This window comes from Neovison vison, chromosome 7 (genome assembly GCF_020171115.1).
Source record: "Neovison vison isolate M4711 chromosome 7, ASM_NN_V1, whole genome shotgun sequence".
NCBI classification, from domain to species: Eukaryota; Metazoa; Chordata; class Mammalia; order Carnivora; family Mustelidae; genus Neogale; species Neogale vison.
Genome location: NC_058097.1, coordinates 157,256,974 through 157,393,295, shown reverse-complemented (window position 1 = coordinate 157,393,295; position 136,322 = coordinate 157,256,974). Strand labels below are relative to the sequence as shown.

Sequence of the window (136,322 nt, the reverse complement as noted above, 5' to 3'; positions counted from 1 at the left end):
CTTGCATGACTCCCACCCAGGAATGGAACTCATAACTACCGCTCTGCAGCCCTCACACACCCCTGCCCCCACACCTACAAACAATCGCTATCCTAACTTCTAACACTATAGATCAATTTTATTGTTTCCGGTGGTTTTCAAACCGTATATAGATATAGATAGATAGATCTCTCTCTCTATATATAGGTATATACATACACATACACATCTATATATGTATGTAGGAGGGGAATTGCTGGTACACACTGCATGTGTCAAACTCCTTTCCAGAGTGGCTCTGTCAGTGTTCACGCCCACCAGCTGGGTACAAGTACCTTCCTTTCTCTGCATCCTACACTATACTTGTTATTGTCAGTCTTTTTATTTTTAGCCATTCTGGTAGGAGTGCAGTGGTATCTCATTGTGATTTTAATTTGCATTCCTATGATGACTGATGATATCTAGTACATTTTCATATGTGTATGGGCTACTTGGATATCCTTTCTGATGAAGTGCTCATTCAAGTTTCTTGCTCATTTTTTTTTAAAGACTTTATTTATTTGATACACAGAGAGAGAGAGAGAGCACAAGCAGGGGGAGCGATAGGCAGGCAGGCAGGCAGAGCAAGAGGGAGAAGTAGGTTCCCCACTGAGCAAGGATGCAGGACTCAGGCTCAGGACCCTGGGATCATGACCTGAGCCCTAGGCAGCCGCTTAACCAACAGAGCCACCCAGGCTCCCTTGCTCATTTCTTTAAAAAATTGATTTGTCTTTTTCTTACTGACTTAATTGTTCTTTATGTACTCTGGATATGACTATTAGTTGTTAATAGATATTGTAATATCTTCTTCCCTTTTGTGGTTTATCTTTACTCTGTTAAGGGTGAATTTTGAGAACTAGAAAAATAATGAGTTTTGTGTATGTGGTCAGAGCACCTGAATTCTACTCTTACAGCAAATTTCCAGTATAAAATACAGTGTTATTAACTACAGTCATCATGCTGTACATTAGACCTCTAGACTTATTCATCCTACTTAACTGTAACCTTCTACTCTTTAACCACCCCCCCATTTCTCCTACCTCCCTGCCTCTGGTAACCCACCATTTTACTCTCTGCTTCTCTGTGTTCAACATTTTAGATTCTGCATACAAATGAAATTGCAGTATTTTTAGTTCTGCGTCTGGCTTATTTCACTTAGCATGATGTGCTCCAGGTTTATGGGTGTTATCAAGAAAGGCAGGATCTCCTTATTTTTTAAGGCTGAATAATATTTTCACTTATATGTATATACAGAAGATGCAACAGAAGACAGAGAACAAGATGAAGAAATGGTTGTAGGAGTGGATGAAGAAGAATGAGAAAGAGAAAAGAAACCTATAGCTGAAACAGATGAATTGTAAATTATACCTTCACTACTTGGATCCTGTGTAGAGAGGGAAGGTGAAATTAAAGACAGTTCTTTTGGGAGAGACTTTTCCTTGTGCCAGTGACTATGGCCAAGAAGATAGAATGTGCTAGTTTATATAAACCAGTTAGGGCCCACTTCTGGAAATGGAATGGGGGTCTGTTTTCCAAAGCATATGGGTTGTGTAGGGGAGAGGTAGAGGGATACCTGAATGAATGAAAATCTTTGTGTTGTTAGGAGGAGATAATGGATAAGGGATGCTTGAGAGGCAACCAAAAATGCCTTACTACATTTTCAAGTGAGCACAATGAGCTTTGACCTTGACTATGTTTGGAACCCCTGCAGCAGAAACAGGTGTTGCCAGAAGTTGCCCCAGTTCAGTAGGAACTAAATAACTCTTTCTGTGCTAGATTTGTTTATTTGGTCATCAGCACTGACTTCCAAGTCCCTGTGGTATCCCTTTGAGCCCTGCTTAAAAAAAAACAAAACCAGCATAAACAGCTCTTCTAGACATCCCCTTGCAGCTAGGGTCCTGAATGTGACCTACATTCTGCTAGTGAGACATTATTGTGGGAGATTTGAAAAATAGGAGTGAGGCAGGGGCTGTTTTCCATTTGCTTTTGGCCTTGTTTTTGCTCATAAAGTTGGAGAAATAATTCCACAGGTGTTGAGAAGCAGATACTATGATGGTAACTTGCTTATCTTGATTCTTGAGAAGTTAAGTAACTTCCCCAAGGTTACATAGATAAGAAGTGACAGAGTTCAAGCTCAGGTGTCTGAACTCACAGCTATTTGGAGAGTTCTTAAGGCTTGCCCCCCCCCACCCCCCCCCACCCCCCCCCCACCCCCCCCGCCGTTGTGCAGAAGCGGCAGCTTCCCTGGCAAATCAGGGCTGGTGTCCTCCGGGAATTCCTGAAGACTCAGCCTAGAGCATACGTTTTCTCGCTCTTCCAAGCATTTTGTAATTTCTCACTTCTCTATATTATATACTTCTGGAGACATTTCAGTATCCTGCACTGAAACCTCATTTGCATAAAAAGGGAAACACCCTTCTGGGATCTAAACGGAGCTAGCTTATCTCCAGAAATTCCAGGTTTCCTAATTACAGTCATGCTATGGGTATGGATTAATAACCAGGTTTCTCCCAACAGGCAGGGGCAGGTACCTGTGCTTTGGCACAGCCATAGAACAGCTCAAATAGAGGAGGGACTTAGGAAATAGGCACCAGCCAGGCTTGGCTTCTGTGGGTCCTGCCTCTACCAGGTGCGGGAAGAGGATCTCTCTGTGTGCCCCTCCGTGCCAGAGCCTGTACTCGGCCCATCACAAACAGTCTCATCTGCAACTAACTTTAACCCTGCAAAGCAAGTATGCTTGCCCTCAGTTTAGAGATGGGAAAACTGAGACTCTGACCAAGATCCCACAGATAACACAGGACAGGATCAGAGTTAACATTCAGGGCTATCTCCACACTCGGCTATACACATTTACATTTTTAAAAATCTTCTCCCTTCTTAATTATAAAAGTAATACCTTTCCAGGGCTCCTGGGTGGCTCAGTTGGTTCCAACTTTTGCTTTCAGCTCAGCTTATAATCTCAGGGTTGTGAGATCAAGCCCTACATGGGGTGCCACACTCAGCAGGGGGGTCTGCTTGAGAGTCTCACTCCCTCTCTCTGGCCCTGCCCTTGACTCTTTCTCTCTCCAATAAATAACTAAATAAATAATCTTCAAAAAATGTAAGTAATACATGTTCATTGTAGAAACTTTGTCATCATCCTTCTGGTGTCATGGTAGCAAGAAGGAAGCAAGGGCTACTTTTTCTACAAATGTATTTACATAACTGTAAAGTCCCTGCTTCTTCTGTCGCATATGTTGCCCAGTTTTTGTGTTTTTTTTTTTTAAGATTTTATTTATTTATTTGAGAGAGAGCATGAGCAGAGGGCAAGGGAGAAGCAGACTCCCCGCAGATGCAGGACTCCATCCCAGGACCCTGAGATCATGACCTGAGCAGAAGGCAGACACTTAACTGACTAAGCCACCCAGGCGCCCCACTGCCCAGTTTTTGATGTAAGATATATGAACTCTTTTTTTTCCTTTTCTTTTTCTCTTTATTTTCCTTTTTTCTTGAACATTGATATGAACAATATTTCAGAGGTAAGAAGTAATTGACAAACTGGCTTGTGTTGACCGATAATTAATGAAAGGGCATTGTTAGTTATCTGCAAGAAAATTGCAGAATGGTTAAACAGATAATTGCAAGGAATCACAGGTCACACCTTAACTTGTTATCTTATTAATAGGCTCTATGAGCTAATTTAAAAGGATAATAGCATCTCTAATATGTAATCTTATATGATGATTTTAAAGACAGACCTGTGTGTGTGTGTGTGTGTGTGTGTGTGTTGATTGTCCCATTCTCTTCCCACAGACTTTAGGCAATAGTTAGTAATGTTGCCACAAGAATTAAAAACTTGTTATCTGTTGCCTCTTTTGCCTAAATTGGCCCAGGACAATAGTTCACCATAATCAGGTGTTAACAATTCTGTGGCACTAAGAGAAATTCACTTATACTTTATGCTGAAGTTGCACTATGAACAAACACTGAAAATTTCCATGATTTTCAAAAATGGTTGGGATCTAGACTTCGTTCAATTTTCAGTTACTTTGGTGGTCATGATAATAAAGATCACCTCCACTCTAGTTCTTCTTCTCTTCCTTCTTCTTCTATGGCAATATAGTCAACAATTAAAATGTATAAAGAGATAATCACTGAAAACCTCCCTCCCATCTTCTACCTCCATCTATCCAGTCACCACCTTAATTTCTTTTATATCTTTCTGGATTCTTTGTGTGTATATAAACAAATAAGAATACAGATTGTTTTTCTTCCTTCTTTACACAGAAGGTAACAGAATATCCACTGTTCTGTACTTTCTCATTTCAAAGTATATCTTGGAGGGGCACCTGGGTGGCTCAATCAGTTAAGCATCCAACTCTTGATTTCAGTTCAAGTCATGATCTCAGGGCTTTGAGAACAAGCCTTGTATTGGGCTCTATATTGAGTGTGGAGCCTGCTGAAGATTCTCTCTCCCTCTTCCTCTGCCCCCACCTAGCCCCTTCTGCCTGCTGCTTGCTCTCTTTTTTTCTCTCTCAAAAATTGTATCTTGGAGATCTTTCCATGTAAAACATGTAGAGCTCCCTCATTCCTTTTTGTAGATGCATAATGTTCTATTTTATGGATGTCACAAAATTTCTATTTCTAGCCACTTACTGATGAACATTTGAGTTGCTTCTAATCTTTTGCTGCTACAAACAGACTGCTGAATGGCTTTGTCCAGATGTCATTTTCCAGACATGAAAGTCAATCCATATTAAAAATTTTATATATTTAATTTAAATAGACATTTTAAGATTGCTTTTTGTAGAACCTATGTCCTTGTACACTCCTACCACTAATATTTGAATGCCTATATCCTTAGTCTTGCAAGGAGAGTGTTATCAACCTTTGAATTTTTGTTTCATATGTTTAAGTTAAAGGTTAATTTATGTTTCTTTTAATTCATATCCTTTGCCTATTTTCTTTTGGGTTACTGGTCACTACTTATTTATATCTAATGACTTTTTGCATATGAGGGAGATTATTCCTTTGTGATTTGATATGAAAACATTTCTCCAAGTTTATTAGTATTATTATGTTTGACTTATGTTTTTAAAACATCAGAGTATATTTTTGGATGGTTGAATTTAGCAATCCTTTATGGCCTCTGGATTTTGGGTGATAGATTTTTCCTTAGTACAAGATGAAAGGTATTTTCCCATTTTTCAAATTTTTAGAAAAGTTAAGTCTTTTATGCATTTGAAATTAACCCAGTGAGACATGAGGAATGGATTTAACTTCATTTTTGTCTAAGTGGCTACTCATTTGTCCTAGTACCATTTATTTAGTGATCCATATTTTCAGCTTTATTATATTGTGTCTGTGTATGATTTTGCAACTATTTTTGGAAATTATATCCTACTCCATTAGCTGTCTGTTTGTGTTTATACCAACACTACACTGTTCTGATCACTGAGGCTTCATAACATCTTTTAATATCTGGTAGTGCAGATCCACCTCCCCCATCATTGCTCTCCTTTTCCACACTGTTTGGTCATTATTCTTGCCCCTTTCTTTTTCTAGGTAAGCTTTAGAATAAATTTATCTAGTTTAAAAAAAAAAAAGCCTGTTGGGTCACTCACATTACAAATTGTAATTAAGTTCTGGAGAACTGACATTTTTGTGATGTTGAGTATTCCTATCCAAGAGCATGTTATATTTCTACTTGTTCAAGTTTTCTTTTGGAGAGTGTTTAGTAATGTTTACAATTTTTCTTCACATAGGACTTGAATATTTCTTGTTATGTTCATTCCAAGGTATTTAACTTTTTGTTGTTGCTACTAGAAACAGGGTATTTTTTCTATCGCATCATTTAAGAAATTTTCTAACACATCATTTGAGAAAACTTGATTTCTGTATGTTGATTTTGTTCCCTATGTGTTTACTGTGCTTTTTAAAAAACTCCTTTATAGTAGTTTTGCAGTTGATTTTCTTAGATTTTCTAGGTATACAATTATATCACCTGCAACATGCCTCTCTTCCAAATTTCACCCTTTGATTTATTTTGTCTAGTTGATTTGACTAGTATGTCTTGTGGAGTGTTAAATAATAGTCAAGTGATCATCTTTGTCTTGTTTCAGAATCTAATAGAAATCTTTCTAGGACTCTGGGATCATGACCTGAACCAAAGGCAGATGCTTTAATCCACTAAGTCACCCAGGTGCCCCTAAATGGTGTAATATTAAACCATATTTGCATTCTGAAATGTATACTACTTAGTTATGATGCTTAATTCTAATTGCTAACTTTTGTTTAGGACTTTTTATTGATGGTCATACAGATACTGATTTCTAGTTTGTTTTTTTTTATGTGGGTGTATAGTATTATCAAATTTTGATTCTTTTTTAAAAGGTTTTATTTTTAAGTAATCTCTGTACCCAGTGTGGGACTCAAACTTACAACCCTGAGATCAAGAGTCCCATGATCCACTGACTGTATCAGGTAGGTTCCCTTCAAGTTTTGATATTAATGGTATACTTGCTTCATAGAAAAAACTTGAACTTTTTCCCATGATTCTACAACAATTAAAAACCATTGGAAGCGGTGCCTGGGTGGCTCAGTGGGTTAAGCCTCTGCATTCGGCTTGGGTCATAATCTCAGGGTCCTGGGATGGAGCCCCTCATCAGGCTCTCTGCTCAGCGGGGAGCCTGCTTCCCTTCCCCACCCCTCTCTGCCTGCTGCTCTGCCTACTTGTGATCTCTGTCTGTCAAATAAATAAATAAAATCTTAAAAACAACAACAACTTCTTCTTCTTCTTTTATAATGGGCAGCAAAACATGTTTTGTTGAGTGATAGTAAAGTGATAGTACGAGGCTCCTGAGGAGGGAGGGGACCTGAGGGGGTTGCCCTGGAATAATCTACTTTTTTAAAAAGTTTGTTAGAATTTTGCTTGTGAAATTATCTGGGCCTGCCTCATTTTTAAGAGGTAGAGTAACTCTGACAGCATTCTTTATTTTTCATTACAAATTGATCTCTACCATTTCTGTCTCTTCTAAGGCCAGTTTCATATGCATGGCTCTTCTGCTATTTAGAAGTCTTGGATTTTTCTTCTTGAAGTTACCTTTATAATTACAGTTTTCTTTTTCTTTTTAAAAATATTTATTTATTTGAGACAGACAGAGAGTGCACAAGCAGGGGGAGGAGCAGAGGGAGAAGGACAAGCAGACTCTCCATTGAGCAGAGAGCTCTATGTGGGGCTCAATCAGGACACTGGGATCATGACTTGAGCCAATGGCAGAAGCTTAACTGACCGAGCCACCCCTGGACACCCCTAATTATAATTTTCTATGATGTCCTTCACCCTCCATTTCTTTAGATAGTATCTGTGACTTGCCTTTGTGAGAGTAATAAAACTTGCTCATATCCTGATACAAAGCTCAGACAAGCAGCTGAGATAGTGGCAGCAGCAAGAAGAAAGGAAGGTGTCTATATGGGGGGCAGCGTTGAGACCCACGGTGACTGACCCACCCCCAGAACCTGTTCCTGTGGTGTCAGCACAAATATTAACTCTGAAGCACCAGAACAAAAATTGCCCGCCCTCAGGCAGCAAACTTTGTCAGTAAATTATTACAAAATCAAAGCAAGTGTATACATCCTCCACTCAAGCATAGTAGGGAGTTATTAGAATTTTTTGAAGAGTTTAGAATCTCTGGTTTTTAAAACTGCTCAACACTGGGAAACAAGTATCCACAGGCTAAGAAATAGAAACCAAATACAAAAATTGTTCCATGAGGTGGAAAGGAATAATTCTTTCTTTCTTTCCTTTTCTTTCTTTCTATCTTTCTTTCTTTGAGAGAGAGCACAAGCAGAGGGGTGAGGGAGAGGGTGAAGCAGACTCCCCACTGATCAGGGAGGCTGACGAGGGGCTCAATCCCAGGACCCAGGACCAGGATCCTGACCTGAGCCAAAGGCAGATGCTTAACCAACTGAGCCACCCAGGGACCCCAAGAATACTATTTTCATATGAAGCTTCAGATTAACCAATTATTAACAAGGAAGATAGTTTTAAAATTAATTTTTCCTTATTAAAGATATGATGAATACATAAATAAGTGTTTTGAATTACATACAAATCATGAAGCCTCTTTCAGTTTCTTATATGACCTCCACAAATTACAGGAAATGTCAAAGGAAACATTGACATACCATTGTATAAATTTACATTTAAATTGAAGTCAGACTTACCCCAAAGTGATTTGTATGAAGAGTTAAATTTTTTTTTTAATTTTTTGGGTAAGATTTTATTTATTTATTTGACAGACAGAGATCACAAGCAGGCAGAGAGGCAGGCAGAGAGAGAGAGAAGCAGGCCCCCCGCTGAGCAGAGAGCCTGATGCGGGACTCGATCCCAGGACTCTGGGATCATGACCTGAGCTGAAGGCAGAGGATTTAACTCACTGAACCACCCAGGTGCCCCAGAGTTAAATCTTTTTAGAAAAATTGTTCCACAAAAATCGTAAGCTCTAAAATTTATATTTTAAAATAATTGATCAAAACTGTATCCCAGTATGTTATAGCCTGTACATATTCTCGGTAGACCCAATAACAGTTGGATCAAGCAGAAGGATCCTTCTCAAAATTACAGATTATCGAAATTCATTTGTGACCTTTCATTTGCCAAGAATGACTGATGTCCTCTTAATTATATTGACTGAAAATGAAGATCCTAAAAGTATAAATTTGATGACCTCATACATGAATTTCTAGAAAATGAGGCAGAAAAAAATATTATGATCAAGATAGCACATTAATAAAGTATTTTTTTGGGGGCGCCTGGGTGGTTCAGTGGGTTAAAGCCTCCGCCTTCAGCTCAGGTCATGATCCCAGGGTCCTGGGATCGAGCTCCGCATCATGCTCTCTGCTTAGCAGGGAGCCTGCTTCCTCCTCTCTCTCTCTCTGCCTACTTGTGATATCTGTCTGTCAAATAAATAAATGAAATCTTTAAAAAAAATAAAGTATTTTTATTTATTGCACTGTATAAAATTAGGTCCCTAAAAAGTTCTTTTTTGCAGTTTGTAAGCTCTTGTTATTTATGTATTGATATTACCCCTACTAGGTTTTACAAGTATAAAATATTTTTGAAAGGGAGCACCTCGGGGTTGTCAGTTTGAGTCCCACCTTGGGTGTAGAGATTACTTAAAAAAATGAAATCTTAAAAAAATGCATTTTCGAAAGAAAAATCTATTTTTAGCACCTTTAATGGAACTTTCCCCTTGTTTTTTGAATAAGGGGCCGTGCATTTTAATTTTGTGCTAAGCCCTGTAAATTATGGAACTGGTCCTGTTCATGAGGTTTCCTATGGAGGAAAAGCAGACAGGGAAGCACCAAAGGTTTATTTTTAAAAGATTGTATTTTTTGAGAGCGAGCAAGCATGAGCACACTCATGCATATGAGCACACGCACACCATGAGCGGGTGGGGGGGGTGCAGAGAGAGAGGGAGAGGGAGAAGCAGACTCCATGCTGAGCAGAGAGCCCAAAGTGGAGCTCAAGGGGACACTTAGATCATGATCTGAGCAAAAGGCAGGCGCTTAACTGACTGAGCCACCCAGTCGTCCCACCAAAAGTTTTTAAACAGGAATAGTCATATTTATATTTTGGAAGAGGTCTTAAGGATGGATGTTTAGGTTTTTGAGGGCAAGATTTGTCTCTAAATTCAGCTTATATCTTCCATAATGCCTAACACTGCCTGGCACATGTGGGCTGTACAGAGCAGTGGTTAAGAAGGCAGATCTGATGCCAGACATTTTGGCAATGTGTCCTGGTCGCCACTTTTAGCGTTACTTAAACTTCACTTCAGATTCTACATCTGTAAAATAAAGATAATGGTAATATCCACTTCATAGAGTGTCTATGAGAATTAAATGAGCTAATGCACATGAAACACTTACAACAGTGTCTGACATTTAGTATTCACTCAGATGTTAAGTATTATCATTTTTTTTTAAAGATTTTATTTATTTATTTATTTGACAGAGAGAGATCACAAGCAGGCAGAGAGGCAGGCAGAGAGAGAGGAGGAAGCAGGCTCCCTGCTGAGCAGAGAGCCCGATGCGGGCCTCGATCCCAGGACCCTGAGATCATGACCTGAGCCGAAGGCAGCGGCTTTAACCCACTGAGCCACCCAGGTGCCCAAGTATTATCATTTTAAAGTAAATATTTGTTGAAGGATTGTTAACCCTCCTAAAGCAGAAGAGAACATTGATACAGTTTTTAGAACCATTGAAAAAATAAATGGAGTCCTGGCATTTATACCAAGATAGTATCAGCTTTGTGAATAAAACAATTATTTATTTCTTAGGCTTCTGAGAGGATTCAGTTCTACCCGACTATCATTTTCCCATCTCACTGAGAGGATCACCTGCTACCCAGACAAAATTTCCTTATGGATGCTTATATGGAACTGACTAGAACTATTTTGGGGTTGTAAGTAAAAAACCCAGTCAAAAAACCTCAGCAAGCCACCACTTCACATCCCTGATGATGGCTATCATTTAAACAAAACAAAACAATGTAAATTTTGACAAGGATGTGGAGAAGTTGGAACTCTTGCACATTGATTGTAGGAATGAAAAATGGTGTAGTTGATATGGTAAACAGTATTAAAGTTATTCAAAAAATTAAAAATGGGGGGCACCTGGGTGGCTCAGTCATCAAGCATCTGCCTTCAGCTCAGGTCATGGTTCCAGAGTCCTGGGATTGAGTCCTGCATTGGACTCTGTGCTTAGCAGGAAGGCTGCTTCTCCCTCTCCCACTATCCCTGCTTGTGTTCCCTCTATCACTGTGTCTCTCTGTCAAATAATAAATAAAATCTTAAAAAAAAATTAAAAACGGAGTTACTGGATGACCCAGCAATTCCACTTATGGATGTATACTCAGAAGAATTGAAAGCAGAGATATAACAGTGGTTTGTACACCCATATTCACAATCATATTATTCACAATAGCTAAAAGGTGGAAGCAACCCAAGTGTCCACTGATGGGTGAATAAACAAAACGTGGTCTACACACACAGTGGAATATTCTTCAGACTTTAAAAAGAGAAGAAATTCTGACACATGCTACGGTATAGATGAGCTTTGAAGACTTTACACTGGGTGAAAACCAGGCAGCCACAATACTGCATGGTTCCATTCATATGAGGTGCTTGGAGTAGTCAGAATCCCAGAAACAGAAGTGGGATTGTAGTTGCCAGGAGCAGGGGTGGGTGGGGTAGGGGAATGGGCACTTTCTGTTTAATGGTATAAAGTTTCAGTTTTGCAGAATGAAAAAAGATCTGGATGTGGATGGTGGTGATGTACCAATGCACATCACCAGTACAAAATGATGTAAATGTACTCAAGGTCACTAAATTGTGCACTTAAAAATTGTTGAAGTGGTAAATTTTATGTTGTGTATATTTTGCCACAATTTAAAAACAAACAGTGGTGCCTGGGTGGCTTGGTTGGTTAAGCATCTGTCTTCCACTCAAGTTGTGATCTTGGGGTCTTGGGATTGAGCCACACTGGGCTCCCTGCTCAGTGGGGAGAGTGTGTCTCCCTCTGCCCCCCACCTCCCCCACTGCTTGTGCTCTCTCATGCTTTCTCTCTTTTCTCTCTCTCAAAATGGATAAATAAAATCTTAACAAAAATAAAAACAAACCCAGTGCAAACAATAAGAAAGTGCACTGGCACATATAACCAGAGATCCTGAGGAAGGGAGTGTCTCAGCACTGGTTTCAGTGTTTCTCTTAGTTTACCCTCCTCAGGTTGGTACCAAGATGGCTGCCACAGTTTCTCACTACAGCCACCTCACAGGAAGAAAAAAGAACACCAGCCTTTCAAGCAAAGGGACTGAGATTCACTCTGATTCAAACATATGGTTATCCCTGAACCCATGACTATTCTAAGGGGAATAAAATGAAAGATATGTATTTTTTAAGATTTTATTTATTTATTAGAGAGAGAGTGAGTAGGAGGGAGAGGGAGAGAGAATCTGAGGCAAACTCCACGCTGAGCACAGAGCTGGACACGGGGCTCAATCCCAAGACCACAAGATCATGACCTGAGCTAAAACCAAGAGTTGGACATTCAACCAACTAAGCCACTCAGGTGCCCTAGAATGAAAGATACTGTCTTAAGCCAACTCCAGAGCCTGAAGTTGAGGTTGGGGCAGCTTCCCTCCTAGGAACATGGTGTGCCTTAGGAAGGCATGAATATATGTTAGGAAGAGAAAAGGAGCAGATGAGGATGAGTAAGCAACTAGAAAAATTTACGGCCTCATATCCAGCTCAGACATATTGAAAAGGTTTTTCAGGAGATGTGAAAACTATCCACGAAGGAGAAATTAATGTGTGGACAAGAGCAGATCAGTTTTCCTTCCAGCATTAGTTCTTAGGACCTGCTAACCTGCTGACTCCAGAACTTTCATCCATACCTCATTGCTTTTGCGGGAACATCTCAGCAAACAACTTTTTCTTTGAGGTATAGTATATTTAGAATCAAGATATACCATTTCATTCATTTAAATATTTATGGAGACCCACTTCATGTCTTTTAGGCAAAGAGAAGAGTGTGGGTAAAGCGTGTATGAGGGAAAAATGATGAACTTCCGGTATAAGCAGTTTGATGTCTCTGGAGCGTAGCCTGTGAGGGAGTGATAGGAGAGAAGCTGGAAAAGTAGAATGGGGTCAGATCATAAAAGTCTTTCGTTGGGCAGTTCTTGTTTCAGCTTAGTTATTGAAGTGACACACAGACAATAAAGTACATTAAGCTTAAGCCAACATCTCAGTGAATTTTTACATATGTATACACATCCATATAATCACCACTCAGCTCAAGATATAAAACATGTGTAGCATTCCAGAAGCTTCCTTCACACCGTTCCTAGTCAGTCCTCACCCCCAGGGGATTACTGTTCTGGCCTCAATTGCTATTAATGAGTTCTGTCTGTTCTTAGCCTACACAGAAGTGGACTTAGACAATTTGTACCCTTTTGTATCTGGCTTCTTTTATACATTGTAATGATCATGAGATGTCTCTATGTTGTTGAACTTATGAGACTTTGTTCATTTTCTTGCCCCATAGTATTCCATTGAATAAAAACGCAGCAACTTTTTTAGGCGTTTTCTTGTTGGCAGCCATTTGGGTCATTTCCGGTTTTGTGCTAGTGTGACTAAAGCTATTGTGAACATTCTTGTACATGTCTTTTAGTGAACGTATGTACTCATTTCTCTTGGGTATATACCTAGAAGTGGGCAGGCACATTTTTGTTTTAGTAGGTACTTCTCAACAGTTCTCCTGAGTGGTTATATGAAGGAGTTTTGACTTTGGCCTGAGGAAGACTGGGAGCGGTATGTTGAAATTTACATTTTAGTCCGGCAGCCACTTGTGAAAGATGCACTGAAGGCAGGTGAGGTTCGAGACGAGATACCAGTAAAGAACCGCAGACTAGGAGAAATAGACCAGGTGAGGGATGATGAGGCCCTGAGCTCTGGAAGCTTGCATGGAGGGAGAGGATGGCTTTGAGAGATGATAAGAAGGTAGAGTTGACATGATTGTTTGGATGTAGTGGAGACATTGGAGTCCAGGATGACGGCCAGGTCTCTGACTTGGTGTTGGCAGAATGGTGGTGCCCTTTCCGGAGAGACGGAGCACTTGGGAAGGAGCAGGTTTGAAGGAGAAGATGAGCTCTGTTTTGAACATCTTGAATCTGAGGGACCTGTGCAAGATCAAGGTGGAGGTATCTAGTAGGCAGTTGGATACATAGAACTGAAGCTATGGAGAGAGATCCAAGCTGGAGATTTCTGTTATGGAAGCAAGGGAATGAGTGAAACATCAGGGATGGATGTAGAAGGAGGATCCCAAGAAGGTGATTGAGAAGACATTTCCTGAGAGGTAGGAGGAAAACCAGAAGCTTGCCTGCTGTGATGAAAATCCAGGGAAGGGAAAGTTTCCAAAAAGAGTTTCTAAAGGCTGCTGAGGAGTCAGAGGAGATGGCCCTTGAAAGGTGTCTAGTGAATGCAGAGTTTAGCCTAGCTGTCCATAGTGCAGAGGTACCCTGGTCTTCTGCCTTCATAGTTTCTCTGGTGCCAGAAGCCCACAACAGTGTGGTGGGGCTGATGGGCCTCTCTTCCCCCTCAGGTCTTGTTCACTGGCCTCTCAGCCTGAGGGAAAGGAGAGGCAGAAGGAGAAGCAGATTCAGCCTCAGTCCAGGGACAGGGGCTGTGGCCTCTCAGAGAAGTTTGTGGGGACCTCAGCTGGACAATAGAGGGCAGACGGCAGCTAGTGCAGGGCCCACCGCGTCCCTCCTGACATTGGAACATCAAAAACACTGACATTAGAACACAAACTTCTCCTGGAGCCTTTCCCCTCTGGAAATTTCCAGTTGTAAACCATACTGACTTTAATCTGAAGTGTCAGAAAGGTTGCCCAGGAGTCTGGGAGCCAACCAGCTGAAAGCACATTTGTATGGCAGTCGGGGCGAACAAAATAGAATTCAGAACATTTTTTGAGATTTATGCCAGTGGTGAACTTTTCCGGGAAACGTGACAAAAACTGACCCTCTTAGGCAAAAAAGCACTGGGTCTTATCATAATTAATTTGTATTCTTACTGAAACATAAACTTGGGGAAATAGTGAAGGGAAAGGACAGCACATGTCTTATTTCTTTACCAGGCACAACAAGGGCTGGAGGAGGCTCCCGTAGAGTTTAATGGGCAGCTTTATGTATTTATATGCTTTGACTGGAGCTAAAGAGGTCTGTGCCACACAATGGGCAGTTTCTAGTTGGATTTTAAAAGAAAATAACTTTGATCATTTCAAAAGCAATGAAGCCTGATGCAGCGCAGAGAAAAGAAAGCGGTAATTTATGGCTACCATTAAGGACACAAAGACAAAGGCGGAGGGAACGTTTCACTAAGTGAAGATTTACAAATGTGTAAAAACCATCCTTATGACCAGAAATAGCTGAGTGTCTCTCTCGGAACCAAACAAAAGGGGGTAGGAGGGAGGGGCAAAAGACAGAAAAAGGGATGCAACCTGCCTGCCTTCACTGAGGGATGAAAAGGTCAAAAGAAAAACAACCACAGAAAAGTTATTTTCTCAGATTCTCCATCAGGCAGCCGCACTAGCAATGAAGGCGCAAAGAGGCATTCTTCGCATAGGCCCATAGGCATGGGAAAGACAGGGGCAGCAGATGGGGGGTGGGGGTGGGAGAGGTGGGGGTGTGCTACAAAGCGGGGTGCCCTGGAAAGGGGATGAACCCTAGGAAGTGCATGAGCTAGGTGGGTGTTTTTTGTGACGTTTATTTTTTTCTGATTACCAAAGGAGTGTGTGTGTGTGTGTGTGTGTGTGTGTGTATCCACTATTCATATATATTCATTATTAAATTTTCTCCTGTAAATATATACACACGTACATACAAACATACATGTATATGCATGTATGTATGTATATGTATGCATAGGAGAAAATGTAATAAAGAGACGCTCTGATTAAAACCCCTCAGTATGGGGCACCTGGGTGGCTCAGTGGGTTAAAGCCCCTACCGGCAGCTCAGGTCATGATCTCAGGGTCGTGGGATTGAGTACCGCATCTCATCGGGCTCTCTGCTCAGCGGGGAGCCTGCTTCCTCCTGTCTCTCTCTCTCTCTCTGCCTGCTTCTCTGCTTACTTGTGATCTCTCTCTGTCAAATAAATAAATAAAATCTTTTAAAAAAATAAAATAAAACCCCTGAGTATGGTGTTCAACAACAGCATCTCAGAATCGTTGCTACATTTGTTCCTGGAATGATGCTGTGTGTAGTGGGCTCATGGCAAGAGGCCGTGTGGGACGTTCCTGTATGCATGTGTTCCCTTGTAAGGACTGTCTTGCTTGGAGGGCTGGCTGCCAGGAGCTGCCTGTATTTGCAGCTGGCCAGACCTGATGTTTATGAGTTCAGGTGGTCATAGACACCACGTGTGACCCAGGCAAAACTGGTGCTGTCTCCTGTCCCTGCTGGCTCACCTTTGACCGCTAGCCCTCTTTCTCTTCACCTTTTAGGCTGCCCTATAGATACATTTAACCAGTGTTAAGTGAGAAGAACAATTTCTACTGTGGCCCAGTGGTGTACCAGAGAGGAACAAGTCTAAGCACGCTGCGGGGCTGTGGGACCAGTGGGCCCCTGCTCGGGGCTGGGGATCACAAAAGGCCTGGCTTGGGCAGCATGGAGAAGGGTGCAGCGTGCATGAGAAGGTGAGCAGCAAGCTGAGGTGGTCCTCTCCTCAGGTTCCTCAGGGTCAGAAGTATATGGAACTGCTCACTCCAACCACATTACCCCTCTCAAGGGGAGAGTGGGAAAGCCCAACAGGTGGCTTTAGGGTTGGGGGACTGTAAGATTCTGAGCTACTCAGGACACTTTCTGGGAGCCTCCTGTGGGAATAGACAGAGTGCTATCTGTCCCACAAGAGGGACTGGGTCAAGTTGTAGGACACTGCAAACAGGCAGAGCACGAGGCTCTGAAGGCTGCTGGAGTGGGGCGGGGGTGCGGGAGCCGGCGGTTTGGTGGGCTTGGGGCCTGCGCTGGGGCCACCGGCCCTCCTGGCCAGGCTGACAGCCGCCCTCGGGCCACCGCGGCCGCGCCCCCTCCGCCCAGCGCCCGGAGGGGGAAGGGAGGGGGCCGGGAGGGGCGGCACTGCCCCCGCGCCGCCCGCCCCGGCCCGGGGAGGACCGTGTGAAAATGAGGCCCGGGGCTCGGGGGCCGGGCGGGGCCGGGCCGGGGGTGTCAGAGCACAGCGGGCAGGGCGCCCGCACACACCTCCCGGAGCCGCCGCCACGCTCGCCGCCTCTGCCCGCAGCCGCCGCGCCATTCATGGGGGGCTTGGGCCGCGGCTGTCCCGGGACCGCCCGGGCGCTGCTGCTGCCGCTGCTGCTGCCGCTGCTGCTGACCACCGCCATCCCGCCCGGCCGGGGCCTCTCCCCGGGGCCGCCAGAAGGTGAGTGCCAGCACCTCCGGGGCCTCGGCACGCACCTGGCAGGGGCGGGCGGGGCCGGCGCCGGGACGGGGTCCTGGGTCCCCCGGTGGGATCGCGCGGGGCGGGGCGGGCCGGGGTGGGCTGCGCTGCGGGAACTCCGCGTGGCCCCCGCTCCCTTGGGGCCTCACCCGGTGGCCCGGCCACGGCACCACGACTGCTTGGGCTAGAGGCCCAGGGCCTGAGTGTCGCCGCCCCGCCTCGGACCCGGGGCCCATGACAGTTCTCGCCCCAGTCCCGCTGCCGGGTGTTGCCGGAGAGTCGCCTGCTGGGCCGACTCCCGCCCACTGAGAAGGACGGAGGGCACCCAACTCTCGGGGTCCAGCTCCTCATTTGTGTAGATGGGGAAACTGAGGGTCCCGGCCGCGGTACCTCCGTGAGGTCCTGGCAGCTTTGCTCCTTCTTTCTTCTGGAGCCAGGAAGTTCTGTAGGCTTCAGAGTGGGCTCTGGTTTTTTCTCTGAGAAACGAGCACGGGTTGAGGATCCTGTTTTATCCTGAGCCTTAAGCCCGAACAAACCCGGATTTCCCCCCGCGGTGGGAGATAAGTCCTCTGGACGTGCTGCACTAACTGAACTTGCAGTATTTTCAAAACTTTTGTTTTTTAGTTAACATCCTGGAATGGTGTCAACCCAGGAAATACTTCAGCCAAGGCCGGTTTCCAGGTTGAGAGGGTGGGCAGCGGTTGATGGGGTGTGGAAATCATTCCCACTTTGCGCCATCTGAGAGCTCAGGACGGTGAGCTCAGAGCCCAGGGCGAGCTTTCCCCACGTACCTCCACCTCTGAGAAAGCTGACACTGCTTGTTCTCAGGTTTTGTTTTTTTTTGTTCCAGTTTGTTTTGTTTTTGCCAACCTGGTCTTTTCCTTCAACGGGCATTTATTAATGCCTAATCATGTGCCAGGCACTGTGCTTGGCATCAAGGATGCAGTCTGTAATCAGGACACCATCTAGAGGGGAGGACTGGCAGGAAAGCAGTGACAATCCTGTGTGATATGTGCTATGAAAGGAGATAAATATGACAGCAGTTTGTGGGGGACACCACCTACACTGGGCGATCATGATGGGCTTCCTGGAGAAGGTAGATTGGAGCTGAGTCTTGCAGATGAATAGAAAGGGTGTGTGGGGGAGTAGTCTGGTGAGAGGGAACAGGCTGTGCCTGGGAACAGGAGGCTGAAAGTGGAATGGTTCATCCCAGGGTCTCCTGAGGAGTTTAGCGGGTGAGGAGTGAAGTGGGTTGGGCTGGCAGGAGGTGAAGCTAGAGAACAGCCTAGACCAGATCAGGAAGGGCTTGGAGCACCGTACCAGGAGCTTGCTGTGCTCTTTTGCAGATGTGGACGAGTGTGCCCAAGGGCTGGATGACTGCCACACCAACGCCCTCTGTCAGAACACACTCACCTCCTACAAGTGCTCCTGTAAGCCTGGCTACCAGGGAGAGGGCAGGCAGTGTGAGGGTAAGCAACTTGGGGACCCGTGGTAAGTCTGCCAGCAGGTGAAGGCCCCCACCCCCTCAGTTCATTTGGTGGCCACTCATTGTGGTAAAAGTGCTCCTCCCCTGCCCCCCAGGTCATATCCCCATCTTCTGAAGTATGCTTCAGACCTTTAGAGCACTAGGAATATCGGGTCTTCCCTAGAGCTGATCATATAGTTCCCCTTACCCCCCAGGAAGGAAGTAATACATTTCTTTATGTTAACATATAATATATTATTTGCCCCAGGGGTACAGGTCTGTGAATCGTCAGGCTTACACATTTCACAGCATCACCATAGCACATACCCTCCCCAATAGATCATATAGTTTTATGTGGTTCCAAAATGCCCTTTCGTCTAGCTTGTGAAAGGGAAAAGAGGTGCTTTGGCGTTTTTGGTCCTATTCAGTTTGGGGTCAGAAAGTCAGCAGCCCTGTGTTTCAGGACAGCCACTTCTGCCCCATCCTGGGGCAGTTTACACCCTTGCCCTGAGTCTGAGGGCGGGAGTTCTGCCTTCCCCTGCTGGCTCTGGAGGCTCCATTTTGCTCATGGCTTTGAGCTGTGTGGTGTTGTGACCTCCCAAGCTTTAGAGTTATACCAGGGCCTGCCTCATTTGGAGCTGCATGCTCATACCTGAAAGGTGTGCAAAGGGGTATTTTAAACCCTTAGAGTTCTAGATCTTTGAGCCAAAAGTCTGGACTCTGCCATCTTGTGTTCTGGGCCAGTGTCAGGAACTCTGAAATTCAGAACTGTCCAGACACTGGGCACTCATTGGAAGAGGCTATTCTTGGGAATGGAATCATGGCATGTTGGAGCTGGCAGGGCTCTTCTGTTTCAGGGAGCTCTGAGCCATTCCCATCGCTCAGTTGTGAGACACTGAGGCCCCTGGGGAATTGGGAAAGGGACTTGTGGCCATAACCGCAGAGCTAACCCGCAGGTTGAAGAAAGTCAGATGCCTACCCTAGCTCTGTTCCTGGACCCATATCTCTCTCTTTTTCTTTTTTTTAAGATTTTATTTATTTATTTGACAGAGAGAGATCACAAGTAGGCAGAGAGGCAGGCAGAGAGAGTGAGAGGGAAGCAGGCTCCCTGCTGAGCAGAGAGCCCTATGCGGGACTTGATCCCAGGACCCTGAGATCATGACCTGAGCCGAAGACAGCGGCTTAACCCACTGAGCCACCCAGGCGCCCTGGACCCATATCTCTTATATTCACTCAGCGTCCTGATGTCCTTCATTGGTAGGTGAGAAATCCCAATATTTATATTTTTCTTTGTGCATGAGAAGCAAAACTTGCTTCTCTTATCAGAGGAGGCGTGCTCGCAGTCACATTTACAGCGAATGAGGTTGGAAGCCTATCCTTAGAGCCCTTGTGTTTCTCTAAGATCATGTCCCCCCAGAGACAGGCAGCCATCTCTCTCTTTCTCTGTCTTCCATCATGGGAAGCCAAAAGGCTACCTCTCTCTGAAACATCTCTCCGCCAGTTCCTCTCTACCACATCCTCACTGTATTAAATACTAAACTTACAGTACTGGAATTCGCACATGTTCTTACCCTGTTTGGGGGGGAAATGTTTACTTTTTCACTGGTGTTCTAGTCACTGTATAGTCTCTGGGAGTGGGGGTGGGTGCGGAAACTGCCATGGGTTCTTTGAGATAGAGTACATATTTAGCAAATGATGTGGAATGACAAGTAGAAAGAATTTCCTTATTCTTAGCTGTTGAGCTCAACATATAACACATGAAATTGAATCACTGATAATTTATCATTGAAAAGCCTACTATTTAGTTTAAAATAATGATTGACTAGAGTTGTTGCTTTTAAAGCCACTAAATTAGCTTTAAAATAATAATAATATATATTGTTATTATAAAAAGTCAAACAATACAGAAAATATATGAAATAGTAAATTAAAGACCCTCTTATTCCTTTATCCACAGGTAATCACTGTTAACAGGGGGTATATATTCTTTGTAATGTTATTTAAAACTAAAACACCAGAGGGATATGGTCTTTTACACACTTGTAATACTTTTGAATACCTACAAAGCTAGTGACTAAGGATGTCCCTGTTTGGTTCAGATTTCTTGGCACAAGCATTGGGAAGCAGAAACTTTCTTCCAAGAAAGAAAAAGGTGAGAAAATAAAGATTGCAAGAGTTCAAAGATGTAGGTTTTTAAAGATGTAACTCTTTTATGTGTGTTCCATGGCTCACTCGTTTAAACCTTTTGGGTCCAACCCTGGTATCATTTCTGTTGTGTTTATTGTCAGCTTCACTGCTGCTGTTTAAGTATAAGTATAGGAAGTGGGTTTGCCCAGAGTGACCAGAATTTTATCCTCCACAGTTTTTTCTGCCAAAATGCTGGAGGAATGAAAATATGGACCCTGAATAAGTATTTTAAAAATACTGTAATTCCAAAGTGGCTTTGAAGAAATGAAGTTTTATTCTAAATGATCTTTGTTGATATCCCAGACTTTGGAGATGGGATATTTCAGTGGTCAGTGTTCATTGTGTCATTCTTACTTCTCAGTCTAGGGAACTGAATCAAATTTAACAAGGATGAATCTAAACTTGGCCTTTGTATTGAGGAGCTGTTTAAAAAAATTTTTTTTTAAATTTTGGAATGGTTTTAAATTTCATGAAAGTTGCAAAAATAGTGCAGAATTCACACATGACTTAAGCTTATCTTACCCTGGTGTTAACAACTTATATAACCATAGTACAATATAAAAACCAGGAAATTAACATTGGCTCAATACTTCTAGCTAAGCTATAGACCTCAGTCAGATTTCACCAGTTATTTCTTAATGTTCCACCCCCAGACCATTCCAGTTCAGAGTCCCACATTACATTTAGTTGTTGTGTCTCCTTTGTCTCCTCCAACCCTGACATGACAGTTCTTGTCTTTTCCTAGTTTTTCCATGACTTTGACACTTGGGATGAGTGAGGCTCAGTTCTTTTGTTTACCTTGTTTTTTCATGATAAGAATTGATACAGTAGGAATTGACCCCATAAGAGAATGTCCCAGGTTTTCTCACAATAAAATAAGGATTATGCATTGTAATAACACAAAAAGTAAAGCTTTTGGCAAGACTGCTGCAGAAGTGGTATTGTGTGCTTTTTAGCGTATCCTATGGGGAGAGGGTATTTGGGGGAAGAGGCACATGATGTTACTATGTCCCATTACTGGTGATATTTAACCTTGATCCCCTGATTAAGATGGTTCATCCTGGGTTTCTCCACTGCAGTGTTACAATTTTTTTCACTTTGCAGTGAACACACATCTTAGGGCAGATACTTTTAGTCTGTGTTAATATCCTGTTTCAAATCTTTGCCCACTGATTTTAGCATCCAACTGTGGATCTTGCCTGCAACAGTTATTCCTGTGATGTAATAACTGGTAATTTTATATTTACCTCATCCCTTATACATCTGTTAATTGAGATTCTTCTGTAAGGAAGGTCTTTTGCTTCTTCCCTGTTTATACATTGATTTATGTATTTATGCCCAGATGGACTAATGGGTATTTAATTATATGTATAATAATTTATTTGGGGCCCAAATTATTCCAGCTTTACCCATTGGGCACGCCTTCACATTGTTTCCTATGTCCTTTTGACATGCTCTTATCCTTTTTTGAGAAATTCCTGGTTTTCTGGTACCATAAGATAGGATAGACTCATCTTGTATTTTCCCTTCCCCGACCCTGGAACTAAGCACTTCTCCAATGAGCCCCAGTTCCTTTGATTGGAAAATGGTGCACAGAAGCCAAGATTGGTATTCTCATTGTTACTGGGATGTCATTGCTCCTAGGCTCTCTCAGTACACAGATCTAAGAAATCTAAGTATGGGGCGCCTGGGTGGCTCAGTGGGTTAAGCCACTGCCTTCGGCTCAGGTCATGATCTCAGGGTCCTGGGATCGAGTCCTGCATCAGGCTCTCTGCTCGCCAGGGAGCCTGCTTTCCTCTCTCTCTCTGCCTGCCTCTCTGTCTACTTGTGATCTCTCTCTGTCAAATAAATAAATAAAATCTTTAAAAAAATACTTAAAAAAAAAGAAATCTAAGTATGTATCCTAACCCATATATATACATTTATCTCTAGTTATTCCTTGTATATATCTATTTGCATCTATATTAAAAACAATGGCTTACACTGATGCTTTGGATTGCAAAGCAATGCCACAAAATCTGAGCTCCCTCTTTGCTTTTTCATAACTTCTTTCTCCAACAGTGAAAAAGATGACTTTCATTATCTGCAATACAGTTAGTTACCTGTTTGTTCAGTCCAAGTATACACATAAATACTACAAAACTACTATTCCATAGCCTTGCAAGTCAAGTAAAACAGATTTATTAGTTAGAGTACAGTATCTGTATATAGCTCTTTTTATTTTTAGCCTTACAACATTCAGTCAAGATGTTTTTCAAAGTTACTTGGCTAGTACTTTTCTTCTACATATTCTTCAGTGTGATTGTTTCTCATTTGTTGTATAGCTAAGTTCATTTGTTTCTCTTTTACCCTGTTTTTATCTGTTCCCCTCCCCCCACCTCTGTATACTGGTTGATTGTATGTATGTACATAAGTACATAGGTATGTCCTTATGTATGTATGTATTCATGAGTATATCAGTATGGTTCTGAGATTCAGAACTATACAAAATGGCATACACAGAGAAGTATTACTCCCTCTCCCCATTCCTGTTGCCCTGTATCTCATTCTTCCTTTTCAACCTCTTCCTACACACCATGGATCACCAGTCTCTCTAGTTTCTAGAAGATAAACCAGGTTTATCTTCCCTGCTTCCTAGTTTTGCAAATAAATGTGTATTTTCTTTTCTTTTCTTTCTTTCTTTTTTTTTTAGAGAGAGAATGAGAGAGAGAGAGAGAGAATAAGTATGAGTGAGTGGGGGAGGGCACAGGGAGAGGGAGAGAGAATCTTAAGTAGGCTCCATAATCTGTGTGGAGCCTGACGTGGGACTTCATCTCACCACCCTGAGATCGTGAAATCAAGAGTCAGATGCTTCAATGAATCTTGGAACACTGAAAAAACTAAATTAAATTAAATTTAAAAAAGAGAGACAGATGCTTAACTGACTGAGCCACTCAGGTGCCCTGATAAATGTGTATTTTCTTTTGAACTACTTTAGTGAATTCTAATTTACATACCATAAAATCCACCAATTCAAAGTAAGTATACAAATAATTGATTTTGAGTAAATTAGCTGAGTTGTGCAACTATCACATAATTCAATTTTCAAACATTTTCCTCTTCTTAGTAAGATCCCTTATCCCCAGCCCTGTTCCGGACAACCTCTAGTCTACTTCCTCCCTCTATAGATTTGCCTTTCTGGATATTTCATATAAATAGAATCATACCATATGTGATCTTTTGCTTTTGACTTCCTTCACCTACCATGTTTTTGAGGCACATCCATGTTGTAGCCTGTACTGGCATTTTATTCCTTTTTAGTGTTGTCTAATAGTCTATTGAATGGGTATACCATATTTTGTTTATCCATTCACCAGTTGATGGATATGTAGGTTGTTTCCACTTTGGGGCTGTCATAAATAATGTTGCTATGAACATTTACCTGCAGGTCTTTGTGTGGACATAATTTTTCATTTCTCGTGAATATATACCTAGAAATAGAAATTTCTAGATTGCATGGGAAATTTATGTTTAGCCTTTTAAGAAACTGCTACACTGTTTCCAAAGCATCTGTGCCATCTTACTTTACCATCAGCAATGTATGAGGGTTCCCATTTCTCCACATCCTTTTCAACATTTGTTATTGTCTTTTTATCAAAACTGTTCTAGTGAGTGTGAAATGGTATCTCATTGTGGTTTTAATTTGAATTCCCATAATAATTAATGATGTTGACTGTCTTTTCATATGCTTATTACTCATTCCTATATCATCTTTGGTGAAATGTCTATTCAAATCCTTTGCCCATTGTGAAATTAGGTTGTTTGTTTTTTTATTGTTATGAAAGTTCTTTGTAAATCCTTTATGAGGTATGTGATTTGCAAATATTTTCCACCAATCTGTGGCTTTTCTTCATTTTATTTATTTATTTTTTTTGTGTGTGTGTTTTAAGATTTAATTTATTTGTCAGAGAAACAGAGAAAGAGAGCACGCACAAGTTGGGGGTGGGCAGCAGGCAGAGGGAGAAGCAGGCTCTCTGCTGAGCTTGGCAGGGAGCCCGATATGGGACTCAAACCCAGGACCCTGGGATCATGGCCTGAGCCAAAGGCAGATGCTTAACTGACTGAGCCACCCAGGCATTCCTTAAAAGTTTTAAATTTTTCTAAACTCTGATTCATTAATTTTAAAATTTATGAATTGTATGTTTGATGTTGTAGCTAAGAAATCTTTACCCAATCCAAGGTCTTGGATTTTCCTCATAAAATCTTTATGTTTTATCTTAAAGGTTTTATAGTTTTATCTCTTACATTCAGGAGCCTGATCCATTTTGAGTTGATTTTTGTGTAGGTGTGAGTTAATGGTCTAAATTCATCTTTTTGCATATGGACATTTAGTTGTCTCAGCACCGTTTGTTGAAATGACTGTCATTTCTTCCAAAAAATTGCCTTAGCTCTCTTGTCTACAATCAAGTGACCACAGATATATGATGGTTAATTTCTGGATTCTCTATCCTGTTCCATTGATCTGTATGTTTTTCTTTATGCCTGTACTACACTGTCTTGATAACTGTAGCTTTTTGGTAAATGAAAGTCCTCCAAATCAAAGGGAAGTTCTGCTTTTTCAATATTGTTTTGGTTCTTCTGAGCCTTTTGCATTTCAGTATACATTTTGGGATAAGTTTGTCAAGTTCTGCCAAAAAGTGCTCTGGAATGTGTGTGTTTTTCATATTCCCCGATTTTTTTTGACATGATAATAAACTACAGATACTCTTTTCCATTTTGATTTTTTAACTTAGTAGCATATCCTAGAAATCACCCCAAATCAGTTCAGAGATTTTTCTCATTCCTTTTTTTTTTAATAGCTGCACAGTACTTCATCGAATAAATGTACCATAGTTCTTCAACTACTTTTTTATGTGTGGGCAGTTAGGTTGTTTCTAGTATTTTGTGATTACAAAGAATACTATAGTGAGTAACCTTATGCATGTTATTTTTCCCGTTGTTGGAGACGTATCTTGAGGGTAGATTCCTGGAAGTGGGATGACTGGTTAGAGGGTAAATACTTCTATCTCCATCCTAAGCAATGGCCCCTTCTTTACTTCTTCTTACTTACTTCTGTTTGATTCCTCAGACATTGATGAATGTGAAAATGAACTCAACGGAGGCTGTGTCCATGACTGTTTGAATATTCCAGGCAATTATCGCTGCACTTGTTTTGATGGCTTCAAGTTGGCTCATGATGGTCATAATTGTCTTGGTAAGGAAAACAGTTGGAAATGTCGGTGCTCCTTCACTTATCGGCTGGTGCTCTGCCTTTTTGCTTCCTTTGATGAAAACATACTCATTAAAATAAAAAGGGGATCAGAGATTTGTGTTTCCTGGCCCCCTAGAAATCACACTCTCTGACAGAAAACCAGGTAAAGTGTTTCAGTTTTTATGGGATCATTCATGATATAAATTCTCCATTAGTTTAAAGAGACAGACATCATTGTTATTACTCATTTCTAGCATTGACTTGTCCCCTTTAAGACCTTGGTCTTGATTTGAAAGACTTTAACCATTTCTTTAACGCTGTAAGTATCTCTGTCCTAGAATTAGGTAAAACTGCTTATTCTGAAAACTCAAATGTGTGATTGGATCTCAATTAGGTAACCCTGCCACCACCACCTTTTGCTTGAGAGACTAAGAAGTTCAAATAGAAACTTTCCGTTAATAACCTCTTTTGACTCTACAAAACAGAACCATCTGTTGGAGTTTTAGTCCTGGAGTTAGGGACTGCAAAGAGCTTTGCTTGTGGTGGTTGCTTATGCTGGGAATAAAACAGAATTCAGAACTAGCCAGCAACTGGATGGGGCTGAGTGGGCTGGGTGTTGAATAGTCTTAAGGGATACAGCACACATGGCAGACAGGTGTTTGTGGTCCGTTTGCATTTTAAGGCTGGTGCTATCAGTTGTATAGAAGGACATCCTGGAAAACAGATGGCATCAGGGTCCTTTGACACTGATGACCCTTTGTGTGATTAACCTGCTGATGTCTGCTTGGCTGACCAAGGAGTAACTTGAGCTAGGCCCTGACATGGAGGGGACAGCTATTGAGATGCTCCATTATAGTATAGGGGGAATGGCTGGTTGATTAAACATAAAAGAGGTCAGCATAAAAGCCACTGGATAAGTACAGACAGAACTCGTTTTTCAAGTGGTGGAGAAGGAAAGACTTTTTTTTTTTTTTTTTTTAAGTTTTTATTTATTTATTTGAGAGAGAGAGGGAGAAGTAGGCTCCCTGCTGAGTGGAGAGCCTGATGTGGGGCTTGATCCCAGGTCCCTGAGATCATGACGCGAGCCAAAGGCAGAGGGTTAACCCACTGAGCCACCCAGGCACCCCAAGGAAAGAATTTCTATCTGGGAATCAACCCTTGTATGATGTTTATCCTACTTCAGTGTCCCCTGGAACCCCACGCTGATATAGATTCTGGCCCTTCCTGTTGGCACCCTGTGTGAGAGATCAGTCTTTGGGCCAGAACACTTGGCCTTGCAAGCCTGCAGCTGTCAGGAAGATTTGATTGAAGGCCAAGGCCTCACTAACTCCTTTGCAGACTGCCTAGGGCAGTCAGGACCTCAAAAAGACACTAGAGAGCCAATTCTGAGAAAAGCAGTCAATTGAGATTAATTAAAAATTAAAAAAAAAAAAAAAACGAAGAAGAAGTCACTTTCAGTGTGTAAGTTTTGGGGACACATGCTGTATTTTTTATTTTACCATTTTTCTGGGGGTGAATCTCACATTTCCTTTTGATTTGCCCAAAGTGCCATTTGCAGGAATTTATGCCTAAGGGCAGATCCAGTCATCTGGCTGGGGGAACGTGTGAGCTTCCTAGGAGCAAACCATCCCAGGGTGGGACCTGGGTCAGGTTGGGTCGGGTGGTTCTCAGTCAAGGCCAGCTCAGAAGTCCTGAGACCGGGAGTCTGTCCTTGCCCTGGCTGCTAACACAGGTATTTCAGCAGACTATCTCCATTTCCCCTCCTTGGGGTGTCTTTGTGGCCTTGGTAGCAAGGATCTGCCTAGCAGAAATATCATGAAGATCTGCTGAGTGTATCTGAAGGGGCTAAGGATTCCTTAAAGAAAGCACGAGAAAAGGAAGTGGTGTGATAAGAAGAGCAGGACCAGCAGACACAGAGAGGTCATGATCCCTGGATCCTGGGATTGAGCTCCCCGTTGTCGGGCTCTCTGCTCAGTGGGGAGCCTGCTTCCCTTCCTCTCTTTCCGCCTGCCTCTCTGTCTACTTGTGATCTCTGTCTGTCAAATAAATAGACTTGAAAGGACTGAAGTATTTTGTGATATGGAAGCTCAGGGCCAACACTTTTCAGGAGCAGCACTTTCTTGCATTCCCTGGGCTGACCGCGATCTTCTCCTCGGACCCTCACCACAGATTAGCCACAAATATATTCGCCAGAATATACACAGTACACATACCACTTAACTCTGGCACCAGACCCAGAATGCTCCAAGGTCCTGAATGTCTGGGAGCCTGAGAAACACAGCTCTTCCGTGTAGCTCTCCTTCCTGAATTCAATTTCCTTTTATTGAGCGTCTAGGAGTGCTTCCTAGCTATTCAGTGTTGTGACAATGGTTCTTAACTCTGGCTGCATGTTAGAACATTTTAGAAGTTTAAAACAACACCATTGCCTAGGTCTCATCCAAGACTAGTTACCTTAGTATCTCAGGAGGTGGGGTCCCGGCATCTGGGTCCTAATGCACAGCTAGGGTTGAGAAGCAGTGTTTTGCAGTCTGGTGAAACTGACCAAGAAAGTGATAACTATTTGTGCCTGGGAACATGCACACTTTTTGTATTAATTCAGAGTACATCCCCCAACTCGGTGGAACATTTCTAATGGCTTTAGAGAAAGGAATGGTAGGTTAAGTGTAGGGTGGTGAGTGGCAGCTCAGAGGGGAGCTCACCTTGACTCAAAACCAATCCAGTATTTGGCGTTTAGGGGAGCAGATCTCTCCTGCTCGCCACAAGTCCTCATCGTGGAACACCCCAACCAGGTGTGTTCCGGCGCGTCTCAACCTTTGGAATGTGCTCCCTTTACCCTTTGGCATAGAGAAGGGCAAGTTTGTTAGGCTTGAGGGGATGGCTTGAGTCCCATCTGTTTAGAAAGACATCTGCCTGGTAGTGTGGGAGGATGCATGACTGTAAGATCTGAAGCTTGAAACCAGATAACAGATATTTAAATGTGAATTTTCTTGTTATGGATATGCCCAGAAGCTAGTGTTAGGCACATGGGAAATCAGGCTGTACAAGTAAATTGCTTTTATTATTTATTTTTATTTTTAAATTTTTAGATTTTATTTCTTAATTTGAGAGAGAGGGAGAGCCCATGCACACAAGTGAGCAAGGGGAGGAGTAAGGGGAGAGGGGCAAGCAGAGTCCTTGCTGAGCTTAGAGCCCGATGCAGGACTTGATCCCACAACTCCGAGATCGTGACCTGAGCTGAAATCAAGGGTCAGATGCTTAACTGATTGAGCCACCCAAGTGCCCCAAAGTAAATATTTTTTAAAGATTTTATTTATTTATTTTACAGACAAAGATCACAAGTCGGCAGAGAAGCAGGCAGAGAGAGAGGGAGGGGAAGCAGGGAGCCCAATGTGGGACTCGGTCCCAGAGATCATGACCTGAGCTGAAGGCAGAGGCTTTAGCCCACTGAGCCACCCAGGTGCCCCAGTAAATTATTTTTCTATCAGTCTTCTCCTTGAGCTTTGTCATGTCTCAGACTTTTCTGGAAGTTTCCTCTGCTTTGGCTCTGGTGATGCTATGCTCTCCTGTTTTTTGTTCATGCACTGAGCAATGTACACCTGCAGTTCCAGGGCTGTTCTAAATAAAACAAAAATCTCTGTCCTCAAGAAGCCTGCAGTTTAGTGGAGATGGATAAGTGGAAGATTCTGAGGGGTCAAAAAATACAAATTAAAAAAAGATTTTGAGAATGCAATATGGTCTGTGTATTGATGGAACCAGGCATGGAGTAACACATGACACAGTGGAAGGAAAGTCCCTTATCCCACCCCCAGGGAGGTGGATGAAGACCAGCGGCGGAGGGCTCCCTCCCTCTCTTTCTGATGACTCTTTCTCTGGGTCTTCTGCTCTCTCCTCCACATCCTCCTGCCCCTGCTATTCTCCTGACTTCTGCCTCTGGCCCTGTGCTCTCTGCAGCCCTTCTCTCCTTTCCCACTCCTGCCTTCGGCTTTCTCATCTACATCCACCGTTTTATCAGGCCACCACAAGTCAACGGCTTTCAGAGGTCTTCACAACACCAGACTCAGGTTTCCCCCTGCCTACTGGACCAAGGCCTGCAGGTCAGCATCTCACACACATCACCTCCCTGCCATGGTGGGGGCCAACCCCATCTCCACCCCCATTTTCCCATCTGGCTCTGGTCTTCATGTTTCTCGGTCACCCCCACCCCAATGCCCACGTGGTTTTCTACCTGCAGGCACCCCGCCCACAGTCCTCTTCTACTTCTTCCTTCCTAGGCATCCCCATGGCCAGGCCCCGGGTCTGGTCCCCCATTAGTGCCAGCTGAGGCTATTTCAGGTACATGTGAAGCCCGACTCTCAGGCTTTCGATTCTTCTCCTGCCCCTACCTGCATCCTACCCCTTCCTTGGCTACTACCTTCTTCAGAACTCATGGGTCTTCCCAATTCAAGCCACCTTTGCTACGGTGGTTCCTGACTGCCTCCCAAATAAGGCTAAACTTCTTTGTCTGGTATTCAAAGTCCTCCATGGTATGACCGAATCTATTCCCAGCTTTATCTCCTGAAACTTCTCTGCATGGACCTGTGCTGCAGCCAAACTGAATAGCCACTGTTATCAGAACACACCCATGTTCCCCAGCATCTGTACTATGCTCATGCCCTTTCTTTGGCCTAGACTCCCTTCTCCTGATTTAGAATTGAAGACATTCTGTAGGGCCCCTCTTTCATCAGTTTTTCCATAAAACCCATTCTGATACCCTACAACCAAGTGGCCTCTTTTTCCTTTGCACCCACTTTTACCAGGTCTCTCAATTACTCGGGACGTTTGCATTTTATTATTTTATTTGTGTTTCCCTCTGCTGAAGGGTAGGATCCTAGAGCAGAATTTGATCCTAGACATCTGTGTTTTACTGTCTCCTCTAGCACCATACTTTGGAAACAGAAGATGTTCAATGAATACTTACTAAATTGATTATCGTGTGTTCATGAGGAAGGCTTGGTTAAGGGAGCCCCAGACCCTGCTGACTTCAGTTTTGAGAACTGCTGTGATGCAGGGAAGGAAGAGAGACCTCATCTCTGCTTAGCAGGTGTCCCTGAGCTGCAGGGAGGGGTGGCGTTTGAAACAGTCCCCAGAGCAAAGGCTAATTCTCCTCTCCCTCCAGATGTGGACGAGTGCCTGGAGAACAATGGCGGCTGCCAGCACACCTGTGTCAACGTCATGGGGAGCTATGAGTGCCGCTGCGAGGAGGGATTTTTCCTGAGTGACAATCAGCACACGTGCATTCACCGCTTGGAAGGTGCCTCGGCTCTGCTGTGGGTGGGGGTGGGTGGGTAGGTGGGTGGGGCTTGGGGGGCAGGGTCACCTCTGAGACCCTCCCCCACACTCAGTGATTTTCATGAACTATGTGAAAATCTGGAGGCGTGAGGATGAATCCCAGTCCCTGCCACTGGGTAACCCTGGGCAAGCTATTTTAGCTTCCACTTCCTCACCTGGCAAAATAAGTGGGTTGGGTGGGGTGAGCTCTGAGTCTCTTCAAACTCTCACATTCCTGATTCTAATCTTTAAATAGAGAACATTTCAAACATGACTAGATGTCTCAGGAGAAATGTAATGGACAATCTGCCAAGTTTTTCAAAAAGGTGCTGCAAACCACAGCCCCAAGTGCAAGCCTGCTCGGGGCCCTGGGTGGGTGGGGAGGAGCAGAGCCTTCTTAGAGATACTGCAAACCCGGATCCAGCCTTCCCCGGGTCTCCCACTTTTGAACTCTGAGCCTCTGGGGTTCTAGCTCAGAGGGACCTTCTCCCAGGAATGGGCTTTCGATGCTGTGGTTTCCCCGCGCCACTGCTTACCATTCCTCCAGAAATTTGTAGACGGCTCTTCTGATGGCCGCCATCTTGTTCTCTTTGCTTTGGGTCTATACCTTTATTATTCCTCTGTTAGTTCAATGGATTCTCTGGAGCTGGGGGGAAGGCATTAAGCACACGTGGCCGATCAGCCACTTTTAACGTGATGTGCTTTTAATTGTGTTTTTAATTGGTTGTGTTTTTAATTGTGATGTGTTTTTAATTCTCTGCTCTTTCTTAAGCCAAAGGGCTACGTTTTGGTGGCTATGTCGTCCCGGGGTTGCCTGTGTGTCTTTGTGAGGGAAGTGCTCTGAACACTAGACTATTAACTCCTTTTGGCATGTGCTGCTCGTTTATGCTCATCACTGAAGAATGAGGCGAGTTTAAGTTCTTCTGCTATTTAATCACACATTTGTAGGTTTATTGTTGAATCAGCATTCTTGTGACTTTTGTTTCTTTCTTTTTAGTTATTTTATTCTATTTATTTATTTGAGAAAGAGAGAAAGTGAAAGAGCACGAGACAGGGGAAGGGGTCAAGGCAAAGGGAGAAGCAGACTCACCCCGAGTAGGGACCCCCGATGCAGGGCAGTCCCAGGGCCCTGGGATCATGACCTGAGCTGAAGGCAGTTGCTTAATTGACTGAGCCACCCAGGTGCCCCTTCTGTGACTTTTCAAGAGTGTCTTTGTGAAAGATGATTTTTGCCTCATTTTCCAAGAATGATGGGTTCTTCCTTCTACCTGACTGGAAAAGGCTGTTTGGGTACAAAAAGGAATGGTCACTGGTCAGTGGATTTGATGAGTCTTATCACCCCGAGCCTGCTGGTTCTCAGTGTTTGGGCAGGAGAGACACACACTGATTCTAACTGACAGATCTCTTATCTCACGCAGGTGTGGCCCTTAATAGAGTAGCAGTTGGGTTTCATATTCCTGGTGGGTTCTCTGGACTTTTCTGTGAGCCTCACATCTGGGATGAGGCGGGATTAAGAAGCCTGCAGGACGATAACTCAGGGCACCTCCTCAAATCACTCGCTCTCCCTACAGGTTCCTCGGACAGGAGTGGGGACCTGTGGGTCAGGCCTTTGCTTGAACACAGGAAAGATCCCCACCCACTCCCAAAGCAGTTCACGGCAATTAAGATCATCTCTTACCCTTGTGCTTCCAAAGCAGTGGCTCAGCTCCTCTGTCCCCTTACACAGAACCTCCAGACTGATTACAGACACAGGCTCTTCCTAACAGAAGTAAATACAAAAGCAGTTCCTTTCTGCAATCTGTGTTTTCTAAATTTTCTACAATTCAGACATTCTTGGAGTCCCTGAAGAGTATTTAAAACGAACATACTTGTCTGGAGCTAAAACCAAAATCCAAGAATTTGAGCTGTGGTCTGGGAGTGCTGTCTGTGCCGTTGCAGCCTGATTTCTTGTTGAATTCACTGCAGCCTGGGCCAACAGATTATAGCATTGATAACTGAGACCCTGACCATCCTAAGGTTTCAACTCTTCAAATAGAACAGTGTGTAAACAGTGTTCCTTTAGGATTTCCTCCTTGATGTGCACATTAAGCCCTTAGGAACTGTATTAAAGTGGGCTTGAAAACCCCTGTTGATATTCCAAAATTGGTTATCCTGCAAGCTAGTGTTTTTTGGTGTTGTGGTTATTTTTAATAATTATTTACAAAATGTTCTTCAGGGGATCATAGTAGATGATTTTGAGGGAAAGCTTAAGCTATTGATTTTTCTTTTCTTCTATTTTTTATTCTTAGAGACACCAAAGCTCTGGTAAAGAGACTGTGTGTTTTCACCCATGTAATGGGGGTAGGCTGGAGAGAGCCATTCTGCCCCAGCCAGGCTTTGTCCCTATTCATGGGTGCTCAGGCTCTCAAAATGAGCATTCCTCTTTCGTTTTGTCTGCTCTGAGAATATTTTTCGATGTTTGCACCACTGCCTTTTCAGAGTAGGAGGAAGGTGTCAGGATCGTGAGGAAGGGGCTGTCTCTCAGCAGGGACTGGTTCCGTCTTTTATAGAATGTTTCCACTGGGTTTGCAAGGCCTGTCTTTCTCCAGTTTCCAGAAATATTCCTCAGTGGGACCACCGCAATAGTGTGTCTCTAGTGCTTTTGAGCTATTTCCCTCCTGGTGAACTAACAGCCCTAAACATGATTGCCAGCCCAGTTTCTTGGGCAGAGGGAGTGAGAACCATGGCGGGACCTCCCAGTTTGGACCAGACCCATCTGCCTCCCTAGCAGTGGACTTTTTTTTTTTTTTTTGCATCGGGGAACTATGAACAGCTTCAGGGGCCCCTTTTGAAAAGCCCCTGGCATTTCCAGAGCCGTTTTAACATCTATTATCTCCTGGTAACTTTGGTATAACTCAATAGGATAGGGCATCAGGGGATAGATTTTCATGTATCCCCACAGCATCTGGCACATAGTCAGGTTTTTGTTTGTTCATTTGTTTGTTTTTTTAAACACTCAATTCTTATGAAATATTTCTTGTGTGAATGAATTGCTGCTCTGGGGCAGGAAAGGTCACTTTGCAGATGTCTTCCCAGACTTGTAGACAGAGTGAGAAGAAGCGGCAGCAACTGACCTCTTCGAGGAGTGTGCATGGCAGGTGTTACTGCTGCCTTTCTGGGGTGCTGTTATGTTCAGCTCTGGGTGCTTTCTGGCACCTGTGACCCCAAAAGTCCTGCTGACCCAAGGATAAATGTAATTCTTGCTGGGCCTTCCTAGGAGGATAGACTGTTGCCTCTGGGGGCAGCTCTCACCTCCTGTGCCGTCTCAGTATTAGAAGCAAATAACGTTTCCACAAATCACCAGCCAGAGCTATGAGAGAACTTTGCTCGGGTTTGAGCCCCATTCTGTGTTAATGGGCAGCAGCCTTGGCACGGGTGAATGGATCTCAGCGACTTCCCGCAGACGGAGTGCGGGAGTCCAAACAGCTTGTAACTGTCAGATAAAAAACAAAATGGTTTTAAGAGAGTGTGGGATGTATTAACCGTTACACTGTCGTCTGGAAGAGGAATGACATCTGTTTGTATTAAAACGGCTATTCCAGTTAAGCACAGATCAACAGCTCTGTGGTGAGAATTGGAGAGAAGTGACTTTTGACTTAATTAGAACCACTTGGCTAAGGTTTCAAGGACACAATACAGAACAGTGTAGGATCCTGGAGAAGTTGAATGAAAACTTCTTGTACTCATGTTTATTTTATTTTTTTAAAAGATTGTATTTATTTATTTGACAGAGAGAGAGAGACAGAGAGACAGAGAGAGAGATTGCAAGTAGGCAGAGAGGCAGGCAGAGAGAGAAGGGGAAGCAGGCTCCCCGTTGAGTAGAGAGCCCAATGTGGGGCTCGATCCCAGGACCCTGAGATCATGATCTGAGCCAAAGGCAAAGGCTTAACCCATTGAGCCACCCATGCACCCCTTGTATTCATGTTTAAAACAGCATTACTACTTCCTACATTGGAGAGTGTCTTGTTAGCTGAGAACCAAAAAACCTACTCTGAAAGATGTTCTTTGCACAGATACAAAGAAGTATCAGATGGGCGTGTAGTCAATAACACAGTTCGAACGGAGCAGAGGTCTTGAAAATACTGTTGGGCGTGATAATAGTTCCTCCAGAGTGCTGGCAGGTGGCAGGGCCTCAAAGAACAGGTTTTGAGAAGAGGCAGGATTCTGGCAAACTACACAGATGTACACTATGTTATGAACTCCCTTCATTTAAATGCATGTTAAACCAGCTCGGGAAGTTACCCCCCTTCCCTGCACTGTTACCACAAGATTGGACTGCAAAGAAAATGAGAGTCTACCTGGAGAGAATTTTACAGTGGCTGCAGAAACCACCTGCTTGCGGGCTCTCTCTGCTCCCTTGCTGGTGTGCTTCAAGCCCGCCATGGGGGGTGGGGTGCAGAGATTAGATGAGAGTGCTCACAGAAGAGAGGCCCCTGGGCCAGTGTTCGTGTGCTGATGCCAAAATACAGTAGTCACAGTCACCTCCAAAATGTGCATTTGGTTAGGGGAGAGATGAGGGTTGATGTTTTCAGAAAATCATCTTCAAGAGTGTGTGAAAACTTTGGCCATCTTCATCTATCTGCAGATTTTCTTTTTTCTTTCTTTCTTTCTTTTCTTTTCTTTTTTTTTTTTTTTAAAGATTTTATATATTTGACAGAGAGATAGTGAGAGAGGAAACACAGCAGGGGGAGTGGGAGAGGGAGAAGCAGGTTTCCTGCTGGGCTTGATCCCAGGACCCTGGGATCATTACCTGAATGGAAGGCAGATGCTCAAGGACTGAGCCACCCAGGCGCCATTATCTGCAGATTTTCTTAAAGAGATCCTCCTTCTTTCTTTGTCTTCTTGGTCGGCATGGGTAACAACCTGGCAGAGAGTCTAAGCTGGTTCCTGGGGTCTGCAGGCATGGCTCTACAACCACCAGAGAGCCCCTGGTGGGCGCTTTCTTTTCTGTGTTTTAGGAGAGGGCTCTTTCTGCTTTAGGAGACTTGAGACATCGTATCTCTTGGGTGACAGAGGAAATTTGTCATGTCTCTGTTAATTGACCTGATTGGATTTTAATGACATGTTCTCTTAAAATGTGGGGCTGACGGAGACCCAGGCTGTCAGGTCCCACCGTCCAGCCCTTGGCAATGCCCCTGGGGCTGCAGACTGTATGCACAGTCTGGTCACTGGCTGCATGCTGCTCTTTTGCAGAGGGTCTGAGCTGCATGAATCAGAATCACGGCTGTAGTCACATCTGCAAGGAGGCCCCAAGGGGCAGCGTTGCCTGTGAGTGCCGGCCAGGCTTTGAGCTGGCTAAGAACCAGAGAGACTGTGTCTGTAAGTACAGCCTAGCACATGCCTGTGCTGGGATCCAGCCTGCCCCAGACGTTGTCTTGTGCAGCCCAGCATCAGAAATGCCACCTCATAACACAGTGGTCACGTCAGGGAAGGTGGGTGTCACGGGATACTCACCTCCACCGAGGACTAAGTTCGCTGCACCGGGGGTGGGCTCCCCCAGGGAAGGGAGGAAGGAAGATGATGCTTTTTAAGGAAACCAATCAGAAGGAAATAAAATCCAGAAGGACCATGAATGCTGGGCCCGGTCTCCCTGTTCCCACAGAATAAAATCAGATGTGGGCATCTGGCAACCCCAGCTCTTTGCTACCTGGTCCTGCTTCTTCTTTTTCTTTTAAGGTTTTATTTATTTATTTGACAGAGATCACAAGTAGGCAGAGAGGCAGGCAGAGAGAGAGGAGGAAGCAGGCTCCCTGCTGAGCAGAGAGCCTGATTCAGGGCTCGATCCCAGGATCCCGGGATCATGACCTAAGCCGAAGGCAGAGGCTTTAACCCACTGAGCTACCTAGGTGCCTCCTGGTCCTGCTTCTTGTATGAGCCACATCTACCTCCTTTTCCCAAAACCCAGCTTCTGCCTGTCCGAGAACAGCCTGTGTCCCTTTGTACCTCCAAGCCTTCTCCAAGCACTCCTCCAGACCTGGCTTGGTGAATTCTCACTCAACTTTCAAAATTCTGCTTAACTTCTAATAATGACAAGCAGAATAGTGACTTTTAAAAAAGATTTTATTAATTTATTTGACACAGAGAGAGAGGGGGAGAGACAGAACACAGCAGGGGGTGTGGCAAGGAGAGGGAGAACAGGCTTCCCACTGAGCAGAGAGTCCCAAGCAGGGCTTGATCCCAGAACCCTGGAATCATGACCTGAGCCGAAGACAGATGCTTAACCAATTGAGCCATTCAGGCGCCCAGAGATTAACTACTATTGAGAGCACATTTACTACGTGTAAAGGCTTGTCCAAAGATGTTCCAATTCCACGGACTTCTTAATATCACCACCCTATTGAGCTAAGTATTATTATCCTCATTTTTAGTAGAGAAAATTGTGGAGAAGGTAAAGCAACAAGGTCGCATAGGAAGCATGTACCCAGTTAGGGTTCAGATGTAGGTCCTCCTAGCTCTACAGCCTGGCGCACCTCACTAACTGTCCCCGGAAGCCTGCCCTGACCAGCCAGGAAGCCACTTTGTATTTTGGCTCTCACAACACTGTTGGTTCCTCAGTGATAACACATGACACATGTGCTGAATTGTGCATTTATGTGTCTGTCCCCCCAACTGCGAACACCCCCAGTCAGGGACCTCCTCTTATTTTTGCCCCTCAGTTGTTCCCCAGTGCCCAGCACAGGATGTGCTACACACTTGTTTACTAAATGAATGAATGGGTCCACAGTCTGGACACAGCTGCCCCATGATGATGAAACACAAGAATGAAACTCCAACTGGTCATAGGAAACAACCAGCCATTAAAGGTGTTCCTAAACCACTATTTGTGCCAGACGAAACATGGACGGTTTTCCTTTAGCAAGTCTTCCCAAAGCCATGGACCTTCTATAATTCCCCTGCAGTTTGCTAGGGATGGTTGTTTACAGCGAGTCGACCTTAGTGGTTAAGAGAGGAGGAGGTTGAGGTTGTTTCTCTGGTGAAGGCTTTCTCTTCAGTTTCCATCACAAAGCAGAGTGGGCGGCCCTGAAACCTGTCAAACCAGGGCTGGTACCACCATCACAACCACCACCTGCGGCCCCTAAAAGTAAGGCTGTCCCTGAGAGCTTCCAGTGGGCTGAGCAAAGCGGAAACTGCCTTCCTCGCTCCTGGTCTCTTCACAAGGTGGACCTGGGTCTCCAGATGAGGTTCTCTTCTGGAGTGAGACTCTGGGCATTTCAGTCTTTCAGGGACCAGTAGAATACCTGGAATTAATTAATCAATCAATTTATTTATTTATTAAAGATTTTATTTGTCAGAGAATGCACAAGAACACAAGCAGGGGGAATGGCAGGCAGAGGGAGAAGCAGGCTCCTTGCTAAGCAGGAAGCCCAACATGGGACTCAATCCCAGGACCCTGGGATCACCACCTGAGCCGAAGGCAGATGCTTAACCGACTGAGCCACCCAGATGTCCCAATACCTGGAATTAAAATTTAAAATATTAAAATATTTTAAGAGGTCACTTCTCACATAATATTGTAATCACATTTGGGGAAAGAACAAAAAGAAAAAAAAGTTGCAGAATTGTACCACATAACCAGCTGTTTCACTTTGTTTTTTGCTTTTTTTTTTTTTAAGACTTTATTTATTTATTTGACAGAGAGAAATCAGAAGTAGGCAGAGAGGCAGGTGGAGAGAAAGGGGGAAGCAGGCTTCCGTTGAGCGGAGAGCCCAATGTGGGGCTCGATCCCAAGACCCTGAGATCATGACCTGAGCCGAAGACAGAGGCTTAAACCACTGAGCCACCCAGGCGCCCCTGTTTCATTTTGTTTGCTCTTCCTTCCTGCCCCTTCACTGTTTTCATATTCCTGTTTAGTTGATCTCATGTGTACACAGTGTTTACCTCACTGTGATCTCAGAAGAGTTTCTTTCTAACATCACAAATATGTATTTAGTTTTTTTTTAACTGGAAAAATTACAAATGCCTGTGTAAGTATTCAAACAGTTCTAAGGATGTAAAGAAAACATATTCTTCCCTCTCCCATTTTTCCTACTAGAGGTAACCACTGTTCACTTTGACGAATACATAGTTTTGAGTTGGGTTTTTTTTTTTTTTTGGCTGATCATCAATAAATTCATAGTCTTCATAATCCTTGGGTAATGTTGCATTAATTGCGTGCGGAGCCATCATTTCCTCTGAATATCCTCCCTTCTAACTAATCTAGATAGAATCACATGAGAGAAATCTTAACATATATGTACAAATGAACATTATCTGTTTCTTCCAGCCATAAAGTGCTAGAACATTTTCTATAGGCCCAGTACAGCTGAATTAATATGCAAAATTCTCCTGATAGACCAACGCAGTAGTCTAGAATCCTTTGGTATAATTCCCCTTGAAAAATGAAAGGGGAATGCCTTCCTATCCCCATCTTCCTATGTAATTGCTCAAAACTGTCTTTTGGGATTTCCTGGATTCGTACATAGATAGCGGCAGGCTCTGAGTCAGAATTACTTGTTTTATGCACCATGTCTAGCATATACAAGGTGCTCAGATGCTTACTGAATGATTATCAGAGATCTTCTGAAACAAAAGCAGCCCCATTTGTGGAAAATGCATGGCCCAACATGTTGATTCCTTTTCATCTCAGTGACCTGTAACCATGGAAACGGTGGGTGCCAGCACTCATGTGAGGACACTGCTGAAGGCCCCGAGTGTAGCTGCCATCCACAGTACAAGATGCATGCAGATGGGAGGAGCTGCCTTGGTGAGTGACCCCGATACTTGGTAAGGGTCCGCCCACCCATAACCCTAACCATAACCCTAACAATAACCTCTAACCCCTAACCTTAACCCCTAACCCCTAAACTTAACCCTAACCCCTAATCCTCTAGCCTCCAGCCCCCTAACCCCCCAACCCCTAACCCTGTCCCTGACTGTGAATGGTGTTTAGCACCAGGTTCAGGGTGCTCCTGGTCCATTTGCCTCCAAACAGGTCCCGTGCTACCTTACACGTGACAGTGGGAGTAAGTGGTCTAGTCCTCAGAGGGGGTCTCTCTCTCTCTTCCTGTGCCACCTCGGAAAGCGCTTTCTTTCCTAGATGAGGGGGCTCCTGAAGATGGTATTCTGAGGACTGGGACATTGTATCCTAAGGGGCCAGGGCGATGTGAAGTTAAAGCTAGCCATTTGTGATGACTCAGTGGCCATTATGGTGAGCAGAAGACAGGGTTGCGTATTTCTGTCAGGATGCCAATCCTGTACTTCATGGCATGTCTTTCGCTAGCTCCATTTAGAGGTTCCCAGGCTCAAGATTCTTTTTGTCCTGGACTAAGGGCATTGGAGGGAATCTGAAGCTTGCATTCCCTGGTGTCTCTGGTCACTGCCATATGCTTCAAAAATCTTTTCCAACATTAACTAAGGCACTGTGGCCATGTCACCGGCCTTGTTCCCCACAGAGCCTCATTACAACACATTATTACTGAGCGAACAGAATCGCATATCCTCCATTGTTCTCACGTCTGGGGTTTCAGCAGAAGGGGTTGTGCAGGGGTGAGTCATCTGACTCGTTCACTCTGCGAACTGTGCTCTTTGGTGTCTCTTACAGAGCGAGAAGACTCTGCTCCGGAGGGGACAGAGAGCAATGCCACGTTGGTGGTGGACGGTGACAAGCGGGTGAAGCGGCGGCTGCTTATGGGTAGGCGCCTCCCCCACCCTTCCCTGGCCACTGTCGTCGACCCTCTCCCTCCCTCATTTACTACCTCAGGCCTGCACTTGGGGCCCATATCCCCTCAGACCAGCTGGACCAGGGTCAGCAGCTCTTATCAAGCCAGGTGTGTCTGCTCTTCCCCCACAGCTGTCACTCAGTCCCCATCCAAGGACCTGGCAGTTGTGGGAAGGGCACCAGCCTCGAGAATGGCCTGGTTAGGGTCCCAGCGCTGCCCCCACCTGAGCCTGTGCCTTGGGTCTTTGAACTGGGGATCATAAAACCTACCTCTTAGGGTTCTCAGCAAGCTCAGTGAGGATGATAATGTGTGGAAGTGCCCAGAGTCCAATGCCTGGGACTTCACAGGTGGTCAGTGAATGTCAGCTCCAATTCTTCTGAGCGGCTGTGACCAGGGAGGCACTTTGGGCTATCCCTGGCTCAGCATGGCCATGTGTCTGGGGTTTTTGTCAGCGAAGTCCTTGTCTCTCTGACTTCAGCCCGTGCTGCTGGCAAAAGAGATGAATGCAGAAGAGCGGCACTTGGCAGTGGGGTGTGGGAAGGTCTGCCGGCAGAGCTAGAGACGGGAGCAGAAGTAGAGGCCGTGGCTGTGGGGCGGCTGTCAGATCCCTGGGTGCGTTATTATTCTGGAGAAAGCTTGGCTTGACCGGGACAAAGCTGACTTTTTGACAGCTTCTAGATTTAACAGGTAATATATTGAGCAGCCACGGGTTACGGGGCAATTGACATTTCTGAGCTCTTTCCTGCCCTCTTAAAGTTATTTTTAATTGTGTTAATTCAAAATACTACATACGAATAATATTTTAAAAAACACTTAAGGACCTAATTAGTGCTATTAAGCTTGTAATGAAATATCATTTCCTTGCTTCAGAACTTCCGTTTCCCTCATCCCATTTGCCAGACGTTGCAATTTCCATTTCTCCCAGTTGTTTCTTCTTCTCACTCCTCTTCCCCCATATTTCTGAAGAGTGAATACAACTACTTCTCTTTTTCTTGTTTTATTATATTATACACTTATTTCCTGATATGACAGTTTGGGATGTTAGCTGGGACTCCTTACCACAGAGCACACCGAGTTTTAGCTCTCTTCTGCCCCCTCCCCCAATGCACGCACTCTCCCTCTCCCACACCTTTACTGTAGTTCTATCACTATTGAAATCAACATTGCATATTTACATCATTGTGACTATGAGTATCTAAATGTGAGTCACCCCCACCATGAAGTGTGCTGTGATTATTATTGTCTTTGTTTGCCTAGGTTTCTAAGTACCTCTTACCAGTTCTTTTGCAAATCTTGAGCAGAGTTCTAAAACCCTTTCAATGTGTTCAAATACAGCAATCAACTTATTAATTCCATTTCTTAAAAAGTGTTTTCTGGGGGCACCTGGGTGTCAGTTAAGCGTCTGCCTTTGGCTCAGGTCATGATCTCAGGGTCCTGGGATCAAGATCCTCACTGGGCTCCCTCCTCAGCAGGGAGCCTGCTTCTCCCCCTGCCCCAACGCCCTGCTCATGCTCTCTCTCACTGTGTTTTGAGCATTCTCAAATAAATTACTAGAATCTTTTTTTTTTTTTTTTTCTGAGTGTTCCTCTGTTCTAGAGGGGCCTGACCCCGGGGCTGGCTGCACACCTCTCATCTCAGTCTTCCAGCTAGCTCCAGCTTGGGAATCCCCTTCACCCTGCTCCCATGTCTGTGAACCCCATGTCTTCCCTGCTGTTAGTTCATGTGGGTAGGTATAGATTGTTAAAAACCTCCCATGCCGGGAAATGCCTTTTACTCTATTTTTATTGAGCATTTGGCTCAGTATAGAATTCAGAGTTGTGAGTAGTGAGTGCTCTACTGTTTTCAAGGATTCAGTGTTGTTTCAAGAAGTCTAAAGTCCTTTTTATTCTTGATCCTTTGAATGGAACCCATGAAAGTTTCTCTCTGGTTGTTTTTAGGGTTTTCTCCTTGTCCCTGGTGGTCTGAAATTTCACAATAACGACCCTCATAATGGGACTTTTCCCACCTGTTGTGCTGAATGCCTTTCCAATATGGACAGTTGAGCACCCTGGTTCTGAGAAAGTTCCTTACATTTTTTTCTTTGATAATTTTCTTTAAAAAAAATAAAATAATTAATTAATTAAATTTGACAGAGAGAAAGAGAGAGGGAAAGCAGGAACACAAGCAAGGGGAGGGAGAGAGAGAGAACCAGTCTTCCTGTGGAACTGGGAGCCCGACATGGGCCTCGATCCCAGGACCCTGAGATCATGACCCAAGCCAAAGGCAGACGCTTAAAGACTGAGCCACCCAGATGCTCCTCTTTGATAAATTTTCTTCACTACATATTCCTTAGTCTTTCTCTCTGAAACTTCTGTCAGTTGGCTGTTTTAACTCCGCTGATTTTTCTTCTCTTAACTTTAATTTTTGTTCTGCTTCCTGGGAGATTTTTCATCTTCTTTCTTCTAACCCTCTACAGGATCCTTTTTAAATTTCTGCTTTCGTATTTTAATTTTTTAAAAATGTTACTTAAGTCTTCTGTTGGAGGCGCCTATTCATATTTCATGAATGCTTTCCTTAGCTCTCTGGGGAAATTAGTCATGAGATCTTTAAAACTTTTCTCTTGTTTCTTGTATTGTCTTTGTTTCTTCCAAGTTCCCTTTTCCCTATTCATTTGATTGGGTGTGTTTATTTAATATTAAAGGCCTTCCTGGAGGCACCTGGGTGGCTCAGTGGGTTGAGGCTTCTGCCTTCGGCTCGGGTTGTTGTCCCAGGGTCCTGGGATGGAGCCCCCTCCTCGGGCTCTTTGCTCAGCAGGGAGCCTGCTTCCTCCTCTCTCTCTGCCTGCCTCTCTGCCTACTTGTGATCTCCGTCTGTCAAATAAATAAATAAAATCTTTAATTAAAAAAAAAAGGCCTTCCTGAAATGTCTGGTGATTCTAGGCTGACTCTTCATATTTAATAGTGAAATACTAAAAAGTTAACTGAGTGTTCTACCAGCCAATAGGCTTTAAACTTGGATGACTAGGCAGCGACTTGGCCGTTTCATTTCGAGACCCTGAAATGCCAGTGTCTAAATGTCTTTTCACTTGGCCAGACCAGTTTAGGTGGAGAGGAATCCTTCAGTCTCCTGCCGAGGGGACATAGACTTGACCACCAGTGATCCTGGAGCTGGGGAGGTGGGGGTAGTGGAGGTGGGGCTTTGAGGTCTCTCTTTTCAGGGTACAGACTTTCACCTGACAGTGTTTCTCCTCCCTCCTGCTCTTCCTGGTATCCTTGAGGCTAGTGCTTCTCTGGTCCCACTTCTTCAGAAGATGAATTTCTCTGCTGGGGCCCAAATAGGGAAGGGGTAGTCACTTGGCTGTGGAATTTAGGAGGGGATCTGAGGGTTTATCCATTTGTTATATAGACATATAATCAATCTTCCTATTTTTATCTTCTTCCTCACCTCTGCCTCTAGGGTAAGTTAGCAACTCCAGTTCCTGGGCCTTTCTGGGGTTCTGTGGCTCACCTGAGCTTACCATTTGTTGGTACCCCCTCTGCAGACTGCTAGCGTTTAGCTTTCTGCTTTGTCCATTACTGTCCCTCCTTGACATGCCACTTACGGTATATTTGATGTTTTTCATCTATTGTCTTTGCTTCCATTTCCTTCATCGTTAGGGATTTGTACTTTTATTTAATTTTTTCTAAGATTTTATTTATTTATTTATTTATTTGGTAGAGATATAGAGCACAAGTAGGCAGACAGGCAGGCAGAGGCAGAGAGAGAAGCAGGCTCCCTGCTGAGCAAGGACCCCCCCCCCTCCTGCCATGGGGGACTCGATCCCAGGACCCTGAGATCATGGCCCAGGCCAAAGGCAGAGGCTTAACTGACTGAACCACCCAGGCGTCCCCGATTTGTACTTTTAATTTTAAACATTTTAATTTTAGTATAGTTAATATACAGTGTTATATTAGTTTCAGGTGTATAATATAGTGATTCAGCACTTCTATATATGACCCAATACTCAACACAAGAGCCTACCTTAATCCGCATCACCTATTTTACCCATCCTCCCTCCCAACCTCCCCTCTGGTGACCATCACTTTGTTCTCTGTAATTAAGAGTTTGTTTCTTGGGCACCTGGGTGGCTCAGTGGGTTAAAGCCGCTGCCTTCGGCTCAGGTCATGATCTCAGGGTCCTGGGATGGAGTCCCGTATCGGGCTCTCTGCTCAGCAGGGAGCCTGCTTCCTCCTCTCTCTCTCTGCCTGCCTCTCTGCCTACTTGTGATCCCTCTCTCTGTCAAATAAATAAATAAAATCTTTTTTAAAAAAAAGAGTCTGTTTCTTGGCTTCTCCCTCTTTTTTTCCTTTGCTCATTTGTTTTGTTTCTTAAATTCCACACAATGAGTGAAAGCATATGGTATTTTTCTTTCTATGATTTATTTCACTTAGCATAATACTCTCTAGCTTCATCCGTGTCATTGCAAACGGCAAGAGTTTGTTCTTTTTTATGGTTGAGTAATATTCCATTCTGTGTGTGTGTGTGTGTGTGTGTGTGTGTGTGTACACACTACCTCTTCTTCATCCATTCATCAATCACTTGGACACTTGGGCTGTTTCCATATTTTGGCTATTGTATATCGTGCTGCTATAAACATTGGGGGGCAGTGCATGTATCCCTTTGAATTAGTGTTTTCATATTTTGGGGGTAAATACCCAGTAGTGCGATTGCTGGATCATAGGGTAGTTCTATTTTTAACAATTTGAGGGACTTCCATACTGTTTTCTACAGTGGCTATACCAGTTCTTAAGGATTTATACTTTAGGGGCACCTGGGTGGCTCAGTGGGTTAAGCCTCTGCCTTCGGCTCAGGTCATGGTCCCAGGGTCCTGGGATCGAGCCCCGAATCAGGCTCTCTGCTCGGCAGGGACCCAGCTTCTCCCTCTCTCTCTGCCTGCCTCTCTGCCTACTTATGATTTCTCTCTGTCCAATAAATAAATAAAATCTTTTTTTAAAAAGGATTTATACTTTAAAAAATCTATTTACTCTCATGTTAGGTTTTGAGAGGAAACAGATAAACTTATTCTGTCTGGCATATTTAATTAGAACTAAGCTTTCCCTCCAAGGTTCTACATTGATGTCGCTATGGAAGTAAAGTCAGTAAGTAAAACTAGAAGGACATTTGCTCATTGTTTCTCTTCTCTATAGCTGCAACTTACCAACTGTGGCTGATTTTTCATGTACTTCTGACCATTCTTTCTCATTTCAGGGAAAGGTAAACCCCTAATCTGAGTTGACTGACAGCTGCAAGGATGAAGTCATTGTTCTATAGCAAGGGAATGGTTGGAGTAGGCACAGCTTGCCCTCTCTTGCTTTCCCCATTACTTGTTTTGAAGGGAGAGGGTTCTGGATTAAGGAGGGACCATCTTCCTTTGCCCTGTTCTGCATTCGCATCTAGCTTTCCAGATATGGCCACACTGCGCGGGTCAGTGGCTACGGATCAGTAGGAACACGTAGTAGCTTCCGATCTGCCAGTGGAGGGGGGAAAGGCTCAGCAGGCTGGAGACACATTTTTAACCCTCTATCGAGCTTCTCTGGGAGATGTCACTCATTTAGGTGGGTGAGAGGAGCTGCACCGGCTCTCCATTTATCTCACCTGCAGGGGGTGGAGATTTGGGCTACAACTGTGAGTGCACCTCAGTGCTTCTTGGCTTCCGTGAACTTTGTCAAGCATTAATCCTGCAGTCTTATCCTCTCTCCCAGCTGCATCAGGGCTCCTTTAGCAAGCTAACTGTCTTTCTTACCCCCTTGTCAGAAACGTGTGCTGTCAACAATGGAGGCTGTGATCGCACCTGTAAGGATACTTCGACAGGTGTTCATTGCAGTTGTCCTGTGGGATTCACACTCCAGTTGGATGGGAAGACCTGTAAAGGTAGCCTGTGCTTCTCCAAGCTGCTAATGTGTGGGGATAAAGGCAGCTCATCCCCTCCATACCTCCAGAGAGACTCCAGAAAGCTTATGATTCATTTCGGTGGAAGCTTTTCTTCCCTGGGCTAGTGGAAGATTATAATTGAGTAAGCTTAATTAGAGCCAACTTAATTACCCTAACTGTTGAGAAGGTCAGCTTCTGCAAACATCAGATAACACAGGCAGCGGCCTTATTAGAAAAAAGGCAGAAGTTTAAGAAAACATTCATTTGCAAGTGATAATATCACATCTCATAAATAACAGCCTAGAGATTATTATAGAAATAACAGCCAAGATTTTTATCCAGAGAACTTAATGAATAGCTGTACAATTAACTTTTACTGATGAATAGAGACCTCAATGACCTGCTAGTATTTCATGGGCAAGAGTACAAAGGCTTAGTTCTTTAACATGATACAAAGCAGATAACCAGTTACCAGATGAAACTGAGAGAAGATAGGATTAATTTGAGTATCAGGAATCATTTAAAAGCTTTGAGGCTACTTGATCATCATATAATTTGCCCAAACAAATGTCCTAATTCCTTATAACTTTAATCATTAATCTGGAATGGAAAGTATACCGAAGGGAGCCCCCTTATCTCAAGAGAGCTGTGCAAGGATGAGAACTTAACAGGACATTACCATTCTTTTCCCATAACTTGTTTCCTTGATGCTAGCCAAGGGTAGCACAAGTCAGAATTCTTGAGGGGCTGAGGCACTTGCTTTTCCCAGTTGGTTCAGCCAAATAAGAAAACATGTGTAAGATTGAAAACATGAGCAAACACCCTTCCATGCTTTCATGGGTCTGTTTCTGTAGCAGAGAGGAACGAAGCACACACACAGTAGCACATCAGGGATTTGGGGAAAGGCAGACCCATTTCGCTCTCTGATTTGCCCATGCTTGCCTGTTACAGATATCGATGAGTGCCAGAGCCACAATGGAGGTTGCGATCATTTCTGTAAAAACACCGTGGGCAGTTTTGACTGCAGCTGCAAAAAGGGATTTAAATTATTAACAGATGAGAAGTCTTGCCAAGGTATGTGCTGAAACGTAGCCGGGCTGTGCATTGCCCGCTGGTCGGAGCCGAGAAGATGAAACCCCACGCTGGCAGAGACTGGCTTCTTGGGCCTCTGGACGGAGTCATTAATCTAACCTCCAGCCCATGCTTCACTTATTTCATCTGTTGGTAGAATAAAAACACTGATGTAGCTCACAAGTGTATTTTGGACATTAAGCTGCTAATGATTAGAGAACACCTCAAAGCATCCATCTGGTGTGATTACAGCAGAGCTCACTGCCAGAAATGGCATGGATCACAGAGCGTAAACAGGTTTGCATTAGGGTGTTGAGATTATGAATAATTTTTCTCTTCTAAATTTTCCTTTAGTTTTGTGGATTTTATGACAAAACTTGGTGGCAAAAATATGTAGGTTCTGTTAACATACCTTACTTTTTCCTAGCGAAAAGTTGGGGTCAACCTGTAATCAAGGTCATGTACCGGTTGGTCTCTTCCTTATAGCCCTTGTTTTAATGACCAACCAGCCTTTGAGGCCTGAGAGAGGGAGGGAGGGGACTGAGTAGAGGCAATGCTGGTTGGTCTTCGGGCAGTGTTACAGACCTCCTCTTAGATGCATTGCTCCCACACAAGGGGTGTCAAGGAACCATCTTTAGGGAGCAGTTGTTTTTATTGATAACTCTTTGGGGGTGGTGGTAACTCTTTAGTGTGTTGGATGCAAGGCGTGATTGATATTTTCAGAACACCTTTTATGCCTCATGGATATACAGGAAGCCGCTCTCAGGAAAGATGTGCTGTCATGTAGTCTTGTTTCATTTCTGGGAATAAGAACAACCTAAATTATTTTGTTAGAAATCCCAGAATTAAAATCAGAAAATAATATTTACTCTCACTTCAAGTAATAAAGATGTAACATTACCCTTTTTAAAAAATCTTACAGTGTGTGAATTAGGTTTCTCTGTTCTTTTTTCTCTTTCTCTTAATACATAATTTGTCAGGCAGTTCAAGTATAGCCCCATTTAAATTCAACAAGTTCATTCTAGATGACTATTGCATGGCTTTCTTTCATTGTACTTGGAAAGCAAATTTGATGTTCCACATAATGTTTCAGAATGTATAGAGCCAGAAATACTGTTTAAGCTGAGTAAACATATTAAAAAGAAATTAGAAAAGTGATCTCATTGTTTTTGGCAAAGCAACAGCCCGTCATTTGCAGCCAAAGCCAGCTACTGAACAAGCCCACTTTCTCAACAACTGGCTGATGTTAATAACAGAATTCACAGAGTAACATCAATTACTAGGAAAGAAATGGACTTTTTCTTATTTTTTACTGATTGGTCTTGGTAGAAAGAATATTTTCACAAAACAGATTTACTGAAGAAACTGCCAGGATTTCTGGGAAAAGCTAGTGATGAAGAGGTTTTGTAAGAATTTGCCCTTTTTAATTTCATTTCTTCATCCCTCTAGTTCCTTCCAAATGTTCGTTTTTTATTAACATAGTTTCTTATGGCACATTTGATGTTGAAAAAGAGATCTAGCTCTGGGATAGTTGGCTTCCACGGAGCTCTGCACTGGTCCTGGGTTATCCATTTGGAGATGCAAGTCGTAACTCTGTTAAAACCCTCCAAAGAGTTGAGGAAGTGAAACACTAAAATTCTAGTCTACAGGAAAGATGTGAGGACCAGACCAGGGAAGAAGAGATGATTAGACTGACAAAGGCAGCCTCCTAAGCTAGTTTCCAGGACCCCAGCCAGAGCCAGCGATGCCTCCACCTTGGACCAGGACAGGAGGGGCTCTGTGGGACTGAACCATGGCAGAAGAACAAAGCCAAGGGATTGGCCAACAGGATCCAGTTTGGAGCTTAATCACCAAATTTTAGTGTCTCTGATAGAAAATCACTGAGGATGTTAGCATTCATGCATTCTTTTAGTGCAGAGGACATTAAAACCCAGTTGGCCTCTTGGGGCCCAAAGACTAATTCTGGAAAGATAAGAACCAGATTTATTTCCAACCCCCAACTGTTTTCTCCTTTCCATTTGCTATAGCTCATATAATCAGTACTGTTGCTTTACCAATAGTGATGTAACAACAGTAATGCATGGGTTAGCTTATCATTTGCAAACCCTTTTAAGGAATGTTATCTCATTTAGCTTCATTTAAATATTTTAAATTACTCATCCCTGCAGATAAGCATGGGATAGAGAGAGACCAACTGAGCTTAAAGGCAACTGCAATTTACAACAGAATTTAGAAATAAAGATTCTGATTGTGAGTATACTTACTGTAGGCTGCTCAACATTTTCTGTAACACAAGTGAGCAGGAGAACTGATGGCCACTTTTAAAATTCTGTTTATGTTGTTTTTCTTGTTGGTCAGTGAGTGGAGTTATAGACCTGTTCTTTGTACTCACCCCTCAGCGTTGGTTTCAGCTCCCCTCTCCCTTTGACAATTACAGATGTGGATGAATGCTCTTTGGATAGGACCTGTGACCACAGCTGCCTCAACCACCCCGGAACATTCACATGTGCTTGCAACAAAGGGTACACCCTCTATGGCTTCACCCACTGCGGAGGTGAGCAGAGGGTCTAGAGGCAGGGGAGGTTGGTCCTGCCGGGGAGCCGGGCCTACCTCCCACAGTTTCCCCAGGTCCTGGTCAAGTTTCCCGTATTGGGGAATGAGTGGGACATTTTAGTATAGCAGTAGTGAGTTCATCGACTCAAGGGAAGCATCTGCTAAGGGCTTAAAAACATTGATCCCTTTAACATGTTCCATTACGGAGCAGAGAGAAGAACTGAGCTAATGAACTGCGAACTCTTTATTGACTTTATTGATGTAGTATATTCAGACTGTGGGAGGATCTCTCAGGAGCTGATACCCTGTCTGTTGGAACTTCCCCATGAATCATAAAGTCACAGTCCTCAGAGAGACTTGGCAGGGCATTGACCATTTCCACTGCCTTGCTGTGCCCAGGAACCAGCTGAGAATCCTGTTTCAAGATCTGAGCTGATCTTTGAGCTGGAAGTGGACCATCAACTCCATCTGTCTGTGCTGTGCCCATGTAGCCCTGTGTTCTGATGTCATCTGTCCTGATGCTCATGTAGACTATGGCATAAATCGGATTTGACCTCAAATGACTCCCACCCTGCCCCCCATGATCATCAGGTTCATTCAACGATCTTTGAGAATACAGATTCAGATTCTGATTCAGAATGGCTATGGCATCCATGGTGATCCTGAGTATCCAAATGTTTAACCCGGGGCTTAAATACTTCCTGCCCAATTCTTGTACCCTGTGCTTTAGAAGAGTTGGATAGCAGGGATTTGGTGTAGAAAACATCGTCTCTCCTTCTTTTCAATGTATCCTTGGCATGGCTACACACATCCTCTTCTAGTCCATCAGGAAACCCCAAGGATGTGTGGCCTGAATACAGATGTGTGTCTGGGTTTTTGGTGGAGCTGCCTTCCAACCTGGACTTGGTCTTGGGTAGATGCAGATTAAAGCAAGTAATTTCCCTTCTCTATAATTCAACTACTGAATATGAACTGTCCAATGAGGAGTCCTAACTCTGTCTCCCTTAGCATGTAGCCCAGGAGGATGGTAGAACTTCACATCGGAGGCCTGTACAGTGTTTGAGTTTGGACACGTGGAAGTGGAGTGTGTCCCCTTCTGAGCATCCTTAATGGGGGAAAGGTTTGGTCCAGAATGGAACTTGAGACCATCCTGGTGAAGCGCGTGCCAGGAGACCCACAGAGTGGGGAGTGGGGTCAGCTGGGGCCCAGTGCACATCCTGAAGGCAGCTAGCACCTTCCCTTGGGTTAATGGATTTCGACCCTGTGACTTCCCTGCTGCTCCTTCCTCAGGGGAGGGATGGCACCAGACTGGTCCCCCGCAGGCTGCTGTGACAGGAGAGTGTTTTGTTCTGCAGACACTGATGAGTGCAGCGTCAACAACGGGGGCTGTCAGCAGGTCTGTGTGAACACAGTGGGCAGCTACGAATGCCGATGCCACTCCGCGTACAAGCTCCACTGGAATAAAAAAGACTGTGTGGGTAAGGGGTCCCGCGTCTCTCAGTCCGCAGGCAGCTCTGTCCCCATGGGGCCCGGAGTGCACCCGCCCTCATCTGCCCCTGATGCTTCTTCCCTCAGTGGCAGCAGCCGTTCTTGAAATAGTTCAAAAACAGGAGATACTTTACAGGCTCTTCAGTGTTTCTGTCTGTGCTTCTGTGTAGGTTGGAATCCCTTCTGTTTTCCTGCATGGGAAAAAAAAGAGCATGCAAGTAGCTTCTTTACCTTGGAGGGAAATAGTGCCCTGTGTCTTGAGTTCTGTGCTGGATATCAGCCCTCCCTTCTTTCCTTGGGGCCTTGGGTATCTGGGACTCACCTGGAAGTGTCCTGCTCTTTCTATAAGTGTCTGCTTTTTGTCCTGTCCAGAGGTGAAGGGGGTCCTGCCCACTAGCGTATCACCCTATGTGTCCCTGCATTGCGGTAAGAGTGGCGGAGGAGACAGGTGCTTCCTCAGATGTCACTCGGGCATTCACCTCTCTTCAGGTGAGTGGGTCCCAGTCCCCTGGGCGAGTCCTCGTGCCAGGGCAGGCCTTCCTGGCCGTTAGGTGTTCGATGCCCTCAACGGGTTTCCAGGTCTTTGGCCAGCTGCCGCTTGACCATCGGGGAGGCTCATGCTTTGAGACCCCATATGCTGGGCATTTGTCTGTGGTTTCTGTGGCATGGGGGGCGGGAAGCGACTATAGCTGCTACCAGGAGAGACTGTAACCTTGCTTACATGTTGACAACCCACATTCTGTCTGTCAGGACTGCAAGAGGCCTACTCTGTCGCCTGTGGCTCTTCCTCTTCTCTCAGGAGCAAACAGCAAAAATCAAATGACTCAGCTTTCGGGGGTAATTACCAAATCTGCGTGTTCTCTCTGGGGTTCACTGTGTTAAAAGGGCTTCGTTCTTGGGGTGCTGTTCTTGGGCATTGGCTTTATTTTCTTTTCTCTTAATCTCCTCAGTGCTGTGAGCACATTACAGGCTGTTCTTGCCCACAGCCTTGGCGCCTGAAAACTGACACACCACGTAACAGATATTTACCAAGTGTCCACTGTGTGCTCGGAGGCTCTGTGTTCAGCCCTGGTGGGTCATCCTGTTGGGCAGAGGCCCACAGAGCTCTGGGATCAGGAGACTCAGGTCTCCCAAACTCCCTGTACCTCAAAGGCCCAGCAGGCAGGGTGTGCCTGGAGCACATGGCATTGGTGGAGGTAGACATAGGCATGACGGGGCAACATTCTGTCCAGAGAAACAGTCCCAAACCCTTTCTGTTTGTCAGGGGACATAGAATGAAATGTAAAGACTTAAAGTAGCCTTATCCTCCCAGATTTAGAGATCTCTGTGATTACATCATGAGGACATCAATGAGGAAATTATTCTTTTTTTTTTTTTTAAGATTTTATTTATTTATTTGGGGGGGGGCGCCCAAGCAGAGTGAGGGTCAGGGGGAGAAGCAGCTGAGCAGGAAGCCCGATGTGGGACTCAGTCTCACGACTCCAGGATCATGACCTGAACCTAAGGCAGACACTTAACTGACTGAGCCACCCAGGTGCCCCTGATTCTTGCTTGATGTCCATATTACATATATGAGTAGAGCTAGAGACCCGAACCATGATAATAATACTCAAATATATTGATCGAGCAGTTAAAATATACCAGCCACTGTATTACAGGACTAAGCTGATTTAATCCACACTGCAGTGCTCAGGGAAATGTTACTATTCTTCTCATTAATCAGATGAAGAACCTGAGGTTCAGAGAGGTAGAATAATGTACCCAGAGTGACTCAGATAGGACACAGTGGAGTTGGGCAAACTGACAGTTACTAGTTATTCAGTTCTTACTGTGTGCCAGACAGTAGGCTAAGCTATTCTTTTTTTGGATCATCTCATTTAATTCTCATAGTAATATAGGTACCTTAATGTAAATACCTCAGTTTTTTCTGTTTTACAGAGGAGGAAACTGAGACTTAGGGAGTTTTAGTAACTTGCTTAAGTTCTCATCACAAGTCAATAAGCTAGCGTGTGAGTCCTGAGCTTTGGCTCCAGAACTTGACATATGGTTAAGACCGATTGTGGGGGGAGAGCAGAATTTTGCACACGAGGCCCTCAAAGTGGAACTTTTCTGCCCCCCCAGAGCCCAGACATCCTAGCCGCATTTGGTGAGTGCCATCCTTGTCTACTCCCTCAAACTTCTCCTCCCCAAGAAAGCCTTCTCCAGGAGAATCTGCCCTCCACCATTTCCCTCAGCAATCGTGTCCAAATTCAAACTAGGGGATTCTGGTCTTCTTTCTCAGGAAGGCACAAAAGTGACCTCATAGTTCATTTCAGTGTTGAGGTTGTTTGGGGCCCTCTCTTTATTATATTTGAGCACTGGATTCATCTCAGGTGGACGAACAAGGGTAACTCTTAGGAGGCTCCTGGCATTCCCAGCCTCAGGGTCATGAGCCAAATCTTTTGTGGTCTCAGGAGAAGAGAGTGGCTCAGGATATGCAGAGTGTGGTGGGACCTAGCCTTGGGATAGCTCGCCATTATCCACCCCATCCGGGTCTTTCCATTCCTTTGCCTCTGAAGGTAACATCTCTCACTTGTTTCTTTCTGAAGATGTCGCCACCATCAGGACAAGTGTAACCTTTAAACTAAATGAAGGCAAGTGTAGTTTGAAAAAGGCTGAGCTGTTTCCCGAGGGTCTGCGACCAGCACTACCAGGTATGGAATCAGGTAGCTGGTGTAGGGAGCTTGCTTGCATGTTGGGAAAGGGGCCTGTAACATGCCGAGCCCTTCAGATGGGATCGAACAGTCCAGCATCTCCAGGGACTCTCCCCACAGGAGGAAGAGGAGCCTAGCCTAGCACCCCTGTGGAGCTCTGGACTTACACTTCAGGGCTTCCTTTACCAGGCACACATGGTGAGCCCTGGAGAAACCCAAGGTCACAGCAATCAGTAAGGGCTTTAAGATGATTGGCAGTTTGTGACTGTATTGGGTTAAATTTTTTAGATCTCAGAGTTTGCTTGGAATATAAGCCAAAGAAATGAGAAAGATTTGGTTCAGATAATCTCTGATGAACAAGGATGTGATATCCAGCTTTCCTGCTGGATCCAGGCTTTGGAGGCAGTGACTCCATTGGCTTCAGCAGAACGAACACCATCCAAGTAGAACTGGCCTTGTAGAGGAGAACAGAACCCAACACTCCTCTCCCCCTAGCTCACATTTCCAGTATTATTTCGTAAAATAATTTTAGAGATTAAAAAAATCATGACTCATGTCTTAGGGCTGCTTCTTTCCCCAGTGTGCCATCACATAAATCATACAAATAAATATAAGGTTCACTGTAGTCACTTATGACTGCATATTTTAAGAAACTGAGATGAATTTTGGTACCTCCATTTGATGGAATATTATGCAGCTATTAATTGTGTGTTTTTAAAGAATGCTTATTGACATAGGAAAATGTTCTTACAATATAATGAGAGTAAGATTTTGTATGTTTAATACACCCAGACTGTGTTAGAAAAAGTGTGAGTAGAAGAAAAAGAAAGGAAGCTGACCATATCATTATAGTAGTTATAGCTCAATGGGGAGAGGACAGTAAATTTTCATTTTTTTCTTAAGGATTTTCCAAATTCTCCACAGTGAGCATTTACTTTATTTATTTATTTTAATTATCTTATTTTATTATTTATTTATTCTATAAATATATTTATATATTTATGTTTATTTAATATTATTTATATTATCATTATATATTTTATATAATATAAATATATTTATATATTATTAATTAATTTAAAATAATTGTTTATTTGAGGGGGAGGGGCAAAGGGAGAGGAAGAGAGACTCTCAAGCAGACACCCCACTGAACATGGAGCCCAGTGTGGGCCTTGATCCCATGACCCTGAGATTATGACCGAAATCAAGAGTCAGCTGCTCAATGAACTGAATCATCCAGGTGCCCCAGAATTTATGCTTTTAGATCACAGGAAAAAAGCATTATTTAAAAATAGTCTTGGTCTTTCATCTCCTTAATGGTATCGTACTATGTTAATTTATCAGTGTTGATAAATGGACACGATAATGTAAGATGTTAGCATGGGGGAGGAACTTAAAGAGTATATGGGAACTCTCAGTTCTATCTAAGTGACTTTGCTGCAAATCTAAACTTATTTCAAAATAAAAAGTTTGAAAATATAGATTTGGGAAAATTCAGAGAGAGGAAGTTTCAAAGTGTCTGTTTAGTTTGAGGTTTGAAGTTAGCCTTTTGAAAAGGTAAGGGGACTTTTCTGAGAGTAGGGTGGGGTGGGATTAATTTGCCCCCTCCTTCCTTTGGCTCCTGATGACTTATTGCTTTGAACAGCCTTGTAATTTTGAAGAGGAATGTGATACAGATGACACCTCAGTTGAATAAAGAGTTTAAACTAGAGACAGGTCAGTTGTGTGGATGATACACAGAAGTGCTCTTTGGTTTGGATTCACAGTCATTAGTTAAAAGATCCACTGGAAGCGGAGACAGGGGGAGAGACGGCCAGAGTCTGGAATGGGGGTGTGCAGAGCCCTGCCTTATGCAACACTTCCTCCCATCCTAGATGCCTTCATGATACTCTTTGATTTCCTAGATGCCTTCTGCTGTATATTGCTCCTGTTATTCCAAAATGAGACATCACTGTTAATGTGCTTTCCTGCTTCCCTTTGGGTTGGAATTACTCCAAGCTCAGTTTGCCTGAAAGCAGGAGTTGGTTTCCTTTCCACTCTTGTGCTCATTCCCTGTTCAAAGCCTCAGCTCCTGCTTGGTACTTCACAGTTTGACTCTAAGGAAACCAACCGTGAGAACACAAGCACACCTTAGCAGACCATCGGTTAGGACTGTAAGGCAACCCCACATCCTGTTTTCCACATAGGGGGCTGGTCAGTTGCACACATCCAGCATTCATCCATGAAAATCATTCTCGAGAGCTAAATTGTTAAGTTATATAGGAGGCTCTTCAAAATTAAAATGTCACTGTGCTTCAAGCTGAGGCTTACAGCGTCTTGGCATCTGGAGTTAATCACTTTGTCCCTTGAGAGTCGTTTTAATGAAATGTTTACTGAGCTCTAGCGAATGTTCAACCGAGTGCTTTGCCAGGATCTGGCTTCCGATCATTTTGTTTCTTCATACAGAGAAGCACAGCTCAGTAAAAGAGAGCTTCCGCTATGCAAACCTTACATGCAGCTCCAGCAAGCACGTCCCAGGAGCCCCTGGCCGCCCAAGCACCACTAAGGAAATGTTTATCACTGTTGAGTTTGAACTTGAAACTAACCAAAAGGAGGTGACAGGTTGGTTTGAAAACAGTCTTTGGTGCCAGGCTTCTCCCAGCTTCCTCCTTATTCCTTTGCCTTTCACTTTTCGTCATTCTTTGGGGGGGGGGTGGCGGGGGAAGTAATGCAACCATTGAAGTATCTCCTGTTTTTTTGTTTTGTTTTTTCTTTTTCACTCCCAAACTAAACTGAATTAGTTTGGAACCTCATGGTATCATCTATTTCCTAAAAACTCAAAGATTCCATTTTGGTCAACCAATTTCTGTTTGAATCAAATGCTGCCCAGCCTGCAAGGTGCCCAGCCCCGGGTCTCCCCCATTCTGTCCTCAGGGAGCTGCGGGTGTTGCTGGTGGGTCCTGCAGTGGGTCTGGAAATCCTCACTGCTTTAGCCTGACCTCCTTGCCCACAGCCATCCCTCTTATTTCCATAGCTTCTTGTGACCTGAGCTGTATCGTCAAACGAACAGAGAAGCGGCTCCGGAAAGCCATCCGTGCACTCCGGAAGGCTGCCAACAGGGAGCAGTTTCACCTCCAACTCTCAGGCATGGACCTGGAAGAGGCAAAAAAGTCTCCCAGGACTCCTGAACACCGAATGCAGTCCTGTGGAGTGGGTCAGGGCCGCGCAGGAAACCAATGTGGTGAGTGACCGGCTGGCCGGGATATTCTTGCCAATGGAACTGTCTTGAGCTCTGTAAAGACTCGGGGTCACCAAAAGTGTGGCCCATTCTCCCTGTCTGGGCTCACTCCGGAGAAGGCTGTGGACACCCACTGTCATTCAGGAACACCATGTTGGGGCCTATTGTGTCTGCTGGACCAGGAGCTCCCCACTGCCTGGCACAGTGTCTGGCTTGTGGTGGGCCCTTAATAAACATTTGCCAAATTGAAGAATGGAAAGGAAGAGGTAGGGTGATGAGAAGAGGGAGTGCTGACCTTAAGGGATCTGAGGGACAGTAGTCTTTAGAGCACTGTGGTCCTGGGCAGGGGCAGGACTATAAGTGTGAGGCACCCATGAGCCTTCTGCATGCCCCACTGTCAGTTCCCATCATTTCCCTCTGGCCCAGCTGCTGGCAGACATGAACAGTCTCCTGTCCATATTTTTGTGCAGAGGTAAGTCTTGGAGGCCACTTGGCAGCCTTATGCGATCTCTGAGCTTCAGCCCAAGACTACTGGTAGTGACAGTACCATATATGGGTGTGTCTGTGTGCATGCGTGTGTGTGTACACATGTGTGTGCATTTCAGAATCAAGTTTAAGATGCGGCATTTGAACAATACCAACTCATGAAGTTCTAGGCAAGGGGAACCTGGGCAAGACATTCTAGGATGGTCAGTCTTGAGACTTGTTTGTTCTGGGCATTTATGGGAGGTTCTACCTTTGTAGGCAATCCCTTTATAGTCTCGCTTTTTAATAATCCTGGAAATGATTTCTTGAGTTTTCATCTGACACAAGTACAACATTAAGATGGTAGCTGCATTGTCCCATTCAACCCAAATGGTCATCTTTCCAGGCTGGTGTTATTAACTCCACTTAACAGACGAACAAAGCGGAGCTCAGAGGGCTACAGGTTCTTTTGCTCTAGATCACACTGACGATCTGACTCCAAAGCCTGGGCTCTGGACCCAAGCAAGGTGCGTTTGGATAACCAGGCCCCCCTCCAGAATAAACTGATGTCCTTTCTCAAGCGTCATTAGAAGGCCCTAGAAGTGAGGCTTGAGCTAAGGAGTAATAAGCCTGTGTTATTGAAGAAGCAAAGCTGAGCCCAAGGCACTCATTCAGGAGACTTGTCAGCAATAATCCCCCAGCCCAAATCTGTTGCTTTGCCAAACTGTAGTAAAAATCAAGTGTAAAATCAAGTGTAATTGTCCACCAGGGGCTGGTTCTCAAATAGTCTTGACTTTTATTCTAGCTGACTCTCTTTAAAAAAAAAAAAAAAGAAAAGAAAAGAAAAAAAAAAGAAACAACCCAGATGGTTGGTTTGTTCTCATTTAAAATTCTAAGAGTTCCAGTTTCCATACCAAAACGGTGATGAGAGTTGGCTGTTGCTAACCTACTTTTCAGGGTGAGTTGCAGAAAGCTGTCAGGGACAGGCAGGTCAGTCTTCCCACTGGCCCCTCGGAGCTAACCTGGAGCCCCTTCACATTTACAGTCCTGTTAGGGAGAGGACTTGCAGGCTTGCCAGGGAGCCTCCGTGGCCAGTTAAGAAATCAGGCAAAACTAGAGTATTGCCAATACTACCATGACTGTGCTCCTGGGAAAAAGTCCCAGGAATGAGGATCACGAGTTACTTCACAGAGGCCTCATGACCATGACAGCTTGTGAAAAGATGCTGTGGCTGTTGTGTGTGTAAATGTGTCCTGAGATGCTTGTCATGCTAAGTTAAGGTGGATTGTTGCTGAGAGGCAATGCGTCTTGTCTCAAGAGCTCCCTCTAGCAATGGATGACTTTTGTAGCCCCGTGGAACCAGATGGCGTTCACCCTGTCTGATTGCAGTGTTGAAGATTCTACCATGTAGGGAAAACAGCACAAAGAATTACCAGTGAAATTTCTTCCTCCTGCTGAAGGGAGGAGGCATGTATAAGGAGGGGTTGCATATGTTAATTAAAAAGATGCAGTCACTGGGTAATGGGTATTAAGGAGGGCATGTGTGGTGATAAACACTGGGTGTTATACCCAACTAACCATTGAACGCTACATCAAAAACTAATGATGTACTATTTGTTGGATAATTGAATTTCAATTAAAAAAAAGAAGAAAGTTGCATTCTACACAGGATAAAAGAAAGACAAGGGCTAGGGAGTAAGTGTGCAGGGGCAGGGAGTGTATCTAATATTCTTTATATTCCCGGAGTATTGACTGATCTTAGAACCTCATAAAGAACAAGTTTACTGGTATTTTCTGAACTCTGGATGGTACATACAATGGAGCTATGCCTAGGGTAGTTCTTTTTGAAAACTATTTTTGGGGCGCCTGGGTGGCTCAGTGGGTTAAGCCTCTGCCTTCAGCTCAGGTCATGATCTCAGGGTCCTGGGATCGAGCCCCCACATCGGGCTCTCTGCTCAGCGGTGAGCCTGCTTCCCCCCTCTCTGCCTGCCTCTCTGCCTACTTGTGATCTCTCTCTCTCTGTGTCAAATAAATAAATAAAATCTTAAAAAAAAAAAAAGAAAATTATTTTCAGTGTCGGCCAAAAGGATCCCCCCAAAGCATTTGAAGTCACTGGAGGGGCAGATGGAATGGTTACATTTTTCCTTTAATGAAGTATTTTTTACTTCATTTCCAGTTACCAAAATAGTGTATGTTCCAAGTGGTACAGAAACGTATACAGTGAGGGTAAAATTTCTCCTAATCCTATTCTTTGGTAAGAATCACTGTCAGTGGGTTCGATGTATTTTTTTTTTTCATTTGTTTTCATGCACATGTAAAAATGAATTTTTATTTATTTATTCAGTAAATATTTATTGAGCACCTACTGTGTGCCAGGTGCTATTCTAGGTGCTGGGAATGCAGTAATTAAACAAAAAGGTAAAAATCTTAGGAAGAGGGAGCCAGGTTACAAACCAGTAAAGAAGGAACTGTATTGTGGAGCAGATGGCAGTAAGGGCATATGAGGGGTAAGCGGGGAAGGGGACTAGAAAGTAGCAGGGCAGGGAGAGGGCTGAGGAGGAATATATCCCCCCCAAATGTAGACTATGGTCGGGGACTGTGGTTGTTGCAGAGTCAATCGGAACCAGATGTGAGAGATGGAAGGAAGCAAGCTATGGGGGTATCTGGGGGAAGAGTCCCAGGTGAAGGACACAGCAACTACCAAAAGCTCTGAGGCAAGGGAAAGAAGGCGAGAAAGGTAGCTGAGGGAGAGAAGGGAAGGGAGAAGGTCAGAGCAGTCGCCAGGGGCCAGATCATGAGGGAATGGGAAGCCGGGTGAGGCCTCTGACTCTGAATCTGAGTGAGAAACAAAGCCAGTGAAGAGTTTTGAGCAGAAGGGTAACAGGGTTTCTGACTTACGTCTTCAAAGAATAGCTTTGGCAGCTATCAGCTTACCTATGAAGAAACCATATTTTTAAAACATGTCTCAATATATGGGGCACCTGGGTGGCCCAGTCAGTTAAGCATCTGACCCTTGATTTCAGCTAAGGCCATGATTTCAGGGTTGTGAGATCGAGCCCCGCATTGGGCTTCACACTGGGCCTGGAGCTGCTCCGGATTCATTCTCTGTCTCTCTCTCTCTCTCTCTCTCTCTCTTTCTCTGCCCCTCCCCCTACCTTAAAAATATATATCAATACAATTTGAATAGTGCTGGGTTGTGTCTAATGATAGAGTGGATCATGAGCATTCTTCTAATAGAGGAATTACTTTATTCCTTTTAAAGCTTCCTAGTCTGTATTTGTTCTAAGATGCTGGTATTTATTAATGACACCCCCATGGTGAACATTTAATTAAGTTATTCCTAATTTTTAAACTACAAACAATGCTTCAGTGAAGATTTTTTGTGTGTGTGCATGTGGCCAACATGTCTGAAATGTCTTAGAAGTCCACTTATTGGGTCAAAGACATGTAGACTTAAAACTTTAATAGATGCTGCCAAATTATCCTGCAAAAAGACCATTCCTCTATAGACTCCCTCCAACCTTGCAGCTGAGAGCTCATTGTCCTACATCATTGCTAACATGGGTGGCTTGCCATGGATTTTTTTTAAATATTTTATTTGTTTATTTGACAAAGAGAGATCACATGTAGGCAGAGAGGCAGGCAGAGAGAGAGAGAAAGAGGAGGAAGCAGGCTCCCTGCAGAGCAGAGAGCCCCATGTGGGGTTCGATCCCAGGACCCTGGGACCATGACCTGAGCTGAAGGCAGAGGCTTTAACCCACTGAGCCACCCAGGTGCCCTGTCATTGATATTTTTAATTTTTGCAAATCTAATAAGCAAAAATGATAGTCAAATGTTAACTTGTTTTTCTTAGATTATTTAGTAAAACTGAGTATGCTGTCAAATGTCTGTGGCCATTTGGTTTTCTCATTCTGAGAGTATCCACATTCTCTGCCTATTTTTCCACTGAATTGTTTTTCCAATATCACTTAAAAATTAATTTTAAAGTCCCAAGTCTTGTCAAAGAACATAATCACTTCTGACCAATTAAACTCTTTATAATCATTTTGCATAGAAAAGTCTCATTCATTTGGCATTTAAGGACTTTGGGGATAGCCTGCTGCAGGTGACCTTTGTATCATCTGTGTTCAATTCTAGCAAGATGGAAAAAAATTAGTGATTATATTCTCTGAGGAACAAATTCCTTAATCTCCATAGTAATTCCTAAAGTCCTTTATGTCTAAAGAAAAATTAATGATGACATGGATTTCTATTTTTCTTTCATAGCTATTTATCCCTTCATGAAGGGTGAATTATTTAAGGTCTGTACTTGCCTAAATATGTATTTTTATATTTGATTATTCTTAAGACTTGCTTAAATTTTTAGAAGACACATCCAGGCAGCTGGCAAACCAGGAAAGCATTTTGTGCCTGGGCTCTTGAGAGAGACTGGGAGGGTTTAATTCAACTCTCAAGAGCAGTAGCTTCCATGTGCAGCAGTTGAGAAAAATTAATTCCACCAGTATATATTCAGATACCACTCTGGGTTACTCTGATCTTGGGATGAAATAGTGAGAACATAAAGGGTGGGGAGTATGACATTCACATTCTTACAGGACATGGACAATTAAAAAGTAAAGAAAAAGGTAGTTTCAGAAGTTGTAAGTATTATGAAGATAAAAGTACAGAGAAGGACAGAGTGGAGGAGGGATTACTTACCACAGGTGTTCAGCAAGGCTTTCAGAGCAGGTGACATTTGATCTAAGTGAGAAGGAACTATAAGGCTCTGATGGGGGCACAGGGTATTCTGGCTGAGGAGGGATCAACAGGTGCAAATGGCCTGAGGCAGGAATGAGCCAGGCATTTTCTATTTAATTTTTTCAGAATTGAGAAATTATTTGCAATCGAACAGGCAGAAATTTTCTTTTCTGTTTAAATCATGGAAGATATAAAGTCTGTATTAGCGATATAAACCAATATTAGACCAATACTTACCACACAAATGGGGTAGGAAATTCTTTTGATTAAAAGAGTTTAGGGTGCCTGGGTGGCTCAGTGGGTTAAGCCGTTGCCTTCGGCTCAGGTCATGATCTCAGGGTCCTGGGATCGAGTCCCGCATTGGGCTCTCTGCTCAGCAGGGAGCCTGCTTCCCTCTCTCTCTGCCTGCCTCTCCGCCTGCTTGTGATCTCTGTCTGTCAAATAAATAAATAAAATCTTTAAAAAAAAAGAGTTTAAATAACATAATTTAGGGAACACCTGGGTGGTTCAGTCAGTTAAGTGTCCGACTCTTGATTTCAGCACAGGTCATAATCTCAAGGTTGTGAGACTGAGCCCTGTGTGGGACTCCGTGGTTATGGAGCCTGTGTTAAGATTCTCTCTCTCTCTCCCTCTGCCCCTCCCAACCCCATTCACTCTCTTCCTTTCTCTCTCTCTTTCTTTTCTTTTTTTTTAATTAATTATTTTTATTAACATATAATGTATTACTTTCCCCAGAGGAACAGGTCTGTGAATCGTCAGGCTCACACATTTCACAACACTCACTACCTTTCTCTCTCTTTCTAACTCCTCCCAAAAACCCACAACAAAACAAAATATAATTTAGTAAAATGTTGACATTTATTGAGCACTTACAGTGTGTTTAGCACTGTGCTAAGCACTTTACATATATTATCTCATTTGATCCTCATTGTAAGTCTATTTTGCATCATGCCTTTTTTTTTTAATAGATAAGGAAACTAAGGCATAGGGAGGTCAGGCATTTTCCCAGGGTCACCCAGCAAGTAAGAGGCAGTGCCGGGGTTTCCACTCCAGATCCATCTCAAGAGCCTGTGTTCCTAACTCTCTCAATGGGAATGCTTTCTCTTCTGGGTACAGCCTGTGCCATGTGAGTATCTAACTCCAATAGCACTTGTATGGAGAACCCTCCATGGGCCAGATCCGTGGTGGGTGATGAGGAGACCTTTATAAATAAGACAACATCCCTCTCGGGGCAACTGGGTGGCTCAGTGGGTTAAAGGCTCTGCCTTCGGCTCAGGTCACGATCCCAGGTCCCGGGGTCAAGCCCCGCATCAGGCTCTCTGCACAGCAGGGAGCCTGCTTCCTCCTCTCTCTGCCTGTTTCTCTGCCTACTTGTGATCTCCATCTGTCAAATAAATAAATAAAATATTAAAAAAAAAAAAAAAGACAACATCCCTCTCAAGTCACACTTGGTCCTCCCAGGGAAGGGTTAGAGAAGCCTTCCCCAGAGAGGAGCCTAAACTGAATTTTGAGGGATACACAGGTGGCTCATCCATGGAGAGGAGTATTCAGGCAGAGGAGTAGCCTTGGGGAATGTGACTGAGCAAGATGGACCCAGGAGGTGATTGATACCTCAGTACCACTAAACCTCCAGCCCAAGGGGGGATGTGGTAGGTGCCTTGGTTTCTGGGAGAAACACAGTAGGTCATGAGAGACCTTGTGTATGCTGCTAAGGAGCCTTGGCTTTATATCTAGGTGACAAAGTACCATGAGAGGGTTGAATCAGGGAATGGGTCAGGTTGTATTTGAATTCTAGCAAAATTTCATTTACTGGATTGAGAGTTAGGACCAGAGGCAGAAAACCTAGCTTAGAAGGTTCTGAATGCTTTGCATGAGAGATGTTGAGAACATGATGGCACGAGACGTGGTCTCGAATAGAGATGGACTAGATGGACTAGAAAAGAAGCAATAGATTCTAGAAATATTTAGGAGGAAATGTGAGTAGCATTTGGTGATAAATTAGATTGGGGACTTAGAAGAGGAAAGAGCTGGGGTGAGCTCAGAGTTTTCTGATTTTGCCTCTGATCCATCCCTTGCTTCCCACGTGTCCCTCATCTCACCCAGCCCTGTTTCATATGCAGGAGGCACGGAGAGAAAGCCTGTGGGTTGGTTGAATGGTTGGATGAATGTGATCACTGGGGAAGAAATGATTAGAAAAGATTTATAGGAAAAGCAGGAAAAAATAGGCTCTTGAGAGAAAGCCCAAGGAAGAAAAAAAATTCAGATGTAGAAAAGGAGACTGAAGACTGAGGTCGGAATCAAAGACACCAAGAGGAGTGCCGGGAGCCAAGTCAAGGAGACTCTGGAGTCAGGGAGGGAAGCAGTCAGAGAAGCACTTCAGGAAGGTGAGTCTGACGGTAGGCTGGGACAGGGCTGAGGCAAGGAGGAACACAGTCAAGGGAAGTCATTGGAAGGTTATGGGAGGAATCTAGAGATGGCAAGGATCAAAGCACTCTGGTGCCGCAGGGATGGAGATTAGCCGATGCACCAAGGGAACACAGCTGCAGAATGCTGCAGCTGACTGACTGATGGAGCAGGGAGGAAAGATCTGGAATAATAACTACGGGCTGGATCGCAAAGGTTGGAGGCTTGGTGACTGGGGGAGCAGAGATGCTGTTTGCCAGAGGGGTAGAAATAACCGGGCAAGGAAGGGAAGGGAAGCAGGCCCCTTGAGCACGTTGAGTTTAAGTTGCAACAAGACTTCCAGACAGTGATGTCCATGGGCTTCTGAGAATCTAGGGAAATGACTTTATCACGTGCAGACCAAACCTCCTGTCCTGCATCTGTCCACACATACTCCACCCTGCTTCCTCTTAAAATGGATGAACAGCCCATGTTCCAACCAAGGCCAGCTCTTCTACTTGGTCTCTGGAGCCCATCTGCTTTCCTCTTCTCAAGAACATCGCTCCCGTTGTTGTCCCCACTGACCCCTCAGCTCAGCATTCTTCCTCTCTCCTGGGTCATTGCCAACAGCACACCAACCTGTCTCCTGTCTTAAAAACCAAACAGACCCTCCTTTGACTTCATGCTTCTCTCCAGATACTGCCTCATTTCTCTGACCCCCTGTAGAGCAAAATTCCTTAAAAGAGTTGTCTAAACTCGCTGTATTTGCTTCCTCCCCTCCCATTTTCTCCTCAGCTCTAGCCAGTCTGGAGTTTGTGTTCCCAGCGTCTCTACTGAAACTGTTTTTCCCGAGATTTCTAAATCTCGGGATTTATGTTACCAAACTCAGTTGCTGACTCTCATTCAAATATTGGGGATACCCTCTCCTCCTCCCAGAAACACCTTCTTCTCCCAGGGTTCAGACAGCACACTCTTCTGGTTCTCCTTTTGCCTCCTGGGCTGCTCCCTTTTTATTTCCTATGTTGGTTCTCCCCTCATTTTTGATCTCTCAACACTGGGTATCCCTGGGCTCAGTCCTTCACACTGTCCTCCCTGACCTCATTCACTGCCACCACCATGCACTGGTATACACACACTGAAAATAAATTTTTTTTTAAAGATTTTATTTATTTGACGGAGATCACAAGTAGGCAGAGGCAGGCAGAGGTGGGGCGGGAAGCAGGCTCCCTGCTGAGCAGAGAGTCTGATGCCAGGCTCGATCCCAGGACCCCAGGATCGTGACCTGAGCCGAAGGCAGAGGCTTTAACCCACTGAGCCACCCAGGCACCCCAAAGTAAAATATTTTTTAATTTATGAGCATTTACTTTTTTAAAAACTACATACTGTTCTATTGGCTAATATATTACATACATGATTTAAAAAGGAGGTACAGATTAAACAAAAAATTTAAAATAACTGGTTTGTATCTTTAGGTACCACATTTATAGTCTGGCAAGGTCCATTGCTAGCAGTAGAGGTTGTAAATCCATCTTTCAAATAACCTTTTTGTTCATTGCTGGTGTTTTGGCTCAGCTCTTGTCAGATCTGATTTCTGTTTCTGTGTTGTGATATTTGACAAAGAACTCATCCTGGAGTAAAAGTTGCATTTGCCCGGCACTTCCCTGCCCCTCACCTGGGCTTGCATTGCTGGTTGTACCTTCGGGCCAGGGTTTTTGCAGGATTTTCTCAAGTTGCTGGCTATTTTGTGCCAGTTAGTTTGCTTGAAGGTGGATAATACAATCCGGAAACCTGTTCAACCAGTCAAATTACAATTCTCCATACATTGAAAAGAAGCCAAGCAGTCCGGACCTTCCCACTCCCAGAGCTGGGGAATGCCCATCCTTCTTTCCTTGGAGACCTTGTATCTTCACGTGTATCTATGCCTCACGAGATGTGGACTGACGGAGGGACCTGTCTGACATCATACTCTGAACCAGTGAACCTTTCCTTTTTTCTTATTTTTAGGTAAACATAATTAAGCATAGCATGAAAAGGCTTTGCCCACACCCAGGGGATCATTTCGTCAACCCCTGAGGTGTAGTATTCGACCTTGGAGACCCCTGGTAAAACCAATGCCTTCTCAGTATCAGCACTCACCTGGCCAACAGGCATCTTCAACTCAATGTGTTCTAAACAAAACATTTTATCCTCTTCCCTCCCTTTCAAATAAAACCTGCTTCTCCCTCATCTCAGTAAACAGCACCTCTATTTATCTCATTGCTCAAATGAAAAATCTTCACATTCTTTTCGATCTCTTTCATTCTGTCACCCTCCTCACCCAGTCCATTAGCAAATTGTCATATCTGCCTTCAGATTATATTCTGACTCTAAGTAGTTTTGTCTTCCTCCGTCATGACCACTCTTATTCCAAACCTGGGCCCAGTCTGTTGTGACAGGCTCTGAGTTGTTTCCTACCCTTGCCTGACTCCCTGTGTTCTCCGCACAGCAGCCAGAAGTTCTGTTGGAAACACAAGTCAGACCAGGCCATTCCTCTACGTAAAACCTCCAACACGCTTTGAGTAAGGTCTACTTTCCTTACCATGACCTTCAAGAACCTACATCGTCTGGCCCTTGCTTGCTTTTTAGTATTCCTCTTCCTAGCATCCTGGCCCTTCCACTCTGTTCCTCCTACACTGGCATTTTTTGCTATTAAGCAAATACCATTGCAGGATCATTTCGCTCCTTTCAGTCTGATCTCTGCTCAGAGAGGAAAGCCTGGCCACTCTTCTGAGACCACAAACACACGGACTTCGCCCCCACCACCCTGCCATCCCTTCTTTACCTTGTTTTGCTTTTCTTCATCATACTTACCTTTCTCTCAGTAGCATTCTACTCTGTATTTGTGTCCATATCCTCCACTAGAATGAGAATCCCTTTAGGGCAGGGCCGTGTCTGACTTCTGTGTGATAGCTCCAGCTCCATTCAGAACAGTACTCTGCACATAATCAGTGCTAAGTATTAAACGGAATTAATGAATTTTCATAGGGACAACAGGTGAAATCTCAAGGATAACCACCCACATTAAGAGAAAAGAGGGCAAGGGGCACATGTCTGGGGAAATACTCAAATTGAGGGCAGAAGGGTTACTCGCAAGGAAGTCACATCTTGGCCCCCATTAACTAGATATGACGAGAACATGGCAGGCCCTGGAGAACCCAGCCAGGAAGGCGGCAGGCTGGACTCAGCTCTCTGCCCCAACTCTAGCAAACCTGAACACACACCCAAAACCTGGACAGGTAGGATGGCTCAGCTTCTGAGGCAAGGGGCTGCTCTCCCCTGTTACCCTGAAACACTTATTTAAGAGGGTTTTGAACCAGGATCCCAAGGCTACCCTGTGGTCCTAGCCTCTGAGCTCTGACAAAGCAGCCGTTCCAGAGCGCCCTGGGAATCCACGTGGGCTGCTTGTGGCTTTCCTTCAGAAGTCAAGGCGTGACTCTTAAGAAAACAGTCAGATGCTAGAGAGTGACCTCTTTTATTAGGTTCACCATCTTCGCCACCGAGAGACCATAGTGTTTGTCCATAGCCTGAAATACTCAAAGGCCATGGTGTTGAAAAGAGGGTGAGCCTTCAGGTCTCTTTGTCAACATTAATCCTGGTCCCTGCCAGTCTCTCCCTTTTGCATCAGAAAAGTTTTCTTGTTTTTTTTTTTTTTTTAAAGAGAGGGAGAAAACAGCTGTGTGGGATTCGAGAATGGGATTTTAATGGTCGCTGAAGACACACAAAACCTTTGCTGTGATCCTGAAGTGTTTAGGGGCAATTGACTCCTTTGTTTGGGACAGCAAAACAAGCGGCTGCTCAAGGAGAAAAGAGAACCAACTGGAACATGTGACTGAGGTCTCTTCAGGCCAGATCTTCAGCACTTTTGCAAAAAGCGGCTTTCGGGCATCTCTCAGAGTTGCTCTTTGCTGTTTAGCTCATCTTTACCTTGCGGAAGAAATTAAGTTGGAAGGTGCTTGTCAGGCATGATTTCTGTAGGTCTTTCTGGAATGAAAATGGAAACCGTGAACAGCAATGTGAGTTTGTTTCTGTGAAGCGAGACTTTCATGGGGAGAAAAAAGAGCAGGTGCCCTCCCTTCTGCAGGCTGGCCCGAGGGGCATTTCTCAGCTCTTTGCTCAGTTGGAAAATTGCAACAGATATGGGACATTGTGAGGCTTCTCAAAACGTAACCTCAAAATGTCTTTGGGGGGTATAAATACTTCTAAGGAAGCTAGCAGATGCCCGGAGCAGTGGGAGCCCATCCAGTTACGCTTTCCAGGGAGAACCAGAGCCATGCTGGCTCACCCGTGGAGAGGACCCATGTTCTGCCAGAGGAACCACGATCATGCGATCTGACTCCAGGTTAGGGTTAGTGAGGCTTGAAATCATCGCCATCATCTGGCGTTTTCCCGTTAGCCAATAGAATGTTACAGAAATGGCATTGGCTTGGCTAGAGGGGATCTGGATAGCCTCGGTTTTATTTACTTTCTGCCAGCCTTCAGGACACTTGACCCCATAAAGCCATGAGGGAGTTATCCTCTTCCTCCTGGACTGTGGGCCCTTGGAGAGTCAAGTGGGACACAGGATAAGAAGTCATGGATTCCTAGTATATAATTCAGCCCAACTTTTCATGGGAGATGAGCTGAAACTGAGTCATCAGGGAAACCACTATCCAGGGAGACTGCATTTAGAGACCAGGTCTGAAATTATAGGCTCTGTCCGCCACAGGTCTGTGCATCAGACTTGTTACAGTGTTGTTTGCTGAGATAGCAAGAGCTTCGTTCACTTCTAATTTTTTTAATATGATAAATAAAAATGATGCATGAATATTATGACAGAAATCCAAACAACATAAAAAGGCATTAAAATGTTAGATTTTAGAGTAGACTTTATTGATTGATTGCATTTAGTTGTAGACCTAATATTTGAAATGTGACATATTTTAGCTTATGATTTTGAAAAGTCTTGTTTTGGGCTTTTTTTTTTTAAGATTATGAAGTGAATAACGAAAAGACATTTGTAGGGGCGCCTGGGTGGCTCAGTGGGTTAAGGCCTCTGCCTTCGGCTTGGGTCATGACCCCAGGGTCCTGGGATTGAGCACTGCATTGGGCTCTCTCCTCCGCAGGAAGCCTGCTTCCTCCTCTCTCTCTCTGCCTGCCTCTCTGCATACTTGTGATCTCTGTCTGTCAAATAAACAAGTAAAATCTTAAAAAAAGAAGAAGAAGAAGAAGACGAAGAAGAAAAGACATTTGTAAGAATGGTAATAGAGAACTTGGCCATGTTTAACCCTAGAAGTGGGTATGCAGATTGCCTTCGTCAGATAGTGTGAACACAGGTATCCCCCTCACAGAGACTGAAGAGATGTAATAGCTCATTTTATCATGTGATATTTTGTTTTCTGTTTCTCCGCAGTTTCAGTTAAAAAGAGACTGTGCTTATTCCAGTCAGACTCCCCTAAGGCCACAGAGAGAATCCTTGGCAAAGTCCTGAATTATGATTCAGTCCACACTTTCGCTGAAGACCTCTCTCCCCCTTAAATTCAAAGCTGTTCATCTCACTGTAGGTGTATTTCATAGACTAGCTGTGGGACCTTGGCCAAATTATTTAACATCCTTAAGTATCTGTTTCTGTAAAATGGAGTTAATAACAGCACCTAACTCCTCAGGGTTGTTAGGTCCTCAGGGTTGTTTTTAGGGATGATTGAGATCACATATGTAAAGCTTTTGGTGTGGTGAACAGGAGATTGTAAGTACTCAGTAAATGTTAGCCATTAAAAAGGCTCTTTTGATGGTTATGTTGATGTCTGAATATGATACTAGAGAACCCACTTAAACATATTTCCTTTATATTCATATTCTAAAACAAGGTATGAATCTACATTTAACTAATAGTACCAGAAATATAGCCAGAAACACAGTTTACTAATTTCCTTATAGTTTATTCTTTCAGGAGACATTAACTGTGGTTTACTCTTCATAACATATTAACTTATTATAAACATGAAGCACATTGTGTTGGGGAGCTTATTGGTAAGTCTCTCGAGATCACCCTCCCCATAGCCACCAGAAAGCGAGCTTTTCAAAACCCAGCTCTGGTCATATTCCTCTTCTTTCAATGGCTCCTCCCCTTGAAGAAGAAAACCCAAATGCCTGGCATTCAAGAATTCTTAAAATCTATCCCAACCTTTTTTTCTTCCCTCTCCCCCCAGTCATGCATGACTTTCTGTGATCTGCCCCTTTTCCTTCTTGGGGAGATCCTATTCACCTTTAAGTTGCCCCGCAGATGTGGTCTCCTCTAGGAAGGCTTCAGGAATGCCATCAGCCAGAATTAATAGCACCCTCTTTAAGCACTAGGCCTATGTTCAGTGAGTATTTTTACCTTATAATCGTTCTGACAGCCGTGTGAAATAGGAAAAGTCAAGTACTTGTTCTCAAAAATAATTTGGACTAGTGTGATCCCTGCTTCTAAGGAGCTCATGGTCTAGGGACCATGTGGACACCTCAAAGAGTGGGTGACAAGAGGGCAAGAGGTGTGCACAGAAAACCCAAAGGTGGTACACTCCACATTTAGGGCATTTGTGTGGAGGAGCGTGGGCTCAGTGTCATCTATTTACCTTCATCTCAAGCACCCATATCATCTTTCCTCGGCTTCTGTGCCTTCACTGACCACATCATTTCCCCCTTTGGCTAGTCAGTTGCAGGGCTGGGACATATGATGATGGAGAACAAGAACGCTGCATTTTGTGTCCAAATGGAACCTTCCAAAATGAGGAAGGACAAATCACATGCGAACCTTGCCCACGACCAGAAAATCCTGGAGCCCTGAAGACTCCAGAAGCTTGGAATGTATCCAAATGTGGAGGTAAGGGTTCCATCTGCCCCTTTTTATTCTCCTGGTCTCCAGTATTACTTAGAAGGCATAAGTGGTGTTTCAGGGCAAACAGTGCATACTGCACCGTGGGCTTCCTACGGGTGGGGACCATATTGGCTTCATCTTTAGCTCTCCAGTGCCTACCTCAGTGCCCAACACATGCTGGGCTGATGCTCACTTGAACACATAAATGAAAAGCTGATAGAATACATTGGCAGAAGAAAAGGTGCAGGTGTTGCTGTTGCAATCTGTACTCACTGTAAATAAATACAACTTGAGACCTGAGTGATCTCCTGGAGTGACCTTCCTGTGTATGGCGGGCTATCTGAAAGTGTGAACATGGAGAAGGTAGTTCTGAGTATTTTTCCAACTTGGGTCTTGAATTCATACCTTATTGATTTTTAAAGAGTATCCATCTGGTTATTTTGCTAGAGTTCTGTGAAGAGTTTTTAATGTCCCTTATAAAATGTTAACTCTGGAGCCAAGCTTACTTAGGTTTTGTGGGCTTGGTTCCCATTAATTTTATTAACAAATGTCTTCCTTTTATTAAATGGAAGGAGGGCCAGCTATATTGAGGCTCTGTGGGCTCAAATAGAAGGTGTGACCTAACACTGTGGTTTGTAGGTGGTGTCCATGGCACAGACCATGGGGTACCCTGTGGCCCCTGCTTCTCCTCCCAGTGACTCCTAGAGCTTTAGTCCCCAGCTTCAGTCCCCACCTACACCACGCCAGACTCAACTGCAGGACCGTTCAAATGTTTTAAAAGTCATGGGGCACCTGGGTGGCTCAGTCAGTTGTGTCCAACTCTTGGTTTTGGCTCAGGTCATGCAACGGAGCCAGGCGGCCGGCTCCACACTCAGCGGGGAGTCTGCAGGAGGTTCTCCCCCTCTCGACCTTCCCCTCCCTTCCCCCTAGTCCAACTGCAGGGTTGATGAGGAAGCACTTTGGGGCATCTATTTACACTTGTATGTGGCCTTGTTAAGATATATTTGTAGTAACAATAATACTAGTAATAATAACAATTGTTGACATTTATGGAATCCTTACCTATGCCCAGCATCAAGCAACGTGTAGTACGTGAATTATTCCTATGGTTGCTGTGTGAAGGTGCACTTCTGGGCTGAATTACCAGATGATTCCAGAGCCCAGGGCCCTCCCTGGGGTTCCTGCACTACAGGCACTGGCTGGGCACTGCAAAGTCCTCAATCTTAAGCAAACCCAGGCCTGGTGCACGCTGTGGAAGCAATTAACACTGGGCTCCTTGGTCTCCATTTCTGCACTGTGCTTTGTAGCCCTGCATGTAAACATCGGCACTCACAGGCTCAGGGGCAGTGGCGGGGCAGGACAGGGCTTCTCTCCCTAAGGTGGGACTTCAGGTCAGCACTGGGCCATGGGGCTGACCCACTTCTGAGCTCATTGACAGAGAGACGGGAAGGGGTCTGCTCAGGGGCCTTGCTCACTTAGGGTCATTGGTTTCCCCAGGTCTGTGCCAACCTGGGGAATATTCTGCAGATGGCTTTGCACCCTGCCAGCTCTGTGCCCTGGGCACATTCCAGCCTGAGGCCGGCCGCACTTCCTGCTTCCCCTGTGGGGGAGGCCTCCCCACCAAACACCTGGGAGCCACTTCCTTCCAGGACTGTGAAACCAGAGGTGAGGACTTGGCAGCTTGCCTTTTTCCGGAATGGAATTTCCCTCTTGAGAACCACAGGAGTCTGGTAAATCTCCATCCAAGCCCGGTGGCCCGGAGTGCCCTGTGTGGTATCCCAGCAGCAGGGAGGTCAGGGCCCAGCTCCATCTGCCCCTGCAGGAAGTACAGAGAGCATGGGAACTCCCTAGATGTGCTCTCCCCCAGCCACCTGGGCCCCTGCAGACGGGGCGGGGGGCAGCTGGTCTGGGAGAGGAGAGCAGGTTTTGTGTAATAGGTTCTTGGCTCCTTCTTTCCAGCCTTTCTCCATCCCAGTCCCCTTCCCTGGAGCTCCCCTCTCATATAGGTCCTACCTGGCCCCAGAGCCCCAACTCCACCTCTTCCTGGGGCCCCGGCCCGGCCCTAGGCCCGGCTGGCATCAGTTTGGCAAGCTCACGACCCACAAGCAAGCTGTGTATGTAAGCCTGGGCTGTGCTCATTTAGGCCTGACCGCATGCACTGTAAACGCTTAGATGATACACCCTACTTTGTTCCCTTTGTGTTTTTCTCAGCGTCATGAGTCACAAGTCCCACCCAAGCCGGCTATTTAGGGAATTAAGTGTTGATTAGCCCCAGATTAGTAGGAAAGCAGTACTTCGTTTGGGCATACAATTTATGTCACCAATGATGAAAAGACAGTTTTGTTATTTATTTTTTTCATTCCTTCCACTCTCCCCCCACCGCACAGTTCAGTGTTCACCTGGACATTTCTACAACACCACCACTCACCGATGCATTCGCTGCCCAGCAGGGACATACCAACCTGAATTTGGAAAAGATAACTGTGTTTCTTGCCCAGGAAATACTACCACTGACTTCGATGGCTCCACAAACATAACGCAGTGTAAAGGTAGGTCTCTCTAAGTCTTTCAAAGTCTTGGCCCAGAGGAAAGTGCCTGGGTCTACCTGACGCTGGTGGGGAGGGTGTTGGGGCCAGGGTCCCACGTCCACCAAGAGCCATGAGGACACTGTTATCCCAGCTCCCAGCACCGCAGGTCGGCACTAAAGGAGAGCCAGGCTTGGCCCCCAGGTACTCACCCGTGTGGATCCTGGCTGCTTCTCCAGGCACCTTGACAGGCTAACATTCCCTCCCTTGCTAACATTCCCTCCCAGGGGCAGAATTTCAGTTCAGCAAACATTTTTTGAGGACCTGTTATGTGCTAGACACCACAAGCAGAATAAGTCCCTGGCCCTGTAGACAGGCTGTGGGGTTGCAGAGGAAAGAGCACTTCGTTCTATCTGGAGAGATAAGGAAAGGCTTCTGGAAGGCATGAGAAGGTTTTGATGGAAAGCATGGGAGAGGGCAGGACAAAGAGTTTTATACCTAAGACCACAGCTGTGAGGAAGAGTAGACACGGAAAAGTGAAAGGCTTTTTGGGAAGAGACCCCTGAACCTGAACCATGGAGTGTCTGAGGGGAATCTGAGGCAGATTAAAAAGGGAAGCCTTGAAAGCCACACAAAGGAGTTGGATTTATATCCTATAGGAGTGGGGAAGCAGATCATCCAAGGACTTGCCACATGGTTGGCTGGTTGACTGGTTTTTAATCATTATGGAAAATTCTCCAGGAGAGGTCAGAAGTAAATCACAGTTAATCTAGTGTCAGTCAGACAGTGGTATAGGGGAGCAAGGAGGTCTCCCCACACTGGAGGAATTTGGGATTGAGGTTCACAGTGTTGGAAAATTCTTCCCTGGGTGCCTAGGTGGCTCAGTTAGTTGAATGAATGCCTTTAGCTCAGGTCATGATCCCGGAGTCCTGGGACTGAGTCCTGGGTTGGGCTCCCTGCTCAGCAAGGAGTCTGCTTCTCCCTCTGACCCTCTCCCCTCTCATGCTCTCTCTGTCTCTCAAACAAATAAATAAAATCTTAAAAAGAAGGAGATTTTTTCCCTATACTCAGATGGAATCTGTTTCCTTGCCCTCCCATCCCCACCCTTGGTTGATCCTTAGGAGCCACATGGCACAGATCCTCAGAAGGTCCATCACACTTGAAGGCAGATTTCTGAGCTCCATGGCTCTCCCCACTTGACCCTCTTCCAAGAAGAAAAGACTATTTTTTTCCTAAAGGGAATAATAATTCCCAGTTACAATGAGAGAGGAGAAAGATAGTCCCTTCAACATCCTCTCTTGTACACATTCACTGACAGTTTTAAACAGTAAACTCCTTAAGGGCAAGGACTATGTCTTTCTCATTTCTGAACCCCCCAGAGCTTTTGCTAACATACGTTGGATGAGTGAAGATTCAGTGAATGAAGACATGGGCGAACTGGTTGTGTGTGTATATGTGTGTGTGTGTGCGTGCGTGTGTGCAAATGTGTGTGTTTCTCCCAGAGGTGAGTATCCAACATGCCCCATATTGGCTGATACTTTACTGGAATTCTCTTCCACACCAAAAATAAAATATGGTCTTGACCAGAAAGACAAGAGAAAGAAAACAGCGATCATCCAAGGTCTCTAGGAAGGGGTCAAATGTCCTCTATTTAGCAGTAAGCTCTGCTCTTCTTGTTTTGACAGACCTAGAAGTTCTGTGTCATGGGTTCCCCTGGCACTTAGATTTTGTAAACCAAATTTTGAAAACTGAAGTTGTCCTTTGTTTCACTAGGGCCTGTTCAAGATCACCTTCAAGTTAATGAGAAAATGGTAATTCAGAGGGGGACTCAGTAGGGTGAGCTCTGTGAGGGGGGTTATTGTAGCTGGGCTCCCCTGGGGGGCCCTAGGCATTACAGGACACACTAATTCCACAATGGCACCATCTGCAGGCCCCATGCCTCGATGACAATAGGATGTAGCAGCTTTTATCAGCTGAGCTGCTGGTGGCCATGACAGTGTTGTGCCCTCATGACTCATGGCATTTCCCCTTCCAGACAGAAGATGTGGAGGGGAGCTGGGAGATTTCACCGGATACATTGAATCCCCAAACTACCCAGGCAATTACCCAGCCAACACCGAGTGCACATGGACCATCAACCCACCGCCCAAACGCCGAATCTTAATTGTGGTCCCTGAGATCTTCCTGCCCATAGAAGACGACTGTGGAGACTACCTGGTGATGCGGAAAACCTGTGCGTCCCCTCCCTCGGCCCCCCTCCCCTTCTAAGGCTGGTGGGGAAACCTGCTGGCCTGCTCCCCAGCTTTAAATGTGAGCAGCAAGTCTAGGGCATCACCTCCATATCAGAACAGAAATGGGACATGAGTTTAAGGCATTTGACAAGAAAAAAAATTTGTGCAATTTTGCTGGGTCCCTTGCCTCTTGAGGCTTCTTGCTGAACCCCGGAGGTAGTGCTTCTGTAGGCCAGTCTTCCCCACTGGCCTTACCATGGACTCTATTCCACAAGGTCACAGAGAGCCAGTGAAGCTCACAAAGGCTAACCTCACCACTTGCTTTACCATGGGAAGCCACTCGGGCTTGGGGACTGACAAAAGCTAAAGTCAGAGTCCAGCCAGGAGGGACTGTCCTCCCATCTTGGCACACGACCCAGTGTCCACTGAGAGATGCCACCATTAACACAACTTCGAGGCAGTGTAGTGAGCAGGCCCAGCAGCCAGACTGCCTGGATCGGAACCTAGCCTCACCTCTTGTTAGTTCTGTGATCTTGGAGATATATTCTGGATCTTTCTATGACTCAGTTTCCTTGTCTGTTAAAATGGGGATAACAATAATTGCTACCTTATAGAGTCATCGTGAGGAATAAAAGAGTTCATATTCATAAAGCACTGAGAGAAATAATGACACTGTGTGTTGGCCCCTCTTTCTTAGTGGTTACAGTGTCTGAAGTCAGGTGTAGGTTTGAATGCTGACTTAGCCACATACTGACTCAGTGACCTTGGGCAAGTGCTTAAACCCTCTGTAAATGAGTTAACAACCACACAACTTGCTACGGTTTTCTGAGGGTTACGTGAGATAAACTCTGTGAAGTGGGCCCCGCCCTGCCTGCCCAGTCTTCGGTGGCGATTCTTTCTGGATGGCAGCAGGTTGCTCCGGAATCGGAGGGCCCCTCCGCAACTCCCGCAGGGAGCACTGGGGCCTGGGCTGCTGCTGTTTGTCCAGCCCTGGGCATTTCAGTGAGCCTTCCCTGGGGGCCTGCGGTCGCCAGCTGGGTCCTCTCCATTTCCAGGGCTTTGGCCCCTGTGACGGCAAAGCAGGGCCTGCGGAGCTCCTGAGCATCACTTGTCGTATGGCGTGTTTGCAAAGATGAGCGCTGCTGTCTGTCTGCTCAGGATGAGTCCTGAAGCCTGCCCCCTCCAAATTTCCTTGGCAGCTTCATCCAATTCTGTGACAACATATGAGACCTGCCAGACCTACGAACGGCCCATCGCCTTCACCTCCAGATCAAAAAAGCTGTGGATTCAGTTCAAGTCCAACGAAGGGAACAGTGCCAGGGGCTTCCAGGTCCCTTATGTGACGTACGATGGTAAGCACTGTGAGGCTCATGCTCCATCCCATGCAAGGAGCTTCTCTGTGTTCAGTCAAACCAACCCCTGGTGGAATGCTGACAAGCACACATGCTCAGAAAGGCAGGTGGGATATGGAGAAAGGATGTTGCTGACTCACAAATGCCAGATTTTAAACAGGCATTTGGGTACCCTGTCTATAGGGATGGAAAGATCTTTCAGAAAATAAATACAAGTGAGCATAGCTTCATGGGTAAGAATATGGGCCAGCCCTGGCCTAATCTCTTCGGTGACTCTGTGTGGGTTACTTACCAACTTTAAGCCTCTTTTTGTCCCTTCCTCCCTTCCTTCCTTTCTTTTTGACCTTTTTAAAATTAAAATTCAATTAATTAACATATAGTGTATTATTAGTTTTAGAGGTAAGATCATGATTCATCAGTTGCATACAACACCCAGGGCTCATTACATCAGGTGTCCTCCTTAAGGCCCATCACCCAGTTACCCCAGCCCCCCACACCCTTCCCCTCCAGAAACCCTCAGTTTGGTTCCTATGCTTAAGAGTCTCTTATGGTTTGTCTCCCTCTCTGGTTTTGTCTTATTTAATTTTTTTCCTCTCTTCCCTTATGATCCTCTGTTTTGTTTCTTAAATTCCACATATGGTGAGATCATATGATAATTGTTTTTCTCTGACTGACTTTTTCCGCTCCACATAATACCCTCTAGCACCATCCATGTTGTTGCAAATGGCAAGATTTCTTTTTTGATGGCTACATAGTATTCCATTGCATATATATATATATATATATATATATATATATATATATATATCACATCTTATTTATCCATTCATCTGTCAATGGACATCTGGGCTCTTTCCATAGTTTGGCTTTTGTGGACATTGGGTCTATAAACTTTGGGGCGCATGTGCCCATTCAGGTCACTACATTTGTATCTTTGGGATAAATACCCAGTAGTGTAATAGAGTAGCTCTATTTTTCACTTTTTGAGGAAACTTCATACTGTTTTCCAGAGTGGCTGCCCCATCTAAGCCTCATTTTCTTAATGTGTAAATGAGGATAATCATTAGACCAAACGTGAGAGTTCGGTGAGATAGTCCATAAAGGACTTGGTGCAGGGCCTGGCACATAGTAAATGCTTAGGAAATACTAGCCAATTATGACTGTGGCTTTTATTATATGGCATCTTGAGGAGGGGATAAAAAGACCCAAGTTCTGGCCCAGTTTCCACTACTAATTTGCTGTGCGATTTGGGGCAACTCAGGTGACTTCTCTGGTTTTCTTTTCCTCTTGTTAAATAAAGGGGTGGTCCACATGGCCCCTGGGGCCCTACCCAAGTCTGGACCTTGGTTGATAAACATTTGCTTGGAATACAAAATGAACTGGACCTTGTCCTAGAAGATGTCATAATTCATTGAGGGACAAGTCATCTGTTCATTCATGAACTTGTTCATTCATCCGTCTAGCTCAATGAATACTTAACAAGCAGCTCCTGTGCCAGGCATTGGGCAAGCTGGTAGGAACCACAGGGTTAGTGGTGAAACACAGCCCATAGATGCTATAATATGGCAGATACAGAGCTCTGTGTGAGGAGAGAAGAATGGGAAACAATTAATTTTGCATGGGTCTTTGGAAAGAATACAGCAAAATCTCAAGAGATTTGTGTCTTCAAAGAATATGAGTTTTTTTGTTTTTGTTTTTATAATGGGAAGAAGAACATTAGGAAGAGAGAATGATACAGGCTGCAGGACAGAGTACCTGATATGTGCGGGGACTGATTAATAGCCTGACTGGGTCAGTTGGTCGGGTGCATGGGGCTTATCAGGGAGATATGAGATGAGAAGGGTGTGGAGTTAGCTGATGAGGAGCCTGGAGTGCAGTGCGGAAGGCTTTTAGGCAGCAAGTGTCAAAAGTAGGTGTTTTGGAAAGATACTGTTCTATGGATTTTATAAAAGCATTTCACATAGTTTGTTTCTAACATGTTAAAAAAGCCAGGATTATCATCTCTGTGCCTGAAACCATGTCAAACCTTCAAGACTCTTGGGGTCAGACTCCTGGGTGGACAGCAGTTCCCCCCACGTGGCTCTGCTGAGAGAGACAGAGCACCTCATCTGCCCGAGAGCAGCCAGCCAACAACCTCCCCTCCCTGGAATCAGTGAGGGAACCAAAAAAGACACAGAGACTCCAGAATAAATATCACTGAAGCTGACATATTTTAGTCTGACTGTTTTCAACTCTACCTTTCTGACACATGAAAACATGGTAATGTTTTTCTCATTTTCTGAAATAAAGAGTTGTAGCTTGAGTCAGGGAGATCACACATCACCCCGGTTAGGCCCATGAGAACGTGTCTTACACATCACAGAAGAAAATGGTTGAAAACTGTTGCAGGTCTTCACACAGAGCTTATTTAATCTTTTTTTTAACACATATTTCAGACAAGTTTGATACCTGATTTCCAAGCCCAGAAGAATAGAAATCACATTTAGAAGGGGCAGGTGCTGGGGCACCTGGGTAGCTCAGTCAGCAAGTAGCTGACTCATGATTTTGGCTCAGGTCATGATCTTGGGGTCCTGGGGTTGAGCCCCACGTTGGCCTCCTTGCTGAGCGGGGAGTCGGCTTGAGGGTTCTGGCTCCCTCTCCCGGTCCTGTTTATTCTCTCTCTCTCTCGAATAAATAAATCTTTAAAGCGGGGGGGTGGGGGTGGGCAGGGGAGGCTGCTACATACTAGCTCACTGACCCCTGGAGGACAGGGAGAGTTGTAGTTGTGGCTGACATGCACTGAGTACGTGTACTGAGTGCCGGGCATGTGCTAAGTGCCTCTGACACAGCACATTCCTCACAATCGCCCATGAAGTAGACACGATTCATGGCTGGGTCTATAGACAAGGTCACTCAGGCTTAGAGATTAATGTAGACAGCCGGCCTGAGGCTGCAGGAGGACAACACTGCTGAGGTCTTCGGGACTCCAGGGCCCGAGTTCTTACTACAACACCCGACTGCTTTTCTTATGACAGTTGTAGCAAGTGACGAAACACGGTAGTTCTTAAGAGTGGAGAGAACCGTTTGAAGATTTTTTTGACAGCAGTCTGGAAGCATTGGCGTAGCAGCCAACAGCTCTTCCGCTCTCTCTTACACCCGAACACAGCACAGCAGCTCGTGTTCCTTTGGGTGAACACCCATCACCCAAAGGAGCTGGTTCACCCAGGAAGACACTCTGCAGCCGAAGAATTGGAGAAAAACAAGTCCCCTTCCTCATATTTTATACCCATTAAAATAAAAGACTAAGAAGAAAGATACCACATGCATAGGGTACCAGTGGGGTTGTACATGTATTCAATTAGTCATTATGAGAACTAGCTCTTAAGAAGAGCTAACAAGTTTCCATTTACAATCACTTGACTAGAAGAAACTTTTTCAAGAACTCTTCCCACACAATTCCAGTGATGTTCTTATGATTTGTTTGGTTTTGCTGTTCATGATATGCATACAAAGAGGCATTCTTTTCAGCCTGGGATTTGGAAAAGAGTGTGTTTTGCATATGCCTGGCTTGAATTATGACTGTAGGAAATAGGCTAGACTTTGAAAGGTGGGGGTTTAGATTCAGAGACAGCTTATGTGATGTACACTGCATTTAATGTATATGTCAGGACCAAAAATTATTAATAAGAAAATGAACGTAGCTTTCTTCCCTCTCCAGCCAGCCAAATTCTCCCCACCCCCATCCCCCCCCCAAAAAAAGGTAAAAAAGAGTCTTCCTTGGTGGGTAAAAAACTCAATTGTTTTGCACAATATGAGGGCAGAGAGAAGAAAGGGAGGAGGACAGAAGGCAGAGAAGCAGAGCGGAGAAAAGCCATGAGCCTGAAGGAGGCCAGCAGGGAGTGAGTATAGACAGAAGAGATGAGACCCAAGCACTGAGCCCTGGGTCCCTCCTACAGTAAGAGGTCAGGGAGAAGAGGAAGAAAAGCAAAGGAGCCTCAGACAAAGTGACCAGTGGGGGAGGAGGAAAATCAGAGTATCTTATCCTGGAACTGAATGAGGAAGTGGATCCGGGAGGAGGAATGGCTGGAGAGAGGGATTGTTGACAATTCTTTTGAGGAATTTTGCAATAAAGGGGGCAGAAATGTAGGATAGAAGCTGGAGGGTGAAATGAGGTCAAGGTGGGGGAAGGACTTTTTCTGGATTAGAGACATAATAGCATATTTACATGCTGATGGGAATGCCTGGTCAGGCGAGAGAATGTTATCATGTAGGGAAGAAAGGGCAGAATTACTGAACCAATGTCCTTGCCTTGGTGAGAGAAGATGGAGTCGGTGGATAAAGTAGAGGAAGGGCCTTGACCGGGTTGCACAGACGGTTCCTCTGAGGGAAGATGGAACAGAAGAGATGGGTGCAGAGGCCGGTAGGTGTGAGGCTATGATGGTGGGTATCTGTGGAAGTTCTCTTCTGCTCACCTCGGTATCACAGTGGTCATTGTTCAGATAACAGCTACAGAGGGGGCATTCCTCAGAACCTTATTTTAAAATGAAGGAAAGAATAAGTTTGGAAATAACAAAACCCTCTGAATGTCAGTTATGTCCTGTGTTCCAACAGAGGACTACCAGGAGCTCATTGAAGACATAGTTCGAGATGGTAGGCTCTATGCCTCTGAGAACCATCAGGAAATATTGAAGGTGAGTACATAGCCGTGGTGGACACCGCAGTCACCGGCACCCATGGAGCTCCTAGCGCCGCTGGAGGAAGCTTTTCCTCTTGCTGCATTTGGCCACCTGTCAGACACGATGCCTGCTCTGGGCTGAGGTCAGTTTTATATCTTCACTAGACTTAATTTAAAAAAAAAATCAGGTAGCTGTCCTCAGTGTTGCCAAGTGAAGTTGTGTTTACATTTGGAAATGTGTGGAGAAAGAGTGGGAAACTTGCTGATCATAAGCCAACAGCAGATCATGTTTCCATGTTCACTCTCCAGATGGTTGAAGATGTTTGGCTCCTTGTTTATCCTTCAAGCCTAAGGTTCACCAAATTTTAGATACTTATAAGTAATCATCAGACACTTGCCACATCACTAACCCTGTAAGTACTCTTCAAATCCCAGTGTTGTGGCTCATCTGGTTTAGAAAAAGAAAACTGTTGTGTTTTTTTTTAAATATATTCACTTCTCCTTTATAAAAATAATGCCTTTTTTGTAGAAAATTGGGGAAGATAAAAACTGGAGAAAAGATAAAAATCAGAAGAAACAATTTTCCCAAAGTGTTCCTCAGCTAATCAACCTACTGTCCAACACTGGGCCCATTATAGTTCCATTGGCAAAATGCTGGAATGTTTAAGTATTTTGGCCCCGCAACAGAACTTCTGTTCTTTTTAGGATAAGAAACTGATCAAGGCTCTGTTTGACGTCCTGGCCCACCCCCAGAACTATTTCAAGTACACAGCCCAGGAATCCCGGGAGATGTTTCCAAGATCCTTCATCCGATTGCTGCGTTCCAAAGTGTCCAGGTTCTTGAGGCCTTACAAGTGAGCCCGCCCACGGGACCCTCGGTGACACGTTCTGCCTGTGGGCTGGTGGGACACAGCTGTCTGCCTCTGCGGCCAACATAGTTGGATATTGCTGCCTCCTGTAGCAGTGACTCATTAGAGTTCAATTTTTATAGATAATACAGATATTTTGGTAAATTGAACTTGGTTTTTCTTTGCCAGCATTGTGGATGTGGACCGGGAATGTCAGTGAGTCCCACCACCTCTCACTGCTGTGGGCAGAGGTCTTAGAGCATCTAGGGCTGGCTGAGAGGGACTCTAGTCAGCTCAGGCAAGACTCACCAGTCCCTCCTCCTTCTCGCTCCTCCTCAAGGGGGTTGTGGTGGAAAGGAGGCCACAAAAGGGGCTGCTTTGGCTGAAACTTCAGCTTCCTCCTGCCTGGCTCTCCCTAAGGGAGCCCTCTGCACCGAGGCTGTGACGAGGCAGAACAGGAAGGGAGGAAGGGAGAGAGGGAAGAAGGGAGAGTGATCCAGGCACCAAGCCTCACCTAAGACCTGGGAGGATTCCATTTCCTTGTGGCCTTCTCCAGCCTGTGTGACCTTCGTTGGATGCTGGGAACTTGGGTTCTAAGCAGTGATCATTTTAAAAAGTACTTAAAACAGAAAGAATTAGAGATAAAAAGATAAAAATTAAGCACTTCCAGAGACATAATCCGATAGTTCTAGGGACGGCCTTCCTTGTGTCCAGCTTCTGCTCAGCGGCAAATGCACAGTGCTGGTTTTAGCGCCTTCAGCTGTCCTTCTGGTACCCTGCCTGGCACGGTGTTAGGGCCTGGAGAGTTCAGGGCGGACGTGATCTCCTTGGTGGATGAGAATCACCTACAGTTAGGAGAAGTACTGCCTCACAAACCCCGAGTTTCTCTTAACCATCACACCACCCCCACCAGAGGCAGCTACACAAATCCCGCTCTCTAGGTATGTGGTCAACATTTTGTCAGCACAGTGGGGCTTCACAGTCATTTTCTCCCACAGAATCTAGAATTTTAAATACCAGTTAATTTTTACAAACTTAAATCCGTAAAAAATATCTTATTACAGTGAATTAAAAAAAAAATCCTATCAAACAAGCTGCCATTCCCGAGGGGACTGAGAACAAACAACTATGATGTTGTTACTTCAGTAACAGACTAACTCTGGACACACAACTCTCAACACCAAAGTACTTAAGAATAGTTAACAAATATTTCTAAAGCAAACAAAGACTATTTTATTATTGTTGATCTCACGTTTCACCTGTTTTTTTTTTTAACCTATCCATAACATTGATTTTTTTTAAAAAAAACCCACCTCTAATTAAAATTTTCTTCTTTATTTGGATGGGTCCTAAGTACCCATTTCCAAATTTCTTTTCAAAAATTGAAACATCTTCATTTTAAAAAATAATCATCAAAATAAGCACTTGGAGTTTGTCATTGCAGAACTTTGCCTACATTTCTGAGTCTAATCATAAAATGAAAGTTGAAATGTAATACGACCGGGTTCAGTGACCTGCCCAGTGTGGGGTGGGGTGAGCGGAACCGTGCCATCCTGTCCAAGCATGTTGGTAACTTTGTGTTCTTGATTGTGTGGTTCTGTATTGCGGATGTCCCAGGAAGGCCAGGGATGGAAATGCATTGGGGGTTGGAAGGAGGCCCCCTCCAGGAGCAGGCCTGCCCACCAGAGCTCTGCTCCTGGTATAAGTGTGAGCAACCGAGGCCCTTCCTAAGCACCCTTTCTATCCCCTCCAACCACCCTAAGAGATGCTATGGAAGACTGGCTGCTTGTGGCTACAGTTGCTACCTGTAAGTCAATAAAGATTTATTAAATGTCTGTTTTGTGCCAGGCCCTGTTCTAGGCCCTAGGGTTGCACAGTGACGAGACAGACAGGGTCCTTGCTCTTGTGGAACTTACATTTTAGGTGGCCAGTGAACAAATAAATCACCACAGAAAGTATAAGCTAGCATTGTGTTATGTGGTAGGTTAACAAGACAGATGACTGCGTTGCTACTTTAGAATTACGGGTTGTGGAGGGCTGCTCTGGGAAAATGACATTTTAACCTGAAAATGGCCAGAGGGAACCAGGCTTGGGACAAGGCGGGGGGGAAGAGGGCTCCAGGTAGAGGAAGGCCAAGTGCAAAGGCTGACAGGCAGGAGCCTGTGTGTGTGTGTGTGTGTGTGGTCACTGTCCAGTGAGAAAGCAGTGGGACGAGATGAGGCAAAGGAAGTGGACAGGGGCCAGAGCACATCAGGCTTTGGAATCTAGAACAAGAGGTTTGGGTTTCATTCTCGGTATGTTGTAAAGCTTTCAGAGGGGTTGGGGCAAAGGAGTGGGACGAGCTGATTTATGTTTTAAAAAGATAGTTCTGGTTACTGTGTGAATAGATTTCAGAAAAAGGTGGGGAGGCAGAGAGCCATCAGCCAACTATCGCAATCAACCAAGCCGCCATCCCGGTGGGAGATGAGGTGGTCTGGGTTAAGGGTGTGGAGTGGAGATGAGAGAAAGTTTCTGGACCTGTTTTAGGGCAGAGTCGAGAACTTGCATGAGAACTGGATGGAGGGGAAGGGAGAAGCAGCCACCGAGGAGACCTCCTAGTTGCCTGAACAACTGGTAGCTGGAGGAGATGGGCCATATCAAGTATGAGGTACCTGTTTAGGAATCCAAACTCAAGAGTTCAGATAGGCAACTGATTTTATGAAGTCCCAGAAGAGGTCAGCGCTGGAATATGTCACAGAATAAAGACATGAGACATGAGGTTGAGGACACCTGGGCAAAGTATGGACATAAAGAAGACCAGGGCACTCTCCATTCTGGGTTTCCCTGTGTGGGTACATGACCGGGACTGGAGGAGCTGATTGTTCAGTCAACAGGAAGAGGTTAGAGCTGTTTCCCCTGCCCTCTGAGGGAGCTCGTTCTGTGGGAAGAGTCTGAGTGGAACTGAAATCTGCACAAGTCCTCCTTTCCAGCTGTGGATATTGTTCCTGAGCCGTTTACTCAAGTGCTGCATTTATGGATTTAGCAACGTTTCCCTTGAGTTTCCAATGCTAATAAAAGAGTGTTTGCCTTTTCACACTACCAGATCATTATCTTCACTGTGGAAAATTGCTTCCTCTGAATCATTCTCTGAGCTGTTAAGTGTGTTTTCTTGAGGCATTCACTGGAATTAGGTTCGCAGGTGATCTTAAAATTGTCCTGTGGTAATTTGGGAAAGATCGTGGCTGCCCAGCACAAGGCACGGACTCACTTGCCCTCAGGCAGATCTTTATGGGGAGAGCACGAGGGCTCTTGCCTGCCTGCTGCAGGCTACGACAGCTGGTGGGCCTGGGCACCCACACCAAGCCCAGCCTCAGTCCTCTCCTCAGTCCGGAATGGATGCCTCTTACCAGGGCTGTCAGCATCTTTGCTTCCTTTTTCATGGCAGGATGGGTCCTGACAGCCTTACCCCAGTCTTTGTCACTCTTAGCCAGTATTTGGGAGGCAAATGGATTAGATGAAGAGTAAAGCAGTTCTTCAAGTTCAGGGAGGCTTGGCCTAGCTATGGCCTTCTTGGTAGGCAAGCCATCCTCCGAATCCAGGTCGTAGATATAGCCACGAGAGCCCCATCCACAGGAAATTAGAAGCCTTGGTGAGGCTTCCTTTCTGTGGCATCTTCTACTCTAGGGGACTGTGAACCCAGCTTGAGTTTCCTGAGTATTTGTGGTTCCCTGCTTCCTTCTCCCTTCAGGCAATCCTGATCAGCCTGCAGGAGACCATCCTCAGGGGTCTGATGGCCCAGCAAGTCTGCTCCTGTGACAGACAGCCAAAAAACCTAACTACTCAGCAGGGATCACTTTCCAGGGAACACAGTAGAATCAAAATAGATTTAGAAAAATGAAACCGCTCGAATTCTCATCCAGGTTGCCTTAGCTGAATAAAAGGGACAAAAATTCACCTGCTGCAAACAATGACAATAACTTAGCATTATTTGGTTTTCAGAATATCTCAGGGGAATGCAACCACAGACCTTGGTTACTAATAGTTCTGTTCACTCACTTGGTCATTTATCCAACATATTTCTTGAGGGCTTACGAAGTGCTAGGTACCATAGGGACAGGTGGTGCTATAGTGAGCAAAATAAAGTCTTTGCTCTTGTAGAGTTTAGGTTCTTAGGAAGGGAGACAGAAAATAAACAAATTGTAAAGTCAAGTGTGATAATTGCATCAAGAAGGTAAAGGGCAAAATGATACAGGATGAGTCGGTGGTGAGGAGTTGCTATTTTAGGTGGGGTGAGCTCATCGTTACAGTCATCAATCCAGGCCTCTCCTGGGTACTTACCGGCTCCTCAAACCTACACTGGCAGCACAGGCCCTGGCAAGCTCCTCGACCCACCCAGCAAGCCCTTGGCATTTCCTCTCACCCCAGGCTGACCAGAGCTCCAAGCTGTGAACAAGCGGTTTTGCAATTTCTGGGACAGGCGCCACCTAGTGGCTCTAAGGTGGAGTAGACGTGTGTCTCTGTCCTCTCCCTGCTTTGGAGCTTAAATGACTGCAATTTAAGGGGGAATGTTAGCAGTGAGATTTGTGGACCAGGGCTGTGGTTTGACAACTGATTGACTGCATGTTGTTCAGTACATCCCTCAGAACGTATCTGTTTAGATCTTTTCCTTCTCTCTGCCTGGCCTAATGACTAATGACCAAGTGGGATGGCCTTGATTGGGTCTTTTCAAACCATCAACAGTGCTCTGAATCTGTCCAAACACACCCACCCATACACACACCCCCAGCCTGTACATTCATTCATTCATTGTAATGGTCTAGGCACCATGCTAGGTTGGCTCTATATTGCTGAGACAGGAGGGAAAAGGAGTTGAAAGAATGAGCGGGTAGAGTCCCCAAACTGTGATGTTGTGAAGTATTTCAGCACATAAAGTTCCATGAGCTACCACACCCCCTGACTTGGACCACCCTCTGATCCTGTAGTTTATCCTGCAATTGAGGGATAACTTTGAGACACAGTTTGGCGTTTTCTGTCTTCTCCCTACACAGTACAAAAAGCAGAAACACAAACCTACCTCAGATCTGAGCTTTGGGGGGCATCTGGGTGGCTCAGTTAAACATCTGCCTTTGGGTCAGGTCATGATCTCAGGGTCCTGGGCTCAAGCCCTGCAATGGGCTGCTTGCTCAGTAGGGAGTCTGCTTCTCCCTCTGCCTCTGCCATTACCCCTGCTTATGTGCTCTCTCTCTGTCAATAAATAAAATCTTAAAAAAAAAATCTGAGCTTTGGTGCTGGCTTTGCCTTATTATGCACACTTTGTGATTCAAGAAAAATTAATAGCTGCTGAGCAGGAAATGGAATTGAAGCTGCAGGCAGGACAGTGTGTTACTGATGTGACCACATCCAGCAAGACAGTGTGGCAGTTGGAGTAGGAGTTTGTGGTGAACCCTGGCCAGGCCTATTGTGCTCAGCCCTCTGCAGCTTTGTGGCCATCTTGCTGTGTGACCACAAACTGGTCTTGGGACACACCACCAATGTGTGTGCATAGCACCTGTCCACCATACACAGCTGTGGGTGATACAACAAGATGGTAATGGTGGCCAAGCAAGAACATGTGCCCAGAACCCTGATGTTAGATCCAGGTGACTTGGCTTGAGGAAGGCAGGCTTTGGCAGCCACATAGGTACCAAAGCTGGAGTTTGAGGTGATCTGGGAGCAAGTATCAGAGGTTTGTTAAACCCTCACTCAGGGCTTCCAACGAGGAGCTGAGGTGACTCAAGCAGCATCAGTGATCCAATATCTGCCTCCCAGAATTCCTAATGTACTTTGCTAAGAATGCATTCTCTCTGTTTGTCTTGTGAAAGATTTCTCTACGAGTATGTTTCGTGATGCTCATCTTCTCCAAGATTCCCCTTATGTCCTCTGTGATACCTGGATTTGTATCCCAGCTCTGCCACATCATAGTTGTGTGACCCTGCACAAGTCATCTTAACCTTTCTGTACCTCAGTTTCCTCATATGGTACATAAACAGACTGGATAGGATTGTTGTGAGGATTAAATGAGTTCCTCATGGAGAACTCTTGGAACACAGCCTGGAATGTAGTAAGGGCTCAATAAATGTTAACTATTATCATCACCGTTATTCTCTTCCACTTCTTCAGACTTGAGAGGTTAAATCCAAGATACATTTTTTTGACGTCTCCTGGGTTTATTTTAATATTCAGAAGATAAGGCAAGAAACACTGACAGGAAAGAGGATGGGATGGGACAGTCAGAGCTCAGAGTGCCTCCATGAGCCAGGAGACACTTAACTTAGTGGGTGGACAGAGGGACCCAGGGCCCTAGAGCTCCAGCCATGTCAGTGCCTGGAGAAAGGATTTAGGTCGAGTCCACAAGCAACTCTCTGGCTAAGGGCCGCACCCACCTCAGGAGACACGATGGGTAGGGATGTCTGCTGTCAGTCTCCTGGATGAGGTTGTCCTGGGCCTTACAGCCACCCCAAAGGTCAGCCTAAATCCAAGATCTATTTGTTAATGGGTTCACACTCTGCTGGTCTCTCCTATTTCAGTGACACCGAAAGTCCTTTAGTCATAGGCTTTCTGGTGGGATGTGTGCTAGGAACAGAAGAATTAGAGCGTGAAGCAGGAAAGAAAGGCCATAATGCCTGATCTGGGTTCTCACACAAGACCTCTGAAAATCCTTATCTTCCTGAGCAGAGAAAGTGAAATACACTTTGCCAACCCCGTAAAACTGTTTCAGGTCAGGAATAGCACGTGTGCGCACAGACACACAGACACACAGACACACACACACACACACACACACACAGGCCTGTCAATCCTTCATCTTTTCTTATTTTCAACCTTCAGTCCCTGATGTGTAAGGACATCAGCACATCTTACTGAGGCCGGAATAACACATTCTCCAGAAATGTTTATCTCAAGTTTGATGTTCCAACATGGCAAAGTCCACTTCTGACTCCAGAGAGGCAGTGCTCAGGGTTGTAGACTAATAAAGCCTACAAAGAGATTCACTTAGCTAGAGGGGTTTAATGAAACAGTGAGGAATCTGCATGAGCCCTCACAATCAGTGGGACAAAGTCCCGGATGAGACATGAGGTCATAGGGTCTGTCCACCATGTAGCACATGCCTTGGAGAGCACTGAACTCTAATGGGCTGATAGAGTGTAGATAGCTTAGAAAAGAAAGCCAAAAGTTAGAATGACTCGAAAGTCTATCAACTGATGAATGGGTAAACAAAATATAATAATACTAGAAATATTATTATTCCAAATAATGGAATATGATTTGTCCATGAAAAGAAATGAAGTTCTATAACACAGATGAACCTTGAAAACATTATGCTAAGTGAAAGAAGCCAGTCATGTATGATTCTGGTTAACCGAAATAGACAAAATAGGCCAATCCATAAAGATAGAACCTAGACATTACAAGCTGCCTAGGGTTGGAGAGTTTGGGAGGAAATGGGCAATGACTGCTAAAGGGTACATAGTGTCTTTTGGGGGGACAAAAATGTTCTAAAATTTGACATAGTGATATTTTCACAGTTCTGTGAATATATTAAAATCATTGAATTATGAAGTTTTAAGTGGGTGAATTGTATGGTATGTGAATTATATCGTAATGAAACAGTTTTTCCCTAAAATACAAAAGACTATGTTCTTCAAAATGTCAATATCATACCAGATAAAGGGCTAGTATCCAAAATCTATAAATAACTTCTCAAACTCAACACCCAAAGAACAAATAATCCAATCAAGAAATGGGCAGAAGACATGAACAGACATTTTGGCAAAGACGACATCCAAATGACCAACAGACACAAGAAAAAATGCTCAACATCGCTCGGCATCAGGGAAATACAAATCAAACCCACAGTGAGATACCACCTCACACCAGTCAGAATGGCTAAAATTAACAGGTCAGGAAATGACAGGTGTTGGTGAGGATGTGGAGAAAGGGGAACCTGTTGTGTGGGAATGCAGTTGATGGGAATGCAGGCTGGTGCAGCCACTCTGGAAGACAGTATGGAGGTTCCTCAAAAAGTGGAAGATAGAGCCACCCTACAACCCATCAATTGCACTACTGGGTATTTACCCCAAAGATACAAATGTAGTGGAAAGAAGGACCATATGCACCCCAATGTTCATAGCAGCAATGTCCACAATAGCCAAACTATGCGAAGAGTCTAGATGTCTATCAAAAGATGAATGGATAAAGAAGATATGGGTGTGTGTGTGTGTGTGTGTGTGTGTGTAATGGAATATTAGGCAGCCATCAAAGATGAAATCTTGCCATTTGCGATGATATGGATGGAACCAGAGGGTATTATGCTGAGCGAAATGTCAATCAGAGAAAGACAATTATATGATCTGATATGAGGCATTTGAGAAATAAGACAGAGGATCATAGGGGAAGGAAGGGAAAAATGAAACAAGATGAAACCAGAGAGGGAGACAAACTATAAGAGACTCAATCTCAGGAAACAAACTGAGGGTTGCTGGTGGGGGGGTGACTGTATGATGGACATTGGGAAGGGTATGTGCTATGGTGAGAGCTGTGAATTGTGTAAGACTGTTGAATCACAGACCTGTACCCCTGAGACAAATAATACATTATATGTTAATAAAAAAACAGAGATAGCCTATGACCCGGCATTTGTGCTACTGGGTATTTACCCCAAAGATACAAGCATAGCAATCTGAAGGGACTTCTGTACCCTAATGTTTATAGCAGCAATGTCCACAATAGCCAAACTATGGAAAGAGTCCAGATGTCCACTGACAGATGACTGAATAATGATGTGGTATATATACACACTGGAAGACTACTCAGCTATCAGAAAAATGAAACTTGCCATTTGTAACAACATGGATGGAACTAGAGGGTATTATGCAGAGCGAAATAAGTCAATCAGAGAAATTATCATACGATAATTTGATAATTATCGTATGATAATCATATGACAATTATATGTTCTCACTCATATGTGGAATTTAAGAAAAAAAACAGAGGATCATAGGGGAAGGGAGGGAAAAATAATACAAGATGAAACCAGAGAGGAAGACAAACCATAAGAGACTCCTAATCATAGGAAACAAACTGAGGGTTGCTGGAAGAGAGGTGGGTGGGAGGAGGGGGTACCTGGGTGATGGGCATTAAGGAGGGCACATGATGTAATGAACACTGGGTAATATATAAGACTGATGAATCGCTGACCTCTACCTCTGAAACTAATAATACACTGTATGTTAATTAATTAAATTTAAATTTAAAAAATAAAATAAACCAAGAACTAGAAAAAAAGTCAATGTCATAAAAGACAAAGCTGGGGAAATGTTCCAGATGAAAGGAGGCTAAAGAAACACAACAACCAAATATAATATTGGACTCTAGCCTGGGTCCTGTATTGGAGGAATATGTCATAAAGGACAATATTGGGCCAACTGACAAAACTGAAACATGAACAGTAGTTTAGATAAAAGCTTTGTATCGGGGCGCCTGGGTGGCTCAGTGGGTTAAGCCGCTGCCTTTGGCTCAGGTCATGATCTCAGTGTCCTGGGATCGAGCCCCACATCGGGCTCTTTGCTTGGCGGGAGCCTGCTTCTCTCTCTCTCTCTCTGCCTGACTCACCGCCTGCTTGTGATCTCTCTCTCTCTGTCAAATAAATAAATAAAATCTTTAAAAAAAAAAAGCTTTGTATCAATGTAAATTTATGAAATTTCTATCTATACACTGGTTGTGTAAGAAAAAGCTCCCTATTCTTAGAAAATACACAGTGGAGTATTAGCAGTGAAGGGTTATAATACAGGTAACTCATCCTCAGAAGGTTCAGAAAAAAATGTGAGCATACGTGTTTGTGTTGGGGAAAAGCAAATGATACAGCAGATGGAGTAAACTGTTAATAATCTGTTAAAGGATCTGGATTGTTTTTGTCTTTGCAACTTTTTGTAAGTTTGAAATCCTTTCCAAATAAGAAGTTTGCAAATAATCACAAAAGACTTTTCTCTCTGAGCCATGCAGAGCTGTATGAAAACAGGTCAGAGAAAATGTTGTGTGAGCGTTTGTGGTGTGTAGATGTCCGCACACCCAAGTACCTACCCATGTTCCACAGGGTGCTTCACCTCTCGGCTGTTATTTGCCCCATCTGGCCTAAGGCTTGCCCAGCATGGGCCACTGACCTCCCACTGTCACACCCCAGCAGCATGTCACACCCCAAGTTACCTTGGGGGAAGGCAGTAGAGCCCTCCATGTGCTTGAGGCAGATGAAGGTAACCAGTGTGAGCTCCCTGCAGGCTTTCTCGCCTTTGCCTGGGAGCAGGAAGGTCAGGCCTAGTGCCTTCTGAGAGGCTTGCCGTCTTCAGAGGTCTGTTTCCAGACTGAAGAGCTCTCCATTGGCCTCTGGAGGGCTGCTCCTTCTCCAAGTTCTCTACTATCTTGGAGAGGAGAATTAAATAAGGAGAGGAATCATATTTATTGAAAGCTCAATTTGTGCCCAGCCCTGTGCTTTACATGTTATTTTATTAATCCACACAGAGCCCTGCCAGATGGGTAAACTGAGGCTCCAAGAACTGCAGTAATCTGGCCAAGGTCCCACAGTGAGCAAGAGGCAGAGCCAGATTCAAAGCCAAGCCTAGTCTCCCCTCTTTCCCCCAGGTTCTCTTGCTTCAGATACTATATTTCCCCCCCTTCTTTCTCTCCTCTTTGCTGTCTGATTTGAGGTCACAGCCTGTCCTTATCCCAAGAAATGAAACAAAATCATTGCTAACAGGAATGAATCCAAAAGACTCAGCCAACTTTGGAAAACACCAGCAGGGCTGCCATCAGCCCTGTTTTATGAGGATTCAGTGATGCTGGGAATCACTCCGAAGGAAGAAGACAGAAATATCTCGTCTTTGCTTTAACCTGCCAAAGAAGACACAATCTTCGGAGCTGGGTGCCAAGTCATGGGCTCTGTGTAGCCAGAGATCCTGGCACACATATGGTACCTGCAGTGCACAGCTGTTTGAACAATCTTCCTGACAGAGGGAGAAGGGGTGGTGGGGAGGGCACCAGAGAAGAAAGCAGACTCTGTAGCTATAAGGATGGGCATGGTGAGCAAACGGGGATCTGGGCAGGATCATTACTTCCAAGGGTGCCCAAGGGCAAAGTCAGAGCAAAATTTATTTGGGTGCGAAGGAGAGGAGAGGGATAAAAACTCCTTGATAATCTCTCTTCCCCTCTGTTCTTCTCTTCTATTCTGGCCTCCTGGCCCTAGCATTCACTGTGTATCCATTCTCAGAGGTCTCCTTGTTAGCTGAAGACCCAAAGGAGGGGTGTTGGGAGAATAGATTATAAGCTGGGAGCTGCTGACAGTCAAGAGACAGGAAGAGCCTGCCTACGGTGGCATCACCTCGGTGCCTATACCGGATATGTCATTTGAGCTCTTGGGTCCAGCCATGCCTGAAATCCCTGCACTTTTAGATCATGGAACCAAAAAGTTTACACTTCTGCTTAAGAAAATTTCAACAGAGCTTCTGTCACTTATCATATGAACATCACAAATAAAATCCTGATTGAAACAGAATTGGCTTGCCTAGAACAATTTTCAAGGACTGATCATCTACCCACGGCCAAGGCAGGATGGAGAGAACTTTAGTATAGAAACCACACGACATGGAAAATCCAGAATCCAGAGGCTGGCCAGCCCCTGCCTTGGGAGGCCTTGGCTCCAGAGATGGGATAAGGCATTCAGGTCTCACTCACATTGCCTGGAGTTTCGTAGAAAGCCTTGTAGCAGGCATAGGAGAGGGCCTACTCTGAGACTCAGCAGCCTACAGGTTCTCCTGGTCTGTCTCAAGCACTGACGATGGTAGCTACCTTCTGCTGAGCCCTTACTATGCACCACCGTATGTTATGTGTATTATTTTATTTAATCCTCACAGCAGCCCTAAGAAGTAGATGTGTTACTGGCATCATTTTCTAGAAGAGGAACGAAAACACAGCGGTGACGTAAACTTACTAGTCACATAGCTGGTAAGTGGCAGCGCAGGGACTCAAGCCTAGTGTGTCAAACTCCAACAAAACTTGTGCTTTTAACAATTATATGATACTTCTTCCAAGATAGGTCAATAAGGCAGGGAAGATTGGCTTTACGGAGAATAAATAATCATAATAATGGTCTTTTCTGATGGTAAAGCCCTCCAAAGTTCACAAAGCCCAATTTTATATGCAATCTCATGGTATCCATTTTATAGATATGGAAGCTGAGACGTAGAGGCAGGAAGTGACTTTCTCATATTCTTTGCGCAAACGGGATAAACTGAGCAGAGGTGAGGCTCCTCAAATGGAGTGGCCAGGCTGGAGTCTGCAGAAACTCGTATGTGCAGGCTAGCCTCACCACATGGACCCGTGCTGATGATATCAGTCTGGCTAACAAAGATCTCCAAGAGATAAGAGGACCAATTGTGATTTGGCCACAGATCCAGTTGCAGAACACAAATCCCACTACAGCAAAGGGCTCTGCATTCACAAAGATCCCTACCTCCAGTCAAAGCCCTGTTTACTTTTCAGCAACACTTGATATGGACAAATTCAGTTCATTCAGAGACATTCAGCTTTCTGGTGTTCCCAGAGGGAGGGGGGAATCTTGCTATAAAAAGAGCCCCTTTCTTCCATTGGGTCATCCTCAGGAAAAAGGCTGGAAGACTGAGTTGAATTGAAGAGAGGGGAGCTGGAATCTGCCTGCCTGGCTTCCTCCCAGAGGAAAGTAGCTGTTCCAGGGTAAGCCCCAGGGGCTGGAGCTGTTGAGCCCGCCTTGATGCTTTGCCACTGAGCTCAGAGGTACCTGTCCTAGAGAGACAAGGCAAGGCTGTCTTTCACTGTTCCCTGGGCGAGTCTTGCCTGGAGGAGTGACCAGGCAGAAAGCCAGGCGACAGGACAGAAGGGGCCAGGGCAGCCACTGTTGTTCACTGCTGGAAGCATGCCAAGGGACTGGAGGGTGAGCTACAATCCCACCTCCTTCTTGCCTGTCTCTCCCAAGAGATCCTGCCCTCCATGAATGGGGCTGGGGGGTGAGGGCTTTCTTGAAGCCAGGTGAGCAGCCTTCTGGATTTATTTTCCCACAAGCAGTCTGTGAGCTGTGAATCTAGGGCAGGCATTGAAGATAGGAATGGAGGACAAGGAGCAGGTTCATGAAGTGCAACCCAGTCCTTCCAGGTCTGGGAAGTCCAGCACAGGTTCTGGGGAAGACAGTCTGAGTTTAAAATTCCAGCTGTACCACTTGCCTTCCCTGGGCCAGATCTTAACTTCTTGCTATGCTTACACTAGTATTTATTGACCACCTTCTATGTGCTGTGCTAAGGATTTAATGGTAAGCAAAGAAACAAGACTCAGTTGCCTTGTTAGAGCTTATAGTTAGGGAAGGAGATAAATATGAATCAAACAACCCATAACACCCCCACCATTACCACTGAGAAAAGTAAAACGTCCAGGAGAGTTGCAGAGCTTATATTTAGGGAAAATTCACCCACTCTGGGAGGTCAGAGAAGGCTTTCCTAAATAAATGATAATGGAGCTGAGGTCTGTTTACTGAACAGGGTAGAAGGGACATTCCATGCACGGCAAGAATGGTTCCTCCAAGGAACTGGAAGGAGACTCGTGAGGCTGAAGTACAGACTGGAGAGACACATGGGGAGAGACCACACAAGAATGTGAATCTTTGGGGCACTAAGGTGGCTCAGCCATTAAGTGTCTGCCTTTGGCTCAGGTCATGATCCCGGGGTTCTGGGGTCAAGCCCTGGATCTGGCTCCCTGCTCAGTGGGAAGCCTGCTTCTCCCTTTCCCACTCCCTCTGCTTGTGTTCCCTCTCTTACTGTGTCTCTCTCTTTAAAATAAATGAATAATTCTTTTAAAAAAGGAATGTGAATCTTAAGATCAATATGAAATTTTTTGTGATGCTCTAAACTGAGAGGTGAGATGATCATGCTTGTAGTTTGAAAAGGTTACTCTGGCAGCAAAGAACAATGGATTGGAAGGGAACCAAGGAACATTCAGGAGACCAGTTAGGAGGTCTCAGTTATTTGCTGGTAAAATGGGGATATTGGATAATACTATCTCATAAGCTATTGCCAGGACTCAATGAAATATGGCATTTTAAGTGCTTATGCCAGTATGTGATGCACAGTAAAGGCTCAGTAAATGTCGTTATTGTTAGTTTTGTTGGTTTTCTTCAGAGCTCAGATCTTTCTGCTTTCTGTTTCCTCCTGTGAGACAGGGTGGGAGAGGGGAAGGGGTCATGGAAATGTGATTTGTATTAAGTCACAACACAGAGGCCAAAAGCCAGGAAGCCTGAAGAACCTACTAGAATGGCTTAAATGCAAACAGGTACAGTCACTCTGGAAAACAGTACAGAGGTTCCCCAAAAAGTTAAAAATGGAATTACCTAGACCCAGCAGCTGCACTACTAGGTATTTATCCAAAGAATACAAAAATAACAATTTGAAGGGGCACATGTACCCCAATGTCCATAATAGTCAAAACATGGAAAGAACCCAGATGTCCATCCACAGACGATGAATGAAGAAGCTATGGTGTATAATGAAATATCATTCAGCCATTGAAAAGAATGAAATCTCACCATTTGCAACCACGTCGCTGGAACTGGAGAGTATTATGCCAAATGAAATAAGTTAGAGAAAGACAAATACCATATGATTTTACTCATGTAGAATTTAAGAATCAAAACAGATGAACATAGAGGAAGGGGAGGAAAAATAAAATAAGATGAAAACAGAGGAGGCAAACCGTTAGATATTCTTAACTACAGGAAACAAATAGGGTTGCTAGAGGGGAAGTGGGGGGGGGATGGGGGTAACTGTGTGATGGGCATTAAGGAGAGCACTTGAGGTACTGAGCACTGGGTATTATATACAACTGATGAATCACTAAATTCTACCCCTGAAACTAAATACTAACACTATATGTTAACTAAATTGAATTTAAATAGGGTGGCTGGATGGCTCAGTCAGTTAAGCGGCTGTCTTCTGCTCAGGTCAGGATCTCAGGTCCTGGCCTCAAACCCCACATCTGGCTCCCTGCTCAGCCTGGAGTGTGCTTCTCCCTCTCTTTCTCAAATAAATAAATAAATAAATAAAACCTTAAAAAAATTTTTTAATTGAATTTAAATAAAAAAAATTAAAGTCTATTAGTTTGGGAGGGGGTTGGTTGTTTTTAAAGAATGGGTTGAGAGTGGGGCGCCTGGGTGGCTCAGTGGGTTAAGCCGCTGCCTTCGGCTCAAGTCATGATCTCAGGGTCCTGGGATCAAGCCCCACATTGGGCTCTCTGCTCGGCAGGAAGCCTGCTTCCTCCTCTCTCTGCCTGCCTCTCTGCCTGCTTGTCATCTCTCTCTGTCAAATAAATAAATAAAATCTTTAAAAAAAAAAAAAAAAGAATGGGTTGAGAGTGAGTAGGAAGGACTCAAAAGAATACTGGGTTCCTATTTCTCCTGGAAACATGCTGGAGAGTAGATTGAAAGACCCTCCCTAACGGTAACCCTGAATCCCTGGCTGAGATAAAAGTGCTCTTCTAGCCGGTGTTCCTAAGAGCAGGTGTGGGCCACGCACTTCTGTGTAGTTGCACGGAGGCGGGGACCATCGCCACTCCTCAGCCCTAGGCTGACCCCGCAGGTTTCCAGCCGCCACTGAGGCCCGGGTTCGCAAGTGCGGAAAGAGGGTGCCAAGAGCCAGGGCATTGGAGTGGGGTCCCCGGAAAGCCGGCACCCGTCCGCCCGCAGGGGCTGCCCCCTCCCCAGTCACGTGGCCTGGTGGGTGGGGACCGACCTGAAGTTGCAGAAATCCTGAGCCTTCCCAACTCTGAAGTGCGTTGTGTACGCTGGGGCTCCCGGAGGGGAGCGGAGGTGGGAATTTGCACCGCGGGGCAACGGCGCGAGGGGAGGGATTTGGAGCATGGCGCAGCTGGCGGTGATCCCGGGGTCGGCCACGTCGTGGCCAGGTGAGCTTGAGTCGCGGGTGGCGGCGGCGGCTGGGGTGGGAGAGGCTGCTCCTCCGTGGGGCCACCACACCCTATCCCGGTGCAGGGGATGCAGGGCACCCACAACGGGAGAGGCGGTTGGGTAAAGCGGTCCTGGTAGACCCTCGGCGCTCTGAGCCAGTCCAGCCCGCGTCACCCTTCCCCGCGGGTCCTTCCCTTCACGGAGGCAGCGCGGAGACCCACAGCGCGGGTGGAGAGGCCCGGGAGCTGCGCGCTAGGTGGGGCACCGTGCTGGCTCCGCCCCTCCGCGCGCGCACTGGCTGCTCCCCGTGACGTCACGCTCGGCTATAAAATGCTCGGCGCGCGGCTCTCGCGGCGCTGGAGGAGCTCGAGGCTGAGGGTAGCGGGTGAGCGCGGAGCAACCGGGGACGCTGGGCCGCGGGCGCCTCAGCGATGTTTTACTCAGGGCTCCTCAGCGAGGGCGGCCGCAAGGAGACGGACATGCGGGAGGCGGCGTCGCTGCGGCAGCAGCGCCGGATGAAACAGGCCGTGCAGTTCATTCATAAGGACTCCGCCGACCTGCTGCCCTTGGACGGTCTCAAGAAGCTGGGCTCGTCCAAGGACACGGTGAGCCCCCGCGGCCGTGCCCGCCTCGGGATGCCCGCGCGCGGCGGCCGGTCACCTTCGCGCTGTGCCTCTCTCGGGGCCCGCCCTTGGCCGCTTTCACTGAGTCACCGGCCAGGCCCCCGCTCCCGCCCCCTCCTGGCGCTGTCCTCTCTGTTGCTATTGCTGTTCCGAATTCCTCTCCATCCAGCATCTCCCTGCTTCGCTTTCCCTCGGGATTCCGTCGTAGCTTTACCAGCTTGCGCTGCCTTCCGCTCTGCCTCTTTCCTTCATGCTTCTCTCCTCTCGAGTAGGAGACCCTGCCCTGCCGTCTGGCCCTGTAGTCGCCTTTCTTTCCCGTTATTTTTACTCGTAGTACCGAATCTGATTGCCTGATTGAGCCTAGCTTGGCCGAGCTGCTTGGTCCAGTGACCCAGACAGAGGTGATTCCTAATGGGTTTGGGAAGGAGAGATAGAAGTGGGAATGGGGAGGGGGTGGTCTCTTGGCAGTCACCATACCCAGATGATTTTGTTAAATCCTTTTCTCCCTATGCAAAATCAACTTTTCCGTTTGATTTTGGGCTTATCTGCCTTAACCTTCCATCCTGGGGTGGGGGTGGGGAGAAAAAGGGTCGAATGTGAAGGAGGTTTCTTGAACCCCAAACATCTCTTCGGCAATCTCATCTCTTTCCCTACCCACAAAGAGCGAATAAAGGAAACCAGCTGCTCCATCTCACTGACCAGTTAATGTCTGGAGCTGGAGCTGGTGCAAGCTTTTTTTCTGGCAGGGTCTTTCTTTGCCTTAAGAAGGAGGAACTCTAGGACTGGAGGTCTGGGTTCAAAGACCATGTTGTCCTCTACAGGGGAGGGTGGGTGGTCCAGGGTCACTGAAGAACCATATTTGACTCATCCTTCAGTCACCATAGTGGTACTGGGCCAAATATATGTTTAGCTTTGTGGTTTTATCTGAAGTTTTCTTTTCTTTTCCTTTTTTTTTTTAAGTTTTTATTTATTAACTGACAGAGATCACAAGTAGGCAGAGAGGCAGGGGGAGAGAGAGGAGGCGAAGCAGGCTCCCCGCTGAGCAGATAGCCTGACTCGGTGCTTGATCCTAGAACCTGGGATCATGACCTGAGCTGGGCTTGATCCTAGGATCTGGGATCATGACCTGAGCTGACGGCAGAGGCTTTAACCCACTGAGCCACCCAGGCGCCCCTCTTTTCCTTTTTTAAAGATTTATTTATATGAGAGAAAGAGAGCTCACAAGAGCAGGGAGGAGGGGCAGAGGGAGAGAGAAAGAGAGGATTCCCTGCTAATTGTGGAGCCCAACACAGGCTCCATTCCAGGACCCCGAGATCATGACCTGAGCTGAAATTAAGAGACAGCCGATTAACCACCTGAGCCACCCAGGTGCCCCTATCTGGAGTCTTTTAGTTTTCTCAAATTTCACAACCACTTTATGCATCTGGGCAATAACTTGTGAAGCATTAGTTAAATGTCGTTCAAATGAGGTAGGTGCTCTGTACAATTTTTTCAGTATTTTTTGAGATTTTGGAATATTTAATTTGGCAGGGAAGGAGGAACATTGTCACCTGGTTCACTGAAATTGCCATTTAAAACCCCAGATGAGGGACGCCTGGGTGGCTCAGTTGGTTGGACGACTGCCTTCAGCTCAGGTCATGATCCCGGAGTCCCGGGATCGAGTCCCAATATCAGGCTCCCAGCTCCATGGGGAGTCTGCTTCGCTCTCTGACCTTCTCCTTGCTTATGCTCTCTCTCACTGTCTATCTCTCAAATAAATAAATAAATAAAATATTTTTTAAAAAAATAAATAAAACCCCAGATGACTATGAAGAACTTCTGAATCTACTTCCTTTTTAAAAAAAATCTCTAATGACAGATACTAATATTAGATTTGCCCTCCCCCATTTTGATAAAAAGTAATTTTAGTTATTTTTGTTTTGTTTTGATAAGATTTTATTTATTTATTTAAGAAAGATTGAGAGAGAGCACAAGCAGGGGGAGCAGCAGGCAGAGGGAGAGAGAGAAGCAGGCTCCCTGCTGAGCAAGGAGACAGATGCAGGACTCGATCCGAGGACCCTGGGATCATGACCCAAGCCAAAAGCAGCTGCTTAATCTACTGAGCCACCCAGGCACCCAATTTTAGTTATTTTTGGGCAGGGGTTGGCTACCCAGTTATTTTGCTCTGTTCCCACTTCCCCCGCTCCCCCCAGAGGTAGTTTTCCTGCTAAAGCCACAGGATAGTCAATCTAATTTATGCTTACTCAGAGTGGTGAGTGACTGAAATACATTCCTAGAAAAGAGAACTCTCTTTTTTCCCTTCTTTCAATTTAAAGTAGTCTCGTTTCATTTAGCAAACCAGATCTAAGTCTTCCTATCTTCAGACCAAAATAATCTAGTTCCTAGAAGCCTTGGGAATGAATAAAGAGGGAGTATTTAGGAAAAAAAGTGTGGAACGTTTTTCTTCCCCAGAGACTGGATTTAAGAAATGGTTGACATTTGGTTGTCTTGGGCTTTCAGAGTTCCCTGGCCCTGAGGAACTACCACTCTATCCTTCTGCTTAGCATTCCTTATATTACTTCATCCTGTGTAGGAAGAATTCCATCTGCTCTTCTGACTCCAGTCTGTGTCAGTTGAGCCACACAGGAGCTGATAATATAAAACAGGCAGTAGGCTGGAATGAGGAAGCATCCTTAAGCAAGTTATTGCCATAGGTCTGAAGCACAGCGGTTTACTGTGAGACGCTGAATTGGGGTTCACACTTTCTCTCCCTCCCCACCTCCATCCTCACCATTGCCATGGACTTGATATCCCTTTCTCACTGTTCTCACACCCTTAATGTGCAAATTATTGCACAGAAGAGCTAGAACAGGTCACAGAAACCAAGGCAGATTGAGGTAGGGAAAGGAAAGCTGTGAGTACTGAGGTGTGGTGACATGATTAAGCTCTCTTAGAACTGATGTTCCTGCCTCAGTACAATCTAAGAAATAACCTTATAAGTACCAGATCGCTTTACTTCATGGATACATCTGGTAATACAGACCAGTGTTGACTCAATTTCCTCTCACCGAAGTGAAATTCTGAGGGTGCCAAAACTGATTGAATACGTCTGTAGTGCAAACTAACAGAAGAGGGAAAAAGGAATGGATGGCACCAGAGGGAGATAGGGTGAAAGGACAAATTAGGTATTCGTTGTTGCTGATGGTACAGAAATAGAGGACAAATTAGTTTTAATTGACTCTGGGGTTTGTGCCAGTGGAGGAGACTGTGGGTTGTTTTCCTCACACTAGTGACCTGTATTAGAATTATACTCCTGGGTTTTATGAATTATCTACCTTTACCGTGCTGTTTCTGTAACATTCACTATTTGATACCAGCCTCCAACTTTTTGTTTGGATTAGCAGAAAGCACCCATAAGCAATCAGATGTGGTCTTCTGTTGGCCCCAGGGGAGTACATTTGTCCTATTCCTGTTTGTGTGTAGTTGGCTACTACAAAGTCTAGTGTGGATATTAATCCTATTTCTTATGTCTGATTATCTTATTTTGCTTATCCTTCCATTTTGTGATGGCTTTTTTTTCCGTATTAGATTAAGAACCAAATTCAGAGATATGAGTAATATTTTATGTGATTTATTATTTTTTTAAAAGTTGATGAAACTGGGGAAAAAAATCTCCACTCTTGGAGTTTTGGCTCTTGTAATTTCTTTTGTCTTAGCTATCAGTTTCATAAATGTTCTTTTCATTGAGGTAGGGACTTTTGATTTTTAAAAACAGTCTCATCACTTTGGAAACATTGCCAAACTGCTTTCCTATAGCATTGGTCAATTTATATTCCACCAGCAACATGAGAGCCTCACTTCTTGGTTTCAGCTCTACCTAATAAATAACAAACAGTATTGCTGAAAAAGTTTTACGAAAATGAAAAATGGTATTTTTGATATTAAAAAAAATAGTCCTGTGGTACTAGAGGGTATTATGCTTAGAGAAATAAGTTAATCGGAGAAAGACAACTATCCTATGATCTCCCTGATATGAGGAAGTGGAGATGCAACATGGGGGGTTTGGGGGGTAGGAAAAGAATAAATGAAACAAGATGGAATCGGGAGGAAGACAAAACATAAGTGACTCTTAATCTCACAAAACAAACTGAGGGTTGCTGCCGGGAGGGGGTCAGGAGAGGGGTGTGGGGTTATGGACATTGGGGAGGGCATGTGCTATGGTGAATGCTGTGAAGTGTGTAAACCTGGTGATTCATAGACCTATACCCCTGGGGATAATAATACATTGTATGTTTATAAAAAATTCTAAAAATTTTTTTAAAAAGTAAATAGTACTGATACACAAATAACGTAATATTACTTCACTATGAGACTAAGTTATTTTAGACTTTTTGAGAATGAACCAAGTCCAGAATATTTTTGCTGAAATATCTGGTGGGGTTTTTGTTTTGTTTTTTTATTGTAGTTGTATCTCTCAATAGTAGCAGACGATACTTTTAAAATAAGCTCATAATAATAAATATTTGTATGTGTAAAAAAATGCAAAAAAAATAGTCCTGTCCCCCCAAAAACAAAAAGCAAAACAAAAAACAAACCAGTCCTCTCATGATGTTTTCCTGATATGATAATATTACTGACCATCAGGCCACATCCTTAGTTGTCCAGGAATAGAGAGAGCATTTTTCTTTCCTATCTATGATTGATTGTGCTTATAGCCAAATGCTTTAGAATACTCACTAGAATTAGGAATGGAGGCTAGAGCAAGGATTATGGAACACAGCAAAGCAAACTGACCATGAAATAACTAGCTCTGTACTCTGAGTATCTGATCTACCTGATCAGAATGCCACAAGTCATCCATAATACCACAGGTTTTGAATCAGAGAACTTTGGAGCTTTAGAAGAGGAGCATGAAATACCAATATAATACCAGGATCTGGTGCAAACTGAAGATTTCCAGAGCCATGATTGTGTCCTAATTATAGGAAACATTATTTGAACACTTAACTGTGTTCAGGATACAGTGCTAGGTGCTCAGACCACAAAGAAGATAGTAAAGTTTCTTTCTACGAGAAGTTTATATAGATTAGGGGGAAGGACAGGATAGATTCATTCATTTATTTCACAAATATTTATTGAATGCTTATTACATGTTGGTCAGTACTCTAAGCATTAAAGATATGATCGTGAACATGGGGCACCTGGATGGTTCAGTCAGTTAAGCATCTGTCTTCTGCTCAGGTCATGATCCTGGGGTCCTGGGATTGAGCCCTCTGTCGGACTCACTGCTCGACGGAGAGGCTGCTTCTCCCTCTCCCTGCCACTCTGCCTACTTGTGTTCTCTCTCTCTCTGTCAAATAAATAAATAATATTTTAAAAAAGAAAAAAGATACAATAGTGAACCAAAGTGGAGTTTCTGTCCTAATGGAACTTGTATTGTTGTGAGAGGAGAAGACAAAATAAAAACAAGTAAATATGTAATATAACAAGTAGCAATAAGTGCTGTGGAGAAGATGAACCAGGATAAGGAGAATAGAGAGTACAATGCCAGGGTAAGGTGGAGTGCAAACTTACTTTATAAAATGTAGTCAGGGAAGGCTTCTCTGATAAGATTACATTTTAGGAGATACTAAAGGAAGTCAGAGAGCAAAATATCTTGGGAAAGAATGTTTTAGACAGAAGGAACAGAAAGTGCAGAGGCCTGAAGTGTCAGTGAACTGATGTGATTGAAAAACTGTAAGGTCACTGTGGCCAGGGCAGAATGAGCAAGTGGGAGGGTGATAAGAGATAATAGCAGAGGAGTAGTGGGAGGCCAGACCACTCAGGGCTTTATAGGTCATTGTACAGATATTGGCTTTTAATCATTTTGGGAAACCAATAGAAGACTTTGTGCAGAGGGGTAACATGACATGACCTATTTTATAAAAAGATTATTCAGACTACTGTGTGGATTAGGCTGAAGAGGGGCAAGAGTAGAAGCAAGGAGACTGGTTAGGAGGCTGTTATATGGTAATTCAGTTGACAGATGAAGGTGGCTCAGAGCAGTATGATGGTGGTGAAAGGGATGGGAAAAGCCCTGGATATATTTTGAAGGTAGGCTGATAAGTTTAGTTGACAGATTAGATTAAGGATCTGAAAGAAAGAGTAATCAGAAATGACCTTAAGGTTTTTGATCTAACAATTGGAACAATAAAGTTGCCATTTACTGAAATGGGTAAGACTACAGGAAGAGCAGATTAGGGATAAGAAATAAGAATCAGGAATTTGATTGTTGAATGAGTTGAGTTTGGAGTATCTCTTAAGCCAGTGTAGCTGTTGAGTAGACCGGTCCACAAGAAAATAAATAACACCACCAGGAAGTTTATGCTAGTTGCCAGGTCTTAAAGTCAATAAGCATTAGAAGAGCTCAGAGAAATAAGTGATTACTCTAACCTAATGGTACAATAGTGATGGAGATCAACATTTGATTACAGGTTCATCATTTCATGGTGAGTCAGCCAACTATGAGATGTTACAGAGAGGAGGCTATTGCAAGAGTGTGCCCTGTAGAACCTCAGAGTAAGAACTTGACAGTTTATCTGGTTCAATCCCTGCCTATGTGTGAACCCTTCCTAACAAAAATGCAGTCCACCATGGGCACCTGAGAAATCACTGTCTCAGACCAATCCACAAAGCAGAAAACAATCAGGAATAAGGCTCTTCTCTTTGAAATAACATATCTGTGGGTCACACAGAAGGTCTAGCACAGTATGACAGCCTGCTTTAGATACAGCCTCACGTGTTTTTGAGCAACTGTAAACCCAGAAAAAACCTGTCTGTGTTTCCAGGGGGTAGAATGGGTCACATGTTGTATGAGAGAAGAAGAGAAGGCACAGATACTGGTGCCTCTTTTAGATTTCTAAGACCTGATAGACATATATATTAGACTTGAAATGAGAGTCAGCTAGGAGTACATGTTTATCTACAAACTTTAAATAAGGACTAAAATGGAATAGGATGATTTCATGTCCTTTTAAGAAAAAAAAAAGGTGAATGGTAATCAGTTTCAATTTTAGGGTGACTGTGAGAATTTTAAATACACACACACACACACATATACTTAGCAACATTTGAGTGCTTACTGTGTACCTGACACAGTGTTAAGTACTCCATATGGATATCTCATTTAATCCTCATAAATACCCTACAAAGTTTTTACTAACTTGAACTCAACTTTGTCTGACTCTAAAGCATGTATTTTATTTTGTTATTTTTCTTAATTTATTTCAATTTATTGATAGTTGACAAGTTTAATAAGCAAAGGGAACTTACATATGAAGCTTGTCTTGAGCATCACTAAGATGAGTAGATCCATATGTAATCAAATATATTATTGCTGTTAATATTTTGAAAACACTGTTATCTGTTACATTAATTAAGAATAATAAGAAGGAAGGTTTTATTTTAGCTTCACTTATTGATTTTACAGTGGTCTTGCTGTCTTTATTGAGATTCAGTTTTCTGACTTATATCATTTTCTTCTCTAATATTTCTTGGAAGACACATCACTAGCAACAAATTTCTTCAATTTTTGTTTTTCTGAAACAGCCTTTATTTCTTCACTTTTGAAGGATAATTTAGCAGGTATAGATTTTGAGGTTGGTGGAGTTTTCTCTCAACAGTTTATTTTTTATTTTTATTGATTTAATTTTAATTTTTTATTTGAAAATAGATGACACTATTTTTACATTGGTATCAGGTGTACAACATAGTGATTCAGCTTCTCTATAGGTTATGTTTTGCTCACCACAAATGTAGCTACCATCTCTCATTATACAATGCTATTACAATATCATTTTTTTTTTTGCCTTTTCTTCCCATGACATATTCATTCCACAACTGGAAGGCCATATCTCTCACTTCTTCTTCACCCATTTTGCTCACCCCTCCCACCCCATCCCCTCTGGCAACCATCAATTTGTCCTCTGTATTTATAGGTCTAATTCTGTAAAGCACATATTTTAAACACTACTCTAAGCAAGGGTTGGCAAACTTTTTCTGTAAAGGACCAGAGAGTGACTATTTTCAGCTTTTCAGTGCAAACTGTCTCTGTTTCAACTACTCAGCTCTGCTATCATAGTGCAAAAGCAGCCATAGACAGTAAATGAGTGGGGTTGGTTTTTCTTCAGTAAACCTTTATTTATAAAAATGGGCATCAAGCTGGCTTTGGCTTGTGGACCATATTTGCTAACCCCTATATCTAAGTGGTTCTAGCTGTGGTTCTATTGGTGGGTAGAAAGGTTGGATTTCTCCTCTGGGAGTAAATGCTACAAAGAAGGTAGACTTGTGTCATTTCCCCTATTTTCCAGTCTGGTCTATTCTGTGGATCACAAAACTCCATTAGTTTGATTCTGTCTGGTTTCAGTGCAGATAGGTAAAGGGATTGAGAAAGCGGCCTTAGAAGTTCTTGCTCAAATCATGATTTTGTGGCATTCTTGCAGTATAATCTACTTCCTCTCACCTCACTTTTCTTCCCACGCTACAGCCTGATTAGTAGAGATATTTAAGCATATTGGGTGCCAGATTGAGGAACCTCAGCTATTTCTACCCAGAATACAGTACTGCCCACAGAGCCCATTTCCTTCAGAAACTCCTGATGATAATGAAGGCGGCACATTTGTGCTTACTGCTAAAGTTTAGATGCCTAAGCCCTGGTTAAAGTTTAGCAGCCACATTTCAGGAACAGTAGAGAACCAGGAACTGCTTGGGTTAGTAGTTATCTTGTTGAGGTAAAGCATAAAGCAAGATCCATGTCAGGAGGATGACTTGCAAATTATGTCCAAAAGGTTGCCAGAGTACCTATAGTACCCTTCTAGCTAATTACTAATGTGTATTTTGAAGGACATCAGGAAAATAGAAGACATTTCTTAGAAGCTGATATTTCAATAAACATAAACTACTTAAGTAAATTTACAAAGCAATAGTCAAGGAGTGGGAAAGTAGGTAGTACAAATTATATAATGAGTAAGTATAGGGATTCTGAAAGAAAGAACTAGATGATGTTAATCAAGAAAGGGTTTTTGAAGAAGTAAAGAGTAGAGATTTGTTTGTTTGGTATTGTATCAAGAGCTAAGGATACAGATGCGATCAAGACAGTTAAGGTCCCTGCCCTTGTGGAATTAACAATCTAGTGGGGGAGTAAAATAGTAAACAGGTAAATAAGCAAAATAATTTATAATCGTTACAAAAGAAACAGTGGGATATGTTAATAACTAAAGTGGTGGGCTATCCACTTTAAATAGTATAGGCAAGAAGGATATCTTTGATGAAGTGACATTTGAGCTGATGAGAGCAAGCTAACTATTTGAAGTGTTAGTGGGAGAACATTTCAGACAGAGGGAATAGCAAGTGTAAAAGCACTGGAATGAGAAAGTTTTTGAGCAAGGAGGTGTGGATGAACAAAGGGAGTGTGGCAAGTATATGGTATATAGATAGAGGTTGGAGAAATGGACAGGGATCAGATGATGCAGAACCATATGGACCATGGTAAGAAGTTTGAATTTTGTTCAAAGAACAATAAGAGGCCATTGAGGAGTTTTGAGTAAGGGAATGTATTATCTAACTTATATATTTAAAAACTCACCCTGGTTGCTATGTAGAGAATGAGTTGGAAGAAGAGTGAAAAGAGGAAGAAAACGAGTTAGGAGTTTTTTGCAGTTCAGATAAGAAATGACGAGTCAAGAAATATATATATGGAGGCAACCTAGGTATCCATCTGTGGATGAATGGACAAAGAAAATGTGGGGTGTGTGTGTGTCTGTGTGTGTGTGTGTGTTGTATATAATATTTAGCCATGAATCAAATCTTGGGGTGCCTGGGTGGCTCAGTGGGTTAAGCTGCTGCCTTCGGCTTGGGTCGTGATCTCAGGATCCTGGGATCAAGCCCCGCATCAGGCTCTCTGCTCAGCAGGGAGCCTGCTGCCCTCTCTCTCTCTGCCTACTTGTGATCTCTGTCTGTCAAATAAATAAAATCTTTAAAAAAAAATCAGATCTTGCCATTTTTGACAACATGGATGCCCATGAGGACATTATGCTAAGTGAAATAGGTCAGACAAAGAAAGACAAATACTGTATGATCTCATTTATATGTGGAATCTGAAAAACAAAACAACAACCAAGCTCATAGATACAGAGAATAGATTGGTGCCTGCTGGAGGGCAAGTGGGTGAAATGGATGAAGGTGGTCAAATTGTAAAAACTTCTAGTTATAAAAAAAATAAGCCATGGGGCTATCATGCACAGCATGATGACTGTAGTTATAGTGTACAGCATATTTGAAAGTTGGTAAGAGGGTAGATCTAGAAGTCCTCATTATAAGAAAAGAAAAAGATTGTAACTATATGTGGTTATGGATATTAACTAAACTTATTGTGGTGAACATTTTGCAGTCTATATAAACATGAAATCATTGTCATATACCTGTAACTAATATAATGTATGTATAATGTAATTATACCTCAAAATTTTTTTTAAGATTTTATTTATTTATTTGACAGACAGAAATCACAAGTAGGCAGAGAGGCAGGCAGAGAGAGGGGGAGGAAGCAGGCTCCCTGTAGAGCAGAGAGCCTGATGCGGAGCTCAATCCCAGGACCCTGGGATCATGACCCGAGCCAAAGGCAGAGGCTTTAAGACACTGAACCACCCCGGTGCCCCAGTACCTCAAATTTTTTAAAAAAATTGCATTATTTAAAATAAAACTTAGAGGATGAGGACAACTAAAGTTACATTCATTTTTTAAAAAGACTTTACTCATTTATTTGAGAAAGAGCACAAGTGGTGGGCAGGAAAGGGAGAAACAAGCTCCTTGACCAGTGGGGCACAATCCCAGGACCCTGGGCTCACAACCTGAGCAGAAGACAGACACTTAACCAACTGTGCTGCCCAGGTATCCATACATTGCATTTTTAAGATCTAATAAACTTTGAAACTTTTCTGTAAGTATGCAAGAAAAAAGGTGATGGTGGCTTTGATCAGACTTGAGGTAAAGATGGGGAGAAGTAGATCAATTCTAGATATGTTTTAGAGGAAGCAACAACAGTATTTTGGGAGGGAGGGTTAGGGAAAGAAAAGAATCAAGAATGGATGGGTGTTGGGATGCTAATCTTCTCCCTGGGATGCTGCTCCCCCTGCTTGTGCTTGCTCTCTCTCTCTGACAAATAGGATCTTAATTTTAAAAAAAGAAAAGAAAAGAATGGTTGGGTGTATGGTGGTGCCATTTTACAAGTTGCTGGAAAGGGAATAATCCAGAGTGTTAGAAGTGAACAGGACTTTGGAGTTCAAACTTATTTTATTACTGATGAAGAAAGCAAGGCCTGAGAAAAGTAATGCCTAGCAAGATTAGCAATTTGCCCAGGGTAGTATGTGACAACTGGTCATTTTTCTGAAAGTAGGAAGACTTCAGGCTCCCTGCTCACCAGGGAGCCTGGTTCTCCCTCTGCCTCTCACCATGCTTGTGCTCTCGCCCTCTCCCTGTCAAATAAATAAAATCCTAAAAAAAAAAAAAAGTAGAAAGATTTCATGGAGAAATAGAGGTAAGTTGGGAAGGAAGATGAGTGGCTAGTTAGTGGAAGATCTTAAATGTTAAATTGAAGATTTTGTGTTCAGTATAGCTGACAAGAGAACAACTGTAGGGTAAGGAGACCATGAAAGTAATTTTTTAGAAGATTTCTTGAATTAGCAGTAATGGTAGAAATGGATAGAGAAACATAAGGTGTTAAAGAGGCAGAGTTTCATTCACCAAGATTGGGAATAAGGGAGAAAGTGCAGGTTTTGTGGCAAAGATCAGTGGGACAAGTTAAGTTTGAAATACCTGTGGAATGTCTAAGTGGAAAATTTAAAGTGGCAGTTCGATCTGTGCATCTGAAACTCAAAAGTTCAAATTCAAAGTGGCAGTTCGATCTGTGCATCTGAAGCTCTGGGCATGAGATAATCATCATCATAAAATCATCATTTCATATGCAATGAAAGTAGATAAGGTTGCCTTGAAAGGATATGTACAATGAGAAAAGGACCAGAGACAGAGTGATGATTTAAGAAATGAGCAGAGGCAAAGGAACTGGTAAAAGAGATGGAGAATAGACAGAAAGGTGATTTTTAGAAGCCAGTGAGGAGAGTGTCAATAAAATGGAATGTTGAGTTTTACTATAGTATTGTTTCTAATGATAGACATGTGGAAACAATCTAAATGTCCATTAATAGGGGCGTCTGTGTGGCTCAGTGAGTTAAAGCCTCTGCCTTCAGGCCAGGTCATTATCCCAGGGTCCTGGGATCGAGCCCCACATCGGGCTTTCTGCTTAGCAGGGAGCCTGTTTCCTCCTCTCTCTCTCTTCCTGCCTCTCTGCCTACTTGTGATCTCTGTTTGTCAAATAAATAAATCTTAAAAAAAATTTAAGTAATTAAATTGAGGTGTATTTGTACCACAAACTCAAGTGTCTGCAAAGAATGTGCTGTTTTTTAAAAAATATTTATTTGACAGCAGAGATCACAAGTAGGCAGAGAGAGAGGTGGAAGCAGGCTCGCCACTGAGCAGAGAGCCTGATGCGGGGCTCAATCCCAGCACCCTGAGATCATGACCTGACCTGAAGGCAGAGGCTTAACCCACTGAGCCACCCAGATGGCCCAATAATGTGCTGTCTTAAAATGCAGAAAGTAGTGGGCTGAATTGGTGATGGGTATTAAGGAAGATACATATTGCAATGAACACTGGGTGTTTTATATGTAAGTGATGAATCACGAAATTCTACACCTGAAACCAATTTTACTGTATGTGTTAAGTAACTAGAAGATAAATACTTGAAAATAAAATAAAATGCACAAAGTAAGGCAGATGAAAGAAAATATGTGCCAAGGTGGTTATAAGGGTGAGCTGGCATTATACCTGCCTAAGTTATATTGTATGTACACACACACACACACACACACACACTTTGGTCTTTGCATGATTTGGCTGATAACTGGGATAGCTAAATCATAGCCCATTCTCAGCCCTTTTCTATCTGTCTGATTCCTCTATAGAGATTAGAAAACCTGGATTCTCTCCCAACCCCCTTTTAGTTAAGACTGGCCATGAGAATTCTGACGAAGAAAGATTTAGGGAAAATATTGAGGGGATTTCTGAGAAAGCTTTTGCTCTCTTGATAAAAGGGATAGATGGCATGTAGTCCCTTCCTCCTTCCTCCTACATGTGGATGTAATACCTGGAGCTGGGGCACCCATCATATGATCATGAGGGGATATCCAAGAGTACAGAGACAGTAGCCCTGAAACTGTTAAACTGCTGAATTATTGCTAACATTTGCTTACCTCCAGACTTCTTGTTATGTGAGAAAAAATACACCTCCATTTAAGTCATTGTAAGTTCTTTTTTCTTGTGACTGAACACTTTCCTAAGATGTGGGATGTATTTTTTCACTTAATATTTATTTTTATAAAAAACGTATGTCTAGGGCACCTGGGTGGCTCAGTGAATTAAGCCGCTGCCTTTGGCTCAGGTCATGGTCTCAGGCTCCTGGGATCGAGCCCCACATCGGGCTCTCTGCTCGGCAGGGAGTCTGCTTCCTTGTGATCTCTGTCTGTCAAATAAATAAATAAAATCTTTAAAAAAAAAAAAAAGTATGTCTAGGGGTGCGTGGGTGGCTCAGTGGGTTAAGGCCTCTGCCTTCAGCTCAGGTCATGATCCCAGGGTCTTGGAATTGAGCCCCGCATCAGGCTCTTTGCTCGGCGGGGAGCCTGCTTCCTCCTCACTCTCTCTGCCTGTCTCTCTGCCTACTTGTGATCTTTGTCTGTCAAATAAATAAATAAAATCTTAAAAAAAAAAGTATGTCTATAATTTAAAACTTTAAAAAAATTTTGACTGTTCCTTGTGCTAGGTATCTCCATATATCTGGGTAAATGGTTGTACTACTATTTCTTGACCTATTGATTTTACCATTATCTATTGATTTTCTATTATAACAGGTAAGGGTTTAATTCTCTTACACCTCTTTATCATGTCCTTTCTTCTATTATACCGATATTCTGTTAAATAGCTGTTTGGGGTCCAATCAGCATTTACTGCTTATGTTATTATGACTATATTCATATTATTCACACTGGCTCAAATGATGTACTATATATTTCCTTTCCCATGCAAGTATTTCTTTTTCTCAAAATTAATAATTGCCTAGTTATTTTCTATGTAAAATTTAAATCTCCAGGAACCTAAAAATGTAGATGATGTAGCAGATCCATCTCTTTTTTCTTGGAGACATCCTTCCTTGAGCCCTCCATTCTCCAATTTTCATTTTGTACTGGTTGCTCTCAAGGCCTGCTACACATCCTATATCCTAGATTTTTCCTTCAGGGCCATTCTCAGAATGTCCTTTGCTTCTCTTTTCTGTTGGGTCCTTTATTCTTGAACCCTATGATTTTTTCTTTGTTCATTGGTTCCCCTCATTTCTTTCAGTAGCTTCTTGAGAATGATTGGGAATTAATTTTCCTGAGTCTTGATTTATAGTTTGGCTAGGTTAAGAAATTATGTTCTGTCAGATTTTTTAAAAAGTAGTATTCCATTGTCTTCTAGATTTCATTAATACCGTTGAATTGTCCTATGCCACTCTGTTTCCTAATCTTTTGTATTTGGATCATCTTTTTTTCCTTAAAATCTTTTGGAATCTGTGTCACTCATAATATTTCAAAAATTCATAGTGATATGAGATATTGTGGATCTTTTTTCTTTCATTATATGAAAGGATTATATGAAGGATTTTTTTAATCCTTAAACCCATATCCTTTAGCTCTAGGTTAGTATGGCACTCTATCCTCACCCTTAGCTGTTCTAGAGATCTGACAGTACATAATTGCTAAGCTTAGACAAACTATTAACCAACCAGAGTTTTCTGAGTTACTATTTCAAAAAGAATAAACTTTTGGTGTACTTCCTGGTTGTCTGGGTCAAGTAGGAGTTTTATGCAGGCTTTATACTAATCTATTTCCCACCCTCTCACAGTAGAAGTTCTAATAACCCTAACTCCTCAGCCTTTTCAGAGTTTTAGTTTGAATAGGAAAACTGCTTTTACAGCTAAACCCCAAAATATATAATAGCTCAAACATGATAGTTCATTTTTCTTAAGTAACAGTACTAATAGACAGGTCAGCAAGAGAGCCCTCTTCCATGTAGTCATTTAGGAACCTGGGATGACAGTGGCTCTTCTCTCTCCAACATGTGACCTCCAAGGAGGTTACCCCTAGGGTCATCTCCATTCTAACCAGTCAGAAGAGGAAAAGAATGGAGGAGTGTTCACAGAACACTTTTATGGGTCAAGTCTAGAAGTGGTATATGTCACTTCGCCTCACATTCTCTTTGCTAGAACTCAGTCTTCTGGCCATGCCTAACTGCAAAGAAGGCTGGAAAACAAAATCTAGGTATTTATACAGTAAGAATAGGAAAACACGGATTTTGGCAAACAACTGGCAATCTTCGCCACTCTAGCATTGTGTGAAGTAGAATGGTGTGAAGCACTTAGCTTTCTTTACTCTTAGATCAGTTTTCACTTTTCTGTTTGCTTCTCAGATTCTAAAATTTTGTCTGTTTTTGTTTCTCCTTTTTGTTATTGTTTTCTTTCTTTTTTTCTTTTTGCTCTTGTATGTTTAGGCCTTTCTTACTCCTTGATTATGATTTTAGTGAAATTCTGGTTGGGGGCAGAGGTAAATGTGCAGTTATACTGTCATTTAAAACATGTCAGCATAATAAAATGACCACAGAAAAATATTCCTGAGGTTGGGCTTATCAGCTGCGAATTTTCAACTCCTGTACTATCAATACTTTTAGTTGTGAAAATGAACAAAGAGAATTATATGTACTGACATAAAAAATGTCTTTCATATATTAAACTAAAATAGAAAATTTTAGAACCGTGTTATAGTATAATCCTATTTTGTATATGTTTGTAAATGTACAAAAAGTTATGGAAGGATATACTTCGAAATTTTTATTTATTCATTTATTTACTTAATGTATTTATTTGACAGAGAGAGAGACAGGGAGAGAGGGAACAAAAGCAGGAGGAATGTGAGAGGGAGAAACAGGGTCCCAACTGAGCAGTGAACCCACAGGGCTCAATCCCAGGACCCAGAGATCATGACCTGAGCTGAAGGCAGACAGGTGCCCCTATACTTCTAAATTTAAGGGTAGTTATTTATAGGGAGTGGGACCGAGAAGAGGTTGAGAGGTTAGGAGGCCTTCCCTTTTGATTTTATATACTTCAGTGAATCTTGAATTTTTTTCACTGAACATATTATTTTTGATACTTTTTTGATTACTAAAGAAAAGAACAAATACAGGAGTTGTCAGCAGGGTCAAATGCCTTAGAGAAGTTAAGGAAAATGAAGACTGAAAAATATCTACCAGATCTGGAAATTAGGAGATTTTTATTGATGTGTGATCAGAAGTAATTTCAGTGAAGGATATTAGGAAATGTTTGGCTTCTTTAAAAGATAACCATTTAAGACAAGGGTGTAATTAGAGGAGCTGAGGAGGCAGAGTCTGAGGTTATGTGTTTTCTCCCCAGTATATGAGAACTTTGAGTATGTTTTATAACCTGAGAAGGAAGGAGGAAAATTTAGAAGACAGATGACTTCAAGGAAAATAATTTCAGATTTTTCCTCATTTGCCTCATCTGTCCAATGATGATTAGACTCCTTTGGAAGATTAGGAGTAGAGAAGTAAAGCTGTGTTCAGCAAGACTGATGTGGAAGGGAAGCCCCAAATTTTCAGTGAGGGCTTTCATTTATTGGCCTTTGAAGTCCTTTCTAATCTTCAGTTCTACAAGTTCAGCTTACGGTTGTACAAATTCAGTTGTTTCTGCTGAGCGTGGACTTTACAGAAGCAAACACCCTGCTTTAATATGACTTGAGATAGGAATCCAGCCTTATTAGTGAGAGAGATAAGAATGAAGAATTTGTTTCTTTTGAGAAGCAAATCATTCTCCAAAGAAATCTGACAGAGTTAGCACTTCTTCTAGCTCCTTATCAAGTTAAGAAGCTCTCATTTTCTCTTAAGTGCCTCTCTCTCTCCTTTTCCCAAGGATACTAATTTAGAATCTGCTTTGCCAAGAATCTGTGTATTTTGGGAATCCATTTCTTCGCCTCACCAGGGTTACAGTGAGTCATGGCTTTGACTCCATTCTTCCTCAGAAATTGTAAGGTGGTAGATAATGGAGACCTTATCCAGTTCTGCCCCCTTTCCTGGGAAAATTCTAGGCTCTGAGCTTCTAAGAGTGATTTTCTTCCCCCTAAAATTGAGAGGCATCTGGTATGTGTTACATAGAAATTTGGAAACTTTCCTTTGAGAGATTTTAAATATTATTGCAAACTGAGAATCAGATGCTTGTGTATAGATATTCCTCAGGTCAAATAAGTCCTTATCATGAAGTAACTTATATTTTCTAGAGGCCACTTTGTGTAGAAAGAGCAGAACATGCATATAGCTGCTCTGTGAATTCTCTAAGTTCTGTCAGAGAGCAGACTTGAATTCACATTCCTCATTCTGCATCCTATTACGTATCTTGACATAGATATAAAGTCTAATTAAGTCTCCTGTTTCTTGGTATCTGCCCTTTTATACTCCCACTTTTTGACCCATTGGACAGAGAGAGAATGAATATCAAGAATATGGCAAGAGTTTCATTATACTTCTTGAGGTCCAGAAGATGTTAGTAAGGATTATTCCTGTGGGTTCTGCCAAGTTCCAAAGTGTGTCTCCTGGGAGGATTTCTCAGCGGATATGAATTCCTATTTTCTCACCCCAACCACCTCATGGGTTACTCAGCCCACAGGAGAGTCAGGCCACCAAGTTATATAAAGACTAGGTCCAAAAGATGAGACTGCAAGTCTTCAAGTAAGTCTTGAAATGGAAGTAGGCAGAGCTTCTTACAGCCAGTACTGGGTAGGTTTCTTTGGCCTGTGAGAATGAACTGCCTCTTCTATAAGTTACCTGGGAGGATACATTTATTCCACATAGACTAGGGTCAGTTTTCTCCTGAAATGCCCTTGCAAGAGGAAGAAATACAGCAGGCCTCGGTAATCCAAATCCCAGGGGTCCCTCAATTCTCTTTAACCATAGAATATTCATTGGCTCTAGCCACATTTTCCAATGTTCCACCTTACTCTTTGATTCATTCAAGGTGGCCTATTACAAACTGATTTATAGTACCTGCACTGAAACTACCAATGAAGGAAAAATAAATAAGAAGCAAAGGTAGAGCTCAGTTATGTGAGGCTTCTTTATTATTTCTGTGGCACCTGGAGGACAATGGGAAAATGGGGAAATGACTTGTCACTAAGAATATTCTGCTTTCTATTCCTCAAGCAACCTCATAACATTCTGCAGAGGCGCCTCATGGAAACCAATCTGTCTAAACTTCGGAGTAGTCGTGTCCCTTGGGCCTCCAAGACCAACAAACTGAATCAGACGAAGTCTGAGGGACTAAAGAAGTCTGACGATGATGACATGATTTTGGTTTCTTGCCAGGTAATGTTCTGAGAATAGTTTTTCCAGGGTTTTCTGGAGAGTAGGATGTGGGCCCACTGTGATTCCCATAGTTGTGCCTCCTGCTCCAAAGTATATAGAGCTTGGGTCTTATAGAATTCATGAGTGAGTTTTACAGGAAGTGTATGGAATATTTTTATGTGTGTGCATCTTTATGGGAGAAAGGACCAAACCTTCTTTAGATTTGCAAAGGATGTGTGACACACACACACACGTGTACACACACAATTAAGAGCTGCTTGGTATATAGAATTAAATACAGAAAGTCCTTTGGGATCCTCTATCAGCTCTAGGTTCAGTGGGAAAAGGCTCTTAAAAGGAGACTCAGCAGTGGTTAAAGCTGAGACATTACCAACGGGTAATTGTGAGATGCTCTCCAGCCCTGCTTTCATGTGACATCTGCTGCTTACACCCTTCCCTTTTGCTTCTCTGGCTCCTGCTGAGCAGTATGTTTCTTTTTCACAGTGTGCTGGAAAAGATGTGAAAGCCTTGGTTGACACAGGTTGTCAATATAATCTCATCTCTTCAGCCTGTGTAGATAGACTGGGGTAAGTAACCACTTGTGCTGGGTGGGAGTCAGGTGCTAATGCACTCTTTGCCTGAATCTATTTTGAAGCTAGAGATAGTGAGGATCTCTACCAAGATTCCAAGAAAAGTATGCAGAGTTCAAATATAAGCTGGATTCTCAGGTACCTGGGAGAAATCAGCAAGCCAGGAAAGCATCAGATTTTCCATTAACTCCCACCTATTAATTTCTGAGCAAAGACCTTTGGGCTCTGTGAGATCCTTGGCTCATTGTTAGCCATGCCCTGGTCCTGATATATGCCCTGCAAAGACAACAAATTAGAAGGAGCAGTCCTGTTGGTATAACCCAGATGAGTAAAAGCAAGGATGTGGTTGGTCTTAGCTTACTCAGGTTCCTTCTGGAGCCACACTGCCTGTCCGAGGAAGTGTCATTCAGTTCTTAGAATAGGACTGCTATTGCTGCTGGGCCACCATCATAGGTGTGATTAATAGTTTCTTAGAACCTTTCCTCTCTGTAAAGAACATGTAAAAGCAAGTCTTACTGCTGTCCCTGCTGGGGACTGCGTTTGAGGCAGATACCTCATATATTGAATGTCTTTGGTTCTGTAACAGCTAGAATTGGGTTCTTCCTCTTTTAGTCAGAGAAAGCCATTTTATATCTTTCCTCCTTTTCGGTCAATTGGTACTTTTATGTCTTCTTCCTTCTCTTCCCTCCTAAGTACTAGCTGGAGCCTAAGGTCCAGCCCAGAATTATAAAGATCTTCCCAATGTACTTTTCCACTTTTCTAGCCCTAAGAACAACAGATTGTTCCCTAGCTTAATCTCTGTATTGAAACTATCTCTATGGTAGATATAATGGTTCATATATCATATATTTACCATATATCTATGGTTCATAGAGACATAATAATCTCTATGGTAGATATAATGGTTCATTCTAAGCTGCTTTCAAGATGCTCATACTACTCTTAGGTAGGACTTGAACAAGGCTGGATTTTTATAATTAGTGACCTCTGTTACCTGATCTGTTCCCTTTTGTTTCTACCCTGTCCTCACCCCTTACCACCACTGTGACTCTTTGAGGCTGGCTCTGTGGGTTTTATACATTGCTATTTAGGCTTGCAGAAGAAGTCCAGGACACAAGTGCTCTTGTGGGAAGAATCCTGAGCTTTTTTATGTGGTGAAGAGATGAGATATAGTGCAACATGATGGTTCCAGGAAGACTAATAATGTCCTGGTGCATAATTAGGCAGCAGTCTCCCATGGTTCCAGAGGAATTAATAACCATCTGTAAAACTGCAATTATTTTTCTTTTGGATGAGCTATAACACCAAAAGAGAGGAAATGGAGTAAAGCAGAAGTATTGGCACAGAAAGTCCATAATTAAGTTTTTATCCACCAACCCATGATATCTTGGGTGCTTGCTGTTCCAATCTGCTTATATAACTGTGTGAAACCTGGGTGCTGTTCCTTTCCTTCCTCCCCTGCAGACAAGTTAAATTAATCAAGACTTTCCCCATGATACTCCTTGCTGATATCAATATCAATATCAGTGCACTTACCAGATAAGTACCAGCTTCCACTAATCTTATATCTGAGGACTAACTGAGGAGGATAAACTGAAATAGAGAAGGCAAAGAGAAAATTAGATGCTGAACAAAAAGCATCTTCTAAAATTAGGACAAACTCCTGCCCTTTCTGACATCTTTTACCCACAGTGGGTAACAGGACATGTTAACTAAATTGCCTTGCATATAGGTGGGGATGTTAAGATTCATAATAGGATTTTCTGAGTGTATCAACTGTCGTTTTTCACCAGTACAGATAGTGACATAGCTTTTTGAGAATAGGAGCTGAATCTTTTGTTTTTTGTATCCCCTGGCAGATGTAGGACAAAGTTCTGAAGCAAGAAGTATAGGCTGCCTAGCACATTTTTTGGTAAATTAATCCCAGGAAATCCCTGGAAAAGTCCCAACAGTGTGTGGGTGGGGTAGTATTGTATACATTGTCCAGTTCCATCAGAAACCTCTGCCAAGGGGATTCTGATATCTCCCTCTCTGGTGCAGACTCAAGGAGCATGTCAGATCTCACAAGCATGAAGGGGAGAAGCTTTCTCTACCCCGACATCTGAAAGTAGTGGGCCAGATTGAGCACCTGGTGATCACACTGGGCTCCCTCCGCCTGGACTGTGCAGCAGCTGTGGTTGGTGAGTAGAATTGAGAACTGGACCTATGGACTCCTATTGTAAATGGCCTCCCTACTTCCACCAAACCCTCATTAAAATCTCATGCTTGTAAATATTAACTTCTTCTAAAAATGTTTGGAATCGCTAAGAAAAAAGAGTGTGTAATTCAGGATAAAAAAAATGTAAGGAGCAAGAAATGATTTTGTGTGCCAGTGAAAGTGGCTCCTGAGAGCTTTCTCTGACCTAGCTGGAGGTAGAGGGCTAGATCCCCTTACTCCTTCGCCTTAAGTTGTTGACTACCCTTATGTACTCTACTCCAGACTACTTAAGATTCCTGAATTTTATCTAAAGGCCTTTGTCCTTTAGAGTTTAAAAAACCTAGGTGTGAATCTTGGCTCTATTACCTTTTAACTATAATGATCTAGGAAAATTACTTAATATAATAGATGCTTAACAGGTGTTTATTGGATGGATGGATGGATGAGTGGAAAGAAGGAAGGAAGATGAGATGGAATCCAACGGTGATAAGGCTGACTTCTAACCCAGCATAGCAATAGTTGGATCTTAATTTTTTTTTAGAGGACAATGAGAAAAACTTGTCCCTTGGTCTTCAGACTCTCCGATCCCTTAAGGTAGGATTGATTCTACTTTCCCTTTGAATCTTACTTTCTGAGGCAGGGGTCCTCTTACATGGACCATTGGCCTTGGGATCACTGACAGTGACCAGTGATTCTCCTTTGTTTATAGTGCATCATAAATTTGGATAAGCACCGGCTGATCATGGGGAAGACAGACAAGGAAGAAATCCCTTTTGTGGAGACCGTTTCCTTGAATGAAGACAAGTAAGTGCCCAAATGGGTCAGGTCAAATAAAATCCATTTGTCATTAAGTGGAGGGGTTCTCACGCAGGATATTGGATTGTGTCTTGCCTTTGTCCTTCAATCTTATCACAAGTACACCCATCCCCAACCCCTAGAGTTCACCATCCTAAATAACTCTCTAGCCCACATTGCAGAATAAGTAGTGATGGTACTGCACAGAGTGGTGGGGAAAATAAGTAGCTTTTAAACTAAAATTGTACTTGCCTTCAACCTAACTTCTTTGAATTTGGTATCATTTCTTCTATTTCTTTCTCATTTCAGCACTTCAGAAGCATAACTACAGACTGCAGCATGTCTGCACGTGTGCACACATACCAGGTTGACAGATTGAGAAAATTGGGTTTGAACCAAATGCAGTAGCAACTTGCTGTGGACCAAGTCCTTCCCTCTAATAGAAGCTCCAGGGGCTCCTTCCCACCCAGACTTCTTTAGATTTTAGTCCGTGCTTAGAGATCTTATCTGGTTATAGCCATTGTTTTTTACTCCTCTGATCACTTAATTTATGGACCTTTTGACACTGCCAGGTCTCACTTGTGGCCTACTTCTCTGCTTCTTTCAGGAATTTGCTTTTATTAGTATAGGGGCTGCCAGGTTCTCTTTCTCCATAGATACACTTGCTTCTTTTCCTATAGTTAAAATGTATAATAAACAGGAACCTGACCTTTACCTCCAGCTGTTTCAAAGAGGTGCAGGATACCTATGTCTCAGAATTAGAATTTCTTCTAATTCATTCATGATTTCTCAAGAATAAGTTTATCTGAAAGAGCCCAGAGAGATCATCTAGTCCAATTTTTCATTTATAGGTCCAGAGAGGCAAATGAATTATGTAAACTGTTATACTAAGTCAATGGCAGAGGAACCTAGAACTCAGACTTGACAAGCCAAGGCTATGTTCATTCTCCCATGCTGCTTCTTTTGTGTTCAGGCCCTGAAGGAGGATGAAGAGGTAAGGTTTTAAAAAGGCAAGGTAGGGGAAGGATCTGCTTTGGAGATGGATGCCAGGAGGTTCTGGGTAGCCCTTCCTCCCATGTGCTAAGTCTGCTAAAATTCTCTGCCCCAAATTGTCGCATCTAGGACCTTATTTTGATGCCTAAAACCTGAGGGTGCAAAAATGAGTGGGATGACCTCTTACCTGAACTTCTTGGACGGGAGTAGAAGGAACCACAGCCAGAAGAACATTAATCACTTTATGAGATGGAATTGAAGGCTTTGGTAAATAATCTGGGGATCATTATTAAACATTTTTACCCCCAAGATCTGGTCAGTATTTCTGCCCAGCCTGTTATTTGTCTGCCACAGACTCAAGTAGCTAAGATCAGGAATAGGGAAAGGAGATGAAAAAAATCCAAGCAGATCCGGAATAGAAGGAAGTACTGAGTAGAATCAGTTGGTGGGAAGTCCTACCTATGGAAACCTTTCCGGGCTGGAGGTCAGGAGTGAAATTTCCAGACAGGGAGCTGAAGGTTGGAAACTCTTCTGCCTTGTTCTGCTTCAAGAAAGAGGCAGGGCAAGAGCTGACAGTGTTAAGGACAACTTTTTCTGCTGCACAATGTCTTTCGACCCTTCTCAAAATGTTGGAGATCACAGGAGTGTCTCAAAGCTTTTTTGGGGGGTGTCAGTTTAGGCACACAGATACCTGTAATGAAATCTCCCCTTCAATTTGGTAATAGAAGTACATGGAGAAGTCAGAAAAATAATCAGCTGTGAATATCTTCTTAGGAGATGTCCAAGCCTGCCCTTGGTTCATAGCAGTAGTTTCCGAGCATTTAATGGATCCCACTTTGATTTTTGAATTGCTAGGTCCCACCAACAATCTTGTCAAGTGTTCAGCTCCCGTCTCTATCAAACAACTCTTTGGAACTCTGAATGTTTTTAGACCTATAGAAGCTCCCTAAAGACTAGGAACTTAATGACTCCCATTTGAACAGCTAGGCAGCCATACTGCAGCCTGGGTCACCCCCAAACCCCCTTATCAGTCTTTATAGAGGAAGCAAGATGGAAAACTAAGCACAGCCACAGCAGGGAAGGTCATATCTAAACTTTAGCAGGGGTGATCGCACCTTATCAGCCTTCAGTGCCCCCTCCAAATTCACCCCCTTTTTGCCTGAGCAGGGCAGTGGGAGGTGGGGGGGTCTGTGCCTTTCCACTGAGGCCTCTCCACTCTCCTACTCTACCTATCATGGCACCAATTTGGCCTGCTCCTTATCCTAAGGCTGAGTTGAAATACTTCACCCCTACCTCCTGAGGTTGAAAATTCTACTCCAAGCCTTGACTCTTGGCCACAAGTAAGGCATGTTGGAAGTTCCTGGGCCTGGCTTATCCTTATTTGGATTCCATGTAGATGAGGTGAAGCCAGGAATTCTTAGGTGTTGGAAAGATGTGACTAATTCTGCCCTTTGAATTCAGGATTCTGTGGCATCAGAGGGATGATTAGATGAACTTTAGTGATCTTTTTGGCTTCTGAGAATCCGTTACTGAATTTCCAATTTTGGAATAGAAACAGTTGGGGTGATCTGAGCTTATGGTATCATAATCTCACTCTCTGCAGTCAGATCATTTGAATTCACTAGGCAAATAATTGTACTTTAAACCCCAGGCTTGACAGAGGTACCTAAAAATGTCTAAAGACAACTATGGGAAATCTTGAGCTTCATTAATCTTTAAATGCTGCCAAGTTGATTGTTCTGATAGCCCATATCTCCTTGATATTCACGAGGGAGTACCTGATCTACCTTTCAGGAGCTGGCAAGGTGAAAAGGTAAGGTTAGTTCTTCCCAGAATCCTAGAAAATTATCTCTGGCACCTCTGACTCAGGATTGGGGAAGAAAGTGTCTAGCCACACTGTGTTCTGAAGACAGGCGGTAGTAGGAAGTAAGCCTATAGAACTAGTACCCCTCTCATTCCTTATTAGATGTCCATCACAAATACAGGAAGTTTGAAAAATATTGTTTTTGTTATTTGGTATATCTGTGCCAGAGTTATATGAGGAAAAAATGTTTTCTGACTTTTCTATTTCCTTGCCTTGCACAGACCCCACCTGGTAAGATTTTCTATTCCTTAGCTAAAGTGTCTGTAGAATGGATCACTTATTGTGTCAGCTGCCCTGACTTTTGTGTAATAGAAATATCTTTCCAGGCTGGAAACATGGAGGAGATGAACTGGATTCTTTCCTCCTTCTGTTGCCAGTCCTCTACGTTAGCACTTCTACCTGCTCAGTGTTTCTGGCTGTGTTGGGTTTATTTATGAGATTGATGTAACAATAAAGTGAAATCTTCCCTTCTGTGTGCTTGTCTGACAAAGTCTCTGTGTCAGGGCTTCTGGAAGGTGAGGGAGCCCAGGCACAGCCTAATTGCATCAATGTTTCTCTCATAGAGTCCTCTGAACGCAAGGCTTTGAAGTCCTCATTTCTTCCATTGCTACTAGTCCTTCAGCAATCTCTCTTTAAAAAAAAAAAAAAAGATTTTATTTATTTATTTGACAGACAGAGATCACAAGTAGGCCGAGAGGCAGGCAGAGAGAGCGAGAAGGGGAAGCAGGCTCCCCGCTCAGCAGAGAGCCCAATGCAGGACTCGATCCCAGGACCCTGGGATCATGACCTGAGCTGAAGGCAGAGGCTTTAACCCACTGAGCCACCCAGGTGCCCCTCTTATAAAAGCAGTCTCTTATTGGGTATATGTCTTTGGTCATATTAGTGAACCTCTCTGAGCTTGGTTTTTCAGTCTATAAAACATGTGATGATAGTACTTGCTACACAGTATCGATTGTGAAGTGGTTGGCATGTGGTAGTTATTTAAAGATTTAACAGTACATGAGAACAATCTTTTATGGTAGGTCAGCAATGCCTGAGAGAATATTTTTCTAGAAAGGGACATATTTATTTAGTTCAAACAAATAAGACAGGTTTCAGAAGGGGAAGAATTATTGAATGAGCCTTAATATGTAGTTAAAGCCATTGCCTAAATGACATTTCAAATAAATGCATTTTACAGTTGATAGAAACTTTTAAGTATTAATATTTTAATATTGAAATAGTAAGATTAAAGAGCCAACAGGAAACATTCTTTAGCTATGACAATGTTTGTCACAATTTAGAATTACAATTCCACTACTACTTAGATGGTACTACCATTCCACCTCAAAAGATTTTGTCTTGTTTTTGTCCATTTATTCTAAATATAAAAAATTAGGGGTGCCTGGGTGACTCAGTAAGCATCTGACTTTGGCTCAGGTCATGATCTCAGGGTTCCGGGATCCAGCCCTGCATCAAGCTCCATGCTCAGTGAGGAGTCTGCTTCTCCCTCTGCCCCTCCCCAACTTGTATGCATGTACGATCTCTTTCTCTCAAATAAACTCTTTTTAAAAATATTTAAAATTTAAAAATACATAAAAAATTAAAAAGACTTACCCAACCTTAAATAATGAGGGACTGAATCAAGATTCATGATCATCTTCATAAAATAAAATAAAGAAAATTAAGTTTTAAAAGAGTTAAAAAATCTTGACTTTTATTTTTTAAAAATCTATTGCTCTTGTACAGTGGGGAAGAGCTTGGATTAACAAAAGTTTATGTGAAGATGATGTTGGTGTTTAGTTAAGGAGTATAAAAGTATTACCGTCTGAGAAATTTAGAAATCTTACAGATTGTACAAATAAAGCTTGTGTGGTGTTTAAAAAAAAGTATTAAGGACTCTGTATGTAGTTGTCATTTGTAAGATAGAGACATGTATAGAATTTGTGGAGCATCTAGAAAAGGACAATGATAACATGATTCTTGTCTTCAGAGCGGTCATGGAAAATGTTCTTTCTGGCACCAGAAGGCAAGCATTTCCAGTAGGTGGATGTTGCAGAGAGGCATACATATCCTGGCTCAATTGGAGGGAAGCATCTATTGTAAACCAAGGCCTATGAGAATACCTGCAAAGAAGGTAGTATTGTTCATAGTTTTGCAGAAGGAAAAGCTAAGGCTCAGAGTGGTATCAAGGTACAACTATTTAGCAAAATGAATTAAATGAATTATCTCTATATTTTCTTTCACTGGAAGTGAAAGGTGGGATGATCATTTCCTAACAATATTGGCATTGGATAGAAGGTGGAATAAAGAGAGCCCCAAAGTAATTTCTTTTTTTTAAGGCTTTTCAATAATGCATAATTTTATTTTTTAAAATTTTTATTAACATATATTATTTGCCCCCAGGGTACAGGTCTGTGAATCATCAGGCTTACACATTTCACAACATCCAAAATAATTTCTTGCCTTCTTTTTTTTTTTTTTAAAGATTTTATTTATTTATTTGTCAGAGAGAGAGAGCACAAGCAGGCAGAATGGCAGGCAGAGGCAGAGATAGAAGCAGGCTCCCCACCAAGCAAGGAGCCCCATGTGGGACTCCAGGATCATGACCAGAGCCGAAGGCAGTGGCTTAACCAACTGAGCCACCCAGGTGTCCCTCCAAAGTAATTTCTAATGCCAAAATTCTTTGATTCTCTAGGATATCTTATTAAATGGCATTGTAAACCGAATGTAGTCTCTTGTTGACTCACTGCCATCACTACAAACAAACTCATTAATTTGGCTTTGAGTTATGATCTTCTTTACCCAGATTGGAAGGGTTGAAGGTTACTGTTCTCATGGAATCAGAAAGCAGAGACACACTTGTTTTTATTATAGCTTGCACTCCTCTGTCGGCTGCCACCTCTTCCTTCCATTATTAGTTTATCCTGAGTTATACTATGCTACTGTCTTATTGTCTGGCCAGTGACCTACTGGCAGCTGTTTCTCACATTGTGTCAAGCATATGGACACTGTGATAATGGTTTTCTTAAAGGCACTTTAATTCATGGGTCATAGTATGTTCTGGAAGACTGGGGCTGCCAGATATCTGGCCAAAATGGAGAAAAATGGGTCTTTATCTGATTTTTTTAGTAGTGATCAGTCCAAACGTTCAAGTAGCCTGATGACTACAAACTTTGTTCTTTCTTTTCAGCCCACTCTTTCACGCTCTTTCCTAGACCTGTGCCTCTAACCAGCAAATCACTGCCACCAAAATCAGAAAGGGTAATTTAATCTTAGTGTTGCTTTTTTTTTTAGCTTCTTTTTTAAGATTTTATTTATTTATTTGACAGAGTAAGATACAGTGAGAGAGGGAATACAAGCAGGGGAGTGGGAGAGGGAGAAGCAGGCTCTCTGGTTGAGAAGGGAGTCTGATGTGGAGCTTGATCCCAGGACCCTGGGATTATGACCTGAGCCAAAGGCAGACAATTAACGACTGAGCCATCCAGGCACTCCCTTAGCATTGCTTTTACTAGAGCCAGGGTAGCCTCCAAATTTGTATTAATACAGAAAAGTTAACTCCCTAGGGAAATCACGTACTTTGATGTTGACTTACTCAAACCATGCCCGTTTCCTGAAACAGGAGAAACAGGTTAGGAAAATAGAGTATGGCTGACCTAGTGGAGATACTTGTGTTTGTGCCAGAGGAGAGACTTGGAGGGTAAAGGAAAGGGGAAATGAAATCTTTGTATTATGAGCTTAAGTAATAGGAATTTAACTTTGCTTTCATCATGTGACAAACTAAGGTGGAATGTTTTGGGATTCTGTTATGAACTGCTGGGCTCCATGGATATACTGGATGACCTTGTACTTGGGGAGATGCTATAGTGATTCCCATCTTACTTATTTTGAAAATGGGTAAGGACATGAGAATTTGACCAGTGCTGGGTCTGATCATATGAAGAAGCAATTACTCTATTTTGAAAGTTCTACAGAAACTGTTCCTCCACATGTCTGAGTTCATAATAGTTTCTCTGTGATGGATTCAAACCAGTGGGGAGTATATTAAAGTGAACAGGTCTCATGAAGACCAATTAGACGACAGGGGTGTGTGAAGGGGGCCAGTGCTAAGCTCTGAGGAAGGATAGCTAGAGAGTATGAACAGCTGGGCATGCCCCATGGAGAGTAGAATTTCAGAAATAGTAAGGCTCAGGAGTTAGGAGTAAGGGGAAGGGCAGCAATGAAAAGAGTGATGATTAAAGGGAAACAAAAACAAAGTGGAAATCCCAGCTTCCGCCTAAGTTGATTCCACCACTGTGATTCAGATCTGTCTGAACCAGAAAACACTGAGTGAGGAGTTGGAGACATCAGTTAGCTGAATAGCAAGGTGTAAGGGTAGAGGGCTAAAAACACAAAGATTACTTGAAAGATTGTTAAGTAAATTAGACCTGAAATCCTCTCCTCTTACTCTTTCATTTGTTCATTCTTTTGTCCTCTGGAGAAACTGAATTAGACTCCTCACTCAGTCTTTTCTGGGGTCCTGTGGTATACATTTGCTTGCTTATTATTATTATTGTCCCCTTGCCCTCAGCCCCCAACCCCCATTAGGTTTCTGCTTTCTTTGAACTGCTCCAACAGTTGTTGCTTGTCTTTTACCTGCCAGATTCAAAGATTTTGTTGACAGTGTTTGAGTGCTATTATCTTTTCTCCCATGTTCTTTGTCCTCATTGATTTATCTCATTTAATATTGCTTTGCTGTCATTTTAGTGGTGTTTCAGGAGGAAACTGTATTTTCAGTCCACATTTTTACTAAGGTGTTGCCAGTAAGACTTTTGTTAAGGGGTCAGACATGTCTGACTGGCTCACTCTTTCCAGGATGCTTCCCAGTCACCAAGAACAGCTGGGAGCTGGGAGGAGGCATCTCACTGAAAATGGGAATTTAAAGTTGAGCATTCTGAAGCATCAGGCACTTCTGTCCCTGGCTCTTTTCTTAGGTCAATGCTTTCACTGCAGCCCTCTCAGGTGGTTTTTTTCCTCTCACAGTCCTATTACTCGTCAAGAGTTGGAAGTAGATGTTCTTCTTGTACCTTATCACTGTTTCCAGACATTTCTCCCTTTGTATTCCTTTTAAATTCCCCAGCTTTGAGTCTCATGCCATCAAATTGTATCACTTATTTCCCTTCATTATTGCTGTCATCCATAAAAATCTCTGGATCATTCACTCTCATTTCTTAAAAAGTTTATCTCTTGGCTTGTTTCACTCCCCACAACACTACTCCTGATTTAATTCTTGGTGATTAAATTACGTACGTGGATAATCCTTTCAACACCCTGACATATTCCTTGAATAACAGCGTTCCACTGATATTATCCTCTCCCGTTTCCTGCATTCATTCCCATGGTCATACCTTTGATTTTCTTAGTTCCCGAAACTAACCCCTCCATAATGTCAGGCTGATGTATCTCACTGTCTCACCACCGCCCCCCCCACCTTTATCTTCCAGCCATCTCCTAGTAACTTGATTTCAAGACTCTTTTGACTACCACCTTTCATTGTCTATACCCTTCCTGAGTTCCTCTCCTTACTTCATAACCAGTTTAGATCCCAGGATCAGTCAGTAGAATGCATATACTTTTAACTCCATTTACCCTCTCTTTTTGTCATTTCACAAAACCACAGTATTGGTTAAAGCCAGCTTTTTGCCTAAACCTGTGCAGTAACCATGCTGATTGGTCTCACTTTATTTTTTTTAATGTATTTTATCCTTTTTTATTTTAAGTATAACTAACATACAGTGTTATATTAGTTTCAGGTGTACAATATAGTGATTTAAGAGTTCCATATATTGGGCGCCTGGGTGGCTCAGTGGGTTAAGCCGCTGCCTTCGGCTCAGGTCATGATCTCAGGGTCATGGGATCGAGGCCCACATCGGGCTCTCTGCTCAGCAGGAAGCCTGCTTCCCTCTCTCTCTCTGCCTGCCTCTCCATCTACTTGTGATTTCTCTCTGTCAAATAAATAAATAAAATCTTTAAAAAAAAAAAAAAAGAGTTCCATATATTACTCAATGCTCATCAAGATAAGTGTGTTCTTAAATCCTCTTCACCTATTTCACCCAAGCCCCCTCCTATCACCCTCTGGTAACCATCTGTTCTCTACAGTTAAAAGTGTGTTTTTGGTTTGTCTATCTTTTTTTCCCCTTTGTACCTTTGTTTTGTTTATTAAATTCCTCATGAGTGAAATCACATGGTTTTTGTTTTTGTCTGAGTGTCTTATTTTGCTTAGCATTTATACTCTCTAGATCCATCCATGTTGTCACAAATGGCAAGGTGTTGTTCTTTTTTTATGACTGAATAATATTCCTGTGTGTGTGTGTGTGTGTGTGTGTGTGTGTACATACTCCATCTTTATCCATTCATCAGTCAATGGGACACTGGGACTGATTCCATACTTTGGATATGGTAAATAATCCTGCAGTAAACAGAAGAATGCATATATCCTTCAAATTTGTTTTTTAATTCTTTGAGTAAATACCCAGTAGTACAATCACTGGATCATAGGATAGTTCTATTTTGAATTTTTTGAGGAACCTGCATACTGTTTTCCACATTAGCTGTGCCAGTTTGCATTCCCACCAACAGAGCACAGGAGTTTTTTCCTCCACATCCTTGCCGACACTTGTTTCTTGAGTTATTTTAGCAATTCTGACAGATACGGGGCAATATCTCATTGTGGTTTTGATTTGCATTTCATTGATGATGGGTGACGTTGAGCAGCTTTTCATGTGTCTGTTGACCATCTGTATGTCTTCTTTGGAGAGATGTCTGTTCATGTCTTCTGCCCATTTTTAATGGGATTGTTTTACTGGTGCTGATTTGCATAAGTTCTTTATATATTGGATAGTAACCCTTTATTGGATATGTTATTTGCAATTATCTTCTCCCATTTGGTAGGTTGTCTTATAGTTTTGTCAATTGTTTCCTTTGCTGTGCAGAAGATTTTTATTTTGATGTAGTCCCAATAGTTTGGTTTTGCTTTTGTTTCCCTTGCTTCAGGAGACATGTTTAGAAAAATGATGTTATTGCTGACGTCAGAGAAATTACTGCCTCTACTCTCTTCTAAGATTTTTATGGTTTAAATCTCACATTTAGATCCTTAATCGATTTTATTTTTGTATATGGTGTAAGAAAATGGTCTAGTTTCATTCTTTTGCATGTAGCTGTCCAGCTTTCCAGCACTATTTGTTGAAGAGATTGTCTTTTTCCCATTGCATATTCCTGCCTCCTTTGTTGAAAATTAATGTGATTGGTCTTACCTTAAATTCATGTCCACATCTCTTAGGCTCTTACTGCTGCCCAACATTGTATCTTCCTAGTCATTCTTCTTCCCATTATCCAAGATCAGAGCTCCACTAACTTTTTCTGTAAAGAGCCAGATAATAAGTATTTTAGGCTTTGCATGCCATGCAGTCTTTTTCACAACTAATCTACTCTGCCTTTGTAGCAGGAAGTACATTAGGCAAAATGTAAATGAGTTGAATTTGAATTTTATGTAATCTTTGTGTTGTCACAATATAGTATTCATCTTTATTTTTCCCCCAACCATTTAAAAGTATAAAAATTATCCTTAGCTTGCAGGTGATATAAAAACAGGATTTGGCCCCCAGCTGTAGTTTGCTGGGCTATGTCATAGGTTATTTCATACCTTCTTTACTTCTCAAATTTCTAACACTTCTTTCCCCATTCTCACTCTTAGATGATTACTTTGCTTTCAATTTCATTCATGAAATAATTGTAACAATCACCACCCCCACTATATCTACCCCTTTATTGGAATCTGTATGTATATATGCAGCTTTCCCTTCTGTTACTGTAGTACAGTACCTTACCATTGTGTAACTTAACATGTTTGTTTATTGTCTGTCTTCTCCTCTAGAATCTTAGTTCCAAGAAGGTAGGGAGTTTTGTCTTTTTATATACTGATGTATACCCAGTACTGAGAGCAGTGTTTAGCATGTAAGTATTAAGCAAATACTTGAATGAATGAACACTGGCTACCAGACTAGCAAGCAGAAGTTTGGAGGAATTTTTCTCCAGAGAAACTTACCTCTCCTTCCAAGAGAAAAACTCACCTATTTTGGTACTTGGAGATCTCCTTGAGCACATTAAATGGTAATTTTACAAACTCTTTGAAAAAACACCCACAATAACAAATCCCCATTTTATGGGATTGATTCAGTATTTAATATGCATATATGATGTGTACATGCATAAAACCAAAGTTTCACAAAATAATTTTTTTAAAGATTTTATTTATTCATTTGACAGAGATCACAAGTAGGCAGAGAGGCAGGCAGAGAAAGAGGAGGAAGCAGGCTCCCCGCTGAGCAGAGAGCCCAACACGGGGCTCGATCCCAGGACTCTGGGATCATGACCCAAGCCAAAGGCAGAGGCCTTAACCCACTGAGCCACCCAGGCACCCCTCACAAAATAATTTTTATATGTTATATAATATTTTCCATTCTATTCTGTCATTTGGGACAGGTGGGAAGAAGGTTGGTTGTAACTGACTAATTTGTTTCACAGATCACTAATGGGTTTGCAACCAGAATTTTGAAAAATACTGCAGGGTGTCCTAAGAACAAACCTTGTCATGTACGTAGGGCTTCCAATCAGCTCTCCTTCTTAAACACACTCTTACATATGAATGGATAGTCAAGGATCTCCAGACATTTAAGACAAGTTTCTAACACCAAAGACAGAAACAAGGACTGAAAAACTCAACACAGACAATTCAGGAAATACAACATTAGAAATATTCTCAGAGAAATAAAATATTGCATACCCTGATGGAACAGAATGCTATTTAAAGGGTGAGGGAAGAGTGGACAAGAAGGTACTCTAGTAAATGTAAGACAGGATAATTTAAATGTAAAAATTTAAAAGAAGACTTGGAATATGGAAATCTTTCAGAATAAAAGAAGTAGAAAAGAGAAGAAATGATAAATTATCCTAGGACAAAAACTGTACAGCAGGCTTAGAGAACAACTAATCCAGAATGAAGGATAATGATAGACTCCTAGAGGGTTGTCTCCAGTTTGAAAAATAAACTGATAGGCTACCTGATGTGTTTGAATGTATTGAGAGTTTTAGATAAATGAATTATAGATACTTAAGTGCTAGCCACTTAAAGCATGGAAAAAGAGGCACTGGCTAATTTCAGTCAAAAAACCTAAATGTAATATTATGCTAATGGAACCAACTATGAATAATACATACAGTCATAATAATATATTGAGGTTATTTACCTAAGATGATAGAGATACATTGAAGGATAGAGAAATAATATATGTGTTTATAAGAGGGCATTAGAGTATATATGCATGGTCTATTTTTTTTTTAAGATTTTGTTTATTTATTTGACAGAGATCACAAGTAGGCAGAGAGGCAGGCAGAGAGAGAGGAGGAAGCAGGCTCCCCACTGAGCAGAGAGCCTGATGTGGGGCTCGATCCCAGGACCCTGAGATCATGACCTGAGCCAAAGGCAGAGGCTTGACCCACTGAGCCACCCAGGCACCCCTGAAAGTCTATTTCCTGTAAGAAGAAGTAGAATAATAGACCAAACTGAAAAATCAAGAACTAGTTAAAAGCGTATTGTTATGGAGATATATCCCAGAAGAGATAGCTAAAAGATAAGAAAAAGGTGGTTCGATTTTTTAAAATATACAATATTGGTAAAAATAAATATAAATAATGTATTTCATGTTTGAAAATCTTAGTGTTTAGAGAGGAGGGACTGTTTTCCTCAAGTGTTAACCTTAGGACACTGGGAAACCAACAATACTCATTTAGCATTCCTCTGAAAGGAGGTTTTAAAATTCTCCCTGCTTTGGGACTAAACCTTGTGTTCCTATGGTATTCTAAGGATTTCAGTAACTTATCAGCAATAGGGGGACCATCTCTAGGAACAGACAGTATTCTGGCCCTATACTTTGTTATCAAGGTGGGGACCAGCAAGTGATGTGGCATAGCACATGTACATGGCTTTACAGGAAGTGAAGGACAGAAAATCTCACGGAAGGAGGTCAGGTAGGAGGAAGCATCCTGGCCAGGCACATGGTAATGGAGATGGCTCATAGAAGACATTCCTGGGTATGTTCAGAAATAACTGATAGAAACTGGTTGCGTGTGTGTGTGTGTGTGTGTGTGTGTGTGTGTGTGTGGTGACCTGCCATAACCAGAAGAGGCACAATCCAAGGAAACCATCATCACTGATGCTGTGCATGACTCCGTTTGTTCTGGCCTGGCATGGCCTGGGAGAGTGTTGAGCAGATCAGGTAAGGTGGAAAAATAAGAAGAGGACATCCAGAAAGCTGTTTGATCACTGGAGGGGAAAGAGGGTGAGGGGGTGCAGACAGACCTGGCAAAACCATGGTCCCACATACATAAAACTGGTCCCTTCGGCTTCCTAACCTTCTGACTTCCACACTTAAATCCCTCACCAGGGAATTTTTCAAGCCTCACAAAGAAGTGAGAGGGCCCAGTCCGGGTGGGAGGGTGCCCCTAGACCTGTGTCACTCCTTAAAAAAGAATGAAGTAGAAAAACTTAGACACAGGGAAGCAAGGAAAAGGGAGGGGAAGAGTGGGTACTAAGGGAAGATTGGGTGCTAAGTCCACCTTGCCTGTAAAAAGAACTCTGATGTGGCCTAAAGATCTAGGAAGACTCTAGGTCAGAACTCTCTCCTCTCCTGCCTACTCTGGTATCTCAGAGCCCATCCATAGTTCTTTGGGCTCAGCATTACCTTCTCATGGCCAGAAAATGAAACATGTAGGAACCTGGTTCTTTGACAAGACCCTGTAAGCCCCTCCCATTCACCTTTTCTTTTTTCTGGGTCCCTACAA

General features: G+C 43.6%; 2 protein-coding genes across 2 annotated transcripts; both read left to right on the top strand.

The window, feature by feature from the left end:
- The first annotated feature begins 16,864 nt into the window (after positions 1-16,864).
- Positions 16,865-84,078, top strand: SCUBE2 (signal peptide, CUB domain and EGF like domain containing 2). The gene is made up of 24 exons (XM_044260250.1): positions 16,865-16,988; positions 18,353-18,475; positions 20,543-20,623; positions 25,766-25,891; positions 31,044-31,178; positions 36,428-36,553; positions 39,861-39,977; positions 40,815-40,904; positions 46,705-46,821; positions 47,773-47,895; positions 50,330-50,446; positions 51,801-51,923; positions 52,306-52,422; positions 52,684-52,770; positions 54,522-54,626; positions 57,072-57,227; positions 57,640-57,846; positions 72,134-72,304; positions 73,796-73,963; positions 74,686-74,847; positions 76,859-77,056; positions 78,254-78,406; positions 82,997-83,076; positions 83,766-84,078. Exons 1-24 carry the CDS (start codon positions 16,865-16,867, stop codon positions 83,916-83,918), a joined length of 3,159 nt encoding a protein of 1,052 aa, XP_044116185.1. The 3' UTR covers positions 83,919-84,078.
- Positions 84,079-100,266: 16,188 nt separating this feature from the next.
- NRIP3 (nuclear receptor interacting protein 3) lies at positions 100,267-125,936 on the top strand. Its single transcript, XM_044258792.1, has 7 exons — positions 100,267-100,501; positions 118,886-119,047; positions 119,531-119,613; positions 121,657-121,796; positions 122,355-122,407; positions 122,523-122,617; positions 122,918-125,936. Exons 1-7 carry the CDS (start codon positions 100,328-100,330, stop codon positions 122,931-122,933), a joined length of 723 nt encoding a protein of 240 aa, XP_044114727.1. The 5' UTR covers positions 100,267-100,327; the 3' UTR covers positions 122,934-125,936.
- Positions 125,937-136,322: the final 10,386 nt, after the last annotated feature.

What these genes read in the sequence shown, in the direction of transcription:
- SCUBE2 (XM_044260250.1), top strand. Translation starts at nt 16,865, where the DNA reads ATGGGGGGCTTGGGCCGCGGCTGTCCCGGGACCGCCCGGGCGCTGCTG. An exon ending in TGGCTTCACCCACTGCGGAG is followed by an intron (nt 50,447 to 51,800) that starts GTGAGCAGAGGG and finishes TTTGTTCTGCAG; the next exon opens with ACACTGATGAGTGCAGCGTC. An exon ending in CCCTTATGTGACGTACGATG is followed by an intron (nt 78,407 to 82,996) that starts GTAAGCACTGTG and finishes GTGTTCCAACAG; the next exon opens with AGGACTACCAGGAGCTCATT.
- NRIP3 (XM_044258792.1), top strand. Translation starts at nt 100,328, where the DNA reads ATGTTTTACTCAGGGCTCCTCAGCGAGGGCGGCCGCAAGGAGACGGAC. An exon ending in TGATTTTGGTTTCTTGCCAG is followed by an intron (nt 119,048 to 119,530) that starts GTAATGTTCTGA and finishes TCTTTTTCACAG; the next exon opens with TGTGCTGGAAAAGATGTGAA. An exon ending in CTGTGCAGCAGCTGTGGTTG is followed by an intron (nt 121,797 to 122,354) that starts GTGAGTAGAATT and finishes ATTTTTTTTTAG; the next exon opens with AGGACAATGAGAAAAACTTG.